The sequence below is a fragment of the Haliotis rubra genome, unplaced genomic scaffold, assembly GCF_003918875.1.
Source record: "Haliotis rubra isolate DU_JTF1 unplaced genomic scaffold, ASM391887v1 Scf67, whole genome shotgun sequence".
Classification (NCBI taxonomy): domain Eukaryota; kingdom Metazoa; phylum Mollusca; class Gastropoda; order Lepetellida; family Haliotidae; genus Haliotis; species Haliotis rubra.
In genome coordinates, this window is record NW_025767379.1 from 2,243,184 (window position 1) to 2,370,084 (window position 126,901).

The 126,901-nt window shown below is 41.5% G+C and overlaps 2 protein-coding genes and 1 long non-coding RNA gene across 4 annotated transcripts; 2 read left to right on the top strand and 1 right to left on the bottom strand.

Moving 5' to 3' along the window:
* The first annotated feature begins 9,444 nt into the window (after positions 1 to 9,444).
* Positions 9,445 to 86,418, top strand: LOC124257671 (protein mesh-like). 2 transcript variants are annotated; one of them, XM_046691794.1, is made up of 18 exons: positions 9,445 to 9,680; positions 56,381 to 56,674; positions 58,128 to 58,265; positions 63,235 to 63,394; positions 63,815 to 64,072; positions 64,457 to 64,602; positions 67,354 to 67,499; positions 71,316 to 71,588; positions 72,463 to 72,722; positions 73,371 to 73,514; positions 73,863 to 74,018; positions 74,937 to 75,080; positions 75,857 to 75,982; positions 76,713 to 76,958; positions 77,555 to 77,737; positions 78,135 to 78,279; positions 82,150 to 82,242; positions 82,689 to 86,418. In XM_046691794.1, the coding sequence occupies exons 1-18, from the start codon at positions 9,636 to 9,638 to the stop codon at positions 82,771 to 82,773; spliced, it is 3,042 nt and encodes a 1,013-aa protein (XP_046547750.1). In that variant the 5' UTR covers positions 9,445 to 9,635; the 3' UTR covers positions 82,774 to 86,418. The 2 variants fall into 2 exon arrangements, with proteins under 2 accessions (XP_046547750.1, XP_046547749.1); XM_046691793.1 differs by lacking the exon at positions 9,445 to 9,680 and adding an exon at positions 11,359 to 12,185.
* LOC124257672 lies at positions 30,563 to 32,436 on the bottom strand. Its single transcript, XR_006893324.1, has 2 exons — positions 32,306 to 32,436; positions 30,563 to 31,376 (listed from the first exon to the last, which is right to left on the bottom strand). It is a non-coding gene; the product is annotated as an uncharacterized LOC124257672 (long non-coding RNA).
* Positions 86,419 to 95,912: 9,494 nt separating the features above from the next.
* LOC124257727 (lactase-phlorizin hydrolase-like) lies at positions 95,913 to 102,505 on the top strand. Its single transcript, XM_046691861.1, has 8 exons — positions 95,913 to 96,127; positions 96,938 to 97,068; positions 98,364 to 98,621; positions 99,198 to 99,381; positions 99,803 to 100,045; positions 100,306 to 100,435; positions 101,207 to 101,391; positions 102,127 to 102,505. The coding sequence occupies exons 1-8, from the start codon at positions 95,962 to 95,964 to the stop codon at positions 102,345 to 102,347; spliced, it is 1,518 nt and encodes a 505-aa protein (XP_046547817.1). The 5' UTR covers positions 95,913 to 95,961; the 3' UTR covers positions 102,348 to 102,505.
* Positions 102,506 to 126,901: the final 24,396 nt, after the last annotated feature.

Consider the following 126,901-nt stretch of genomic DNA (forward strand, 5'->3'; position numbering starts at 1 on the left):
GCACGCTTGCACCACTCGTTTCGCCGCCGTCTATTAGCGATTGTTAGAGAGGACGCACGTCCAAGCGGTCAATCACGACGGTAAAGACCCGGATGAACATCTGATCAAGGTTCGGAAAACATTTCCCGTTCAGTTCCTGAACTTGAAGCGCACACACACTAATATCTGGCCCTCTTTAATCTGAGCACATGGATATGACATGTTGACGAGTTTAAAAAAACCAACACGGACGAAATGATCCACTTCGACAATGCTATCGGCGGCGTTATCAACGACCTTGATTTATGAACTAAGCCTAGAACACCAGCCCTGTGAAGTGAATGGATGATTGAAAACCAGCGAATATACATAGAATACACCTCGCGTGTATACATACACCCCGCGTGGACATGTACAGTAAGTGTATGATTTACCACTTATATATTCACACTGCATATATCTGTACCTACGTAAATTGCAGCAACTGTTTACTGATTAGGTGAATAAGAAGATAGATGTTCAGTATTTTAAGGCATGCTTTTGTAACCTGTGGTTAGTATCTAACGCGGTCAACAAACACCATTTTTGATAAATGAAATATTTTACTAAATATATATCTTATTTTCATACTAAACGTACTTTTAAAGGTATATTTGGCATTCAGAACACACATTGTTCGTGAAGTCATGCAAGTCTTAACTCTCAGCGAAGTGTTTAATCGAATTCAGTTAATATACTAACAGCGAAAAGTATGTGAACTACTGGTTTGAATTTAGCTATCGTTGAGGTGAACATTTATAATACCGTGTGGGATGTATGGTAGCCTAATGGTTCACAAGGGTTTGCTCGGGTTCGATTATGATGTATGAAGCCTCTTGGAATATTGTTAAAAGCGGCATGAAACCATACTCACTCACTCACTCACTACATGCCGTGGCGTTGCAACATTTAATCACAATTACATTTTACATCAGGCGTGATGCACGTGCACAAAGAAGTCAAGGTGTGAACTCACAATCATTAGTGATGCGGGTGTTGTTGTAGGCGTTGTTGTAGGTGTTGTTGTAGGCGTTGTTGTAGGCGTTGTTGTAGGTGTTGCTGTAGGTGTTGCTGTTGGTGTTGTTGTAGGTGTTGTTGCAGGTGTTGCTGTTGTTGTTGTAGGTGTTGTTGCAGGTGTTGCTGTTGTTGTTGTAGGTGTTGTTGTAGGTGTTGCTGTAGGTGTTGCTGTAGGTGCTGTTGTAGGTGTTGCTGTAGGTGTTGCTGTAGGTGTTGTTGCAGGTATTGCTGTTGGTGTTGTTGTAGGTGTTGAAGGTGTTGTTGTAGGTGTTGTTGCAGGTATTGCTGTTGGTGTTGTTGTAGGTGTTGTTGTAGGTGTTGTTGTAGGTGTTGCTGTTGGTGTTGCTGTAGGTGTTGTTGTAGGTGTTGTTGTAGGTGTTGCTGTAGGTGTTGTTGTAGGTGTTGTTGTAGCTGTTCCTGTAGGTGTTGCTGTAGGTGTTGCCGTTGCTGTTGTTGCAGGTGTTGCTGTAGGTGTTGTTGTAGGTGCTGTTGCAGGTGTTGTTGTAGGTGTTGTAGGTGCTGTTGCAGGTGTTGCTGTAGATGTTGTTGTAGGTGTTGTTGCAGGTATTGCCGTTGGTGTTGTTGTAGGTGTTGTAGGTGTTGCTGTAGGTGTTGTTGTAGGTGTTGCTGTAGGTGTTGTTGTAGGTGTTGTTGTAGGTGTTGTTGCAGGTGTTGTAGGTGTTGTAGGTGTTGTAGGTGTTGCTGTAGGTGTTGTTGTAGGTGTTGCTGTAGGTGTTGTTGTAGGTGTTGTTGTAGGTGCTGTTGCAGGTGTTGTTGTAGGTGTTGTAGGTGCTGTTGCAGGTGTTGCTGTAGGTGTTGTTGTAGGTGCTGTTGTAGGTGTTGTTGGTGATGTTGTTGTAGGTGTTGTTGTAGGTGTGGTTGTAGGTGGTGTTGTTGTAGGTGTTGCTGTAGGTGTTGTTGTAGGTGTTGTTGTAGGTGTTGCTGTAGGTGTTGTTGTAGGTGTTGTTGTAGGTGTTGTTGTAGGTGTTGTTGTAGGTGTTGTTGTAGGTGTTGTTGTAGGTGTTGCTGTTGGTGTTGCTGTAGGTGTTGCTGTAGGTGTTGTTGTAGGTGTTGTTGTAGGTGTTGTTGTAGGTGTTGTTGTAGATGTTGTTGTAGGTGTTGCTGTAGGTGTTGCTGTAGGTGTTGCTGTAGAGGTGTTGCCGTTGCTGTTGTTGTTGTTGTAGGTGTTGCTGTAGAGTGTAGGTGTTGTTGTAGATGTTGCTGTAGGTGTTGTAGGTGTTGCTGTAGGTGTTGTTGTAGCTGTTGCTGTAGGTGTTGCTGTAGGTGTTGCCGTTGCTGTTGTTGTAGGTGTTGCTGTAGGTGTTGTTGTAGATGTTGTTGTAGGTGTTGCTGTAGGTGTTGTTGTAGGTGTTGTTGTAGGTGTTGCTGTAGGTGTTGTTGTAGCTGTTGCTGTAGGTGTTGCTGTAGGTGTTGCCGTTGTTGTTGTTGTAGGTGTTGCTGTAGGTGTTGTTGTAGGTGTTGTAGGTGTTGTTGTAGGTGTTGCTGTAGGTGTTGTTGTAGGTGTTGTTGTAGATGTTGTTGTAGGTGTTGTTGTAGGTGTTGTTGTAGGTGTTGTTGTAGGTGTTGTTGTAGGTGTTGCTGTAGGTGTTGCTGTAGGTGTTGCCGTTGCTGTTGTTGTAGGTGTTGTTGTAGGTGTTGCTGTAGGTGTTGTTGTAGGTGTTGCTGTAGGTGTTGTTGTAGGTGTTGTTGTAGGTGTTGCTGTAGGTGTTGCTGTAGGTGTTGCTGTTGTTGTTGCTGTAGGTGTTGCTGTTGCTGCTTGTTGTTGTGGTGTTGTTGTAGGTGTTGTTGTAGGTGTTGTTGTTGTAGGTGTTGTTGTAGGTGTTGTTGTAGCTGTTGCTGTAGGTGTTGTTGTAGGTGTTGTTGTAGGTGTTGCTGTAGGTGTTGTAGGTGTTGCTGTAGGTGTTGTTGTAGATGTTGTTGTAGGTGTTGCTGTTGTTGCTGTAGGTGTTGCTGTAGGTGTTGTTGTAGGTGTTGTTGTAGATGTTGCTGTTGTTGCTGTAGGTGCTTAGGTGCAGGTGTTGTTGTAGGTGTTGTTGTAGGTGTTGTTGTAGGTGTTGTTGTAGCTGTTGCTGTAGGTGTTGTTGTAGGTGTTGTTGTAGATGTTGCTGTTGTTGCTGTAGCTGTTGCTGTAGGTGTTGCTGTAGGTGTTGTTGTAGGTGTTGCTGTAGCTGTTGCTGTAGGTGTTGTTGTAGGTGTTGTTGTAGGTGTTGCTGTAGGTGTTGTTGTAGGTGTTGCTGTAGGTGTTGTTGTAGGTGTTGTTGTAGGTGTTGCTGTAGGTGTTGTTGTAGGTGTTGTTGTAGATGTTGCTGTTGTTGTTGCTGTAGGTGTTGTTGTAGGTGTTGTTGTAGATGTTGTTGTAGGTGTTGTTGTAGGTGTTGCTGTAGGTGTTGTTGTAGGTGTTGTTGTAGGTGTTGCTGTAGGTGTTGTTGTAGGTGTTGTTGTAGGTGTTGTTGCAGGTGTTGTTGTAGGTGTTGTCGTAGGTGTTGTTGCAGGTAGGGTTGCAATATGTCTTGCTGCCCGTCTGAAAGGCGTCCGGTGACCCATGGACCACAGACAATAAAGATTGTCGATGGATTAGTGTACGCCATGTCTGCCTGTGAATGAACGGTTTCCCAATCCCCAGAAAATCGTTTTGAGACCTAGTGGCGAGCGATATGCATTATATTTATTACCATGACATATCCCCAACAGAACATATGTGGGATGTTCTGGTGCGGCGAACGCCAGAGCCCCAGCACCCGCCAACATGGCCACTTTGGGGTAGCTCTTCAAATGGATAGCCGGCTACCTCAAGGTCAACCACAAGTTCATTAACAGTTTACTATCAAGGTGTCACTCAACACAGTGGGCACACAAAAATACATTTTAAAGACATTTATCGTTATTAAACCTACGCAGTCATTTAATCAGTTTCCCTATGTTTGGTAGTATATATTTAACTGACGAGTATGAATCATCGACTTTTTTAACATATAACTGACGTTTTAAATGCAAATAAACAACCTTATTTACAAAGCTGAGGTACAGGCAAGATTCTTCTATGGGCGTTGCGTAAATTGGAACGTTAGATAAGAAGTAGCTAATTATTTTTCGTCAGAAAAGCTTGACAACATTTGCAAGGTATAGCGCACTCACGACAATCTTTCGAGTGAGCGAGCATGGAGACTTTATTGTGTCACTCGACCTGAATCTATCTTGGCTGTATTTGCGGCAACGCCCATCATGTGATCGATAACGAGCAAACGGATATCGATTTTTAGTCAGCGAAGTTAATGACACGATTGTGAAACATGATTGCGAGGAGATAACAGAATATGGTTTCCTGTTGAAATGAATGATTAGCAACAGAACAAACATAAATCTAGTTCTCAGATAGTTCTACCTCAAGTTAGATACCTTTTATAGACGGTTTTGTCATGTAAACAGTCAAGCTTCCGCATCATGTCGTAACTAATAGCAACCTGCACACGTCACATTTCTACATAAGCACTCTATGGCTCCACTGTGAACATCATCTTATGATGACTTTGGTTTTAAAATATACTCCAGTTATATCTTAAGTGTATGTTAGGGTACTGTAAATGTTTCAAAAGGAGGTCATTTTTGCAATGTTATTTTAAAACAACAACATCTGCAACAACACCTACAACAGCACCTACAACAACACCTGCATCAACACCTGCATTCAAAAGACGCCACGAAGGTAGGATGAAATCTTGTCTACATACATTTCTACAATCTATACAGGGAGTAACATGTTGTATTAACGGTATTTATGAAGGGCTGCTTATGTGTATTAATTAAGGATATAAATATTGCAAAACAAATTTGCAAAGATTAAGAGCCCCAATAGTTGATGTTAGTGGAGGAATTTGCTGAGGCGGTGGGGTAGGTGTTGAAAGATAGGTAGGGGTGTAGGTGTGGGGGGTGTGGGGAGGGGGCGGTAGTTTGTAGTTTGTTGGTATTTAAGTTGGATGTCTTAAGACAGTTTGTTAAAGGTAAATAGACAAACAAAATGTATTCTCCGTCTACCGAAACGCATGTCCCTCGAAGCATTAATGCCCCATGTGTCCTCATGTGTTGACAGTTTTGGTTTTATTGTCGAAAAGAAGTCGATACATGTATATCTGTATATGCATACACCCGCTGTTTCGTTAGTCCCTCCTGTGCTGAATGGCACCTATATCTGTATATGCATACACCCGCTGTGCCGTTAGTCCCTCCTGTGCTGAATGGCACCTATATCTGTATATGCATACACCCGCTGTTCCGTTAGTCCCTCCTGTGCTGAATGGCACCTATATCTGTATATGCATACACCCGCTGTTCCGTTAGTCCCTCCTGTGCTGAATGGCACCTATATCTGTATATGCATACACCCGCTGTTCCGTTAGTCCCTCCTGTGCTGAATGGCACCTATATCTGTATATGCATACACCCGCTGTTCCGTTAGTCCCTCCTGTGCTGAATGGCACCTATATCTGTATATGCATACACCCGCTGTTCCGTTAGTCCCTCCTGTGCTGAATGGCACCTATATCTGTATATGCATACACCCGCTGTGTCGTTAGTCCCTCCTATGATGAATGGCACCTATATCTGTATATGCATACACCCGCTGTTCCGTTAGTCCCTCCTGTGATGAATGGCACCTATATCTGTATATGCATACACCCGCTGTTTCGTTAGTCCCTCCTATGCTGAATGGCACCTATATCTGTATATGCATACACCCGCTGTTCCGTTAGTCCCTCCTGTGCTGAATGGCACCTATATCTGTATATGCATACACCCGCTGTTCCGTTAGTCCCTCCTATGATGAATGGCACCTATATCTGTATATGCATACACCCGCTGTTCCGTTAGTCCCTCCTGTGATGAATGGCACCTATATCTGTATATGCATACACCCGCTGTTTCGTTAGTCCCTCCTGTGATGAATGGCACCTATATCTGTATATGCATACACCCGCTGTTCCGTTAGTCCCTCCTATGCTGAATGGCACCTATATCTGTATATGCATACACCCGCTGTTTCGTTAGTCCCTCCTGTGCTGAATGGCACCTATATCTGTATATGCATACACCCGCTGTTTCGTTAGTCCCTCCTGTGCTGAATGGCACCTATATCTGTATATGCATACACCCGCTGTTTCGTTAGTCCCTCCTATGCTGAATGGCACCTATATCTGTATATGCATACACCCGCTGTGTCGTTAGTCCCTCCTATGCTGAATGGCACCGCCCTGTTTAACCGCGTTGCTGTTTATGTGGTTTCAAACATTGCGAAAATACTCACCACATGTATCCTTTGTTGGCAACATTTAACACTTAGTTTCTGAAGTCCAAAAATGTAAATTCTCTTATTGCATTAATGAATTTCCCAAAATCAGTTTTTTGTTAACCGACATCATAATCAGTCTATTTCTACGGTTTGGAAACCCATTGGTATACTCCTGGAGAACTAAAACGTTTATATGCTTGCGCATACGAAACACAAACACTGTTTACGGGGAATGTCAAAAACGCCATGCACAAGGTGCATTTCTGGCTGACGGAAGAGCAGGATCCATTGCTTCTTTCAATCAACTCTTCTACTTGATTCACGTGTTTCTGAGTGGGATGAGGCTACACCTCACTATTCAAGGTACTCTCGGACAGAACTTGGCCAGCTATGGGGACCACACCCATTCTAAATGATTACCAAAACGTCACAGTGCCATACCTTCCCGGTGATAAACGTAGATGGTATACTGTGGTATGTCAAGATTGTATTTCGCTGCTCCTGTTTCGTTTGTTTTTCCGCGAGCTCGCCCATCCGTGAAGGTTTTTGTATATACCACGCCCAGATTAAAGCGACAAGCTGGGCGATGGGAGCCTTTACTGAGTTCTGTTGCCACAACCGACGAAAAGCTCAAATAACTCCAGTTTACAGCAAGTGGCTTGGTAAATTGAGCCATTTAGCATGTCGAAGGGTTAAACGCTTTCTAACAGTGTTATTGTAGATGGCTGAGGTTGTTAAGAGGGAGCGTGGCTTTGCGGAGACTTAACGTTGTGGGGTTCTTCTTCTACTTAAGTATGGTTGGTGTTAGCTGTTCAGAAAAGAAAAAAGTACAAAGTACGTATGGTGTAGGGTTTGAGAAATACCGATAAGTATCTTCACAAGGAATGGTTATTACTGGGAAAATGCATTGGTTCTTACAAGTAGTTTGCAGGATAAGCATTTTCTGACAAGATTCAATTCAATTTACTTTCAGTAAAGTACAGTAAAGATTTACTCATGGGCTGCTAGTGATACAAAATGGAGGCGTGTTGGCGTGAAGACGAGGTCGTACATTCAATGAATGAGACTGGCATTTAGGTAGGTAGACATATAGGAGCTTTAGAGCGTGGACTTCAATAATTGGTGAATATCTAATAGGGATCATTAAATTATATGAGATCACCAATTATTCAGTGTCCCGTGTTGTATGTTAGTTTGCATTGACGTTGAAGTGAAACGAACCGACATAGTATATCATAACTTCTGAACGACCTGTTAACATCTGTATTTCTTTACCGTTCAGAACATCCATGTCTACCTTTACACAGCTATTGATAGTACACCTTCATCCATATCTACCTGTACACTTTCATCTACCTATATTCCATATATATTTACCTTTACTCCTTTATCTACCTGTATTCCATTTGTATTCACCTGTACACCATCCATATTTACCTGCACACCTTCATTTACCTGTATTCCATTATATTTACCTGTGCACCTTCATCCATGTCTACCTGCACACCTTCATTTACCTGTATTCCATTTATATTTACCTGTGCACCTTTATCCATATCTACCTGTGCGCATTTATTCATATTATCCTGTACACCTATACGCCTACATGTAAACCTCTATCTGTATCCATCTGTACACGTTCACCCAGATCTACGTGTACATCTGCATTCGTGTTTCCTTGTACACATTCATCCGTATCCAACGCTACCTGTACAACTACACCCATGTACATCTGTGCACCTTCATCCATATCGTTATGTACACCACCATCCCTATCTACCTGTGCACACCGCAATCTACCTATCCGCCTTCATCGATATTTACCTGCACATCGCCATCCAAATGTACACGTTTATTCATATACCTTTCCCAGATATAGATTGTTCGACGACAGATTATATAGCACAATCTCTTTAACATTCTAATGTTACGTGTTGATTACCAAGTTAAGTCAAGTTAACCTTTATGGATAACAACTTCTTTTATTTCGTGACTGCGACGGTCAGATACAGATTCCTGTACCATTTTCAAGGAGAGATTTAATGAAATGTGATATAATTAACAGCTGTATTCTACAAGTATGAGTTCACACATGAATACAAAACACTACAAAGGAATTGCAGGAGTGGTACAAAATGAAGCGGATTACAAATCCAGTGCCAATACAAATACAATGGCAATATAATATACAGTCAGTCATCGTAACAGGTAAAGCCAGTGATAATAGTATTCCCCTCCCTGCAGTAGTGGTCTACCTTCAAACACAGGCCGAGGCTGAGTACCCAGGGTGAAATTGATCTTCACGGAAGTGTAGGTCTAAGTTTAGTCTGTCTCACAGTCCCGGAACCATATTATTTTCCCTACAACCTGACCTTCCCTGCAATGCTAAAGCCCTAAATGAAGAAAGTCTAGAGTTCCCCAGGTTCTGAATCTCTGGTCTCCCGGTAGCTCCTTTTCAATTTAAATGGGTTTATTTGTTACAATCCAAATTATATATATTCAGAGACTAAGCGTTAGTTTAGTCTTACTTATACTTTGAGATACCTGATCTAAAACTGCGTCCCTTATATATGATGCTACTGTTCTGGACCTTTCCCTGATATTCTAGCTTAGACTATGTTGGATACTTCCATGGGGTTGTAGTATCTGGTAGCACCTTCCAGAACACAAAGTGTAAATGTAGGACGAGTCTACTGAATACAGTAGGCCATTGCCACTGCATGTCAACAGACAAAATGGTATACAATGTTCCCGATGGTAAACATACCACACAACACTAAATATCCTCAGTGTCTCCATACGCTATCTAACATTGGACTTCTAGTAGTCTATAGTACTGCAACATACAAAAGGAATTCAGTGGGCTATCATTTACCACATAGAGAAGTATGTCAGTCTCGCTTACAATTGTTCAAACAACTAATTGTTTTTTCCTCTTTTCCTGCGCACAGTGGATTTATTGTTATGTATACACAGCACTGTTTATTCTACTCGTACTATTTGAATAATTGTGCATCCTACTTCAGTGACAGAACCATCCCAAATATTTGTATTGTGCATGTACCCGACCAACCGGGACTTCACACTTTACCAACACAGAACCGTGACTTCACACTTTACGATCACAGGCCCAACCAGGAAGAGACGGTACACGTCTCTAACAGATGACGAGGGCCCTTGCACACTTCGTATCTCCACTCCAGTCTCAGCAGGATAATACTATGGTGTTCAATCAGGAACGACTAACGACGTTGGCAGCGACGATGACGACGATGACGACGAGCTATGTGCGACGATGATGTTCATATTGAGAATACACATGTGTACACTCTTACTGAAGGTATGTTTGTCTATATTTCACACAGCTCTTGCATGAATCGTTTATGTGTAAAGGAATAGCTGTCGTCTCATTGGGCAAGTTGAAGCCATCTGCATGTGTAGTGGTTAAAGCGTCTGAGGTCAGGCGAACATTCCGTTTCGAATTTAATATTATGTCAAGTATGTGAAGACATTCTTTGTAACCCCCCGCACACACATTAGTCAGCGTGTATGTGTGTATGTATGTGAGTGGTGAGTGAGTGAGTGTGTGTGAGTGAGTCAGTGTGAATGAGTGAGTGAGTGTGTGAGTGAATGAGTGAATGAGTGAGTGAGTGTGGCCAGGGCCTAGATTTTCGCTAAGAGTGAATGAATGAGTCTAGGCCCTGATGAGTGTGTTAGGCACATAGCAGAACAGCCACCTCTAGTGGCCAGGGCCTATTTCGATTTTCGCTAAGATAAATTATAAAATAAAACATCAGTCGTAAGTTTTGAATTACGGAAGCTCAAATGTCCTTGACAACGATAAGGTCAGTGTGCAAATAAGAGAAGTTCCCTTGGTATTAGAACATGTGAGTTTCCTCTGTGAGTGGCATTTAGAAGTTGGTGTCATCAACAAGGGAGATACAACATCTTTATTACGATATACGCGACGTTCCGGTAAAGATGCTAAGGGCAGCAGTTTTATGTTTGTGTTTCTCATCGCCCGACCGACCCTTCTAATTTTATTGCCAACCCAACCTAAAAACGTTTTTTTTTCATTCCACCACCGCCGACTCGAACCTAAACGGTACCGCCTCGTCATATAAAATGTTATAAAAAATAATATCTTTTAATCAGACGTAGCCACAAGTCAAGAGAACGCGAGAAATTGTAATTAGAATTACAATAAATGAGAATCAAGAACATTATGCAGATAATTTTGTCTTTATTGAATTGTTTTATTATTTTTTTCCCGACCGACCGACCCATGTTCAGAATTTGGTGGCTACGTGAAACACACACACACACGCACGCACACACACAATGATGCCCTAACACTGTTATCAAGGAAGTGGATTTGCCTATCAATATCGACATGCGGGAGTGCGCGCGCTGCTACTTTCTCGTCTTTGTGTTACTATACTTTCTACCCGTGAAGGTCCGGGTTAGAATGAACCTTCAGTAACCCATGCTTGTCGTAAGAGGCGACTAACGTGATCGGGTGGTCAGGCTTGCTTGCTTGGTTGACACGTGTCATCGTATCCCAATTGCGTAGATCGATGCTCATGCTGTCGCTCACTGGATTGTCTGGTCCAGACTCGGTTATTTACAGACCGCCGCCATATAGCTGGAATACTGCTGAGTTAGGCGTAAAACTAAACTCACTCACTACTATATTTTCTAATTTTTAAAACTGATTATAATGGTACAAAATAACTGAATAAATAAATAAATCCTTTATCGACAGAATTTTCATTGTCAAATAAGTCTGAACGCATTTAAAAATATGTACCTTTAACAAATATCCACGCTTTTCCTGAAAGTACTTTGTTTGGCGAGTAGCTATAACCAGACTTCGAGACGAGCTATCTTCAATCGCCCCAGTGTATTTGTTAGCCACATAAACCACACACACGCTGCCAAGCTGGGTGACAAGAGTTCTCGCCCTTGACACGTGCTACCCAAATAAGCTCTCACTGTGTAGATTTCACAAACACAATGACGTCACGGCAATGCGTGCACTCGCACAATTCAGATGGGGAACCCTTTTCGCTTGTGTGGTAAATAACAGTGAATATCTCGCGATCAGGGCCACGGATTTTCACGAAATTTTACAGTTAGCTCGGGAATAGTTGTCCAACCCCACCGAGTTACTTTCCTGATGATGCTGATGCCCTGGGGGGCCAGGCGAAGCGACCACACCCAGCAGAGCACGGAACTCTACATTTGCGCTGACCCATATTCAACCGGCTACGAATGTGGACTAGCAAAAGGCGCTTGAATAGGCCTTTTCACCAATGATCGCTTGTATTGGCACGGGAATAACGGATGTACAGCGAGGATAAGACAGGTTGCGGCACGAGAAGTGTGTATGAGACATCCAGTCATTTCTCCTTCTCTCTATCGGATAGACAGAGGACGGGAGCCTGATGTCTCGACTGTCCATCGTCTCTGACGAACAGCGACACCGGCCGAAAACGAAGGATATATTTTTTGAAACCAGTCGACATGAGAAAACATAGAACCAATTCAAGATGTAAATCCGTGTCGACTTTCTGTCTTTTCATGCCATCCTGTGAGTATAATGTGTTCAAATGTCTGGAGAACAGGCATCAGTCGTACTGGGATAGTGCTGTATGTGATTCTCATCGTCTCGTGGGTACTGGTGATCAGCGCAGGGGTGGGAGCCCTACCCCTCTCTGACTTTTACCCCTTCAATACCAGTGCCGGGGACAGACTGACAGATGACAGTGATGATGGGGGGTCAGGATCTATCAAAATCGGAGTCCCCTTCCCTTTCTTCAATCGTAGTCACGATAAGATTTTTGTAAGTATAAACTTATGTTTATAACTTTTTGCCATGTTTTGATTTTTCAGACCATGTTTGTATTCGACAAATGTATCTGTAAACACAAGTATGTGATCATGGCGTCTATTGTATTTTATGCCGCAACGTTTTCTTCCTGTAATCAATGTTTGTTTATTAAACCAAAGTGAAGAATTTCACCGTAAATCTTAATCTAATGTACCGTACATTTATTTGTTAAATAATCTTCACTGTGGACATTCGAATGGAGCATATACGTCAGGTATCAGGTACATATTTTTTATATTCATGTTGCTGATAATGGGTCTGACTAAAACGAAGAAACATTTCGTGCACGCCAAGTTCACTGTCAGACAAAATGCAGCATAAAGTGGACTATTCATTATATGTTGATTTTGTACAAAAAAAGTGAAAAACAATTCTGCATAACAATCTGATAAAATATGTTGCTGATACTTTAAATTTCCGATACGTCAGCATACTTATAATAAGCTTTATATTGTTATGAGTGATAGTTTATGAAAAACGTATTTGTTTGTATATCTTTTATAATGGGAATAGTTGTTACTACTGTTTCATTCATATATGACAATATACCGTTATATCGTCTCTCATATATCTCATAAAGGAGTATACTCCTGAGATGAAACATTGTCAGCCTTTTGAGAGTAATTCCGTAGAACTTGATACACTTGTATTACGTTTGTTAATTCATTTCAAATAACAACGACATTTTATCATAATAAACATAATATACAAGCAGATAAGCTAAAGTGATCAATAAAATATATAATCAAATTGTTCATATCTTTACAATGAACGTAAACAAACGTGACATCCAAACCTAATATTAAATAGCATGGGCTGATTTAACACTTGTATGATTACTCCCTTTGAGCTATAAGAGCAGATCGATAAGAGATCAATAGGTTTTAACTTTGACAGTCTCCACCCTTCATTCATAGCTATTCCGGTGTCCCAGTGATGCTCCGGGCGACGGACAGCTTCTACATGTGAATGATCAGTACACGCCCACTCAGCTTTAAATAGTTGGCTCCGCGATCTTAACATGATATTAACATGGGATTAACATGAGATTAACAGCGGCAATGGAAGCTTTAGAAGTGGACGTAGATCAATTGATATCGGTTACGGACTTCAGATTTGTATATTTTTCTCAGAGATATATGTTATACATGTAAAAAAAGTTCATGTTCCCCACAAAATATGAAACGTGTGAGTGAATACGTCCACGTACCAAATGTAATATGGTACATATGTGCAATTAAGTCCAAATACCAGGCAAAATAGGATACATATGATGTTATTAGTCCATATACAACCATATGTATCATACACATCGGTCAATAAACCCATATACCACACAAAACATTGTATTTATAATCTTATTGGTCCCTATACCACAAAAAATATTGTATGTCTGATCTAATACATCCATATACCACACAAGATATTGTATATATAATCTAATAGGTCCATATACCACACAAGATATTGTATATGTAATCTAGTAGGTCCATATACCACACAAGATATTGTATATATAATCTAGTAGGTCCATATATCACACAAGATATTGTATATATAATCTAGTAGGTCCCAATACCACATGAAATATTGTATATATAATCTAATACATCCATATACCACACAAGATATTGTATATATAATCTAATAGGTCCATATACCACACAAGATATTGTATATATAATCTAATAGGTCCCAATACCACATGAAATATTGTATATATAATCTAATACATCCATATACCACACAAGATATTGTATATATAATCTAATAGGTCCATATACCACACAAGATATTGTATATGTAATCTAGTAGGTCCATATACCACACAAGATATTGTATATATAATCTAGTAGGTCCATATACCACACAAGATATTGTATATATAATCTAGTAGGTCCATATACCACACAATATATTGTATATGTAATCTAAAAGGTCCATATACCACACAAATGTTGTGTTAAACTGTATATAATCTTATACGTCCATATACCACACAAATATTGTATATATAATCTAATAGGTCCATATACTACACAAGATATTGTATATATAATCTAATAGGTCCATATACCACACAAGATATTGTATATATATATATTCTAATAGGTCCCAATACCACATGAAATATTGTATATATAATCTAATACATCCATATACCACACAAGATATTGTATATATATATATATTCTAATAGGTCCACATACCACACGAAATATTGTATATATAATCTAATAGGTCCATATGCCACACAAAATAGTGTATATATAATCTAATAGGTCCACATGCCACACAAAATATTGTATATATAATCTAATAGGTCCATATGCCACACAAAATAGTGTATATATAATCTAATAGGTCCATATGCCACACAAAATATTGTATATATAATTTAATAGGTCCATATGCCACACAAAATAGTGTATATATAATCTAATAGGTCCATATGCCACACAAAATAGTGTATATATAATCTAATAGGTCCATATGCCACACAAAATATTGTATATATAATCTAATAGGTCCATATACCACACAAATATTGTATATATATATCTAATAGGTCCATATACCACACGAAATGATACACGTGGGTGATTAAATCCATATACCACACCAAATACGACACACATGATCAAACAAGTCCATACACCACTCAAAATATACGTATGAGCGAATACGAGCTAATATTGATTCAGCAACCAGCGTCAGAGGCGGTTCTTCGTGTTATGTTCATCTTCAGAGATGAAGATGCATTATACAATGGTAAATTGTTATCCAGACAAGCACAGTGCATACAACGTTTATCCGTAATAAAGTGAACCTGTGTCGAACCTTATTTTGCAATCTTTACACAGCTGAAAAAAAATGTTTTGAAAAACGAGGGTTATGGCAATATAGACTTTACAGTTCACATTTAATAAACACGTTGAGGCATATTTTGTTTGTGTTTCATAAAACATATTGATTGAATGATGAGTAGGTGGAACTGTTTAAATAGACATGGTTGGGGCAAAGAGTTACGTCAAAGATGAAACTGTATTTCGATACAATGGACTTGGAGACAAGAGGACCGAGCGTCTACCCTGCGTGGTTGCATGATTGAACATTGGGTATTATGTAGGTATTTTGAGAAATCAAAGACACATATGAGACTGTAGTGTAGTTTAAGTGTAACAGCGTCGCCTCTTCACAGCAAAAGTCCGGGTTCGATTCTCCCAATGCACCTCATGTATGAAGTACATTCTTGTACTCCGTTCGCTTTATTGCTTGAATATTTCCATTAGGACATAACAGTATTATCTCACCTTCTGAATGTCATGTTCGTATGGTGAGTGGCTTCTGGTTCATGGAGTGGCTAGGGGAGTGTAGAGGGTTGTGAAGTGGATGTGAACTAGTTGTTGGGCATCGTGGCGCCTGTAGAGTGATTCACTGCCAGGAACACTCCTCTAAGGTCACCTATTTTCGTGGTACATGTAATAGCTTTAAATGTTTTATTTTAACCTATTGTATTTGATGTGGCATATTTTGAAATTGCTTGTCAAAGATCATTTGAATATCGGCCAGCCGTGATCCAAACCATTCTGTAAAGGTGTCCGTCATCTGATGTGAATTGTAAACGGTCTTTGTGTAAGCCGGCAACCTTGTTGAACCCCTGTCGCAAAATATGGGGCCTACCACCCTAAGTACGTCAAAGACGGCGATATAGTTTGAAATATACCGAAAAATGTACTATGTCTCTGTGTAATGTTTAACTACTACTACTACTACTACTACTACTACTACTACTACTACTACTACTACTACCATCGCCATCTTTTCGTTTTCAATTGTTGGGTGAGGGAGGGGGCGTTCTAAAGTTATTCACTATTGTTTGTCCAAAATATGTAAGCGTTTAACTTTCTGTTAGATAGGATATATGACGACGACGACGATACGATGATGATGATGATGATGATGATGATGATGATGATGAATCTTCATGCGGTATTATACACTTAGACACGTGGTATCACTGACCATCCCGTATGACACATGGTGGTGTCACAATACCAGTGTTTCTTGTCACATGACTGTCCTGTTACGGTTAGTCCTGCCGGTGTATAACTGACTTTATTCTCCTGGTCATGTTTAATATTGGCAAGCACCATACACTAGATATTACCTTATCGTATCCCGCTACTCCACGGCAGCTCGTTTTACCGCTTGTCCATGTATACAGAGCATCTGTATTTACTCTCTGATATGAATATCCCTATACTTCAGATATGACTGCCGTATAACGAGGCGGGGAAATAGTTACACCAGAGTAACAGTCAAATATCTATGAGATTGTATGACAAGAGGGATGACAAGTCTTGTATGACAAGGGGCTGACAAGTCCTGCATGACCAGAGTTTTTTTTCCCTGTATGTCCGACAATATTCCAGCAGCTGGTGTATACACAACGTTTGAGGGACAGTCGAGCATACAGCTTCCATTAAGATTTCAAAGAGCGTCATGCGACTCGTGGTCAAACGTTGTTTGTTCAGGGTTGCACTATCCATGTAAGGCTTTCAAACGGTTGTCTGTAGACACGTGGAGTGTATTAACAAATCAGACGCATCAATGACCAAATTGATTCCTTATCTGACTGGACTCTATGCTCCCGTGTTTAATCAGGTGAACAGTTTACTTGGCTCTGCATGTGTGTGTGATGGGTGCCGTCATTTGGGCAGCATACGTTCACCTCTTAGCGAACACCTGGTATCATGACTAATTGATACTGATTCATAAATACATGGACAAACAATGTATATTTTTGCGAAAGTCTTCATACGACCCACCTCACTCCTTATCTTGTTTGACGGGCATGTTACAGGAAGATTAAGACTTTATAAAAAAATAAATCTTTAACCTCAAGGACACAACATATTCAAATCGGAGCCCTTACTTCAAACTGAATAATCGTTACCAAGGCAGTTTCAGCACAGTCGACCTCTCAGCTGGTCACTCCATGTTAAAGGCGCACTGTCACCACAATGGTGTGTTGATTCCGTTTGAATGTGCTATATGACGGCTGTATTTGTGGTACAGGGTTATGGCCGCCGGGCTACGACGGTATCAGCTATGTTGTTTGTTAGGTAAAGCTTACTTAATCATATGTTCTGCTCCAGGCGCATGTCTCTAGATATTAAAGATTGAAGAGAAATGTAAATCCTTTATGGATTTCTAGAAGTAAAAACATGTTCAATAAATCTTTATCTTTAATGACATTAGGTTTGTAAATACAACCGACAAAACCCTTTCAGTACTCATGGAAAATCAATACTAAAGGCAGTTGAGTCCAGAGTACTATTCATACCATATCACGAGTGAGTGAGTGAGTGAGTGAGTATGGTTTTACGCCGTATTCTACCATATCCTGAACATGTGTTTATGAATCACTGAATGATGATGACGTCACATGATCCTGAGACGCCGATCAACAACACACGCAAAATTAAGTCAAGTGTTCACCTGAACAAGACGAACGTTATGACAGAAGTTAAAATAAAGAATAGCGTCAGACACCAGGTTGGTCACTGATGTCTCAAACGTGGAAATATCCTTCACATGTTACCCATGAAACGTTCTGAAAGCCTCCCTAAAGTCGTGAATGTTGCAACCTTGAATAGATTCTATTGTTAATAGAATCGTCAGTAGAAAAGGGCCATATTCTGAAACTGATTTTTCGATAAAGGATAATTTTAAATATCCTATTCTCATAATTATCCGTCATTATAAAACAATCATTATCAAAAGTATCCTATTCACATTATTATCCTTGTTCATAAAACAGTCATCATAATCATAAATATCCTATTCATATAATTATCCGTGTTCATACAACAATAATTCAAATCAATAACAAATTGTATTTCAACAGAAACAGACTCTGGAACACCGACACATTGGCTATGACACTTCACACGTGGGCGTTGCACGAGATGTTCACGATAAAGTCGACTGTGCTTTATATTTCTTTGAAACGAAACTATGAAAACAGTATGCACAAACAGTATATATGTTCTACAGCAAATTTGACATGAAGAATGGACAGTGTACAATAGACATTCATTTAGGCGTATGTCACAATCTGTTTATGATGTGTCACATTAGGTACGGAATGCAAGTGTTTTTTCAGAAGCCCAGTGAAAGAGAACAGTGTTCTTGACACCTGACGGGGATGCTCCCAAGTCCTTCTTTAATGTCTCCACAAATCACCCCTCGGTGTGAAATATGAATATCGCATACTCAGCATATTCACAGTTGTCGGCTCGAGTGGCTTAAATTCCTCCACGATGTGTGTAACAGTTAACGGCTGTTATATCACCTTGAATTTCATGTGAGACTTAAGCTAATGCAGTTGGTGTGTAGTCATACAGGAACCTTCTAGCCTTGCTTATAGTCGCCTTTTAACAATTTAACCTTAAGTGGACAGGGGGACACAGATCAAGATTACATAATGCGCTAGGGTACTGTAGAAAACACATCAACACCGTGTAGATACATAGTGTACTGGGCATCACAATCTAACACCAGGTAGAGCAGGAAACAGGTGTACTGGAGCACACAGATCAACACTACATCGGGCACTGTACTGGGGTACTGTAGAAAAACACACCAACACCGTGTAGATACATAGTTTACTGGGCATCACAACACCAGGTAGAGCAGGACACAGGTGTACTGGAGCACACAGATCAACACTACATCGGGCAGTGTACTGGGGTACTGTAGAAAACACACCAACACCGTGTAGGGCAATATACAGCGAGTGAGTTTAGTTTTACGCCGCTTTTAGCAATATTCCAGCAATATCACGGCGGGGGACACCAGAAATGGGCTTCACACATTGTACCCATGTGGGGAATCGAACCCGGGTCTTCGGAGTGACGAGCCAACGCTTTAACCTCTAGACTACCCCAAGGCACCAGGGGCAATATATAGGTTTGCTGGACATGACAATTTAACACCAGCTTAAGCAGCATACGTGTACTGCTATATAGACGTGTATTATAGCACTCATTTGATCAGCGTGTACTGCAGCCCTATGGTACTGACATCAGCGTGCTATATATGCAGTCGGAATATTTACCAAAATTCCGCATATATCCCGTAGGTACCATCCTACAACGCGGAAACACAACCTGAAGTTGTCATTCATCTTCTGTTTAACCACCAGATGCACATTCTGATGTCTACCTTCAAACCAACAACTTGAAATATCAAGGAATTTCTTAACGGGTTATTTTTATCGATTGCGGTCAGATTCATATCTCAGTTTAACTGTTCCATTTTGTAACACTACACGCATCCTTCCGTTGACCTCTGAACGTTTTGGTTTCCTTTGCCGCAACTGTAGGTCCAGAGTAGGTCGTTACGACTTCATGCATAAACCTGAGCCCACGGGGCACATCCGCCGATCGAGGGAGGGCACTGTGGTGGAATGTGATACATTGTCCATCTTTCATGTCATGATGTGATTGTCCCGGCTTATTGAATCTGCATTCCGCACTCATTATCACAAGACAATGTCCGAGGTTGCGTGAAGCTCGTGATAATCATGTATAAATCTGTGACTGTCATGCCTTTTATCGTAACGAACACTCTCTTTAATTCACTAACATACGTTTACTGAACATTATCATTGTGTTTTTACACCTATTATTTACCATTATGAAACTTGTAGATAAACTGTATTTTAGAAAAAATACTATCACTCATGAGGTTCCAGACAGGTCCCCTCGTCCAACGTGGACCTTAAAACCCGTATTGTCATCGTTACCCCAAGGCCTGCACATGTCTTCAATCACTAGTGTGTTGGGATAAGATCCGTTATCAACAGTTAGGTGTAGCTTGCCTGTTGCCAACTATGGTGTTAAACAAAAATCACTTTACACAAGTGAGTTGTAGTGCAGGCTCCGGCAATCCAAAACCAGAAAGCCCCATCGAATATTATATTGATATTATATTGTGTCCCAAGATTTTGCTTTTTTAAAACAAATATTTGATTTTTGAAATCTGCATGATATACACGAATGATTTGACTTTACCCATCTCCGTATTATGTGCCAGTTCCTGGTCAATGCTTGCGGGAGGGCCCACGTGTTATGAATAGTAACTACCATTGTTATTCGGTTAAATTTTGATATATATTTTACTCTATTGTTGAATTTACAAATGTAAATATAATGTCTTCTGTAAAATGCTTAAAAAGAACCCCAAAAGCATAAATTCATTTTATAAAGACGTCAGACACAATCTCCAGTCTTAAACAATTCATTTGATGCCGGGTATATAGAATGTGAAGGTTGTATATCACAAATATCAAGTATATCATCTATCACCAATATCAAGTATATCATCTCTGTGATAATAGTGACAGATGAGCTGGGCGTAGCCATATCTTCTCCAATCAACTGTCGTCTCATATCACGTGTTCACCGTAACAATACCTTTATCAGTAAACGTAACGGTGAAACCTCCAATCACAGCATATTTTCCAAATGTTGTCCAATATTTCAGATACTCGCTGAAATGTCAAACAAAAATGTTTTTTCAGACATTTTAACTAGAGCGAGTTTGACAGACCAGTTAACCTTGACTGTTCGCACACACGTGTCATAACAAGGCTTTCCATAACGTAGAATCGGCTCAGAACGAGGCTCTGACCTCGCGATTACGTCAGTCTCGAGGTGGAAAAACAATGTTTAAATACCTCCAGGACTGTATGGAGTTTCCTTCTGTGAAACGCCCGGTTTCGTTGTCTGGGCAGGGAGCTGGCTGTACTAACGGATTAGGAAGTCAGATTTGCGGGTTTGGGGAAACTTTAAGCGTTGATTACTGATTTATAGCCCTATTGGTTATTTGTCATACGTTATAATGGTTGTTTGGTTGGTATGTTTGCGTAAACACTGCTTGGCTGTGAATTATATTATATTTTTGTGAATATTCGAAAGACATCTACAAGGTAGATCCTGTACTGATCTCACTGTTCGGTGTTTAGTTTGTTGTTTAACGCCGCACTCAGCAATATTCCAGCTATATGGCGGCAGTCTGTAATTAATCGAGTCTGGACCAGACAATCCAGTGATCAACAACATGAACGTCGATCTACGCAATTGGGATACGATGACATGTGTCAAGCTAGTCAGTGAGCCTGATCACTTGATCCCGTACGGCAAGCATGGGTTACTGAAGACCAGTTCTAACCCGTATCTTCACGGGTTCGGTGTTTGGTGAGAAACAAGGTTCGGTTCCTTGTTCCGTGTAGGAACCGAACGGTTGTTTCGTTATCAACCAACACATAATGCTTGTGCTTTAAAATCTATTTCCAGCGACGGAGGCCGGCAAAACGTGATCGCTAAAATATGACCACGTGGTTACGACCCAAAGTCTCTATGTGATGAACACGTAGCGTATATGACCTCGATGTATGTACTGATGCATGTACTAGTGTACGTGTGTGTGCGCGCGTACGCACGTGCGTGCGTGCGTGTGATCACGTCACTAAGTAGTTCACCTTCAAGTGTTGGCGTACTGACAATAAGCCAACTTTAGATTTAGTTCACGTCTTTTCCCTTTTCATTTTGCGGTATTTCTTTCTCCCTGGCTGAATTAATTTCAGAAAACTTTAACAACTTGTAATCAGTTAAGTTACTGACTGTAGTGTATAATATTCATGATGGCGATATGGATGACATTGCGTGAACAGATGACCTTCCGTATCTATCGAAAGACGTAATTGTAAGCAGTGTACTCACTGTATCGCATGACAAAAAAACCCAAATTCCTTTGTTTCCGATAAGCGAATCAGCTGTCACTCACAGCACACACACGTGTTCTTGACAAGGATTTATTTCACAGCAATTCCGTCTTCCTAAATGGTTCGCTTTTTGATAGGTATGTGGCCGTTCACGCCTATTTACGTAGAATCTGATTGGCTGGGGAGTGAATGGAGGCAAGCGGCTACAAATAGAATACTCATTTTCATAATGTCATTCCCCAGAATTCAGCCAGAAATTCGAGCTATGAATAATTGTACAGAATAATGTGTGACTTCTTGCATAACGCAATGAACGATATATGTTACGCAAAACATGTTTGTGAGATTTGGGGTTCTTTGTAAAGTGGCAGATAGAACCCGGATGTGTCCTTATACGCTCCTGTGAGTTTTTTTTGTTTTGGGTAGACACAATACTGTGTGTACCCCAGGTGGAGATCTCTATTGTCAGGGATCATCAAGTGCAGAAGTCAGCTGTGCAGTGTTCCTGGACGCTTTACTGTAAATACTCTCTGTTAGTTGTGATATGGTTCGGGGCGGTGGGGTAGCCTAGTCGGTATAGTGTTCGCTCGTCACGCCGAAGATCCGGGTTCGATTTCCCAACATGGGTACAATGTGTGAAGCCCATTTTTGGTGTCCCCCGCCGTGATATTGCTGGACTATTGCCAAAAGCAGCATAAACCCACCCACTCACTCACTGTGATATGGTCTATCTGCAAGTCACAACTGGATGAGTTAGCAGAAAGGTAGCCGGGTGGTTAAAGTGTTCGCTCGTCTCACCGAAAACATGAGTTCTATTCTGGTCAGTGAACAATGTGTGAAATTCATTTCCGTTTTATGCCACGGATAATTAAACTCAGTCACTATGTTAATGGATTTATAATTGAAAATATTTCCATTTTGATAGTTGTGTTAATTCACCAGTAGTCCCTTACGTTATCTATCATACGAAATATTACACGGTTTCGTCTTCAAATATAAGAGGTGTGTGTGTGTGTGTGTGTTTGTGAACTGCCCATTGTTTCATATTCCCAGACTATTTTCCTATTCCCTATTATCCCAGTTCTGATTTCTAACGGGGCATAAGTAGATACATAATCATAACACGCATTTTTTCACACAGAAACCTATACTTAACTTCCTGTGACAGAGAACATTTAATGCTCTAATTGACAGTGGACACTCCAGTGTTTGTAGAGCTCCCGGTCACACGGTAGTCCCATGCCCCTGTGAAGAGCCTTGATCTACCGATTATCCTTATTCTCCTGCTTGTATGTGTACGTATGTGCGCATTAAATCGACGGACAGCGTTGTTTATCAGGGCGTGGCGCTAGATATCCATACTGAGGTGTAGATAATTAACATGACTGGATATTTCATCGCGTTGGTAAAGCCCGTTAAAATCGACAAACTACTGATGAATATTCATTGAGGATTATATGTTATTAGATCGAGTGAGTTCCTCTATAATACCTCAATAAGGAGGTATTATGAAGTGCCAGCTGATTTGACCAAGCAGTAGTCTTGTAATGTCAACAAAACTTATTCACCGCCTTATTCTCCCTAAACTCGTCATGAATTTGTAATAAGACGTTTTTCGAATTTGAATAGAGGTTTATTTATTGACGAAATAATCACTTAATATATTCAGTTTGAAGCTTGCGCACTTCAAAATTGCATTCAAAGTATGTTTTCATTTTGCAGACGACGTTTAACGTGACTGATGGGAACAAAATTACAATTTCATAACAACATATTCGAATTCCTTTATTTGCTTCTTTTATTAACAATGGCCCCGTCTGTTGACCGTCCATGCAGGTGGGAAGTACATGTATACCTTCGCTTTAGAAGAGCAGCTTCGCGAACAGAACGCGTGTATCGTTGCTCATGCTTCCAGGTTCTGGGTTGCCATGTATTGACAGGCTGTGTTACCTGACGGCGTTAACGACATTCGCTCAACAATGACCTCGTGCTTTTCAAGTGAGTGTGAGTGAGTTTAGTTTTACGCCGCGATCAGCAAAGTTCCAGCTATATGGCGGCGGTCTGTAAATAATCGGTTAGCATGAACATCAATCTACCCAATTGGGATATATGACATGTGTCAACCACCCGATCCCGTTAGTCACCTATTACGACAAGCATGGATTACTGAAGATCAATTCTAACCCGGATTATCAGGGGTCTATTTTTCAAGAAACATGGGGTAGAGCAAACTGTGTACTCTTGAGCAGAGCATTTTTCATGTTATAATACAAGGAGCATCTTAGGATAGATAGGTGGCCCAAGAGCCCGCTAACTATAAAGATCCGGTTACAAGGAGCATCTAAGGATAGATAGGTGGCCCAAGAGCCCGCTAACTATAAAGATCCGGTTACAAGGAGCATCTAAGGATAGATAGGTGGCCCAAGAGCCCGCTAACTATAAAGATCCGGTTACAAGGAGCATCTAAGGATAGACAGGTGGCCCAAGAGCCCGCTAACTATAAAGATCCGATTACAAGGAGCATCTAAGGATAGACAGGTGGCCCAAGAGCCCGCTAACTATAAAGATCCGATTACAAGGAGCATCTAAGGATAGACAGGTGGCCCAAGAGCCCGCTAACTATAAAGATCCGATTACAAGGAGCATCTAAGGATAGACAGGTGGCCCAAGAGCCCCTAAGATAAAGATCCGATAACAAGGAGCATCTAAAGACAGGTCCCAAGAGCCCGCTAACTATACAAGTTACAAGGAGCATCTAAGGATAGACAGGTGGCCCAAGAGCCCGCTAACTATAAAGAGATCCGGTTACAAGGAGCATCTAAGGATAGATAGGTGGCCCAAGAGCCCGCTAACTATAAAGATCCGGTTACAAGGAGCATCTAAGGATAGATAGGTGGCCCAAGAGCCCGCTAACTATAAAGATCCGGTTACAAGGAGCATCTAAGGATAGATAGGTGGCCCAAGAGCCCGCTAACTATAAAGATCCGGTTACAAGGAGCATCTAAGGATAGATAGGTGGCCCAAGAGCCCGCTAACTATAAAGATCCGGTTACAAGGAGCATCTAAGGATAGAACAGGTGGCCCAAGAGCCCGCCCAACCATAAAGATCCGATTACAAGGAGCATCTAAGGATAGATAGGTGGCCAAAGAGCCCGCTAACTATAAAGATCCGATTACAAGGAGCATCTAAGGATAGATAGGTGGCCCAAGAGCCCGCTAACTATAAAGATCCGATTACAAGGAGCATCTAAGGATAGATAGGTGGCCCAAGAGCCCGCTAACTATAAAGATCCGATTACAAGGAGCATCTAAGGATAGATAGGTGGCCCAAGGCCCGCTGATCCGCAAGGAGCATCTAAGGATAGATAGGTGGCCCGAGCCCGCTAACTATAAAGATCCGATAACAAGGAGCATCTAAGGATAGATAGGTGGCCCAAGAGCCCGCTAACTATAAAGATCCGGTTACAAGGAGCATCTAAGGATAGATAGGTGGCCCAAGAGCCCGCTTACTATAAAGATCCGGTTACAAGGGAGCATCTAAGGATAGATAGGTGGGTGGCCCAAGAGCCCGCTAACCATAAAGATCCGGTTACAAGGAGCATCTAAGGATAGATAGGCGGCCCAGAGAGCCGCTAACCATAAAGATCTGGTTACAAGGAGCATCTAAGGATAGATAGGTGGCCCAAGAGCCCGCTAACTATAAAGATCTGGTTACAAGGAGCATCTAAGGATAGATAGGTGGCCCAAGAGCCCACTAACTGTAAAGATCCGGTTACAAGGAGCATCTAAGGATAGATAGGTGGCCCAAGAGCCCGCTAACTATAAAGATCCGATTACAAGGAGCATCTAAGGATAGACAGGTGGCCCAAGAGCCCGCTAACTATAAAGATCCGGTTACAAGGAGCATCTAAGGATAGATAGGTGGCCCAAGAGCCCGCTAACCATAAAGATCCGATTATGATGCTTGGATAATCAGTATCCATGAGGCTGATGTCCCATTGCAGGATTTCATTCCATTGAAATCTGACACTGAATCATGTTTAATGTTATTCTCACTCTCCCCAGTGTCATCCATACTACATCCGCAACCGACGACAAGACATGTTCTGTTGTGGTATTTATGGTCAAGCTATGACGCAGTGTCGCAGTGGCTGGATGCGCTGTTTCAGACAAACATGAAGCTATTTTTGTATATCCAAGGCATTCTGTCACATCATCTCTAAACAGGATGCCGGGATATGACACAACTATGCTATAAATCATCTCTGAAGCTTTATATAGCTCAATTTGTATCCACAATGCATCTTCGTGTGGGTTGTATTCACCCAGAGGGCGCCGGGGTTGCGTTATTTATTGGTATGAGTTCATATGAAACGCCTAAATTTTTTTTGATCTGCATTAACTAGACTTGTAATTTGCATGTGTTTTATGTCATACATTCATGCCATACCTGTATCATCTCTTACATCCATTAAGAATGCCATGTAGGACATAATATATTCTTATTCGTTTTGCACACGGGCGGCGCTCATTTATTAACCAGAGGGTCACTCGCTCTGACCAGCCGCGTGTGATTTAACACACCTACCCATGTGTCAGAAGTGTCACTCACTAACTCATGTATCAGAAGGGTCACTCACTAACTCATGTATCAGAAGGGTCACTCACTAACTCATGTAGCAGAAGGGTCACTAACTCATGTATCAGAAGGGTCACTCACTAACTCATGTATCAGAAGGGTCACTCACTAACTCATGTATCAGAAGGGTCACTCACTAACTCATGTATCAGAAGGGTCACTCACTAACTCATGTAGCAGAAGGGTCACTCACTAACTCATGTAGCAGAAGGATCACTCACTAACTCATGTATCAGAAGTGTCACTCACTAACTCATGTATCAGAAGGGTCACTCACTAACTCATGTATCAGAAGGATCACTCACTAACTCATGTATCAGAAGGGTCACTCACTAACTCATGTAGCAGAAGGATCACTCACTAACTCATGTATCAGAAGGATCACTCACTAACTCATGTATCAGAAGGGTCACTCACTAACTCATGTATCAGAAGTGTCACTCACTAACTCATGTATCAGAAGGGTCACTCACTAACTCATGTATCAGAAGTGTCACTCACTAACTCATGTATCAGAAGTGTCACTAACTAACTCATGTATCAGAAGTGTCACTCACTAACTCATGTATCAGAAGTGTCACTAACTAACTCATGTATCAGAAGTGTCACTCACTAACTCATGTAGCAGAAGGGTCACTCACTAACTCATGTATCAGAAGGGTCACTCACTAACTCATGTATCAGAAGGGTCACTCACTAACTCATGTATCAGAAGGGTCACTCACTAACTCATGTATCAGAAGTGTCACTCACTAACTCATGTATCAGAAGGGTCACTCACTAACTCATGTATCAGAAGGGTCACTCACTAACTCATGTATCAGAAGGGTCACTCACTAACTCAGGTATCAGAAGGGTCACTCACTAACTCATGTAGCAGAAGGATCACTCACTAACTCATGTAGCAGAAGGATCACTCACTAACTTTATAGGTTCCATGCACACATCCAGCTTTCCTTCATGATAAGTCCATCATATCCATCTGCCTTAAACAACCCTTCCATCTACCCCCAGAACCGCGTACAATAGTATCCATTCCTCCACCAGGAATCTAGGGGTTCCATCTGTCGACTCCAACATCAGATTCAGCCTGGAGGATCCGAAACCCTGGCACGTCAATACGAATAAATCCTCACTATTCCCAAATCATATGCTCCGTGTTTACTTACTCCATGACCGTGGTATACGCAAAAAGTACGTCTTGTGTCTATGGCAACGTCACACGTGCAAAATAATATAAACATGATAATGTACGTCATATCTGGGAAAAACGTAGCCGGACTTTAATCGGAATCATCTGGAATACATGTAAACCTTAATTTAGCTCTGAGCTAAGTTTGAAGAAGAATCTTGAAACTAAGCTCCCGAGTGCAGCATCTCGGCTATATTTATCTGACGAAATACTCCTACTGCTTGAAATTCCCCCGCTATCCTGACTTCTTGCAGCGGCACTTGTAACAGAACGGTTGAAGCTGGATTCCCCGCTTCCTCCTCCCTCACCTTCATGCACTCAGGGTGATGACGTCAGCGAAACGTGTGAATATTGTTTCAAAAAAACAATGTTTTAATTTCTTTTCAGAACGACACTTATAGTCGGTACCGCATGAAGGCACTACTAGCGTTTTACACCAATTCTAATCGATTATTGAAGATGGACCGTGTTTCACATATTATTATGTAAAGCATTGTTTAGACAAATATTGAAATAGTACTTTTTCATGATGTTTACACTTAAATTGTATCCCAGCCCTTTGGTGGGTTCAGTATGTTGAACTCGTTGTATGAGTTACGCCCCTTATATTAGCAATACAGAATCCGCACGTCGTGGACTAGTCTCTATTAACCCCCAGCTTCACATTCAGCCCTCGTCCTCGTCTCACCTGTAGAATCCTTTACACATTCCCTTTTCGACAGGGTGGGGTGGGGTTGGGGGAGTGAGTTTAACCTAGTGGTTAAAGCGGGCCCTCGTCACGCCGAAGATCCGAGTTCGATTCCCCACATGGGTACAATGTGTGAAGCCCATTTCCGGTGTTCCCCGCCGTGATATTGCTGGAATATTGCTAAAAGCGGCGTAAAAACCAACACACTCACTCACCCCTTTTCGGCAGGGAAACTAGAATTATTGATGGAACCCTAGACATACCTGTACTTGGGGGACTATATGTTGGGGTAGTCGTTGATGCATCCTAACTGAAATACTGGTCTGCCATCACGCAACCCGCGACAGCAAGTTACAGTAACACACAGCCTCAACCTGCTTTGCGTTGGTTACACAAAGCTAACAGGCTGAACATCAGAAAAACGTCGTTAAACAATACTCACTGGCTCTTATAGGGCGGCAGTGTTTGTCTAATCCGGTTTTAAAACCATCGAGGAAGTTGATTAACGATTACTCCTGGTTAGTTTTATTTACGTGGAGAACCCCAGTGATTTCGAACGAGGTTTTGTCCTACATCCGAGATACGATCAGATATCCAGCGGTGTGAAGTGCTGACACGATGTCCTCTTTGGTCCGTCACGGCAATATTCTCCCCATTTTCCAATTACGTCTGTCACCACAACACTGTGCCCTGTGTTTATCTGATATACATCACAGCTCTCGTTTGTAACATACACTGGTTGAGGGACACGGAGAAGTCAATTGTCCCGGTGCTGTGGTCGGATCTGATATCGGAGATATAAACCTGATTATACAGTAGTCATTATGGAGAATATATGTCATATTTTTATTCCACTAGTTCTCTGACACACAGGTCCTCATGAAGATCAGCGACTTCAGCAACCCATGCTTGTCTTGTGACGTAATCAGGTGCGCTCACAAGAGCGTCATCGTATTCCTACTGCGTAGATCGATGCTCATAATGTCAGACACTGGATTGTCTGGTCCAGGTTGTTATTAGATAGTCTACATGTACCAGGAGAATGCCAAATGTGAAGTAAACAAACAGACAAACAAACAAACAATACCCCCACCTCCACCTACCACCACCAAAAGCAACACAATACGAAATGACCCCAGCCAAACAAACGAACGAACAAAAAAACAAACCCCACACACCAACAAAACGCTATGAACTGAGAAACTGAAACGTATCAGAGTAACAGTTCAGAATACAAGAGAGAGAGGGTTAGATTGCAGTGCTTCAGACAGTATAATATTTTAGAAATAGCCAGTCAGGATTAAAGGAAGCCAACACAGGCTCAGATTATCATGGTGTTTCAAGTGTCACAAGTTATCTAGTAATAAATTCTTTTTGCGAAATGCGCTTAATCAATCTGATGTTGTTTATGCTATAATCAGGTGTGCCTTTTGATTGTGTCGTTTCGAGGTGATGTGCTACTTTAAGTCTTTAAGCCGTTGGGTATAGTTCGATGGCTTTAATGTAGGAGAGCTCAGAACTTTATAAACCCCGTCTTTGTTCAATATTAAGATTTGTAACTCGATATTAGTGGTGACTCAGTTCAGCGTTTGCACTTCATCCATAATTATGAGAGTAAAATAGAAGTGTCAAATCGTTTGAAATGCTACAATTTTCCTGTCTGCATAATTGTACCAAACTTGGCTCAGTTGTGTACCTGTTTGTTAAGATATTTAAATCCCAGTGTTGACGCAGTCTTAAATACAATAGGTAAACCCTACTTGAGATTCTGGCCATGTACACACCTTTGAGATGTCAGTGTATATTTATACAGGTAACATAAATTACTAGAGCAATGGTTACGCCCATCTACCATGTCTAACTGACTTCTTACCTAGGTTTTTATGTCAGTGTGACCTTGTTTCTTCCTGGTTACAAATTACATGGAGTACGACAATGTGCCGTATTAACTCCCGCGGTCTTTATCAAGACGTTTGGAGGACACGATAAATGCGAGAGATAAGATAAGACGAGATTAATGTTGAATGTACGTCCTACAAGTGTTTTATTACTCCTTATGTTCTGCACGATTCATGTAAAGGAAATTCTATCAAGAGGTTCCTTATATAGTTAATTATTTTGAAGCTGGATTTAAAGGAGAATTGGGCAGGGTAATGGTATAGTCTTGTGGTTAAAGCAGTCTCTCGTCACGTGGAAGACCCGTGCTCGATTCAACACAAGGGTAAACTCACGTTCTTGTGTGGATCGCCGTGATATTGCTAGAATATTGCGGCATAAAATCATAACTCATCTGACATCTAGCCATTCCATCACACCAATGTCATTATTACCATTCTGGAGAGGAAAGAGTTGACGTTACGCCGTCTTGAATTCGTAAACTCAAGGGAGATAAGTCATCTTAAAGGGAGATAACCGTTTTCCATGACGTATATTTTAGTAGCGCTACTATATTTTAGTAGCGTGTAAGCAACCATACCAGGTATATATGGCCTTTTCAAGTTACGAGTTTGGGTCCAACAATGATTCAACACATCAATCGTGTATTTGTTCCTATCGTTGGTAAACATTTATCGCAGAACTTTCATCTTCCTCGCTGGCTTCTAGTCCTGTGTATTCCTACGGTCTTAAGTGGGGCCGTGGGCGTCACCGGTAACGTCCTCAGGAAGTGCTATTGGTCTCAAGCCGCAGTCGATGATGTAGCGGATGGGTGGGATGAGACCGCTGTAGCCTCTGATGTGTCGGTCGCCGTGCGAGGTGACACTTAGCCTCACTTGAGGGGCCATCTCAAAACGAATATGTCAAAGAAATACCATTTCGTGCTGTGATTTCTGAAAAGGAAGGGTCTTATTCAAAGGATAGCCACTATGGACACAGTGTTTGCAGTCAAAGCACGAGGACTACATTTGATATCACCCCTCTTAATCGAACATCACATCGTGAGATTCCAGCCAAGTGGCCACCACAGTACCATTTCCGTATTCTCTCTGGATAAACAGATAATGTGTTTTCTCGAGACTCAAACATCGTGGATAAAGATCGTGAATTTTGTAACCATGGTCATAGAGCGTTTGAACACTTGAACTCTTTATCAAATATAAACAGTCGTTATTTCAAGCTTCAGACCTCAAGTTCACAAGGTTCCTCTCGTGAAGATCCGGGTTAGAATTGATCTTCAGTAACCCATGCTTGTCGTAAGAGGCGACTAACGGGATCGGGTGATCAGGCTCGCTGACTTGGTTAACACATGCCATCGTATCCCGGTTGCGTAGATCGATGCTCATGCTGTTGATCACTGGATTGTCTGGTCCAGGCTCGATTATTTACAGACCGCCGCCATATAGCTGGAATATTTCTGAGTGCGGCGTAAAACCTAACTCACTCACTCAGTCAAAAGGTTCCACTGAAATTATGGAGACTCAGACTGAAACCTCCCTATTCCGACAACTGTTTGGAATGCTTTTATACGATTGATGAATGCATTTGTATCTATTGACCCGTGAAAACATGGGTTGGAAGTTGTCTTCAGGAACCCATACGTATCGTACGAGGCGACAGGTCAGGATCGCAGTTGTGGTTGACACATGTCATCGACCAGAACAATGTAGCCCGATGCTCATGCTGTTGATCACTGGATTGTCTGGTCCAGACACAATTATTTACAGACCTACGTCATATAGTTGATCAAATGCCGACTACGGCGTTAAACAAAAATAAACCGACAAAAAAAACCCAACAAAAGAACATACTACTAGCTTACGATTTCGGGGTACCGAGATTTGGAAGGTGGGTTTCGTGTAGATCATCTGATGCTAATCGTGCATTCCATTCACGTCAGGACGTACTTGGCCCGCTGTCTGTTTGCACGTCAGGGCTTCTTATGAAATATCTCAACAGACAACAGTATCTGTGTAGAAGCTAATAAAAAGGTCTCCGTTCATAAGTAGAGCTCTAACGTCCAAGGCCATAACGAGGGCGGTTATATAAGAGATAATATAGTGGTTGGTTTATACATCGTGATGCTTACGACAGCTTCTTGCACTTATCGATCGGGTTCTTTCAAAATGGAGTGGGCAGTTCGTAGTGGGGTGATTCTTTTTTGTTGCGATACCTCATATTTTGACCTTGCTTTGACCTCTGAAGCTGAATCTTGTTATGGCCATTATTCAGCTATTCTCGGTTAAAATGTAATGACAGTCGGAATATTTGTAGTTAGTATTTGAGCTTAACACATACGTTTACGATTTCATATAATTTCCCCTTTAGTTGACCTTTGACACAGTGACCCTGTTCCTACATTCAAATGCATTCCTTGTACTATAAACATCACCGCTGCAGACATCTTAGTCTCTCGTACAGACCCTGAAGCAAATATATCCAAGAAAGCCCACACAAGTCTAGAAAATGTGGCAAGTCTAGATTTCCTCAGCTTCAGGAATGAAGAAAGTCTCAGGACTCCTTTTCATTATATATATTTTTTTTTACTATGAACTTTTTTCAGTAAAATATGTTCATTTCAGAGACTAGTTGTTAGTCTACAGACATCTCTGTACCAAACTAAAACTGCTTATGGTTGTTTCCATCAATGATGCTATCAAACGTTGGTCGAATCCAATTCTGAACATGGCTACCAAGAAGTGTTCGAACTATATGGTCAGTTTTGCGACAGTATAAACTTTCACCTTGTATTGTCCATGCTCTGTCAAATGACGTCAAAGTTCCTATGACCTCTCCCAGGCATCAGGGATTTGGGGGCATACACTGCTCCTATTGACCATATCGTATATTGTTGAAAGCTTTAGAACACAGTGGTCCTCGGTATTTACACACAAAATATTTAAATACAAACGCTTAACTTGTTAAGTGTTTGTCTTTTCACAAATCTTGACAACTTACACCCGTTACTGTACCCGTGGCAGAGATCTATCTAGTTTGCGTGGTTTTCATTTCGGTATGAAACAAATTTATTTGAGTCACCTGTTCAGGCTTGAAATGTCATATTCAATAACTTGCCACAAGATTAATCCCAGTTCGTTGAAAGTAATAAAAAATTATGAAAGCAACATTTCATATTGTTAACAAGTATACGTTCAAGCCCCCCGTGTGTTATAGCGTTTTATACCCGGCGAAGGTTGTATCAACATACAGAGTTAGCTTCCCAGCCATGTGAATAGCTAATGGTTTTATGAGAGACAACGCCCTTCATTGTGTGTGCAGTCCCGCCATGGGTTCCAACCAACTAAGTACGTGTGTATCAAAACTGACGTATCCAGTGAGTGTACGGCACATGTTATCTCGACCCAGGGGAACCAATAATATCATATTTATATCATACGGATACGATACGTGATGTTTGCATGCTGTATGTTCATACTCCATTGCAGCTTACACAATGTGTACCTTCAAGCCATTTTTATACTATATCCCTAACAACGGCATACGTAAGACAGCATATACTCCAGACGTTAGGTGAACCTAAGTCAATATACATCCTCGGAATAATCAATCATATTTTTCATACGTGTCTTCAATGGCGTGGGCTTCCCTGGCAACGTGTTGTCGATATTGATTTAAGTATGTACGCAAGAGGAAACGAAAGGGTTTTGTTTTGAATCTGGCTAATTAGCGGAATTAATCTGTAAGGAGGAGATTGTGTTATTGTGGAATTTCGTGTAGGAGTATGGCTTGTCATGCAATCATTTAATGAAGTAATCGGTATTTTTGTCAGGGCGTGGACCGGTTTTGCACCATGAATGCCAAATATCCACGTATAATTAAATTATAACCGTTTCAGATGATAAAAAGAGGTAAGCCCAGTCTGCTTTACGGATTCCGCTTTATATAGAACATGAAAGAGAGAGGTTTGTTGTGGGATAACATATTTATTAGGTAAAGACGTAATAAACGTATCATAGCCTTGACGGAAACACGTCTCCTGACAAAATTCATTCTGTTTTGAAAGTTTTTTTTCAAATGCAATGATTGGAGTTGTATCTACGTTTTCTTACGACACAAAATGTACTTTCATATTGTTCGTCCTCGTGTTAAAATTCCAGTGTTTTGGGATATTATAGTGGATTTTTGAACTCAGACTAGAGTCATGGGAGGGCCTTGTGGTTAAAACGTGCGTTCCTCATCGTGAAGCGGAGTTCGAATTCATTTGTTATTCTCATCCAGTCTTCAGCCCGTGAAACAGCTTCACTGTGCCACAAAGCGGCGTAAAATAACGCCCTCTCACTTGAATGTAATACCGCTCTATGCTCGGTTTGCCTTTTAACTCAAGCGAAACTGGGTTCCGACGTAAACACAACCATCTGTTTTGATGCACATCATTGACGGATCCTGTCTTTTGGGCGGAGTTAACGTACCACATGGTGGATTCTCGACTTCCCTTCTTACGAGTCATTATACGTGAAGTCTATAGAACATTGACGATATTCAGGGCAGTCTCGCGTAAATGTAGTGCAGGCATAATGTCGCCATTTCCCTGCAACAGTTTACCTAAGGTGGGACTCGCGGCCAAGAACACGTCGCCATGCTCTCGCTAACTCTGCCGTGATTAGCACGAGATTACAACAGTCTCTAGCGACACCTCCCGGCGATCTCTAGTCACGTGTGTAGCCAGGTCCATTTTTGCAGGTACATGACAGAATTTGGTGAAAAGTTGTCAAGTTGGCAACTATTATTTTATGAATGGCCAAAACCGGGATATCTATATGTGTGTATAGCAGTACAGTATGTAGAGTCGCTCCCCTTGGGCGTGTCAGGATGTTCTAATAGTGGACTCAACTCTCTTCAGGACACTGATGCAGATAGGGATCGGTTGTAATAACTTATTTTATATATGTACTTTTAACACATTAAAATAACATAACCATGGACGATGATATCATTACATATGTACTTTTAACACATTTAAATAACATAAACATGGCCGATGATATCATTTTGAAAATAAGTCTCAAAACTTATAATTTATATTCGTGTATTCTTCATTTTTTTTAAACATAAAAACACTTTCATTCATTTGAACTATATCTATGTTTGGACTTATTTGCAAGCGTATGCGTAAAACAAGTACATCATTTTGGCAGGCCTTAGTATTATTTTGCTACATTGTCAGACCCCCTTCGTCATGATTTTTTTGTAAGCTAGGTCAGTGAACCGTCTCGAAGGGAGTATTTTGCTTAAATTTCTTTTTATTTGACGGCCTCGACCAAATGCGCATTAGGAATGACAATACCTGCCAGACTCGAGACGCTGATATTCTAGGGCTACCAGGGCGTATCGTCTAATAACAACCATTTGCTCATTCATAGACCGTTGCAATCTAGGGTATAAACTCCGCATGATTCAACCCCATTGTGCGGACGTTGCCTACTGAATCTAAGACCCAATTCTTCTTGTGTCAAAGACAAAAACGTTGATTTGTTACCGGAAACGTACGAGTTGATAAAGGGTTTAAAAAAAAAAATTTTTAGCATTTCCTGCCATAAAATAGGGAGCAATATTGTCTCAATAATAATATATTGAACCCACAATAATTATTGCCATCCATGCCATATGCTTTTATCAGGTTACGTGGTGATGTTTAAGAATGTTATAAATATCCACCAATATTCCATCTTCCGTTTTGTACTGGACAATTCACGGATCAAGGGGCCGGGCTTCGCTCATCTGTTGTACTAAGTTTGTCAGGACACCTTCGACTAACCTTCCAGAGAAAGCTGACAGCGTGGAATTACTCGTACTCTGCCCGAAAGCATTACTTGACCTATGTCGCTCATCAATACAATCATCAAATTCTAAATTGATAGGAATTTGCTCTGTGCTAGTTTACAGGTGTCCTAATTGTACGGATGCTGTTCCACTGTCGGGGCTGAATACTATACCCAAAACATTAACCTAAGTCTCAAGGTGGAGTTAGAGTGGTAATGCCCTATTAAGCTGGCATGCCCTCCACTGCAACTGTGCGGGTACGCCCTTTTAATGATTATTGACGCCAGGGGGCGCCCCGTTGGTCTCCCGTCCGGGAATGTGTCTAACGGCGCCCTCTGTCGGTCAGTTCATAAACACCGATAGCAGCCACTTGCTATTCCGGATTTCTGGGAATTATGAATACTTCTTGAATATAAAGTACCCCAGTCATTTTTTTCTTATGTGAAACTTCTGATTGTATGGTCCAGATGTGTTCATTTCGATACCAGTACGATAACAAGATGTGTGTGTATTTATTGTACACATGATGTGTTACTAACATGAGACGTCGTCATATGAGCGAAATATTCTCAAGCACGACGTTAAACCCAATTTCACCTCACCTCACTAACATGAGAATGGTTCAATGAATACGTGTATGTTAATTGAGTATTCTGGAAGTACTCTTCACAATTTTGATTATATATTTCTCCTCTGGTGTTTAAGAGCCTAAACTTACAAGTCATGTCGTACACACCCCGGCATGATTGTTAACTATGCTAAACTGAGACCACATTTATTCACTAAACATGTTAAGCGCATGATTTCATTAGACACAAATGCTGACGGAATGGGTTTCGTTTTCTGTCGTCTATATCCGATACTGCTGCGGATGGTGATTATGAACATGTCTATTACCTTTCATATTTATCATTTGTTTCTAGCTGAATATCTGTTGGCTACGTGGATATCTGTGCCGTCTGTGGTAGTCATTTAGATTTATGTAAGATTTGAATTACAGAATATACATAAATATTTATGTATTCAGTCAGTGGACGAGGTCGCCATGTCCTGACAAGGAAGTGCATGTGTTGGTACAATATGTGTCTTCTCGCATGCTGGTTCCGACTCTGGCGCCATCTGGGGCCAAGACAAGGCAAGACAAGGCCTTCAGTCATCTGAGAACAGGGCGCTGATAGCTGCAACCATTTTGCCTGTTGCCCCCTGGGTAAAACCTAAGCGCCATCTGTGTTTCTACAGCTGTTTTCCTCGCCATAGTTTCTAACCACACCTAGCTCTTATTTCGCATACATGAACATCATTGATGCTCAGCAGTATTCTCCCTTAGATAAGACAACAGTGTCATCCGTACATTAGCCAGGTTCTCACGATGATTGGCTCTACAAGTTACACTCCCGTATTAACAAGACGGCGAGCTGGACAAATTTAGGGCGAGTCTAGAATCCCTCCATTTCAAGTTCAGCAACCTTCCGCACTTATCATTGAAAACGCCAAGAAATATCTGGAATTCTTTCTCCAACTTCACAAAGAGCGCAATGTTCTTGTACCAATGAATTGAATAAATACGGTCATTAATTTCGCTGACGCCGCAGTAATTGTTCACGGAAATGAAAAGGTAACATACTGATGGGCGAAATGAAGGGACATCGACGAATTACAACAGAGCTGCTTTCGTCAAAGAATTCTTCCTTTTGATATAATCTTAAAGAATAAACTATTTGTTTCTTGTGAGCCATTGTATGATAAAATGTCGGTAATAGGTGGTATTTTCATGGGATGTAACAAAGTCTACCTCCTTCCCTTCCTATCCTACCCAATACCTTCTATATTTCAATCCCTACGTTTATTTGCGAACATCGACAGCGTCAGATTCAGAGAAACTAGTTTGTTCGTTGTCATTACCAGTCAGAGCAGTGAATTAAACACTGGCTTCCCTGGTTCAGTGTTCACCTTTGTTATCTTATCACCTTTGTTGTTTTCACTTGTACATATATAGCTCCCTGCTTCCTTGCTTTTATTTACCGTCGTGCGAACGTCGTGTTCCTCGGGTTTCAAAAGTTCATGAATTTAGCCTGTTAATATTTCATATCCTACGGGTATGTACTATGTATGAGCGACACTGAGATGTGACGTCAATGTGCTGATGACGTCGGTGATGATTTCAAGAATGGATACATTCGCGGTACATCCTATCTCTTCTGTCAATGTATGGAAGACAAGCATACACACATCCTTATTGGACACATAAATATGCTTGATGGGAAGATAATACTGCTTGATTGGAAGAGAGTACTGCGCCATGAGGACACTATATTGAGTACTGAATGGGCTGTTAATGCAACCTGAATACTGTCAGTTATATGGAGGGCGCTATCGAAGTCTAAGACTGGAAGAACAAACGAGTCGTATGACAACACCCTTGTTACCTCCCAAAAAGGACTGGGAGGAGCAACAAATTAGCACGGTGCTCTAGGCCTTCTTGCTGGATAAACAGCGTTTGTGAGAAGCCGCTCCATGACAACCTCTAGCGTTTTTAACGTCATGCAACACTCTGCTAACAAAGCCAGCATCAGCTGAGCTAATAGGCGACTTGCGTCAAGATCATAAAACAATTATTGAGTGACATTGTGGGTTATAGACTATTTTATGTCAACACTCGAGTGCTGTGTAGTAGGTATTTAAGAGCTGTTCCACGACGTACGACCCCTTTGCATAATACCGTCGTTGTATGGTATATCTATGTTTGCAAAAAGACAACCTGAAATATCACGTCTCCCCGACGTCCAATGCTCAGCGCATAAGAATATCTATAAAGGGAGATAACTCTTCATATGTCTTGCTGTGCACGTAATGAATCATATCAAGGTTGACATGCGCAGTAGCACCTTCCTGGGGGGTTTGTGACACTACGCTGGCTCCAGCGGTTAAGGTGATTAGTCTTTAATCCCGGAGACTAAAAAAAGTGTTTTTATTTGTCTCATTAAAGATCGTGTTATTGTTACCGTTGGCTTTGAAAAGGAGATCTTCTGGCATTCATTGGCAAATATTTATGTTTATGATAAACATATAATTAATGACGATCATTGGCAAAATATTTAGATTTCTCATAAGATCTCATGTCTTATAACGGATTGCTTGTTTTTAAATTTTCTGCTATGCCATTTTCTGTTTGTAAATAATAATGTAATGAATAAATATGTTTTTAAAATACCCAACTAATTTAAGTTTTGTACTTAAAATGTCAATATACGCAGACTTGGTCTCGTCGCTATATGACTGAAAGAATGCCGATGCGACGTAAAACTCAACTCAACGCCATCATTGACCGAGTCACTGACATCAGCATCCCCAGCTCCCCCGAGGTATACATGTAAAGTGGTAATATATACCAATTAGATGCACAGGGAATTAAAAACAAAGCAATATTCACTCACTTGAGCAAGTATGACATATACATTTGTATCGGGATATCCTTTAATCAGATTTAAAACAATGCTATGTCCAATATAGGTCCACTAGTTTCAATAATCCCTTATCAAGAGCGAACACGAACTACAGAGTTGTCTCCCTTAGTTGCCAGGATCTGATCGTCCCGTTCTGTCCCTGGTTTGTGAGCGCAATATGTTGGTAGGTTTCACATTAGTAGTGAATGTCCACCTTTTGATCTTCTCTAGACACCTAGCGTCCGGACCTCTGAGCGGCGTTAAGCACCACCCTTCCTTAGTTGTACTATCTCGCTGTATCAGATATCTCCCATAATTGTGTGATAACGGGTTCTCCTGAGATAGACATGGAGGAAATAACGTTAGTATCACCTAAACTGTCGATTTATCTCTATCTGTATAGGGGTATTAGCACATAATGCTATGTTGATGACGGTTTGCCTACTGCAAGGTGATGACTCACTTCGGGCCTCTTCTATCTCAACATTTTAAAATAGTTCTTCTTTGTAAATGAGAGGTAAAGGAACAGACCACTGTACCCGAAATAGACAATGCAGGAAAAAGAAGACAAATAAATTCTGCAACAAATGCTGAAGGAGATAACTTTTCACAATAAATACACGTTATTTTCTAACCAGAATGCACTGCAGGCGAAGATAGACGCCTTCAGGGAGATAACGTCATGTCGACTCGACGGGGGCCCCATACAGCCACTGATTGTCCCGTTCTCTGGTGTGTGCCTGATAACCGGTGTTTGGGAAGATTAAAGGCGGAACATAAGTAATGGGAAAATCACGTGTTTAATTCGAGAGAATAACATGCATGAAAATGCATATTTCAGACACTGGTAGCTGTGTACCTCTACCATGGTAAAGTATTGTAAAACGTAAAATAAAACAAACTAAAGCATGACTTGTAAAGCAAGGTAATGTAAAAATGTAATTAGGTAAAATAATAAATTTGATAATGACTCTGAAATAATTAATGTGTAATATGTTATATTTCATTACGTTTATCCCATTAAACTATATATTTAAAATATTTATGCAGTGCCGAAGATTCTAGATATCTGCAACCAGGTTCAACTGATTTAGGGTGAAATAATGATGAACTGATTCCAGTGTTCAACCCAACTCACTCGGTGAATCATTTTACACTAAACGAGAGTTTTGGAACTAGTTCCAGAACTAGCCTGCATTAATGTGAGTTTGCAAGAATCAGTCAACAGTACGCGGGTTCGCGAAAACTAACCTACACTAACGGAGTTCGCAAGAGATAGCCTACACTAACGGAGTTCGCAAGAGACAGCCTACACTAACGGAGTTCGCAAGAGACAGCCTACACTAACGGAGTTCGCAAGAGACAGCCTACACTAACGGAGTTCGCAAGAGACAGCCTACACTAACTTGAGTTCGCAAGAGATAGCCTACACTAACGTGAGTTCGCGAAAATAAACCTATACTAACGTGAGTTCGCGAGAATCAGCCTACACTAACGTGAGTTCGCGAGAATCAGCCTATGCTGACGTGAGTTCGCACGAGATAGTCTACACTAACGTGAGTTCGCGAGAATCAGCCTACACTAACGTGAGTTCGCGGGAATCAGCCTACACTAACGTGAGTTCGCGACATCCAGCTTATGCTGACGTGAGTTCGCGACAACCAGCCTATGCTGACGTGAGTTCGCGACAACCAGCCTATGCTGACGTGAGTTCGCGAGAATCAGCCTGCACTGACGTGAAACATTATCTGCATAAAGAATTTTTTTCGAAAAATGCAATTATGTACTGCAATTCATTATTGAAACACATTCACTGCATCAAACCATTCAGATTCATTAATAATGCCTCTGTTGTTATGCAACACACCTGATATAACGTTTCCCTACCGCTACTTATATACACTCTAGTATGCAAGCAGTACTTCCTCTACCGTCATTACAAATCCACCAGTACCTAAATTTGAATGTTGATTGAGGTTAGCTGAAAAAGGTATCCTTCACAGAACGTGCGAGACAACATGTTGTTAACTTTCAAAATAATTATATTTTTATGGACTTGCATTGCCCAAGGGAGACGACTGCTGTGACGAAAACCAGTTTCTCATTTGCGGTCCGCCCAATCAAGTAAAATGAATAGTGGAGAAATCTCTGACCTAATGTGCGGCAGTGGGCCCCACCCATGTTTACACCGATATCTCTGTATGATAAGGCGACATGTATGGTGCACTGTGCGGGATATAAATCGATATTTGCTAACGGGCGGGTAATAGTGTATAGATGCTACAAGAGTCTAAAAATGCCGGGACTGTTTTATTGCATTAATTCTCAAATTATTAGAACTCGATTTTTATTTCATAAATATTTACACCTTATGCATGTGAAATTTTCATCACAATACTCCATATAAGCATTCATTATCCCGCCACGTAGACATTATAGCAGATACACTTACACCAAGAACGGACATTTGTTATACAACCGAAACGTCATATCATTCCAGACGTAACGCATTCTTCTTTTAAAAGGTTGCCCTCGGGCGTTTTGTTTAAGCTCTGCTTTTCTCAAAGGAAGCTTACGTTATTGCGTTAATTTTGGTAGCATTAACTCGGGTGTGTTATGCTGCGTTGAAATTATGTTGTGAAGCATTTATGACACGTGTTTCTTTAGGTGTTCCAGTCTTTTGGTATGGTTCGACGACTACCTTTAAGCAGTGGCAATTACGATTATGTTTACTCGAAAGTAAATTTCGTTCTCCATACCCGATTACCCTTTGCTGCTTCTAACATTTATGACCATTGCATACAGTCCGGATAAACGAGGTTTCGCTCTGTTCAGTATTAACGTCAACAAGCATGTGTCCTTTTTGGTCGACGATTTTTATAATTTATGAAATGGGCAAACCACTTAGGAATCATTATGGGAGATACCGCGTGTTTTAATGCATATGAGCATTCCACTTGTTGGCCCCACCAATGGCTTGTTCTGATTTGTAACGACATACGCTGTTTTGGTAATGCTAAAATGTGTCAAAAATATATATTTGGGTAAACATTTTCCTGAATTTGAAACAAGTAAAGCAAGTCTTTGATCCAGGCTGCTCTTTATACATGAAGATAAAGACGATAAAATATACGGTGAACTACACTTCTTGGGCTACGGACCTGCTCTTTGATATATATTGTCTTAGTTTCAACCTTACCAATGTAATTATTGGTCGAGTCAGAAAGAACTGTAAACCTATGACAGCTTGTTGTCAGACATGACAAAATGTCTGATTATATATTTTCAATATTTCTTCACATTATAAATTCAAATTTAACATGAAAGGTTCAGTATAAATGGCCCTTATCTCTACTTGTCCTTTGTGTCAATTCAAGGACATTTGTACACATCAAGATTTCGTCATTCTCGACTATGTATAATAACTGTGTTCGATATGAAGGTGTTACATAGTCCTTCATTTCTTTGTTGGTTGGCACCACGCTCGTCAGTACAACATATAACCAGAATATCAAGTAACTAGTCCCACAAACTTAGCGGTGAACAGTCCCGTATTCCTACTCCGGTTTCAACCACCTTGAATCTGGACCCTGTTTACATTATGACGAATGTTCTCCTTCTACAATCTCAGTGCCCTTGTCAAATATTGGGACACAGGAGAGAGGCTTAATACTTGGGTCATAATTCCACACGCGTGAATATGAGGGTATATGTACCCCTAAAGCATTGACTATTTACAGTCTGTCAGAGGTGACATCAAAACGTAGATGTCTCTGTGGTTAGCGTGGTTATCGTAACCACGCCTATTGATGTTATTATGAGAGCTAATATTGACTACTTCTCAGCGGTACGATATTACATTTAACATCACAGTGCCTGAACCTTACTCCAAAGAGCTACGTCGGGGTTGACCTTCTGAAGGTCAGTTGGAAAGGTCAAGGTTGGAAATTGAATGCGTCTTTTGACAACGTCATTGCGAGTCATTTCCTGGCGAAATAGTTCTCGCCAGCTTATTTCTTCCACACTTCTAAAGAGTAATGGACTTCATGAACCTTAATGGCTAAAAGTGCAATGGTGTTGGGTGCAGCTTTAAGTGTTATGCCTATGTGTTTATTGTGGAGAACAGCCAGGCTGCATGTTTGTAACCTGTTGGAGGCAAGGCGTGGTTGAACATGAAACATGATGCCCTGGCGGTAATAAGCTTAATTGCAGTCATTTACAAATGGAAAGGGTGGAAGAATAGCTCATTCTGACTGTCACCAACATTTCATCTCACGAAACTGTACAAACATTATTAGTAGCTAAATGTAAAGTTTATCAAAAACAACTACCTTTTTCTCTGAAAGGTGGCATTATGATTTAAAAATAACGCTTGTTATTCTTTCAGGTGTTTAAAACGAACCAGACCTGCTGATAACGTATTCTGGTCCAGCAACCAGTTATTCAGCCCCTAATCGAAGCTATTTATGCTTTGTAAGCCTCACAGACCCTTCAACTGTAGCAGCAGTGATGCTGGTTTATATTCACCGACGTAAGAGAACAAACCTGATCCGTTTTCGCATCTCTCCAGTTGTGGTTTTTGTAGCAGCCGTGCTGTGTTGATGCGGGGCTAGCTTTGATGGCAGCTCTACGCCTGTATTTAAGCCGTGTTATTTACGATAGCCAGCGCGTGCGTGCGTCAATGCCATTTTTTCTCTTCTTCCCAAGCATGTTTATCATTTTTCCCTGCTCAAAACTAGGAAAACCGTTTCCCTTTGTTATCAATGCCTTTAGAGTATGCGACTATGATACCCACAATTCTTACTCCTTCCGGTTCAAGCGATAGTCTTTCCGTTTCTCTCTTCCTCATTTCGAGTGGTGTCCTTGAATTGAGACCATCGTTTCCAATTACCGTTTGTGAGATTTCTTAGGTTTCCTACCCAGTCTCGATATCATTATGAACGTACAGTGGCATTGCCATTGCTTGTCACATCGACTCGGGTTTGACCACATCTGTGGGTTTGTCTTGGAATAGAGTATCGCTTAATAAGGAAAATAACAAGTCTCAACCACCGTGAGCTTCTCCAGTTTAGTCGATACCGAACCTCATACCAAGATCCTCGGCCACAAGCTCATACCAAGATAAGTGTTAAAATAATTGGGGCAGTTTATTAATAAATAGCTACTTTAAAATATTACACTAAAATAACACTCGTTCATCCGGACGATACCCGTTCATACCAAACTGTCCGGACTGACAAATTTCCATGTAAACGAAATAATATGTACACATGGATTTGTCTTTGAATATATATATACTAAGATGTTTACACTAGAGTCGGATTAAATACTAGTATAGTATTTCCCAAAGTTGTGAGTGTAGTCATTAGTGAGTATAGTCATTCTGTCAACCATTTCCTGATTTGCCTCCTCGCATTAATAAATGCACGCATTTTCGTTTTGAGGTTTGCACTCGCATTATTTAATACACGCATTAGTTTGTTGATTTACAGTATATATCCGCCGAACATGGGTTCAAATCCCAGATTTGTCCTGAATACAATCCCTGGCCTGTACACGTTGCCACAGCTTCCACGTGAAGACGATCCTCGACCTAGTTACCTCAGAGGGAAATGGTTACAATAGCGTTAATCTGTCAATAACTTCAAGTAACTATTCTACTTTAGCACATTGATTTCTGATAAAAGTATATTTTGTCTAAAAGCAAATAGTTTAGTACTAACAGATTTGGCTTTGACCTACTTTCAAGTTTTAATGGAGATGGATCACCTGCTGTTGCTTATGTTGAGGTGTCTGTATTGTGAGCTCGCCACCCTCTGTCATCTGTCAGAGGGACGTTTATAGCTGCCGCTGCTGCAGTCGGTTCAGATCGACTTGACTGTCACGTGCGTGTCGAAATCCGCCATTTTGTCACGTGATTGAAATCTTGTGATATTACGAATATTAACCATATAATTATGACTTTGAGACACAGTTAAAATGAAACACATTTGATACATATATCTTTTATGTATCAATAGTTATTGGTATTTTATACGGTGGTGTGTAACATGAACATAACCCGCGAATGCGCACTTGAGAAAAAAGTACGCAAACTGTATTTGAAAGTGTTGAAAGGCAACCGTTCTATATGCCAAAATTAAAATAATGTTTTCAGTCTCATTACTTCAACGCCAGCAGGATTTGGAGACGATAGAATATATTTCAATCTCGGTGTTATACAATAACGGCTTATGAAGGGCCCTGTTGTTTATATCCCAAGACGTCGTACAGCTATGATCCATATCATGTTCAGCTATAGTGTCAGATATTACCAACACATTCTGAGAGACATATTTTTCGGAACATATGTAAGTCTATGGGTAAAATAAGATGATATATTTCTACGTTTACTAAATAATAATAGTTAAAAGTTAAGTAAATTAAATCTATCAGTATTTCTTTATCGCACATATTAAAGCTGACTAGGAACTAATCTTGTGTGAAGAAATCCTTTACTTGGATACATCAAGCATCATGAATACAACACGCCTACAAAGATACCAAATATATGATGTTAGTTATAACGTTCATGAATACAACACGCCTACAAAGGTACCAAATATATGATGTTAGTTATAACGTTCATGGCTGCCGCTGTTTATGATGCCAACTCAGGGAGAATGTATTTCTGTCCTTCATGACGTCCTTGCTAACATGGTCGTTCCAGTAACCCAAACGATTTGTGTTTATAACGCCCTCTATTGAAACACAACGAATTTAGCTATGATTTTCCAGGCTCGCCCGGTCCCAGAGGCTGAAAGCTGATGTATGATAGCACCTATATAAATAAACGTTTATTCGCTATGTAGATGACTGATACTGAAATACCTGCTATTGAAACCCGATACTCCAGGTGGGGTCTCATCTCAACACTGCACCTTATGCCACTCATTACAGCGATGTTTCTGCAAAAATTGAAAATATTTTCTTAAATGCTATGCGTTACAGCTTATCTATTGATGTCTTTGGCACGATGAAAAATTGGAAATATTTCATGTTTTTTGTTTATGAATTAACACCAGTTAAGGTATGTTGTACATTTTCCACCACCGAGTCTTAGTTAATCAATGCTGTATTGGTGTAGAGCAAGGAGTGCTTCTACTTCCTTTGTTTTCTATATTGATGTAGTTTCGGGGTCCTTGACAAAGGCTAGCTGTAAGGTGTTATACATGTGTGTAGATACACATCTTTCAGAATTCAGCGTTAAACGTCAGTCTAATTAAGCCCCCACCCCCCACCCCTCCCTCCCCTCAATATTATGAATAACAAGACTGTTGTGGTGATGTTTCGATGTTGTAATGAATATGTACGAACACAAAAACTAGTACAAAATCCCTTACTCACTCTAAACAAAATTCACACTTGAAAGTCCCTTTTATCATTGAAAATAAATCACGAACGGGCTATTTTTAGGCCAGAGATGATGCACTCGGTGACTATTTCCGTGAAAAGAGGAGGATTTCTCAACACCGCTTGCACGCCCATGACATAGGGTTAATGCTAAAAGATAATCAGATATTGACGCCATTGAATTTAGGATCGTGTGTTCAGAAAATACTTAGTTCATATCTCGTATTTTTATTAGGTTTTGTTACAAGCACAACGGTTTAGTGGCTGTACTACACACGGGGTTCACACCAGCAACTCGCTCACGATCATCAGTCAAGAGTCAAACGTGTAAAATGTGTAACATAATATTTGTTTTGGTGTTATGTGTATTTTTTGTGTGAGCAGGGTATGGTCTAGGGTAGGGTATGGTCTAGGGTAGGGTATGGTCTAGGGTAGGGTATGGTCTAGGGTGGGGTATGGTCTAGGGTAGGGTATGGTCTAGGGTAGGGTAGGGTCTAGGGTAGGGTATGGTCTAGGGTAGGGGTCTAGGGTAGGGTATGGTCTAGGTCTAGGGTGGGGTATGGTCTAGGTAGGGTATGGTCTAGGGTAGGGTATGGTCTAGGGTGGGGTATGGTCTCGGGTGGGGTATGGTCTAGGGTGGGGTATGGTCTAGGGTGGGGTATGGTCTAGGGTGGGGTATGGTCTAGGGTAGGGTATGGTCTAGGGTAGGGTATGGTCTAGGGTGGGGTATGGTCTAGGGTAGGGTATGGTCTAGGGTGGGATGGAAATGTCATCAACCTGCGAGACTTACAATCACATTAAATTAACACGGAAGTAAATATTGACGAAATTTGTGTAAAACCTTTTCAGTTCAATACACGCTGTGTTTATGTATATATCAAATGCGTCTACATATCAACAATGATATATCTCTGGTCTACGTAAAGGATACTGAACAAAACAATGGAGATGATGAATGGTGTTGGGGATGTACACTTACAGTGGAGACTCAGCACACAATGTCATAAATAAATATCCCCTAAAGTAGCATCGATACCGAATCCTTTATATTGCATTGTTGTATACACAACACAGTATCAATTGAAGTGAGTTTGGTTTTACACCGCTGTGGGCAATATTCCAGCAATGTCACGGCGAGGGACAACGGAAATGAGCTTCACACATTGTACCCATGTTGGAATCGAACCCGGGTCTTCAGCGTGACGAGTGGAGACTTTAACCATTAGGCCACCCCACCGCCCGTCAATTGAAAGCAGTACACTGAATGTGCCTGAATACATGGAGATTCACTCAGTATTTCTATTGTCGTTTAGCCAGGTAACGACGTGCATGCGTGTGTATGTGTATGTGCGGCTGCTTGTACTAGCTCAGACTTATGCTGGTTTTATAGTGCTAGCCCACTGAGATACTATGCCGCAGTGAAGCATGAATACCCCACTCAGACACATTATACTGACTCCGAGCCGACCAGTCCTTGTTGTACCCATTAATGCCGAGCGCCAGGCAGGGACCAACAAGTACCATATTTTAACGTCTTTTGGTATGACGCGGTCGGGGATCGAACCCGCGACCTTCCGCTCTCCGGGCGGACGCTCTAACCACTGCACCAAGGAGGCGGTCACGTTTAGCCAGAGACATCCAGAAGGGTAAAAGCTTTGCACGGAGAATAACACCAAATATGTATCCCCCCTATATATTCATGATCCATAACCTATTTACCGCAATCTTATAAATATTAATATATAGTAAGAGTTTATAAACATGAATCGACAATGTTGGACAGTTTCTGAATATAATGCTGTATTGTTCTCTTGACACCGAGAGATCAATTTTACTAACTACTTTAGTTCTATTATGAACAGAACAATGTCTCTCCGTACCTAACTAATACAATTATTATTTTAAACTTATCTACTTTTACATGGAATGATAGCCTATCCTGAACTGTTGTATAATTTGATTATATCTATTTTACCTTCACCCATTCCTACATCAGTGTGCAAATAGTAATCTATTGCTGGTCAGGTTGGTGAAAAATTAAATTATTTAAATCAAGGCTGGGGTAAAAACTTGAAACCACATGAGCCCTACCATGTTTGAATTTTGTAAACTGAAAAAAAAGCAAAAATACTCATTTTCAAAGATAAGTTGTCTTAGATTCAAATCAGCAGTTGTGTATTATGAAATTTAATTTTAGAAAATTAAAATTAAATTTTAAATCAAATGTCTTGACAAATCAAACCATGTAGACGTAATTTGAGTGCTGACCAAGTGCAAGTGCAGTTCATTCTTATAGATTATATCGCTAACATAAAATATTTTCAATTGAAAATCAAACATGATAAAATCAAAGGCGAGATATATTTTTGTCCCCTTCAGTTGTTTACCTTTAGTAATTTGTTTCCTTCAGTTACTCACCTTTAGTAATTTGTGTCCTTCAGTTTCTCACCTTTAGAAATTTGTGTCTTTCAGTTTCTCACCTTTAGAAATTTGTGTCCTTCAGTTTCTCACCTTTAGTAATTTGTGTCCTTCAGTTTCTCACCTTTAGTAATTTGTGTCCTTCAGTTTCTCACCTTTAGAAATTTGTGTCCTTCAGTTACTCACCTTTAGTAATTTGTGTCCTTCAGTTTCTCACCTTTAGTAATTTGTGTCCTTCAGTTTCTCACCTTTAGAAATTTGTGTCCTTCAGTTTCTCACCTTTAGTAATTTGTGTCCTTCAGTTTCTCACCTTTAGACATTTGTGTCCTTCAGTTTCTCACCTTTAGTAATTTGTGTCCTTCAGTTTCTCACCTTTAGTAATTTGTGTCCTTCAGTTTCTCACCTTTAGAAATTTGTGTCCTTCAGTTTCTCACCTTTAGAAATTTGTGTCCTTCAGTTTCTCACCTTTAGTAATTTGTGTCCTTCAGTTTCTCACCTTTTAGTAATTTGTGTCCTTCAGTTTCCTTCAGTTACTCACCTTTAGTAATTTGTGTCCTCAGTTTCTCACCTTTAGAAATTTGTGTCCTTCAGTTACTCACCTTTAGTAATTTGTGTCCTTCAGTTTCTCACCTTTAGACATTTGTGTCCTTCAGTTTCTCACCTTTAGTAATTTGTGTCCTTCAGTTTCTTACCTGTAGAAATTTGTGTCCTTCAGTTTCTCACCTTTAGTAATTTGTGTCCTTCAGTTTCTCACCTTTAGTAATTTGTGTCCTTCAGTTTCTCACCTTTAGTAATTTGTGTCCTCCAGTTTCTCACCTTTAGAAATTTGTGTCCTTCAGTTACTCACCTTTAGTAATTTGTGTCCTTCAGTTACTCACCTTTAGTAATTTGTGTCCTTCAGTTTCTCACCTTTAGAAATTTGTGTCCTTCAACTACTCACCTTTAGTAATTTGTGTCCTTCAGTTTCTCACCTTTAGAAATTTGTGTCTTTCAGTTTCTCACCTTTAGAAATTTGTGTCCTTCAGTTTCTCACCTTTAGTAATTTGTGTCCTTCAGTTTCTCACCTTTAGTAATTTGTGTCCTCCAGTTTCTCACCTTTAGAAATTTGTGTCCTTCAGTTTCTCACCTTTAGTAATTTGTGTCCTTCAGTTACTCACCTTTAGTAATTTGTGTCCTTCAGTTTCTCACCTTTAGAAATTTGTGTCCTTCAGTTACTCACCTTTAGTAATTTGTGTCCTTCAGTTTCTCACCTTTAGAAATTTGTGTCTTTCAGTTTCTCACCTTTAGAAATTTGTGTCCTTCAGTTTCTCACCTTTAGTAATTTGTCCTTCAGTTTCTCACCTTTAGAAATTTGTTTCCTTCAGTTTCTCACCTTTAGTAATTTGTGTCCTTCAGTTTCTCACCTTTAGTAATTTGTGTCCTTCAGTTTCTCACCTTTAGAAATTTGTGTCCTTCAGTTTCTCACCTTTAGAAATTTGTGTCCTTCAGTTTCTCACCTTTAGAAATTTGTGTCCTTCAGTTTCTCACCTTTAGAAATTTGTGTCCTTCAGTTTCTCACCTTTAGAAATTTGTGTCCTTCAGTTTCTCACCTTTAGAAATTTGTGTCCTTCAGTTTCTCACCTTTAGTAATTTGTGTCCTTCAGTTTCTCACCTTTAGAAATTTGTGTCCTGTAAATTGCGTGTGTCACACAAACAATGTAACGTGTCTGATGTTCTGCAAAGTCCGTTTATAGCCTCACATAATGTGAAATTCTAATTCATTTGAAATTTTTCGGTTACGACCACACGTCAACCCACCAAATACGGACGTAATCGTCACTATTACTATGTCATCGATACGTAATAAAGTTTCACATAAAGACCTACTTAAATAATGCCTTTGGTGTTTTCACCCACAGTCCGCTGTAGCTTGGTTTCGGACACGCACAGTACGCTTTAAATAGGTTTTACTTTCGATACATACAACGTCCCATGTTAGTTTCCCCAGCTTCTAAGCTTAAGAAAATACATTCAGAAAACCAGGTAAAATTCAATTAACGCGGGTCCGCAGCAGGTGCGCGCATCAAAGGAGTAGGGTTTTGTTAATATTACAGGGGAAGGGCTTATGTTCCTAAATGTCAATACCTATTGTATAAACAGGAAACTGGCTGACCCGGTGTCTCAATATACATGTATGAATAAAAGTTGTATTTGTAGGCCGCATCATTCTGGTTGGAGCTATTCATTTACATTCAGACATGTTGTATGATGGTAAACTCTGCATTAGGGAAAAGGGAGGGCCTTGTTTACATAACAAGTTGTATTACAAAAGTCATGTCAACTGTTACAGTATTACATGCTGGTGTTTGATAATAGCTGTTTTATGCAACTCGGTTGCATATTTGTCGAAATGGGCGAAACGTCGATACGACTGACAGAATTATCTCCCTTCGTAGAAGACACTGTTTTACCTTTTTGAATGAAGGCGTCATCTTTCTCAATGTAATTTTTCATGCTGCAGTTTTCTGTGATATTTATTTCAACTATTTTATAAGTCCGAGTACAGTCATGATAATCTGTACGTGTTTATCGATGTTACCGGCTTGTTAAAAGTATATTCACTAAACCTGTGGATTATATTGACGATTTTATTCCCTTCGTCGCGGATTGTGGAAATCTTTCATATTTTCAATTAGGGAAATGATAGAACAATTTTGAACGAATATCTAAGAGTTTACAAGTATATATTCAGTTACTGTTTTCGTATATGACTTTAAGTGCATTTACACCTTGCACGTCAGTCCAGTGCTCATCTGGCTTTGCCGGGACAGTTCCTGTTCAGGACGTTTCCGGTTTCAAACATTTACTTCTTACTACGTGTTTCGTTTATGCAGACACAGTTATCCGGATAAACGAGGTTTTCACACAACGGAAAATCGTTCTTTGTTCCTGTCTCAGCAATATCACGATTTCTGGTTGTCGTGACACGGTGTGAATGATTTAATGAAATGTTGGTTGAGCGAACCCGCTTGTCATTCATGACAGACGAGACAAGGGAGTTGATATAGTGACTCAATATTATATTATCACAGTAAACGGTACCGGCTGTAAAGTTAAATTTTATCTCTTATTCCTATTGATTTAACAATCTGAACATTTTAGCAACAATCCCGTCCAACTGTTTGAAGAGCGTTCAGAAGTGGTTCACAGTTCTCCTTTCAGTCAGGTACCTGCAACGCTCATTCATCTGATGCAGGAGTAAGAACATCCTCCGTAACGTCTTGTCCTCATATGAGTTAACGTCCATTAATGTCCCCTTTAATCCCATCTGACCCCGGATCATAGGCCTGTTAGACACAACCCGAGTCGGATCCAAGATACTCCAAAAGGATGCACACTAATGTCTATAGCAAAGTCAGCCAAAGGACATGGCGGGTGGAGGGTGGAAGGATGTACGCCCCTAACCCTCCACCCTCCTGGATCGGCCATTGCTATGTCAACCCGCGTCACAATCACCTGTACCTCTACTGATATTGTTCCTTCTTCTTCCCACTTGTACTTGGTACTTGTGCCAGAATAAACTAAACCTACACGGGACGGAATTACTCGTATGCATAACGGGATAAACACAAAAACCTAAAAATACATCACAGATCTTTTCGTTCCGTGGCATGTGTGAAGAACTGTCTACGATGATAAATACTGATTGCATAGGACATCCCCGCCCAAGCCGCCATCTTGGTTCTTCGCTTGTTAGCAGTTACCTCCCTTCGAACGTAGATCTGTACGCATTTGGAATCGCTTACATGGCGGGAACAGTGTAACACAGGTCATGGTTATGTTGGAATGTACGTCCAAAATGTCGACCCTTACGTTGTGAGCGGTGTCAGATCTGTTGCGCACGTGCAGACCACGTGCGATGAACGTGCAACAATGCGTTGCGAGTGTGCGGTAGCTGACATTAGGCAACCATACGTGTGGCTGTGATTAAATGTGTTTTCATCTCGGCGTATTATACAGCTAGTATAAATAACACTCGGGGCCTGGTAGCAGGGCCCCAACTCTCAAACAATCAGTACTTTATTTACCAAAGTTTGAAATCTTAATACGATTTTTTCCTGAAATCTTGAAACCGTAATTGAGGGATGCCGAATTTCCCGTTCGTCATGCGAACTAAGGGATAAAGTTTAGATTGAGGAATTAAGTTTGAAAAGGCATATTTTTTATTCAACGCGGAACCGATGATATTTTTCTCGAAGAGAAGTGTGTTAACGTCTGCCAGCTACCATGGAAACGACGTGATGTTCATCATGTGGTTTGACCTCGAATGCCACGCCCTCATTTTGCAAGACTACCGGGTGACTGGATGTTGTGTAACGCCGCAGGCATCCACATTGCAGCTGTGTAAGGAGTACCAATAAGTAATCAGGTCGTGGTTAAAACATTCGCTCGTCACGCTCAAGGATCGGGTTCGATTCTCTACATGGGTACAATGTGTGAAGCCAATTTCTGGTGCACACCACCGTGATATTGCTGGAATATTGCTGGAATGTTGCTAAAAACGGCGTAAGAGCATGCTCACTCATTCCTGGGTTCGAATCTAAATCTCATCCCAAGTGGAACGAACATTTTCGGACACATTACTGTTATAACTAAAAGAGGGTCCCAGAGATTCAAGCCAGCTTAGCCCGTTGCCAGAGAGCACCTTGGTGAACACAGTAACAGATAAGATAACCGATTTGTGTGTGATCCTGCATATTTAATGGCTAAAACAAATGCTTATCGGAAACCGGAGAACTGAAAAAAAAAACACCACAATAAAAACCAAGCAACTCGATGTATGACAAAAAATGAATCCATTTGCTGTGAGAAAACAACGAAGTAAATGTAAAGAGTATAGCTGGCAATAACGGATGTGAACTTGATATTCTTGAACTATATCCTCTACGTCAGCATGCCTTACATTTGTCTTGAGTGCATGTGCACCAAGTTTTGACGCTGAGCATGCGCCGTTAACACATCGATGTGACATTGCCCCATCAGCCGCAGTCGTAAATAGGAATAATGATGCATGAAATATGGAGCTTTTGTCCCATGGTATAAACTTTGATATAACCTATTCTGAGAGGGTTTGTACATACGATATTGTACATTCAGATATGTACGTATTTAATGGAGCTTTTGTCCCATGATATAAACTTTGATATAACCTATTCTGAGAGGGTTTGTACATACGATATTGTACATTCAGATATGTACGTATTTATCAGCGTGTCTGTGAAGATGGTAAATGGAATACCACGGATGTGCAGCATGTGAATCATTTAATTGTTTTTCCTACCGTTAATTGATAATGGGTCGACATTTATCTTGTCAGCAGCACAGGCCACATCATCATATCGGCTGCGTGAACAGCACTATCACTACCATCACCAACATCATCGACATATCCAAAACACCAAAAGTACCATCCAGAACACCCAAAGCACCACCGACAACGCCCCGACCACTGTCCACAGCATCAAAACATAATGTCCACTGGCATACCGAGTGTGGCTTTGTTGATTCTAATCACTTCTTGTGCAAACTTCGAAAAAATGAAATGAAAATGGCGTCATTAAAGGACAAGTCATTCAAACAACGATGTTAACTTTCAACAAATACTCACGAACTGTAAATGTCCCAAACTTGTAACAACATTCATACTTTAATACATCATGAGGCCAGTGTCAGGGAGGTTCTGCTTCCTGGCTTAACCAACGAACACTGGCGTTGTTTGTACGGTGTGTACCCACAATAGTTCAACACACTGGAACCATGGACGTGGCTGGATAGACACCCAGTATCTCAGTAAACCAAAACACTGTTCCCCCTGTACAATGAGCTATGGGCGCAGCATCCCAATACTCCACCACAGGTGTGTAGCGTCATTCATCTACAGTGTTTTTTACCTGTGTGTTTTGTAATGCTACACTCCTCTTGGCTAGCAAGGCTCTGTAGATAAAGTGTTGAAGAAATATTTGTCTTAACTGAAACCTACCTCTTAACAGCGATATGTACCATATGGCGAGAGAACTTCTCACATACAGGGCTGGTGGTTTCAAACATAGCATGCTACAATATCATTCCTGCCTGTTCTACATTCCTGGTATCTTTCACTGAAATGGGAACCTTCAAAGCAGACGGTGTTACACTAAAGAACCAACGCAAAACTTTGTGTAAATCACATTTAAACGGAAAGGATTGATATAGTCATTCTTGAAGGTGTTAATGCTCAGTTAGATTGATCGACATATTTCAAATGATACCTCAGTGTCACATCATTCGCCGAAGGTGCTTTAAAACTCACAAAAAGAACCGGTTATCTGACGTTGTGGTTACGTTGAAGCACCTATCTGTTGAAGCACCTATCTGTTGAAGCACCTATCTGTTCCACAGGAACAAGTCTCGAAGACTCCACAGATGTTCATTTACATTCAACTAAACCACGTATAACACACGTTCTGTATGCTTGTAACTGAGTTGAACAAGAAGGTCAGATTTCTTCAGATGCAGGGTGAGTGAGTTTAGTTTTACGCCGCACTCAGCAATATTCCAGCTATATGACAGCGGTGTGTAAATAATCGAGCCTGGACAATCCAGTGATCAACAGCATGAGCATCAATCTACACAACTGGGACCCAGATGCAGCAGATGCCTTAACCCTTACTAAACCTGTATCACAAAGGTTCTGGTGATATTGACTAATGCATTTGAAGGATGGCCTGAAGGCCATAGAACGTTAGTTACAGAAGTTGCATCAGTAGAGTTACAATCGTATATGCAACATTGATCTGATCTGAAGTCTTCAAGCCAGTTCAATGTGGGATTGTTTGTATTTTCAGGTAAATAACAATGGAATAATATCATTTCTGGACCAGCTTAAAACGTATAGACCTGAAGATTTCCCCTTGGATTCCGAGACGCCAATTATTGCTCCCTTCTGGGCTGACGTGGATGTGCAAGTTGGTGGTAAAGTGTGGTATCGTGAGTCTACTGATTTCCGACTTCTTCATAAAGCTACGACTGAAATAAAGACATACTTCCCTGGTCTGAGAAGGTTCCGTGCTCATTGGATGTTTATCGCAACCTGGGACAATGTTGGCTTTTACGGTGCTTCTCAAGAAGGCAGGCAAAAAGTAAGTGTCTTCAACGAATATTGCATTTCAGATAGTTACCGGTATTGGTTGCAGATTATCGTCAAACATGTTTGTACGAGGCAGTATATTTTTGGTCACTGATGTTAAACGTATGTATTTGGTCCCACGCTGTTACGTGTATAAACCAAGTGGGGGTTGGTCCGACGCTGTAATTGGTCCCACGCTGTTACGTGTATAAACCAAGTGGGGTTGGTCCCACGCTGTTACGTGTATAAACCAAGTGGGGGTTGGTCCCACGCTGTTACGTGTATAAACCAAGTGGGGGTTGGTCCCACGCTGTTACGTGTATAAACCAAGTGGGGGTTGGTCCCACGCTGTTACGTGGTTGGTCCCACGCTGTTATAAACGTTCCCACGCTGTTACCAAGTGGGGGTATAAACGTGTATAAACCAAGTGGGGTTGGTCCCCACGCTGTTACGTGTATAAACCAAGGTCCCACGCTGTTACGTGTATAAACCAAGTGGGGTTGGTCCCACGCTGTTACGTGCTGCTACGTGTATAAACCAAGTTGGGGTTGGTCCCCACGCTGTTGCGTAAACCAAGTATAAAAAAGTGGGGTTGGTCAAGTGGGGTTGGTCCCACGCTGTTACGTGTATAAACCAAGTGGGGGTTGGTCCCACGCTGTTACGTGTATAAAACCAAGTGGGGGTTGGTCCCACGGTCCCATAAACGCTGGGGTTACGCTGTTACGTGTATAAACCAAGTTAAACCAAAGTGGGGGGTTGGTCCCACGCTGTTACGCTGTCCCACGCTGTTACGTATAAAAAACCAAGTGGGGGTTGGTCCCACGCTGTTACGTGTATAAACCAAGTGGGGTTGGTCCCACGCTGTTACGTGTATAAACCAAGTGGGGGTTGGTCCCACGCTGTTACGTGTATAAACCAAGTGGGGTTGGTCCCACGCTGTTACGTGTATAAACCAAGTGGGGGTTGGTCCCACGCTGTTACGTGTATAAACCAAGTGGGGGTTGGTCCCACGCTGTTACGTGTATATAAACCAAGTGTATAAACCAAGTCGGGGGTTGGTCCCACGCTGTTGCGTGTATAAACCAAGTCTGATCCAGTCAGTCACTTCTTACAACAATCATGCCCACGCTGTTACGCTAAAGACGCAATTCTAACCCGGGTTCTTCCCATGCTGTTACGTGTATTCCCAAAACATTACAGTTGTTATTCTATAAAGCAAGTGGGGGTTTGTTCCACGCTGTTACGAAAAACATAATTTGTTAAAAACAATACATTCAGAGAAAAACATCTCAAATATATTAATAACCCGGGTTCTTCATGAGTTGTTTCAAAACATTACAGTGGCCATTCATTTATTATTCATTCGCCTCTATTTTGACTTACACCCAAAGAATATGTTTCTGCGCATGATTAACCCACGTTGTTCTCTCGGACTGAACTTTCATGTTCAATGGTGGCTGTTCCAGAGAAACACATTCCAAGCAGTGCTGATCACTGACGTCCTGCAATCTTTCGTCATCTTCAACTACAATAAGATCGAGTGGACGACCGGCTCCAACAGCGGCGGGGTGACCACGACGGGTCTCGGAGGGAGTCCTGCCCAGGTATGGAAGGTAGAAGACATACGGTGGTAAATTACGCTTCTGCATCTAATAGATGTCATAGTAGTGGCTGTGCATCACAGTGACGTCATTATTACGTCATCATAACGTCATCAGCTCCAGCAGACGTGCAAAGTGACATTGTTTGAGCGGTGAAGTTATGATGAGGTAGTTGTTTGAAATTTGGTTTTGAAGTTTAGATGGTTCATTTGCATAATGACGTCATCTGTGACGTCATACACGCTGTCACTGCTTTGACTACACAACTCCTCCTCCATCCATTTGTACTCAAGATTAGCATGCGTGCTGCACTAGTTCTCTCTCTGTACATCTGCTCTGTCCGTCACGTGATGTAGGTCACGGACAGCTAGCAAGGTCAAGGTTATGATGAGATACTTTTTTCTCTAAGTGAATAAGTAAATAAGTATAATTCGGGAACTTGATGCCTTTGTTTAATACAATACACCATCACTTCACTTACCCAGTTTGTCGTGACTAAGTAATTGAACCGATGTTGGCAGTCTTGTAATCAGTATTTCCGCCATATAGCGACGAAATGAGGAAAATTAATGTTTTAAGTACTTGAAAATAACACAATCGACACATAAGTCACCATTTGAAAGTAGTAGGAGAATGAAGACGATACGCCAACAGAATCCATGTTACAGGTTGGGCAACTTTGAGTTGAGTAACTCAACTTAATCGACATTATCACAGCCATATCTGTCACTCTAACATTTAGCAGAAAGTAACCTTGTTCCTTTAAAATTTGAATTTATCAACGCCTAAAATAATCTTAATTTTATATCAATACCTTAAAAGATAATATTCCTTTTTTTCACTCGTTGTACCAATCACCCCGAACCTTTAGCAGATTAAGCTCTTAATTCCCATGTATACCGGTCGATGAATTATATTGCTGAAAAGTTTGCTAAAAGTGGGCGGGGTAAGTCAACTACATTAACTTCAAATGTTGCCTAAATATCGGGTATAATCCACGACATCGTATGGTAGCTGTACAGATACAACATGCTTTCTTATCAGTCACACTTAGCACAGTTCTTCCATTCACATGAGCAATGTGCGACATGGCACAGTAGGTTAGGTTTGTCATGAAAGTAGATAAAATGTAATGAAAGTCTCAACCGTACGTTATAGATATCAGTAATTACCTTTAGGCCTACTGATATATATTACGCAATTGTGTCAAATCTGTAAACATGCCAAATAATCTTTCTTATAACACTAGCATACTAGACAAGCATTTCCTAGATACTTTCACATCAAGGCGAACTAAATTAGGTAGTGAATGTAGGATATAACCTTGAACTTTGTAAAGAACCTTGACCTTGTTTTGATTTGACCTTCCATGACCTTACCCGTTCTTTCATCCCTGCATGGACAGCATGCTCTGTCCTTGCCTGATGTAGGTCAGAGGTCAGATGGGATATAGATGAACGCCTTCCTAATGTTAGTGTACCAGTATCAGACCTACGTAATCTGGAAAATCTTGACAATACGTAGCATGGAGTTTACTAGTATATTTTAGCATTGACAAAGTTTTGAATTTAGCAGCTTCTGAAAAATACACCTGTCTGTTTTGGAGAAGTGTCGTATGAGGCCACTTATGGGATCTGAGGGTCAGGTTCGTTGACGTGAGTGAAGCATGTCATCGGTTCCCGACTGATTGACGCTCAGAATGTCAATCACTGGGTTGTCTGGTTCAGACTAGGCTATATGCAGATCGCCATCAGTTAGCTGCATTATTGCTTACTGTGGCGTTTAATACCAACAAACAAACATAAAGCGATTTGGGGGGCAATAATGAATTATAAGATCACAGTGAAAAATGATGTAAGGCAACAAATGTATCAGACATATAACAAGAGTCAACCATTATGTGTCAAAGGTGAAAGGTCATGTTTCCACGGGGTCGGTCTGGACAGAGCAGAATGTGTTAGATACTAGTTCCCGTCATGCGCAGACGAATGCGTGCAGGAGGTGTCATGTCATTACGGTCATATTCTAGTAGTTGCTTCCTGTAGTCGAGCGCGCCACTCCCGGAAACGTTCTGACCGGAAGTGGAACATATTACCCAGCATGCTCCGATTTCAGTCGATTTTGAAATTTCTGTTGCATTGTGGTTGATTTTCTATTCTTCATGTCAAAATGGCATGAAAAATGTTAAATTTTAATTTATACAAAGTACGTTCTTTCTACGATATATACCGTTAAATATGTAAACAGATCGTGTAAGATCTTTAACGGAAGTGTTTCGATCACATGGAGTGTGTGTATGATTCAAGAAGCCTACAAGAATTGCCAGTTAAATCAGAAGCATTATTTTCCATATGTCTTCTTATTTATTTTCTTACTAATTATATTAATTATTGTCGTGTAACCTATTCTAGTTTTGAACTGTCACTGTTACCTTAATCGTTTTATTTGATTAACGGTACTAACATCAAATTATGGATTACGTCTTATGTTTATGAAATGTTTCAACCAAAGACAGAGCCGCTTATCAATCAGTTTACTTTTTGCAAAACATTTTCCAAAAACAGCTACAAGAGTCCGCTCACTATGCCTAAATCCGGGTTCGATTCTCAACATTTGTATGACAAACTTCCGGGCAAATGCAAGTATACTCCTTGAAAGTCGGATTTGGTAAAGAATAATGCAAAGACAACTACAAACCTTACTAGGCTGAAGGGGCGGTGGGGTAGAGCGGTCGCCCGTCACGCCAAAGACCCCGGTTCGATTCCCCACATGGGTACGAAGCCCATTTCGGGTGACCCCCGTCGTAATGTTGCTGGAATATTACTGAGAGCGGTCTACAACAATACTCAGAGAGCGGTCTACAACCATACTCGCTTACTAGGCTGAAAAACTCGAAATGCTGCAAACCTCACGACCTAAACAGAACCATGTTAACCTTATGAAATACATCGCCATCCACTGGCCATTTCTTGTTTGTTTGTTGTGTTGTCATGGTGAAACATGAGTATATGCATATATGTTGCCCAGAAGTTAGCCCATACCATGTCTTGGAATAGTGCTTGAAGTATACATGTAGCTATTGTTCCAACCGGACTAATATGATGTGAATGTTTTGGCTGAAGGCTTCCCAGTAATGGCTACAAGAAAGGAGACATGAAAATAGTTCCATTTTCAGAAGAATTTGTAATTCTATAATTAAGAATTTGCTTAAGTATAGTAGGCCTGTAGTTTTCGTATAATTGTATCAGGGTCTGTTAGAAAGACTTTTGCTAAAAAGGTGGTTGATCGTGTTTGTGTCTTTGGTTCAATCTGCTGCGTCGGGTTGAAGTAGATAGTATAGTGCTGTGATGTAGTACTTCATGTACTAGTATATACGACCTACCCATGTACGACTCCCCACTATTCACCTGTACATGCTTCAGCTACCTGTGTACACGCCCAATCTCACAGCCCTGTTCTCTACAGTGATGGTTTGTTTGCTGAATATGCTCCCGAAGTTTCACAGTGAAATTCGTTGACGTATGACGAAAGCGTTTCCCACCACACCCTCTCATCCTCCGCCCTGACACATCCAGGAAGGAAATAAACCGAAAACGAAAATGTCAAACAAACCATGATACATAAACAACAATAACAAAACAAAACATTTTTCTGAACTACCTAGTTTGTAAAACTGAGGGCAAAAAAGGCACATTCAACATGAAAACATTCCTCTTTTATGTACATACACACGGAGTAAGACGATATTTCATAATTGTCTGAAATTATAGACATAAGATTTCGTCGATCTATGGCATCGTTGCGTCATATGTTATCGGTTTTATCTATGACGCCAGCATTAAATGTGAATTCTACAGATGTAGCTATTGCGCAGATTGAAGGGCAATGTTTGGAACATATGATCTGGACTAGAACAAACACGAGACACTGGTCAGGGGTGTAGGCGCAAACACTAGATGCCTTTCATTATGTTGACTTCCGCCTCCGGGAGGTTCTTCTTGGTGGAACTTGTGGTAGAGAGTATATTTGGGAGCAAATCACATTGGCACAGAACAAGGTTGATTGTTGACACCTTATTCATCGTCACGCGTTCGACGTACTGCTGACGTCATGGATTAAGTGCCAATATCTTGAGATACCTGTTAGCTGTGCAAGATATGTCTGATACGTAGCATATTTACGGACACGCTTGTAGGTTGTCGTAATACATCAGACGTAAGGGGAACGGTTGTCGGTTGTCGTAAACATCAAACGTAAGGCACGGTTGTCGGTTGTCGTAAACATCAAACGTGGGCAGGGCTGTCGGTTGCTATAAAGGACGTAATAGGGAACACCTGTCGGTTGCCGTAAACAGCAGATATACTTACGGGTTGTCGTAAGATTCAGCCACAGAACTCACTTATTAGTAGTCGAAAAAGCAGACGTAGGACACGGTTGTCAGCTGTCGTAAACATGAAACGTAGCTTATCGGTTGGTATAAAGCTTGGCGGTTGCCGTGGACTGAAAGACAGAGGGTACACTTGTCGGTTGTCGTAGACAGCAGAAGCTAAATCGATCAACTAACCGAACTACCAATTTTCGTACCACTGACGGAGCAACCGAGTTCGATATTGAATTTGATTTAGCAAGGAATGAACTGTGATTTTAATAGCTTAACAAATATGAATTCAATAAACTCACCCGTTCCAGTGTTGTCGAACGCTTGTGCTTGGGTCGATTTAGAAAAAAAATATTCTTGACAAATTTTACCGTCTTCATTGATGTAAGTCGAAAAAACAGTTTACAAACAACAGTTTCTCTTTTGTAATTATGCGGAATTTGATGGTTCCTATTGAGGAAGCCTTCAAATTTATGCTGATATTTTAGAAGGATATGCATTCCGGACATACATTGCTCAGTGTACCCCCGTAGAAATGATAGATCTCGTCAGGACGGGATTTTGCGATATGCTGACCCCATTTTCCCCTAACAGGCTGGATTTAACGCCGGTGACCGGAAGACATATATGGAAATTCCGGGGGCGCGGAAACATGCCGTCCTAAACCTCACTCTGACAAGCAACGTCGACATCCCGGGTAAATGGGTATTCCGGGTCGACTCTGCTACTATACAAGGAAGCTGTTCAGATAAAGGTAAGATTCCTTCCAGCATTTGGTACCTGCTGACGCATGTGATTGGTTTCAGAGTTCAATCAGTTTAAAATATGGATATATTCCAGTGTCTACAATCAGTAAATTTCTCCTTGAAGTAGCGCAGTAACAAGGGGTAATGTGGTTAACTGATAATCCCCAAGCAACGAATATCAGACACAGGTTTGTCTGGCCCAAACACGATTGCTTCCAGATCACCATAACATACTGTGGAAATAAACTGACGTAGAAAAGGAAGAACACACTTGGTTCTCTGGAATTTCTTCCCCCAAAACAACGTAAATATTTTAAGAAGTATTTTGAAATCCAGGCGTGTAGTTTATTGTGTACGTCAGTTTATGTTATATTTTAAAACAAAATCGATAAATTTTTTCACCTTCAACATGCGTTTGTTTTTAGTAGGTAGCGGAAAAGTGCTTGTTTGGCCCAATTCAGGTCATGTCCTTGGAGGTCAGAGGATCTTCCTGTCTGGTCCGTGTTTTCATGAAGGTGACGATCTATTGGCTCGTTTTGATGACGTCAACATCACATTCCCATGCAGTTACTATTCATCAGCTCGCGCGCGGTGCATCACACCAACCGTCTTTCGGACAGGCCCTCTTTCCCTGTCACTGAATATAGATGATGGTGGTTGGAACTACACAGGCACATATACTACAAGTAAGTAGTTGAAGGGAGAGTAGTATCTCCTTAAGAGAATAGTGTCTATTCCACGGTTTATTTGATATAAAGTTATATCTGTGTTGGAGGTGGTTATAAAGAAAATGGTACATGTGATTGAGGTTGTGGAAACGGAAGTAGTATCTGTGTACCGGAAGTGAGAAATCAAACACTACTTGAAATAACACTGAAAATAACAGAAATGAAACAAAGCCAAACATGGCAACGAAAAAACGCTTCCGTTTTGCGGAGCAACATAAACTGTTGAAGACTAAATGCACTCTCCATGCATCTGTGTGTTGATGTTTATGAAGAAGACCAATTAATGATTCACATCAGTCATGTAGTTGTATTTACTTATAACTTTGCTTTCTCTTCCCACAGTGAACATAGCTCAGGTTCAACCCAAAGTTAAACGCTTGGACCCCATGAAGTGGTTCGTGAATCGTTCCGTGAATATATCCTGGGATGCTTTCAGTTTTCCGTCCGGTAACATTACCAACATCACTGTGGAGGTTCTAGAATATAAGGTAATACTGTCTACTGCTAGGTTCTAGAATATAAGGTAATACCGTCTACTGCTAGGTTCTAGAATATAAGGTAATACCGTCTACTGCTAGGTTCTAGAATATAAGGTAATACCGTCTACTGCTAGGTTCTAGAATATAAGGTAATACCGTCTACTGCTAGGTTCTAGAATATAAGGTAATACCGTCTACTGCTAGGTTCTAGAATATAAGGTAATACCGTCTACTGCTAGGTTCTAGAATATAAGGTAATACCGTCTACTGCTAGGTTCTAGAATATAAGGTAATACCGTCTACTGCTAGGTTCTAGAATATAAGGTAATACCGTCTACTGCTAGGTTCTAGAATATAAGGTAATACCGTCTACTGCTAGGTTCTAGAATATAAGGTAATACCGTCTACTGCTAGGTTCTAGAATATAAGGTAATACCGTCTACTGCTAGGTTCTAGAATATAAGGTAATACCGTCTACTGCTAGGTTCTAGAATATAAGGTAATACCGTCTACTGCTAGGTTCTAGAATATAAGGTAAAACCGTCTACTGCTAGGTTCTAGAATATAAGGTAATACCGTCTACTGCTAGGTTCTAGAATATAAGGTAATACCGTCTACTGCTAGGTTCTAGAATATAAGGTAATACCGTCTACTGCTAGGTTCTAGAGAATATAAGGTAATACCGTCTACTGCTAGGTTCTAGAATATAAGGTAATACCGTCTACTGCTAGGTTCTAGAATATAAGGTAATACCGTCTACTGCTAGGTTCTAGAATATAAGGTAATACCGTCTACTGCTAGGTTCTAGAATATAAGGTAATACCGTCTACTGCTAGGTTCTAGAATATAAGGTAATACCGTCTACTGCTAGGTTCTAGAATATAAGGTAATACCGTCTACTGCTAGGTTCTAGAATATAAGGTAATACCGTCTACTGCTAGGTTCTAGAATATAAGGTAATACCGTCTACTGCTAGGTTCTAGAATATAAGGTAATACCGTCTACTGCTAGGTTCTAGAATATAAGGTAATACCGTCTACTGCTAGGTTCTAGAATATAAGGTAAAACTGCTAGGTCTACTAAAACCGTCTACTGCTAGGTTCTAGAATATAAGGTAATACCGTCTACTGCTAGGTTCTAGAATATAAGGTAATACCGTCTACTGCTAGGTTCTAGAATATAAGGTAAAACCGTCTACTGCTAGGTTCTAGAATATAAGGTAATACCGTCTACTGCTAGGTTCTAGAATATAAGGTAATACCGTCTACTGCTAGGTTCTAGAATATAAGGTAATACCGTCTACTGCTAGGTTCTAGAATATAAGGTAAAACCGTCTACTGCTAGGTTCTAGAATAAAAGGTAAAACCGTCTACTGCTAGGTTCTAGAATAAAAGGGAATACCGTCTACTGCTAGGTTCTAGAATATAAGGTAATACCGTCTACTGCTAGGTTCTAGAATATAAGGTAAAACCGTCTACTGCTAGGTTCTAGAATATAAGGTAATACCGTCTACTGCTAGGTTCTAGAATATAAGGTAATACCGTCTACTGCTAGGTTCTAGAATAAAAGGTAAAACCGTCTACTGCTAGGTTCTAGAATAGAATAAACTGCTAGGAATACCGTCCGTCTACTGCTAGGTTCTAGAATATAAGGTAATACCGTCTACTATAAGCTAGGTTCTAGAATATAAGGTAATACCGTCTACTGCTAGGTTCTAGAATATAAGGTAATACCGTCTACTGCTAGGTTCTAGAATATAAGGTAATACCGTCTACTGCTAGGTTCTAGAATATAAGGTAATACCGTCTACTGCTAGGTTCTAGAATATAAGGTAATGCCGTCTACTGCTACCCTCTAACGAATCTATGACTATTGATTTACACCACATTTAGCAATATTCGGGAAATATCACAGCAGGGGGAAGGGTGGGGGATGGCCACCAGATATGAACTTCAGACTCTGTACCTGTGTAAGGCTACGAACCAGGGTGCCGTAACTCCCATACCTTAACATAGACTTAAGGTAGTCTTAGCGCTAAGGTTGTTTTGTACAACCGCAGCCAGACAATCGGCATAACAAGTTAACATCATAACTAGGTGAAACAAATGAACAAACATAAGTGCAACAGAGAAGTTGCTGGTAAGGTTCGTGGACGATTCTGTGATCTCATAATAGAAGGGAGATATACTTCCCTGGAGTGCCGAGGATGGAAAGTTAAAGGTAGCGCTATGTGCTGAAGACTATGGGCTATGCGTCTCTTTCAATAGTGAGTGAGTGAGTGACTGAGTTCTGCTCAATTGGGATACGATGACATGTTGACAGCGAGCCTGACCACTCGATCCCGTTAGTCGCCTCGTAAAACAAGCATGAGTTACTCGAGATCAATTCTAACCCGGATCTTCACGGGTCTTCTTTCAATAGTATTGTGCTTTTATTATTATCGATGGCCAATTAAACATTGTTGTATTTGCTCTGCAGTTCGGTTTTTCATGACAGGGTCACAATGTTGGTAGCACCGGCTATGGAAGCACATCTCAAACATAGACTGAATGGAATACAAATATGAAACACTGGCAAGTTTTGTTTTGTTGAGAAGTGTGAGATAAAGAGAAAGTCGCACGTAACGAACTCACTTCTAATCCTCCGAAATTATTCTCAAAAAACTTCGGAAGTGTCGAACTGTTTGCAGGTCTCCCCTGGTGTTCGGTATATCTGAAAGTCGTGTTGTTCGATGTATGCACGTGTGTCTGTATGTTGCAGAAAGTCAACGGGACGCCCTCCCTGAGAAGGGTAGTGAATTATATCGACGTCAACCAGTCATCGAGGTCCTTGTTTCACTTCAAGCTTCAAAATATCTCAACGGCAGCCATATTGAAAGTTAGCGGCCAAGATAACGAGAATAACGGGTAAGTGACTCATTTTCTGGTTAGAGATTATTAGGGGTAGACTGTGGTGTGTGGCTCATGGGTGGGTTAGAGAGTATGACGGGTAGACGGTGGTGTGTGACTCATGGGCGGGTTAAAGAGTATGACGGGTAGACGGTGGTGTGTGACTCATGTGCGGGTTAGAGAGTATTAGGGGTAGACAGTGATGTGTGGCTCATTGGCGGGTTAGAGAGTATTAGGGGTAGACAGTGGTGTGTGACTCATGGGCAAGTTTGAGAGTATTAGGGGTAGACTATGGTGTGTGACTCATTTTCTGGTTAGAGATTATTAGGGTTAGACTGTGGTGTGTGACTCATGGGTGGGTTGGAGATTATTAGGGGTAGACGGTGGTGTGTGACTCATGGGCAGGTTAGAGAGTATTAGGGGTAGATGGTGGTGTGTGACTCATGTGCGGGTTAGAGAGTATAAGGGGTAGACAGTGATGTGTGGCTCATTGGCGGGTTAGAGAGTTAGGGGTAGACAGTGGTGTGTGACTCATGGGCGCGTTAGTGAGTATTAGTGGTAGACGGTGGTGTGTGACTCATGGGCAAATTTGAGAGTTAGGGGTAGACAGTGATGTGTGACTCATGGGCGGGTTAGCGCGTATTAGGGGTAGACAGTGGTGTGTGACTCATGGGCAAGTTAGAGAGTTAGGGGTAGACAGTGGTGTGTGACTCATGGGCAGGTTAGAGAGTATTAGGGGTAGACAGTGATGTGTGGCTCATGGGCGGGTTAGAGAGTATTAAGGGTAGAGAGTGGTGTGTGACTCATGGGCAAGTTAGAGAGTTATGGGAGGTTAGTAGACAGTGGTGTGTGACTCATGGGCAGTTGGGTTAGAGAGTTATTAGGGGGGTAGACAGTGGTGTGTGACTCATGGGCAAGTTAGAGAGTATTAGGGTAGACGGTGGTGTGTGACTCATGGGCAGGTTAGAGAGTTAGAGAGTAGTGAGGGGTAGACTGTGGTGTGTGACTCATGGGCTCATGGTTAGAGAGTATTAGGGTAGAGAGTGGTGTGTGGCAAATTTGATGGGCAGTGGTGAGAGAGTTGAGGGGTAGACAGTGGTGTGTGACTCATGGGCAAGTTAGAGAGTTAGGGGTAGACAGTGGTGTGTGACTCATGGGCGGGTTAGAGAGTATTAGGGGTAGACAGTGATGTGTGGCTCATGGGCGGGTTAGAGAGTATTAAGGGTAGAGAGTGGTGTGTGGCTCATTGGCGGGTTAGAGAGTATTAGGGGTAGACAGTGGTGTGTGGCTCATGGGTGGGATAGAGAGTATTAAGGGTAGAGAGTGGTGTGTGGCTCATGGGCGGGTTAGAGAGTTGGGGGTAGACAGTGATGTGTGACTCATGGGCAAGTTAGAGAGTATGAGGGGTAGACAGTGGTGGTGTGTGACTCATGGGCAAGTTAGAGAGTATTAGGGGTAGACTGTGGTGTGTGGCTCATGGGCGGGTTAGAGAGTTGGGGGTAGACAGTGATGTGTGACTCATGGGCAAGTTAGAGAGTATTAGGGGTAGACAGTGATGTGTGACTCATGGGCAAGTTAGAGAGTATGAGGGGTAGACAGTGATGTGTGACTCATGGGCAAGTTAGAGAGTATTAGGGGTAGACAGTGATGTGTGACTCATGGGCAGGTTAGAGAGTATTAGGGGTAGACAGTGGTGGTGGGTGACTCATTGGCAAGTTAGAGAGTATTAGGGGTTAGACGGTGGTGTGTGACTCATGGGCGGGTTAGAGAGTATGAGAGGTAGACAGTGATGTGTGACTCATGGGCAGGTTAGAGAGTTTTGCTTAGTGGTAGACAGTGATGTGTGACTCATGGGCAAGTTAGAGAGTATGAGGGGTAGACAGTGATGTGTGACTCATGGGCAGGTTAGAGAGTTTTAGTGGTAGACAGTGATGTGTGATCCATGGGCAAGTTAGAGAGTAGTAGGGGTAGACAGTGGTGTGTGGCTCATGGGCAAGTTAGAGAGTATGAGGGGTAGACAGTGATGTGTGACTCATGGGCAAGTTAGAGAGTATGAGGGGTAGAGAGTGGTGGTGTGTCACTCATGGGCAAGTTAGAGAGTATTAGGGGTAGACTGTGGTGTGTGGCTCATGGGCGGGTTAGAGAGTTGGGGGTAGACAGTAATGTGTGACTCATGGGCGGGTTAGAGAGTATTAGGGGTAGACAGTGGTGTGTGGCTCATGGGCAAGTTAGAGAGTTGGGGGTAGACGGCGGTGGGTGTCACCCAAAGGGTTACCGCGGAAGACCTGCATTGCTTCTGGCTTTCCTCCAACTGTCCTGGGTGCCGTTCTACAAAGCAACCTTAGCCCCACGCCAGCCGTAAGTCTATGTTAAGGTGTGACAGTTAAAATCTCCTTAGCCCCACGCAAGCCGTAAGTCTATGTTAAGGTATGAGAGTTAAGATCTCCTTAGCCCCACGCCACCCGTAAGTCTATGTTAAGGTGTGAGAGTTAAGATCTCCTTAGCCCCACGGCAGCCGTAAGTCTATGTTAAGGTATGAGAGTTAAGATCTCCTTAGCGCTAAATACTAATCAGTGATTAGAGACTTTATGACTGGTTACATATGCAATGAAGCGGTGTGATTGCTCATTTAGGGTAGTGTCCCATTTTTGACAGCGTCTTGTTCACCGATTCGTTAAGATGTGAAATTTCGCTGTCAAGACTAGGACTAACAGAATAACCACTGTCAAAACTGGGATAACTAGCAATTAAGTGTAATTATGTGAATGCAATCGTCTGAGAGAGGTCCAGAACAAGTACTTTGTTGTGAACAGGTGGAAGCTCATGAACCCGCAGTCTCCCGGTAGTCGGAGGGTTGGTGTATCTTAAGATGCATATTCAGGGGAGATGTAAAGGTCTGATAATTCTTCAGCCTACAATATACCGATACATCCTTACTAAACCCAATACACGACGAAGCAGGAACGCGATGATTGAGTGAGTCTAGTTTTACGCCGCTTTAAGCAATCTTCCAGCAATATCACGGCGCTGACACCAGAAATGGGCTTCCCAGATTATACCCATATGAGGAATCGGACCCGGGTCTTCGGCGTGACGAGCGAACGCTTTAACCACTAGGTTGCCCATCGCCAGGAACGCGATACATCGAATATACAGTTCCGGTCAAAAGGAAGTGTACACCCATGGTAGATAGTGGCTGCAACTGGAACGTGTCATGGTTGTACGAAACTGACATGTTCATTTTGTGTTTTGGACGATATAATTGCAGTGTTTCCAGCCGAATTACGTTTTGATAACGTTTGTAGTTTTTATCATCAAAAACGTTTTTCCAGTGAATGCATTCTTTTGCTCAGCATTTGAAAACCCATTTAGCAGCAGGTGTCAGTCGGATAAAGTCACTCTTCACTCACTGAGCAGGGATGTATCGATGTGTACAGGTTACAGGGATATATAGCTCAGTTACTTGTTTATTGAGCAGTTGATACAGATCAAGAAACCACTATGTACACTGAATATCGTGCAAGAAATAATTTTGTTATGGGTCAAATATACTTTACCCTCCTATTCCGGAAATTCCTTCCTACCGGAAGTCCTCCGGGCAAAACGGTTTATTGAATTTTTCATTGATGTTTCAGCTCGTGCCAATCTTATTATTGTAAACAAACAGGTACATGTAACAATGACGTCATTCAGACAATTGAACACGTGATGTTATTTTGTCAAGGATACGTGATATTTCTTGTATTTGCTGTCGTCAAGGTATGATGCAAGTAAGGCTTAATGTCCCTACGTCTATGTGGAACTTGTGTATGTTAACCAAACGTTTTTTCCCAGGTCTGCAATGGCGATATGGTCAGACGTGTTCCCGGCAAGATGGCCAAGCCCTTCAGTGTCTGCCGGATGGTGCCGGGCTTGGATGGACAAGGAGGGGCGGGGTCTGAACCTGACACAGAGGGAGCCCTGTCCGTGCACGAGGAACCAGGCTGATGGGGACACAGGGAGGTACCAGCCTGACCCCTTCTGCAACCAGAACTCGAAGGACCCAATAGAACGTAGTTGTTTGTACAGAGGAGGGGCGACGGATTGTATCATGTCAAATTATCAGGGGTACGTAATAATAATGATAATCATGATGATGATGGTGATGATTGTGTAGTTCGAACTGATGCTTCCCATTCCCTCTATAGTGCGTTTTGGAAACATCTCATGTGTCTCGTCAAGTCATTGGCTGAGTCGGTTACGATACCTTCAATTTATACAACTGTGGTGATATTTTTGAATATTTTCAAAGCAGTCTAAGTAAACTTAGGCTCAGTATTATTCGTTACACTGCTATACTGAGTCTAACAAAACCTTGTGGAAGGTCGCGTCAGCTAACCTTTCCAATTGACCAATCAGAACACAGCTTACTAAATCGCTAAAGTGGACATTCGCACATACCTTTTGAACTTTTACCTCGAAAAAAGTTTGTACCCGTACGATTCCGAATGCTATTTTCCGTACGATCGGTGCCTAGTGATGCAGGCCACAGCAGTGAGTAAACATTCGCTAAAAATAACGTTTTGTCAGTATTAAAGCATGTCAACTTGCGGAAATATTAGCTAATTATAACCATGTCAACGGGAACCCCAAAGCGTATATACTGCAGGTCAAATATCAGTGTTTTATGCGGATTTTCATTTGTTGGGAGATCAGTGTTGGCGACCGGGGACGAGAAAATCCATTTTGTAAGTCCCGCCGAACCCTAAATAGTAAGCAGTTGTCTGATTGGTTAAATCCGTTCGGCCGTCTCGCCTTTGATTGGACGGTCATAGGTCGCTCAAAGGGTTACCTGACGCGACCTTCCACAAGGTTTTGTTAGACTCAGTATAGCACTGTAACGAATGATACTGAGTCTATGTTTACTTAGACTGTTTTCAAAGTGGCGTTAAACCCAACTCCCTCACTCACTGAACCTAATTTACATGTTTCACTTCCACAGGTCTTCAGAAGGCAGCCAAGTTTGTTGTTACGATGCAGATGGCGAGTTGTTGAATGCTCAGGGGCTGAACGGCGGCGGCACTGTAGGGCGATATCATTACAGATCTCAGAGCGACGACGTCGTTGCTTTTTTCTCGTATTTTGACCAAGATGTGCTTCCATACACCCACTGTTGCCAATATTCACAGACGCACTGTCGGGAGTTTCTAGCTTACCATCGACCACCGGTTAACTGTGCCGGGTATTCACCACCGTCAGCAGGTAAGAATTTCCGAGTTTTTGTTGTTGATTTTTTATATTAGAATTGACTCTGTGATAAACACATAGACACTGATACTAAGAAGTTGTGTAATATTATGTTTCCATTATCCGAGAGAAAGTAAGCCCCTGCGCCCTGCTTTATGTTATCCGGGAGAAAATACGCCCTAGCGCCCTGTTTTTCGTTATCCGAGAGAAAATAATCCTTAGCGCCCAGCTTTTCGTTTACCGGGAGAAAATACACCCAAGCGCCCTGCTTTTCGTTATCCGAGAGAAAATTATGCTTAGGGCCCTGCTTTTCGATATCCCAGAGATAATAAGCCCGTAGCGCCCTGCTTTTCGTCATCCGAGAGAAAATAAGCTGTAGCTCCCTGCTTTTCGTTAACCAAGAGAAAATACACACTAGCATCTTGCTTTTCGTTATCAGAGAGAATATAAACCCTGGCGCCCGCTTTGCGTTACCAAGAGAAAATAAGCCGTAGCGCCCTGGCTATGTCAGCAACCATGGCGCACGTGTAACGGACCTGTTAGTGAGGGCATACTTCAGACTTATAAGAACGGCTGCTATTATTATCATTATTATTTCAGGGACACAGACTAATGCTATTACAAACTAGACCTTTTCAAATATAATATATCTTCTCATTTCAGCCCAGGCAGCTGGGGACCCCCATTTAGTAACGCTGGACGGGAAGGGGTATACATTCAACGGGGAGGGGGAGTTTGTGTTGTTAGAGGATGACAACAGCAGCGTTGTGGTTCAAGTCAGGACAGCTCGAGCCAGGGACACTAATGGTGAGCCACTTGTCTGTATGAATCTGAAAAACGTGAAGACGAAACCTGTGGGTCTGATCATTTGAAATGTCATCCAGAAAGTATGTAAAAATATTTCCTTCGGGTTGAAAAAACCCTGTTGCTTAAATGCCCCAAAATGCGTTGTTAAAAATAATTGTTTCAAATGAAAGGTCAGAATATTATATGCTCGGTCCCAAATGGCAAAACTCCCAAATCATGCTGAATATTTAGACTGCTGAGGTTGTTTTCAACATGAAGTCTCTAAGGCCTATTTTGTAAGGAAACATTTTCATTTATGTACCAATTTACTGGAACCTTTTCGATGCCAACTTGCGTTCCGATTTCTAGACGAGCTGCAGAACGCGACGATGTTCACGACAGCGGCAGTGACGATACGTAACGTCACTGACATATTGGAGGTTCGTCTCGACGAAGAAGACATTGTCCAATTCCTGGTCAATGGAATAGAACGTGACCTCACTTCATCTACCTCAGAATTTAACGGTCAGTTTACGAGTGCCATAGAATAATCATCATACTGCATGGCAGTTGTCTATGTGTTAACAGCATCCTGGGTTCGAATCATGTTCCTTTTCATGTTGTTTCAGAGTTACCAAACCACAAACAATCATTTTCACTCATGTCATGGTAAATTATGCCCACAACCCGCTCCGTGCACAAACTCACTACTCCAAACCCGACCAGTAACAGATACTGATGTAGAGTTCAAGGGGTGTTTTACTGTATCACGTATGGATACATACGGGCCTTTGCAGACTAACTATTTTTAAACAACGAATCAAGCGACGGATTAGCTCCATCTGAAGGGAAAACATACTATAATAGACTGTTTTGACCAATGCGCACTCAGATTACATCACACACAAGGCAGTGCAGTGTTTCTTTTGCGACATACACCACCGACCTGGTTTTGCCTGACTTATACCCAGACTTATTTCACTCCTTGACTCAAGAAACACTCGCCTTACTACCAGTCCGCTTGTCATCTGTATGTTGTGTAAGAAACCCGTGAAGATCCGGTTTAGCATTGGTCTTCAGTAACCCATGCTTGTCGTAAAAGGCAACTAACGGGATCGGGTGGTCAGGCTCGCTGACTTGGTTCACACATGTCATCGTATCCCAATTGCGTAGATTGCTGTTGGTCACTGTATTGTCTGGTCCAGACTCGATTATTTACAAACCGCCGCCATACAGCTGGAATATTGCTGAGTGCAGCGTTAAACAATAAACCAACCAACCAACCTGCCAAACAATGATTGTTTAACCGGTTTGTCAAATTCCAAATGTACGAAACAGTGGCGATTCTATTGAACTTAAAGTCTTGAATTGCACTATAACTTCACTTTTCTCTTTGCTCATTACGTAAGAAGAGACTTTCATTTGTGTACATACGTTTTCCAGGACTTACAGTGTATCGCAACAACACGAGCAACATCACGGCAGAGGTGACGGTGGTCGTCAACCCAGCCGGGGTATCGGTACTGATGCAGGCGACAGACAAACTCTTAAACATCATGGTGATGGTTGGATCACAGCAACTCAAAGGTAGACAACCGTCATAATTCAATCACTGGTTATTTACGCCTTGAATTATTTTGTTTTCAGATTTTTTTAGATTACTCTTTGTACCCCCATGTTAAGCTCTGTGGACAACACTCAGTTCAAACAGCTTGTAATCGTAAGGATTCGTGTCATTCCGGTTTGTAATCGTAAGGATTCGTGTCATTCCGGGACAAACCGAATGGCTTACAGGTCACAAAAAGGGACAATGGTGATGAAAACACGCCGACAAGGGAAATATGATACATGAACTGTTAAAATCCGGTCAATTTGGACATGAAAGATGATGTCAAAAACGGATTTTCTACTACCGGACGAAACCAACATGCTGCTCACCTTGTTTTAAGTTATATATGTAGTACTTGGCCAAAGTTTACCTGACACAGAGAACCTGGGTCCTTGTCTATGAATAACTCTTGTCCGCTTTTCACGCCAAAGACCCGGGTTCGATTCCCGACATGGGTACACTGTGTGAAGCCCATTTCTGGTGTCTTCCGACGTGATATTGCTGGAATATTGCTAAAAGCGGTGTAAAACCACAGCTGGAAAATCGGTGAGCGGGGCAAAACAAATAAAGCATTTTGAACCAAAAGCCGGTTTTCTAAATATCTAGATTTAAGTATTTACTTAAAAAAATCAACAATTCTAACCCTATGATACAATTGAATACCAGGAAATACAGTACGAGTTATGCGTTTCCATGACATGAATATTCATTAATGTGTTTGCTATAATCAATATAATCACATTTGTCTTAACAGGAAGATTACGAGGGTTGCTAGGCAACTTCAACGGTAACGCGAATGATGATTTTGTGTGCCGCAACGGAACAGTACTGCCACCTAATGCCACAATGGGGCAGATCCACTACGACTTCGGGATAACGTGTAAGTAGATGCCATGTTTGTGTTGTAAGATTGTGTGGTGCGTGAGTGAGTTTAGTTTTGCGCCGCTTTTAGCAATATTCCACGAATATCACGGCGGGGGGACACCAGAAATAGCTCCACACATTATACCCATGTGGGGAATCGAACATGGGTCTTCGGCGTGACGAGCGAACGCTTTAACGACTACCCGCCGTCCCTTGTGTGGTGTGTTTCATTGTAATGTGGCATGTCTGGCAGAGATCCAACCATGTAGCTCTCCTCGGCCAAGAGAAGACTAAGGTTCTATTCCCAACGCCAGCGGCCGTGTCAGGTGAAATAGAAGCCGTAATGTTGCTGAAATATTGCTGAAAGCGGCGTAAAACAATATCCACTGACTGAATTACTCGATGTATTCTGAAACCTTCTCAGAATTCTTAAAATATGAGTGACTTTGCCATTTGTGGGGAATTCAGTACATTTACGAATTCCTTTTTGTGTGATTTAGATGATTAGGTTAATGACGAGCCACGGCACAATCACAGTCTTGAAAAACAGCCTTGGAAGAAATTCTTGAAATGAATACGAAATTGTGGAATCGTAACGAAATTGCACAATGATATTTTATTTAATGATTATTAAGAAAATGGTTGTTAAGACTATTTAGTTCCAATATAGTTGTAACCATACAGCGAGCTCATCAGTGTTTTGGATTCATCACATTCATGTGTTGTGTACGTTTTTTTCTTCACAGGGTCTGTTCTGGATGATGAAAATATTTTATCACCGTTACTACGTCCAGAGGACACGGGCGAGACGCTGAAGCCAGTGTTTATAGATAGTATAGACAAGGAGAACTTGCGTAACGGAACGGAGGAAGTGTGTGGTGGCAATGAACAATGTAGATTTGACTATCAGGTGACTGGAGACGCCGAGATTGCCATGAGTACGAAAGCGTTTAGTCAAAGATTCGAGGAGAGAAGGAATAGCATCAAACCAGGTACAGAGTCCTGTTTGCCGTGACGTCGCGCTGACGTCATCCAAACCTTTGTAAATTGACATTGAATTTCCTTTTTTCCCAATTATTCTATCTGTCATTGCTTTCTGGCTTGTCATTTGATATTATTTTAGTTGGTGTTTGACGCCGCATTCAGCAATATTCCAGCTATATGACGGCTGCTAGTAAATAATCTTGTCTAGACCAGACTATCCTGTGATCGATATTGTAAACAACGGTCAACGCCGTCAGGATATGAGGCCACGATATCAACGATGTCAACGATATCATGGGGCCTGGCAGCCTGATCCTATTAGTCTCATTGTACGATTAGCATACAGTATTGGGAACCAGCATCCCCGAATTCTACCCCAGAATCCTTGAAGCGACAAATATAACATCGTTCGTTGACATCACGCATGGCCATAAACCATGATCTCTTGGCCATTCAATAGGGGGTTGAAGGACAATTATCAAGCCGCCGCTTCTTTGATATTCAGTTCCATATTGTCAACAATCTCAGAATTAATTGTCCACATGCTCAAGATCCGTCATGGTCGTGTTTCCAGGTCTGTCATTGACCATGTCCTTTGTTCCAGTGGTGAGGTGCAGTTACCTGGATACCATCGCCAACGGCAACCGGACCGTGTCTGGCTACACGGAAGGGGCAACGGCGGAATTTGTGTGTGATGCAGGGTACGAACTCAAGTTCGGGGACGCACAACTGGTATGCCAGACTAACAGCAAGTGGAGCGGGACAGCGCCGGCCTGTGTCGAGGAAGGTCAGTGTAATCCAAATATGTATAAACTTGCACCATACTCTGAAACTTATGGGTAACGCAAGAGGTCAAGACTATTTCATTTAATTCTTAAGCAAACAAAAACATTTTTCCCGAACCTTGTATTTCGATTTCCATCCTCGATATACATCGTTCAAGGCAATGTAACATGGGGCAAGTCGTCCCATACCATATCATCCCATTGTTTTGATATAGACGATCCGCTTGTCTCGAAGTTCGGATTGATCGATCTTAACAAGGTACTACTGCATGGGGTAGTTGATCATAGAAGTCAAATCGGGAGAATAGGAAATTGAAACGCGACTTCTTAGGGACAGGTTAGCATGCTTCCATAGCGTTATTTGGGGGCTGTTTGGTAAACAATGTCTCTTTGTTACAGTGAAGGTCCCGAACACGGTGTCGCCAACCACGCTGATTTTCATTGGTGCAGGGACCGCTGGCGGTGTCGTCGTCATTATCCTAGTTGTAGTTGTGTGTGTGTGTACTTGTCGGTCTTCAAGGAAGAAGAGGTCCTCGGAGGAGGGGTAAGAAGCCCTGTCCTATACTGTGTATTGACCGTCACCCATAGTCGTTTACAGATCTGATTGGCCAGTCGCTGTCTTGACAAAACCAATCGGTCTGTGCAAATATTATGAAGTCATAGTGTTCAGTATGACGTCACTTTGTGGGAACGTCATAACAGGCCAGTTTCCCACCCAGAGCTATCTATCATACAGTCACTCAATAGATTGTCAGACAAATATTTAACCGAAAAGGCTTTGGAACTTGCGAACTAATGATATTCGTGTCACTTCTGAGAATACAGGAATTTATGATCGGGACGTTCTGGTACACCGTGATCCGGTAACATGCCATCGACCCACTACCGGAACTTGTAACTCAATGAATAAACTGTACTTATACTGAACATGCGCTACGCCAGGCAAGGCTTGTGTGACTTGTCCGGTCAGATGACTTTAAAAACCTGGAATTTGAAAAAATAGGATAAATGGATGGATAGACCGATGAATGGATTAATGGATGATTGTACGGATTTATCAATTCTTGGATTCCCCGGTTGCCGAGTATACGGACTGATGAGTTGTTGAGTGGATGCTTTAACTGGGGCAGTTAGAAGTGGAGAGATGGATGGGTGGGTGTATGGATGGGTGTGAGTTGGTGAGTGGATGCTTAAACTGGGGCATTTAGAAGTGGAGAGATGGATGGATGGATGGGTATTGGGTGGATGGATGGGTGGATGGGTATTGGATGGATGGATGGATGGATGGGTGAGTGGATGTTTAACTGGGGCATTTAGAAGTGGAGAGATGGATGGGTATTGGGTGGATGGATGGATACGTGGATGGTGAATATAAGCATTTGTTGATTTGTAAATTAAATCTGTTCAGTTATGAAACTATTATCTGCCGAAACAGAGAAACGATGTAACTAAACTTGAATGTTTGAATCGTGCACAAAACTTATTACATTATTACACCATCACCCATCCATCATAGCTATGTGAATGCTTCACAGTTATTCCTAAGATTTTTTCTATAAAAAGATAATGACCAGTATGTTTTTCTCTCAACTATTTTATAAACAGATTCCTTAGCATAAGCACTGTCGTCTCTGGTTCACTGTGTAAATGTTAAACAAATTAGTAGGGTAAATATCACTGGATCGTACACAGCTGATTCCGGCCACACCTAGTAAGGCGTTTGACCTTATTGTAAGCCTTCATTCATTATGATGTCGACCTTCTATCTTTCCCACGATCGACTGACTCGACCTTTCAGTGCGCGTACTACTGTTTTGTATTATTTACCATCGTGCTGTGCTGTAACACTCGTTATAGTACTATATTCTCGGTGCTTGAATGGCAACATTGTTGTAGATTCTTCCTGATAGTGTTTTGTGTTGTAGTAATTATTGCAGTTTGTTGTGGTACAGATCTGAATGTCAATTTTGTATGTTGGTGCTGTGTATGATGTGAATGGTGGATGAAGGAGTGGATGTGGATGTGGATGTGGATGTTGGTGTTTGGGATACGGGTGTGGATGTGGATGTTGGTGTTTGGGATACGGGTGTGGATGTGGATGTTGGTGCTTGGGATATGGGTGTGGATGTGGATGTTGGTGTTTGGGATATGGATGTAGATATTGGTGTTTGGGATATGGATGTGGATGTTGGAGTTTGGGATATGGATGCGGATGTTGGTGTTTGGAATATGGGTGTGGATGTGGATGTTGGAGTTTGGGATGTGGATGTTGGTGTTTGGGATATGGGTGTGGATGTGGATGTTGGTGTTTGGGATATGGATGTGAATGTTGGTGTTTGGAATATGGGTGTGGATGTTGGTGTTTGGGATGTGGATGTTGGTGTTTGGGATATGGATGTGGATGTTGGTGTTTGGGATGTGGATGTGGATGTTGGTGTTTGGGATGTGGATGTGGATGTTGGGATATGGATGTGGATGTTGGTGTTTGGGTTGTGGGTGTGGATGTAGATGTTGGTGTTTGGGATGTGGGTGTGGATGTCGATGTTGGTGTTTGGGATATGAGTGTAGATGTTGGTGTTTGGGATGTGGGTGTGGATGTGGATGTTGGTGTTTGGGATATGGATGTAGATGTTGGTGTTTGGGATATGGATGTAGATTTTGGGATATGGGTGTGGATGTTGGTGTTTGGGATATGGATGTGGATGTTGGTGTTTGGATATGGGTGTGGATGTGGATGTTTGTGTTTGGGATATGGGTGTGGATGTGGACGTTGGAGTTTGGGATATGGGTGTGGATGTGGATGTTTGAGTTTGGGATATGGGTGTGGATGTGGATGTTTGGGATATGGGTGCTGATGTTGGAGTTTGGGATATGGGTGTGGATGTGGATGTTGGAGTTTGGGATATGGGTGTGGATGTGGATGTTTGGGATATGGGTGTGGATGTTGGAGTTTGGGATATGGGTGTGGATGTTGGTGTTTGGGATATGGGTGTGGATGTTGGAGTTTGGGATATGGGTGTGGATGTGGATGTGGGATATGGATGTGTTTGGGATTTGGGATATGGGTGTGGATGTGGACGTTGGAGTTTGGGATATGGGTGCTGATGTTGGAGTTTGGGATATGGGTGTGGATGTGGATGTTGGAGTTTGGGATATGGGTGTGGATGTGGATGTTTGGGATATGGGTGTGGATGTGGATGTTGGAGTTTGGGATATGGGTGTGGATGTTGGTGTTTGGGATATGGGTGTGGATGTTGGAGTTTGGGATATGGGTGTGGATGTTGGTGTTTGGGATATGGGTGTGGATGTGGATGTTGGGATATGTGGATGTTGGCGTGGGATATGAGTGGCGGGGGAGCAGCTTTGAATGTGGATGTGTGTGACGGCGTGTGTGTCGATATGGATGTGTGTACAGTTTTGGATGTGCATGTTGACACTGAAATTGTTATGCATGTTGATGAAATAATTGTTGCTATTCAACTCAGTATGGCAGTTTCGAAACTATCCAGCGGAACAAGATGTGCGTCCCAATCAGCTATGTTAAACCCCGGCCTTAGGTCTTCTGAATGTCCCATGACCCTTAAACTACAAGAAACTACTAATTGTTCTAAGGGTAGCAGTAGGTCAACTTCAGGAAAACAATCTGTAACTCTTGCATTATGCTCACCGCGGTTTGTATCGACCCTGCAATTACTGCATAAGTCAGCGGTAAACGTTTGTCCACTGTGGAACTGCCATCAGCAACCGCAACCATGATGATGTTGATAAACCCGTTCACGTGGTGTGATGTACGTTTCCAATATAGTGATTATTACCATATCTAACGTCAGCCGTTAATAATCCTTATTATGTACTGAAAGGAGACTAATGGGATCGGGTGGTCAGGCTCGCTGACTTGGTTGGCACATGTCATCGTATCCCAATTGCGTAGATCGATGTTCATGGTGTTGATCACTGGATTGTCAGGTCCAGGCTCGATTGTTTACAGACCGCCGCCATATTGCTTGCATACTGCTGAGTGTGGCTTTAAACAATAAACAAAACCTTATTGATTAGAGGTCATGTAGAAGAGTGGTCAAAGCCTCTACCCGTCAGACAGGGTTCGGCTTCGGGGATCATAACAATGTTTCTAGTCCACTCCTGGTGTGCCTCGCTGTGATATCACTGAATGTTGGTACAAGCGGCTTAAGACAATACTCACATACTTAATGCTCAAGACCTCGGGGTAACTCAGTGGTAACTGTGTTTGCTTGTCCCACCTATTTGCCTCGTTCAGTTCCTGATATGGTCACAATGTGTTAAGATGTTTGTTAGTTTGTACAAGTTCGGTTTAGTTGCCAGTCTGGTTCCAGTTCGTGAAGTGTTTCTTTCCTCTATTCCTCCTGAAAATTAATGTCGTTTTCATTTTTTTCAGATCGACAAGAGAAGATGTAGAACTTCCCCATATTTTCCCTCCCTCACCTCACATTCCAACAACAGTTTTTGCAAATGAATACTTTTTGCAAAGGTTTGTATTTTTTGGTTTAGTTATGTGAATTTACATGATTGTACAGTTCTCACGGTGTTTGCCTGGGTGCGCACCCCCACACACACACACACACACACGTCTTGAAAGTTTATTAAATGACCATTGAAACTCTCGTGAAAATGGAGTGTACAACCCCACTTTCTCAAGAGTGTGCAACCTCCCTTTCTCAAAAGGTTGTAACTGCCCCTGCAGGTACCTCCCCCTGCCATTGGTAACTTGTCTATGTAAGCTTTATTCTCTTCTTTCTCGTTGGGCTTGTAATTGTTTCTGAATTCAGCAACGTTTTCCACATACGATGGGTGCATTTAATATATGATATTTTAAATTAATGCAGATAATGTGCGAACCATTTAGCTGCCCCATTCTTTACTCTTATTTCGTGTTTTCTTTTACGTGTGACCAAGTTTCCTGCTACTTCTTTTCAGTTTGCACAAGTTAGCCGACAGCGGGGCCTTCAGGATACCCCGACCCACGTATGTTGATCCCACTATATATGAAGAATATTTCTAGTCGGACAGTAGACGTTCCCGTCACCCACGTGCACGTAGTGACCCGAGCGTGACCTTGGCAACATGTGTGTGGACACTGAACACGTGCTGAACACGTTGCAAACAGACACTGATAGTGCATCTGATGAAAGGGCGTTCTACAATGAATGAGTGTATCATAAACAATGAACTGAAAACAAAGGCTGTATATATGTGAATTTCTCAACTTTCCTGTATATAAGAGTACGATTTTCTAGTCATAATGCAACCAGTGCTTTCCTAGATATTGCAGTGTGATTGGATCAAACTCATGTGAAGGCTGCACGTGACAACGTGCGTCACGTGACCGGTGCTGACTGTGGTCAAGGCTGTGCCCTGACCTTGGTCACCGTATGCTCTCATTCGTCTTTCCCGTTTTAATATTCACACGCTGACCTTGACCTGAAGGAAACTACTTTGTGAATGGAGAACTGATGTAAAATAATTGTGTAATTGTTTGTGTAGAATGAATATGTGGTGTGCATTGTCGGCATATTATGGAGACTCCGTGGTGCGAGTATGCTTTGTAAGGTCGAAGGCATACAGAATGTTGCAATGTTTCTGTCAGCCGTGTGACAGGGGTGTAAGGACCTGCAAGAAACAGAGAGACCTCTTTCTGCGCAGATTACGCAGAGCGCGTAACTATTCAACGCAACCTCAGAAAATAACCAGCCTGAATTAATCCACCGGAGCAGATTTCATTGGGCATAAACCAGAGGCTACAATATGAATGGATGATTGAAAATCGGTGCAGACACCAGGTGTTCGGTCAACGTAACCGCAATTTCAACACTATGTTGTATACGTATTTATTAGTCATACGGGCATCAATAATATCACTGGCTACCTGAATGTTTCTTCTAAGTCTTTGATAATATTTGCACATTGGTCTATTATTCAGTTATGGTTAGATACTCATGGTTAGATAATCATGGAGTATAGATTTGACTCGTTAAGCAGTTGGCACAATGAATTCCCACGAAAATACTTGTAGGAAAGTACTCAACTGGACCTATATGAGTTCTGTGTGTTATGATTCAATGTTTGTGGATAACACCTGTGTTTGTGTTCATTAGATAATGATATATAGTTTATTACATCATAGATTATCAAATGAGACTAGATTGCCCTCGAAATATAACCAACTAAATATGTGTATACGTCACACGTCAACGCTAGAGAATCCCCCCGAAACAGATTCCGAACTCATGAAAGGCAAAGTAAAAATTATATGAATTGAAAATCAGTGAAGACACCGGGTGTTCACAAAAGTGCTGGAAACGTTTCGTTTGGCTTTTATTTTGCCAGTGGAACAAATTCCACCCCCCGGAAGTTGCGGTTACCGTGGTTACAGGCTATGGTCCGTGGTTACAGTCTGTAACAAGACTTTGTTGCTGGTATGTTGTTATGTACCTCATTGTATTCCCGAAGATAACAACTGAAGATAGATGGATTCCTCACGGCTGTACTCGTCCATGTATTACAACACTGTCACAACAGATCTAGAGTTACGTCAGGCACTTTCAGATTCCAACGTTACGAATTGTGTTACAGATCTTTCACAGAATTTCCATGAATTGTAGAGCAACATTATGATGTTTCTGTTGTTTATATTGTTACTGCTATTCCAGAAAACATCAAATTCAGAATATTTAGTAATTGTATGTCGCAGGTTTTTATCATCTTAGGTGAGTGAATGAGTGAGTATAGTTTTACGCCGCTTTTAGCAATATTCCAGCAATATCACGGCCGGGACACAACAATGGGTTTCACACATTGTACCCTTGTGGGGAATCGAACCCGTTCATTCGGCGTGATGAGCGAACGCTTTCACCACTAGACTACCCCACCGCCCCTCTCATCTAAAGATCCCATCGGTCTCATGTTTCGTACCTCGTCATCTTCGTATCCATTGCAGCATTTATTTCTTTCACAGTTTCATCTCAACATCATAATCGTGCATCGTTGTATACCTCCGTACTAGCCTTTGTTCGCGCAATAATATTATGGTGACGCTACTGTCAGGATAATGACCACTTATTGGAATGTATCTCGTCAACTGGAAATCAATTTGACATAATTCTTCTTTTGGAATCGCAAACATGACACCTCTAAGATAGGAAGAGGTGATCGATGTGACGTAATGTCTTCAGGGAGAGTTCAATAACTATAATATTAAGACTTATTTACATAATTGGTATCATGTGCAATATTTAAGACCAAAGACGGGAAAGATAACCTTTTTTGCTCATGGAGTGATAAGTCGTACATGTAGGAGAAAGACTTCATATTTATCAATCTGACGTCAGGCCATGAAAACATTGTTCCTCGCCCGAATGCATTTTCAACTGATACTTGCTTTCCCTCTTTTTTAATCAGTTGAGCCGCCATATCGCTGGAATATTGCTGAGTGCGGCGTAAAACTAAACTCACTCACTCACTTAATCAGTTGAGAGGAATTACGCTAGTCACCATGGCGGAGTCTTCATGTGGCGGCAAGGAACGATAACTCTTACTTAAAACTCCGGACAACCTTCACGTTGATTGAATCGATGTTTTACTGGTCAAGATCAATTGTCTTTTTATTAATTTCAGAAGAAGCGTTTCTTGTGAGAAACATATTTCATACTTATTTAGAATTATTTTACCATTTTGCTCATTGTATAATAAATGTCACAACAAGCCATTCTGCTGCTCTCACACTGATAAACATTGTACAATAGGTTTTAGAGATAATTGCACACATCTGCCTTATAGACGAGAGACTTATGGTTATACTTCAATTTCACATTATGCTTTGCAGGAGCCATTTGTCTTTTGACAGTGTGGTTGAAAACTTTGTCATTCTGTGTAGCTTTTGCCATGAAAATCTATGTATGTCAGTTTCTTAACCGCATCTTGCTTTTTGCTCGTCATAATAGACATGAAACCAGGACTCGATGATGTAAATCTCAGTGGGGGCTCTTAACCATTTATCAGTTGGGCCCCAAACGAGAATATGTAAAGCAAATTTTTATTTTACTTTGTTGTACGAATCGTCTGTGATTTTTATGGCCTGAAAGTCACAGTGAATGGAAGATGTATGCTGACAGGAGTTTTGTCCCTTTGCACATGAACGATCCGTTTCCATAGATACAAGTCACGTGCTCTAGGCACAACGTGAGTGCTGGCGTCATTTCTATTTATAGAACACTTCACGTGTTCACTGTTGAATTCAGAACCTCTGTCTGAATGGGACCCTGTTGAATCTTGAATGTGGGGAGTAACACCAGATTATATACTAGTCTAGAATGGTTAAGGATCACCCGGTTTCTCCTATTACTATGTTTTATCTCATGCCATAAAAGGTGAATTATAGTAATCTGAAAGATTAAAAATGTTCTTACGTTTTCTTGAGTAGTATATGTTTAGGTGATCAGGAAGCACTTCCCACATTCAATATCTTACACCATTTGACAGAAACGTTCCTATGAAAAAAAACGTGCCTCCATTTTACCTTGTTGTCTTAGAATGCGAGGAGCCGTCATTGTGTGCCTTATCGTCATCAGAGGTGACTGGCAAACTGGCTTATTTATTGATTGTGTACATAGTATGCTCGACTGAATTTGAAATAAAATATGAAACATTAGTATTTAGTTTGTTGTTTTCTTACATCTGCATGTTAACCGCCTCCGTGGTGTAGTGGTTAGAGCGTCAGCCCGGAGAGCGGAAGGTCGTGGGTTCGATCCCCGACCGCGTCATACCAAAAGACGTTAAAATATGGTACTTGTTGGTCCCTGCCTGGCGCTCGGCACTAATGGGTACAACAAGGACTGGTCGGCTCGGAGTCAGTATAATGTGTCTGAGTGGGGTATTCATGCTTCACTGCTGCATGGTATCTCAGTGAGCTAGCACTATAAACCAGCTTCAGTCTGGGCTAGTACAAGCAGCCGCACATACACATACACACGCATGCACGTCGTCATATGAGCGAAATATTCTCAAGCACGACGTAAAACCCAATCTCACCTCATCTCACCTCACCTCACCTCACCTCACCTCACATCTGCACGTTATGTGTGTCGCGATAGTGGCTCGAGTCACATGATGTCAGGTAGTTACTCAGCGCGGTAAATCTTCCTTAGGTTCACTTCGGGACTTCCTCCCACTTTAAACAGACACACCGTTAGATTACCGTAATGCAGATGAAAAGGACGTTACATCAACCTCCCTCATTTTACCTCAACTTACTGGTTACAACGTCAAACGTTCAACTGTAGGCAGCCCTCACATTCAGGAAACTGGGGGCCTGGCGGGTACATCGTTCACTTGTCATGTTTCGTTCGTCACGCCGAAGACCCGGGTTCGATTCCCCACATGGGTACAATGTGTGAAGCCCATTTCTGGTGTCCCCTGCCGTGATATAGCTGGAATATTGTTAAAAGCGGCGTAAAACTGAACTCACTCACTCACTCACTTGTCACGTCCAAGACTCAGTTTGGTCCACTGTGCTCAGCACGGTGTTCGGCATCACAATGTGACCTTGCTGGACTATTGTCAAATACAGAACCATACTCACTCACTCACCAATGGTCATCGAGGACGATTGTAGATAAAGAGGTCGATCCTACATAGAACATGGAACCCCGTTACACAGAGCGATCACAGTGCTGCTACCCTACATAGAACATGGAACCCCGCTACACAGAGCGATCACAGTGCTGCTACCCTACATAGAACATGGAACACAGCTACACAGAGCGATCACAGTGCTGCTACCCTACATAGAACATGGAACTCAGCTACACAGAGCGATCACAGTGCTGCTACCCTATATAGAACATGGAACGACACAGAGCGATCACAGTGCTGCTACCCTATATAGAACATGGAACTGACGACACAGACCGATCACAGTGCTGCTACCCTATATAGAACATGGAACTGACGACACAGACCGATCACAGTGCTGCTACCCATATAGAACATGGAACTGACGACACAGACCGATCACAGTGCTGCTACCCTATATAGAACACGGAACCCACACTGACACAGAGCGATCACAGTGCTGCTACCCTATATAGAACATGGACTGACGACACAGACCGATCACAGTGCTGCTACCCTATATAGAACACGGGACTGACGACACAGAGCGATCACAGTGCTGCTACCCTATATAGAACACGGACTGACGACACAGAGCGATCACAGTGCTGCTACCCTATATAGAACACGGGACTGACGACACAGACCGATCACAGTGCTGCTACCCTATATAGAACACGGAACTGACGACACAGACCGATCACAGTGCTGCTACCCTATATATAGAACACGGAACTGACTACACAGACCGATCACAGTGCTGCTACCCTATATAGAACACGGAACTGACGACACAGAGCGATCACAGTGCTGCTACCCTATATAGAACACGGAACTGACGACACAGACCGATCACAGTGCTGCTACCCTATAGAGAACACGGAACTGACTACACAGACCGATCACAGTGCTGCTACCCTATATAGAACACGGAACTGACTACACAGACCGATCACAGTGCTGCTACCCTATATAGAACACGGGACTGACGACACAGACCGATCACAGTGCTGCTACCCTATATAGAACACGGAACTGACTACACAGACCGATCACAGTGCTGCTACCCTATATAGAACACGGAACTGACGACACAGACCGATCACAGTGCTGCTACCCCGATATAGAACATGGAACTGACGACACAGACCGATCACAGTGCTGCTACAGAACATATAAACACGGGACTGACGACACAGACCGATCACAGTGCTGCTACGCTATATAGAACACGGACTGACGACACAGACCGATCACAGTGCTGCTACCCTATATAGAACACGGGACTGACGACTACACAGACCGATCACAGTGCTGCTACCACATATAGAACACGGACTGACGACACAGACCGATCACAGTGCTGCTACCCTATATAGAACACGGAACTGACTACACAGACCGATCACAGTGCTGCTACCCTATATAGAACACGGAACTGACGACACAGACCGATCACAGTGCTGCTACCCTATATAGAAGAACACGGAACTGACGACACAGACCGATCACAGTGCTGCTACCCTATATAGAACACAGGACTGACGACACAGACCGATCACAGTGCTGCTACCCTATATAGAACATGGAACTGACTACACAGAGCGATCACAGTGCTGCTACCCTATATAGAACACAGGACTGACGACACAGACCGATCACAGTGCTGCTACGCTATATAGAACACGGACTGACGACACAGACCGATCACAGTGCTGCTACGCTATATAGAACACGGAACACCGCTACACAGAGCGATCACAGTGCTGCTACCCTATATAGAACACGGGACCGACGACACAGACCGATCACAGTGCTGCTACCCTATATAGAACACGGACTGACGACACAGAGCGATCACAGTGCTGCTACCATGGACTATATAGAACACGGACCCTACACATGACGACACAGAGCGATCACAGTGCTGCTACCCTATATAGAACACATGGAACTGACGACACAGACCGATCACAGTGCTGCTACCCAATATAGAACACGGAACTGACGACACAGACCGATCACAGTGCTGCTACCCTATATAGAACACGGAACCCCGCTGACGACACAGACCGATCACAGTGCTGCTACCCTATATAGAACACGGAACTGACGACACAGACCGATCACAGTGCTGCTACCCTATATAGAACACGGAACACCGCTACACAGAGCGATCACAGTGCTGCTACCCTATATAGAACATGGAACTGACTACACAGAGCCGATCACAGTGCTGCTACCCTATATAGAACATGGAACACCGCTACACAGACCGATCACAGTGCTGCTACCCTACATAGAACATGGAACACGCTACACAGAGCGATCACAGTGCTGCTACCCTATATAGAACATGGAACCCCGCTACACAGAGCGATCACAGTGCTGCTACCCTACATAGAACATGGACCCTGCTACACAGACCGATCACAGTGCTGCTACCCTATATAGAACATGGAACCCCGCTACACAGAGCGATCACAGTGCTGCTACCCTATATAGAACACGGAACTGACGACACAGAGCGATCACAGTGCTGCTACCCTATATAGAACATGGAACCCCGCTACACAGACCGATCACAGTGCTGCTACCCTATATATAGAACATGGAACTGACGACACAGACCGATCACAGTGCTGCTACCCTATATAGAACATGGAACCTGCGACACAGACCGATCACAGTGCTGCTACCCTACATAGAACATGGAACACCGCTACACAGACGACACAGACCGATCACAGTGCTGCTACCCTACATAGAACATGGAACCCCGCTACACAGACCGATCACAGTGCTGCTACCCTACATAGAACATGGAACCCCGCTACACAGACCGATCACAGTGCTGCTACCCTATATAGAACATGGAACCCCTCTACACAGAGCGATCACAGTGCTGCTACCCTACATAGAACATGGAACTGACGCTACACAGACCGATCACAGTGCTGCTACCCTATATAGAACATGGAACCCGCTAACAGACGATCACAGAGCGATCACAGTGCTGCTACCTACATATAGAACATGGAACTGACGCTACACACAGACCGATCACAGTGCTGCTACCCTATATAGAACATGGAACTGACTACACAGACCGATCACAGTGCTGCTACCCTATATAGAACATGGAACTGACGACACAGACCGATCACAGTGCTGCTACCCTACATAGAACATGGAACTGACTACACAGACCGATCACAGTGCTGCTACCCTACATAGAACATGGAACCCCGCTACACAGACCGATCACAGTGCTGCTACCCTACATAGAACATGGAACACCGCTACACAGACCGATCACAGTGCTGCTACCCTACATAGAACACATGGAACTGACTACACAGAGCGATCACAGTGCTGCTACCCTATATAGAACATGGAACACACGCTACACAGAGCGATCACAGTGCTGCTACCCTACATAGAACATGGAACACCGCTACACAGAGCGATCACAGTGCTGCTACCCTACATAGAACATGGAACCCGCTACACAGACCGATCACAGTGCTGCTACCCTACATAGAACATGGAACCCCGCTACACAGACCGATCACAGTGCTGCTACCCTACATAGAACATGGAACCCCGCTACACAGACCGATCACAGTGCTGCTACCCTACATAGAACATGGAACACCGCTACACAGAGCGATCACAGTGCTGCTACCCTACATAGAACATGGAACCCCGCTACACAGACCGATCACAGTGCTGCTACCCTATATAGAACATGGAACCCCGCTACACAGAGCGATCACAGTGCTGCTACCCTATATAGAACATGGAACCCTGCTACACAGACCGATCACGGTGCTGCTACCCTACATAGAACATGGAACACCGCTACACAGAGCGATCACAGTGCTGCTACCCTACTACATAGAACATGGAACCCCTGCGACACAGACCGATCACAGTGCTGCTACCCTACATAGAACATGGAACCCGCTACACAGACCGATCACAGTGCTGCTACCCTACATAGAACATGGAACCCCGCTACACAGACCGATCACAGTGCTGCTACCCTACATAGAACATGGAACACCGCTACACAGAGCGATCACAGTGCTGCTACCCTACATAGAACATGGAACAACGCTACACAGACCGATCACAGTGCTGCTACCCTACATAGAACATGGAACCCCGCTACACAGAGCGATCACAGTGCTGCTACCCTACATAGAACATGGAACACGGACACAGAGCGATCCAGGTGCTGCTGACACAGACCGATCACAGTGCTGCTACCCTATATAGAACATGGAACCCCGCTACACAGAGCGATCACAGTGCTGCTACCCTACATAGAACATGGAACCCCGCTACACAGAGCGATCACAGTGCTGCTACCTACATAGAACATGGAACAACGCTACACAGACCGATCACAGTGCTGCTACCCTACATAGAACATGGAACCCCGCTACACAGAGCGATCACAGTGCTGCTACCCTACATAGAACATGGAACCCCGCTACACAGACCGATCACAGTGCTGCTACCCTACATAGAACATGGAACCCCGCTACACAGAGCGATCACAGTGCTGCTACCCTACATAGAACATGGAACCCCGCTACACAGACCGATCACAGTGCTGCTACCCTACATAGAACATGGAACCTACATAGAACATGGAACCCGCTACACAGACCGATCACAGTGCTGCTACACAGGAACCGATCTACACAGACCGATCACAGTGCTGCTACCCTACATAGAACATGGAACCACCTGCTACACAGACCGATCACAGTGCTGCTGCTACCCTACATAGAACATGGAACAACGCTACACAGACCGATCACACAGACCGATCACAGTCCTGCTACCCTACATAGAACATGGAACCCCGCTACACAGACCGATCACAGTGCTGCTACCCTACATAGAACATGGAACAACGCTACACAGAGCGATCACAGTGCTGGTACCCTACATAGAACATGGAACCCCGCTACACGAAGGATAACACAGAGCGGTTATCCTTCGTCCTCATGCCCCATGGTATGACGAGGCTGTACGTCACTCGAAGTGTCTACGGCGCAGAGCAGAGAGAAAATGGCGCAGTACTCGGCTAGAAATACATCGGGAAATATATCGGCAGTGTTGCAATGATACCAGACGACTGATTATTTCGGCTAAAAGGAACTATTGTCTCAAGAGCATAACCGACAGCATGGGTAAGCCAGCATCCCTTTATCGGCTCATGGGCAAACTGCTTGGAAAGGGACGAGAACAAGATACTCAGTCTCCAGCAGAGGAACAGAAGGAACTGGCAAACTCGTTCAATTCCTTCTTTATCGCAAAAATTGAGAAAATTCGTCATGGTCTTGCCTGTGATGGCGATTACAGTGAACCAATGTTTGCAGGTGACCCCTGTCACATTTCAGAACATTTAGTCCCAGAAATAGAACAACTCATTCGTTCATCAAAACCCACTTCTTGTGACTCTGACCCCATTCCAACCAAACTTCTAATAAAGCATCTGGACCTACTGATTTCACCCATCACTAAGATTGTCAATATAAGTCTTCAGAACGGTCTGTTCCCAAACAGTTTCAAGGGGCGGTGGTCAGACCACTATTGAAAAAAGTCTGGCTTGGATCCTCAAGATCTGAGAAACTTTCGGCCTGTCTCAAACTTGTCTTTCATATCCAAAATCATTGAGAAAGCAGTTCACTCCTGTCTCAAAGAACATCTGTTAAGTCATGATCTCCTTGATTCATTCCAGTCTGCCTACCGGCAGTACTACAGTACAGAGACTGCACTGCTTCATGTAACTGACAAACTTCAACGTGCCACTGACGAGGGTAAGATTTCAGCTCTGGTCATGTTGGACTTATCCGCGGCTTTCGACACCGTTGACCACCCTAAACTCCTGACTAGATTGCAGCATCATTATGGACTGAGTGACCTTGTCCTTCAGTGGGTTTCCTCTTACCTGACAGGTCGGCATCAATCGGTCCTTGTGGGCAGAGAGCGCTCTCCAACTGCGGCTGTCTCCTGTGGAGTGCCCCAAGGATCGGTTCTTGGCCCGGTTCTGTTTGTGTTGTACACAGGGCATGTTGGATACATTGTCAGTGATCATGATATGTCTCACCATGTTTATGCTGATGACACCCAGCTTCTGGAATCGTTTCACCCATCAGAGTTGAATGAGTCTCTTCAACGAATTGCTGACTGTACACTAGACATAAAGTCATGGATGACTACAAACAAGCTCAAGCTGAATGACACGAAAACCGAAGCACTCCTTGTGGGCACAAGACAACAACTAAGCAAGGTGGATGCTGTCACCCTCAAAGTTGCAGATGCGGATATCCGTCCATCAGATGTTGTGAGGAATCTTGGCGTTCACATTGATTCTTCTTTGACGTTCAATGCCCATGTTAACCAAGTGAGCAAAACATGCTTCTTCCATCTCAGGTCGATCAGCAACATTCGCCAGTACTTGACTTCTGCACCAACTCAAGCCCTTGTTCGAGCTCTAGTAACATCCAGGCTCGACTATTGTAACAGTGTTCTTTCTGGCATCAACTCCAATCTGATTGATAAACTGCAGAGGATTCAAAACACCTCTGCCCGCATTATCAGTAGAACTTCTAAACGTGTCCACATCACTCCTGTCCTTAAAGAACTCCACTGGCTTCCAGTCAAGGCAAGAATCGATTTCAAAATTCTCTCCCTGACGTACAAATGTCTCCATGGCTTGGCCCCTTCCTACCTCTCTGACCTGCTTCACCCATATGTACCTGCCCGCAGTCTCCGTTCCAACTCTCAGAATCTTCTTGTGATACCCTCCTACAAACTGAAATCTTTCGGACACCGCAGCTTCTCCTACACAGCACCGGCCCTCTGGAATGTTCTTCCATATGACATCAAAGACTCTGACAGTTTTGATAGTTTTAAAGCAAAACTGAAAACCCACCTTTTCTCAGTATACTTCTCATAACTTCACCCATCTTCATCTTTGTAGCGCTTTGAGCATACCCAAGGGTGTGGAAAAGGCGCATTATAAATGTGCATTATTATTATTATTATTATTATCACAGTGCTGCTACCCTACATAGAACATGGAACACCGCTACACAGACTGATCACAGTGCTGCTACCCTATATAAAACATGGAACCCCGCTACACAGACCGATCACAGTGCTGCTACCCTACATAGAACATGGAACCCCGCTACACAGACCGATCACAGTGCTGCTACCCTACATAGAACATGGAACCCCGCTACACAGAGGGATCACAGTGCTGCTACCCTATATAAAACATGGAACCCGCTACACAGAGCTACCTATGGGAACATATCCCATCACAGAACAGAGCGGTCACAGTCACAGAACATGCTGCTACCCTATATAGAACACGGCTGCTACGAACACGACTGACGACACAGAGCGATCACAGTGCTGCTACCCCCTATATAGAATCACGGGCTACCCTTATATAGAACATGGACGACACAGACCGATCACAGTGCTGCTACCCTATAGAGAACACGGGATTGACGACACAGACCGATCACAGTGCTGCTACCCTATATAGAACACGGGACTGACGACACAGAGCGATCACAGTGCTGCTACCCTGTATAGAACACAGGACTGACGACACAGACCGATCACAGTGCTGCTACCCTTTATAGCTAAAGTACATGGAATTATCATGAAACGGCCCTCACATTATCAGAAATTTGCGGGCCGCTGCAAATGATATTGGACCGCTCAACCTTAACGACGGGCCACTATCAGTTATGTTGTCAAGTGACGTCATAGTGGGTGCGTGGGCTTACGGTTCATTCGACATTAATTGGCTTTCGACTGGCAGATATTCTGGGTCAAACAAGTCCAAGCAACCCGAATTCCCGCTTTAAATAGCGGTAATATTGGCTTTCTTGTTGGTGCTAACCTTAACAATTGCACTATTAAGGCTGTTGATGGACCAAAACCGAACACTGACATAGTTTGACATGTTGCAGGCTATGGTCTAGTCAAATGCCAAGGTCGAATATCGTCACTTTCTGTTGTGGTGACGTCACTTGAATTGGTCGATGACGTAATTCCATTCGGGCAGTCAACCCGGTCAGAAGTTGATTTGGGTAAACTTACAGTCAAATTCCTTCATTGTTTCCTTTTTATTTTCAACACAAATTCCATGTATTTTAGCAATTATAAGGGGAATGCTATTTTTGAGGGCATTATCATTCTGCAAATGATAATGCCCTCAAAAATTGCATTACCCTTATAACATACAACACGGGACTGACGACACAGACCGATCACAGTGCTGCTACCCTATATAGAACACTGAACTGACGACACAGACCGATCACAGTGCTGCTACCCCACATTGGCCATGGGACTGTCGAGCATCGAAATGACTTTCTTATTCCTGTTATTGTACGTTCAACTGTCTATTTACATAGAGCATAAGTATTCCGGATGTAACCTTTGACCCAAATGTAAAAACGAGGCTGTTCATGGGAGACATGCAGATGTCGACTCAGCGCCAGCATTAGATTAGAGTGTCAGTGATGTATTAACGATGTCGACGTGTGTGTGCTTAGTGTCGTTACTGCTGCTGCTGCTATCAGGATACGAAGCTTCCAGGAAGTACGTGGATGACTTCTATTACGGCACCTTTCCTGACGGGTTCCTGTGGAGCACTGCGACAGCGGCCTACCAAATAGAAGGGGCCTGGAACGAAGACGGTACGCTAGTTTGTGCGACTGAGTGTATGAGTGTTTGAGGGAGTGAGTGACAATTTAGTTTTTTCCCAGGCCAATTATTGCAGAGTCAATGGGACAGGGAGCTTGAATGTGTAGCTGGATATTCATCAATACAAGAAAACTTCTTCCGTAAAATACTGATCAAAATACATATAAACCCTGATAATACCATACTGACAAATATGACTCGGCTATGAACTAGATAACACCATGCATTCAAAAGTATCAGGCAGTATGCTGGATCATGCCCTGCATACAAATCACAGTCGGACATGAGCCACATAATAACCTACATACGACACTCGTCGGGGATCCAATCGCAGCTCAAATCGTACGGCCCGACTGACCATTGACCACAAAGACTGTAGCTTGAATGACAGTGTTTCTCCGTCCTACTGTCTATTACAAATAAGGCTTGTAACTGAAACTTAAAGGAAAAGGTGTCCAAAGAATCCATTTGTAAACATTCAATATTAAAAGAAGTTAAGGACCATCCATTCTTTAACATACTGTAGTTATTCTGTCCTGACAGAATTATTATAGTAATGTGAAATGAAGTGATCCTTTTCTTGTTTTGAGTTATTATTTATTTTTTTAAACAAGAGAGTTACCAACGGATATCTGACAGAATCTGTTAAATAGAGAATCTCACCCGAGTGTCTTTTGATATCAAATATATCACCACGAGTTGATAAACTTACAAATACCAGAGATATCGTTTGATCTCACACAAGCAATATCTCCTGTGGAACACAGTTTTGGATGATATAGTGTATTATATCCCCTGATTAGGGAAAGGTCCCAGCATTTGGGATGTGTACGTGAGGGAACCTGGGAAGATTGTGGGCGGCGCCACGGGCGACATCTCCTGCGACAGCTACCATAAGTACCAGGAGGATGTACAGCTACTCAAATCACTGGGGGTACGTTCACACTCTCCTTAGGTTTGAGTGAGTGAGTGTGCGGTTGAGTTCAAGTCTTTCATGTCAGCAAGAAAGACTTCACACGTTGTAACCATGTTGAAGAATCGAACCCGGTCCTATGGCGTGACGAGCGAACGCCTTAACCACTAGGCTACCCCACCGCCCCCCTATGGCGTAACGAGCGAACGCTTCAACTACCAGGCTACCAACACCACTATTTGCACCAACTAGAGTTCAATGACTGAGAGAGTGGGTGCGTGATTAGGTTGCTATTTTAAGGAAAACTCTCAGCATTGTTTGTTTGTTTGTTTGTTGTTTATCGCTGCAATGTTACATCTATATGGCGTAAACATATTCCTCTGTAAATAATCTAGCCTGGATCAACAATTCAGGGATCAACATCATGAGCATCGATATATGCAGTTGGGATACGATGACATGTGTCAACCAAGTCAGCGAGCCTGACCACCCGATCAAACCGAAACATGAATCTCATTAACCCATTCAGACAATGACCTACTTTTCAGCCGATCTGAATTTTCTCGTGTGAAGGTGAAAATAGACATCACAAACAACTATGGTTACACTGAATTCCAATTCCTTGTTTCATAAGAAAATGGTATTTACAACTGAATTTTAATTATAAAGTTTAACAACATCGTATTTCTATATTTTATGGCGAGGTGTAGGCAGCATGACCTTAACTATGACGTCACAGACTGCCCCTGTTTGTTTGGGTCGTAAAATGATTCACAATTCATCTGGGTCACTGGTTACACCTGTTATGTGTTTTTTTTTGCGCTTATTCAGTCTAGTTCTGTAACAATGTGATTGATATGATATCAAGTCCGTACCAGATCGCCAAACTGTTCTAGCGTTTTGAGATTTTCCAGGTTTCTGTTTGTCAGTGCTCGCTGTACGACAGAGCTCGCTGCACGACATGTTTGCAAGGATTACAAGGTGCATAGTGTTGCAATATACGAGTGCCTAAAGGTATCAAATAATACTGATTAATATTTATGTATCCAGTTAAATGGATTGGTCTCAAAATTCTGGACTGGTTATTGTACTAAGTTGCGCAACAGGACGGAACCCAGTCAACAGGAAACGAGACTAATTTTTTAACCAATGTTTTGACTTAGATGCCTCTTACGACAATCCTTGGTTGCTGAAGACCAATGCTAACCCGGATATTCGTGGCTGCATGATTAAATAGAGAAGACGAGTTAATGCGTGGCGTATCTCGCCGATACTAAAGTTTCAGTCACAAATGGCAACCATTTATGTCATAATAGGTGTCCCACTACCGGTTCTCAATATCATGGCCACGGGTGATGCCTTATGGGAGTGGTACTGTCATCAACCAATCAGGACTGGACTACTATAACAGACTAATTAACGAGCTCCTTGCAAATGGAATCCAACCAATGGTAACGATGTACCACTGGGACCTTCCTCAAGCCGTTGAGGATATCGGGGGCTGGTTGAACGGAGACATCGTCGATCTCTTCACCGGCTACGCCAAGCTGTGCTTCAAAACCTTTGGTGATCGAGTAAGATATAATTCTAACAAAACCAAAATAATATATGTGAATTAAGGGAATGTGAGTGAGTGAGTGAGTTTGAGTGAGTGAGTGAGTGACTGAGTTACCTCACACCGAAATACCTGTTAGAGGTATCTGGCAAATGAGTGTGTTCGAAATATGTCTCTGTTTTCAATCTGGGTACCCAGTAGGATGACATGGTAAAGTGAGTGTTAACCTTCTGGAGCCTAAATAGATATCGGGTTGTATGCTCCCCAGGAAGATAATATAGCACTTTGAGTGTGCACAGATCCATTGGTCCAATTATGCATTGATCGGGTTGATAATGTGGACTTGGTGCATCATATGTGTGCTCGATCTTATGTTGATTATTCCTGGAGGAGCAGTCCCAGAAAGTACCCGGAAGGTTTAATCACCATTCTGTTTTTCTGGCAACTGTGTCAAATTGTAATCTGTCTAATCAGTCGACCAGAATATTCAACTCAACAAGTTCGACAAGTTCAACTCCTATCAGTAATGACGACGTATAGACCTATACTGACATACATGCCAGATAAGAGGAGCTCTTCGGTGTTTATTGAACAGGTTAAGTTCTGGATTACATTCAATGAACCCGTGGTTGTGGCTGTCGGTGGCTACGGTGACGGAACAAAAGCCCCGGGACTCAACAAACCCGGCACCTACCCCTACGTCGTGGCCCACAACATCATCAAGAGCCACGCCAGCGTCTACAGGCTGTACGACCAGGAGTTCAGGGCATTTCAGAAAGGTCAGGTAACCATGATTACTATTCTATAAAGCAGAAGAAATATATAAAAAAAAAAATATATTAAAAAAATAAAAAATATATCATATATCATATAGCTGGAATATTGCTGAATACGTCGTAAAACAAACAAAACCAACCATATAAAGCAAAACTGAACGTCATCACCTATCGTCTGTCATAACTGAAAGTTCTTAGACAATTGTCTGTTGTTTAACGTTAGGAATACTGAAGGTCTTTGACGGTAGACAATCCAGTGATCGATATCATGAAACATGAACTGTGCCATTGGGGTACGATAGTATGCCATCAACCAACAATAATTGAAATAATGATGATGGTGATGATGTGATGATGATGATGATGATGATGATGATGATGATGATGATGATGGTTCATGATTATTATCATTACTTGTATGCAGGTCAGGTAGGTATAACTCTGAGTATGGTGTTCAACCAGCCCAAAGACCCCAGCAGTGCAGCTGATCGGGAAGCAGCGGAACGGGCCAATCAGTTTGAACATGGCTGGTTTGCTCATCCAATCACTGTGAACGGCGAGTACCCGGATGTGATGAGATCCCAGGTGGACATGAAGAGTAGACAGGAAGGCCTCACCACGTCCAGACTCCCGCACTTCACAGATGACGAGAAGAGGTGGATCAACGGTGAGGGATATCATCGTTTTAGATACACCCAGCAACGTTCTGAGTCTACAATAGCGTAATGTTAATACTCGTGTTTTGACCAGTGAGCCGAGTAACGACCAACTCGCACTCAATAAGGTCACCGAGTCTGACTACATAATTCATTCAGCAGCCTCTTGACGGGACAGTCTAATGATAATGATAATGATGACTCACCAAAGTCGTATATACGTTTTTGGAAACACTGACTAATCACTCACAGCCGTTCTTCACCGTCCTAGGCACCGCCGACTTCTTGGGACTGAACTACTACACGTCGAGCCTGACGTCCCCCAAGGTCATGCCATACAACCCCCCGAGCTACCACGCAGACCAGGATGTGTTCTCCGAAAAGGACCCTAAATGGCCCAAGTACTACCATTACCCCAAAATACATGTACCTACACAAAATCGTAGACACCGGAATATCATTCGTCACCGTTCGTCATCATTGGTCACCAACTCGTGTCATTTCGAGATAAGCCGATAGATGATCTGTGTGTATGTCACGGAAACGGGCGAGCCATTACTTCCGATCAGTCGTACGTTTCCGTAAACTCTTAACTCGCCACCGATCAATGACATATGCGACTCAGTCAGAGTTCCCATACATTCTGTAACGCGCTCGGCTCAGTGATCATTACACTTTGTAAGTCATGACGTCTAAAATGCTATGACAGCAATCTGTACAGTTTTCCAGGTCGTGTTTATCACGTGAATCTCGCTGTTTTTGTATGGCGTCCCTTCCATCCTGTATCCAACCAGGACAATTAGGCGTATGTGTGTTACAGGGTCCAGTCAGGGAATATATGTAATATCTGATTATGTGGAATATACACAATCCATAAAGTGTTCAGGTATTATACATACTGGTATCTCCTGAGTTAACAACACGTTTTTAGACATCTTCCTAATCATTCACATTCATGATTTATTTGGATTCACACTGTACAAAATACATTATTATATGTACCTCATAATCTATAACCTGAAATATCAATAGGCCTCATGTAGCAAGGTCTAGGTTTTACTATTTACGACAAAATATACTTGCACCTATCACACACATTCAATGATTTTTCGAAAAGGCGAGACTCTGATTTTCGTTCGGTTCTGGTGGTGACGTCAGTTCCTGTTTCCTAGATCCGGGTCCTCGTGGTTGCGGTACACACCAAAAGGAGCACGTGCCGTGTTGAATTGGCTTAAGGTGACGTACGACAACATGCCCATCTATGTTACCGAGAACGGCGTGTCCGACAACAACGGCAGCTTGCACGACTTCTACAGAGTCAACTACTACAGAGACTATCTGGATGAGATGTTGAAGGGTGATTACATCAACAAAGCTTATTCATGTTAATGCAGTGAAGTCCAGTTTATCCGGAACCTTCAACTCCCTTAAACCGGATAGGGTTTAAGTGTTTGAAACGTCTGTGAAATATACGGGCCTGATAAACAAATATCCATACACGACTCCATGATCTAGTGAATGGACCATATTCCCAGAGCGCGAAACGTTTGTTTGCTGTTTAACGCCGCATTCAGTAATATTCCAGCTATATGGCGGCGGCCTGTATTTAATCAAGTGTGGATCAGGCACTCCATTGATCAATAGTATGAGCATCGATCTACACAATTTTCATGACATGTGTCAACCAAGTCATCGAGTCTGACCACCCGACCACCCGAGAGAGAGAGAGAGAGAGAGAGAGAGAGAGAGAGAGAGAGAGAGAGAGAGAGAGAGAGAGAGAGAGAGAGAGAGAGAGAGAGAGAGAGAGAGAGAGAGAGAGAGAGAGAGAGAGAGAGAGAGAGAGAGAGAGAGAGACGCACCTCATCTATTCCAGTAACCCTGTATTACGTACAAATGCTGTTTAACGTTTAACGTGGAATCCCAAACCAGCCAGTGTGTCCCCATGGTTTGACGTGGCCGGAGATCCAATCAACAACCTCCCGCTCTGAAAATCATTCTGGAGTCCCCCGCTGTGATATTGCTTGAATGTTGCTAAAAGCTCTCTCACTCTGAAACCGACCCTACTGAAGTTGTCTATTGCCTCTGTTTCCAGCTGTCCGTCTCGATGAGTGTAATCTGAAGGGCTACACGTCATGGTCTTTGATGGACAACTTCGAGTGGACTCGGGGATACTCGGAGAAGTTCGGCCTTCATTACGTCAACTTCTCGGACCCTGCGAGACCACGCATACCAAAAGATTCGGCTAAATTCATCACTCAAGTGATTGCAGATAATGGCTTTAAACCACCGATATCTGAGAAACAATCTTTATGATTCATTTAACAATAAAAGCTCTCAGATCCTGTTAACACAATAAGTTGGTAGTCTTCTGCTGTTGCTGCTACCATTGCTGTTACCGTTGCTGTTGCTACTACCTGTTTTGTCACATCTCCCACAACTGTTGCTGACTCAATAAACAATGACCAAATGAACCTGAAGTTAACTCCAAAATGTTTTAGCTGTATCGAAATGGGTCTTTGGTGCATATTTTTATTGTTATTTCAGGAGGTGTCGCCATAAATTTGGATTACTATGATGAGGATTAAATGGTACAACCTAACAAATCGATGCCTTTAGACTTAACCTATTCACCCAGGGTTCATGAGTTGGTCCAGTTCCATTTTCACCATTTGCATGCTGCTACTAACAGTAGTAGTAACATAGCATCGTATACGTGTGTACTCCCTCTCGATAACATTGCTGGCTACACAGTAACACTGATACAACGTCAGCATCACTGAAGCCCACTCACTCACTCAGCGAATGAAATCTTAGCATTCAACAAATAATTGAAAAACGTTGAAATAAATATACCCAAAATCTCCGAAGAAAAAAATATTTGTCTCAGTCTAGGGTCGCCTGCCACTACCGAACCCCCTCCTTATGTTGCATGTTACTTGTTTGACACTTCGAGAACACGATTCCCCACAGGTGGAGTGAAGGTCTGCTATATGTACGGAAACAGATACGGTGTTCTTGTGTACAACCGTGATACTGGGGAAAAGAATCAAAAGAAACTTCACCAACTTAGCAAGTTTGAAAAAAAGTCGCCGAAAAAATGCAAAGGTCCAAATCCATACTATTTGATACCATAGCAAGCACATCACCACTGAATGACCGTTTCTTGCTTGTTTCATGTGTAGCCGTATAGGTGTATATGACTGATTAGGTAGGGGACGACGTATAGATTTAGCAAAAAAAGTCTTTCGATATAGACTTGACTGATTTTACGATTTTACGTCGTGTGAACAATGATACCATGTGACGTCATTATCTGTTCTACCATGACATTTAAGTATGATCGTTTTTGATTGGCTGTTACTAAAAAATTAGAAGTGAAAAATTTTCAATAACCACTTCTGAGAGCCGGTTCACTGCGCGTAGTGTCAAAACACTACGCAAGGATAATGAGTGCATATTTCAAACGCCTTTTATTCATGGTGCATATGTCATGGTAGAACGCGTTCGGTTTTAAATGACATTTAGCAGCGTTCAACCAATTATAATCACTTCCAAAATGTAAACACAATAGGATTATCTCCTAATTAAAAACTTCTTCAATAATGGTTTTGTTTTTGCTCGGAATAATGACAATACGTATGTGAAAAATTCTACCATGACTTCAGTAAATACTGGATTCTGATTGGTCAATTTAAGTCATTCAGAGGTAAATAATCACGTTATATACATCTAATTTTCAAACACAGTATGTATTATTTAAAAATCGCACGTACGCGGTTATGGTAGAATGGAGATAAACATACTGTGTTGGAAAATCAGAGGTATATAACGAAATTATAACAGCTCTAAATCTGATTTAAAACCGAACGCGAAAGCGCCCTATCCGAACAGACACTCTCTACGAGTGAGTGAGTGAGTTTAGTTTTACAAAGCTTTTAGCAATATTCCAGCAATGTCACGGCGGGGGACACCAGAAATGGGCTTCACATATATATTGTACCCATGTGGGGAATCGAACCAGGATCCTCTGCGTGACGAGCGGACGCTTTAACCACCAGACTACCCCACCGCCCCTCTGTCTACGAGACCACGTAGACTTATATACACGAGTCATTGGATATGTGACTCATATCTTTGACAAAAAAGAGATGCAAGAACATGAAAACCCCTGTTGTCGATGATTTGACATCTCGCGGGAAAATACCGACAATTAACCTTATATTTAGCTGCGGCGTTACCAATTGGGCCCGACACATGAGAACAGGTAACATCCCCTCAACACCATCTCCAAAATGATTAATAAAGCACCTAGTGTTATGAAAAGAGACAACACGTGTAGATTTCTCATCTCGAGTCAGTTACGGATCAAGTTGAGAAAATTCCTCCTGATTTCCAATCTCTAACACCGCCCTCCTTAGACCAACCCCCTGGCTGCCACCTCGAAGTGAATACACTACAACCAGCATGATAGGGAAACTGCTCGGGGTGAGACATACAGCATCTTGGGTTGATGCAACTGTATGTGCGGCACAGGAAGAAAATAGTCTCAGAAGCTGAGAACATTAGGAAATAACATGGGTTAATTTGGCATCTCCGACGGTCTAGAAAACAGCGCTGTTGGTTCCCGCCCTGCCCAAATATTCATCGACTTGACTTTATTCCCGGGATGACATTTGTTTTCGGCTACCCTCCATAGACAGAGCCATGTCCTAGCCGGCTTCCAAGGCTGTAACCGTGGAACGACCACGCCCATATGTTTTAACAAGCATCGCCGGGGTAAAGACATGAATAGTACGAGCACAAGGGTATATCTAGATACTGATGTCGCATTCTCTCGCCGCTCTGCAAATTTAACAAAAACCGTAAGTGGCATCATACGCATTTAGACACGTTCTATCTAGCAGGCACATTAATGAATTGTTAAATGGGCGGGACAGTGATGCAATGGTACACTGACATTTAGTCCCAGAAATATAATTGTCTTATTTACAAAAATCTATACATTTATCTTTAATACAAATCCAAATGGAGCCGAGAGCAAGCCTAGAACCGAGGTAACCAAGATTCGCCAAATTATTCTAGACTCGAGTAGGTCTTCTTTTTGATTTATTCTCTAGGATCACATGACACAACCACACTGATGGTATGGTCCATAACAAGGCAGTTATAGGCCTGTTAATGTCCTGCCACTTATAGTTGAGTTGGTTGTTTTACTGTTAAATATAAGGACACCTTCAGAATAAAGTCGGATAATACGAATAGTCAGCTACACACCCAAACATGTATAAACCATAACACTGAAAGAAGTCATAACAGCTGCCCTATATACTATTGTTTAAGATCAAGGTGCTACAGGCGCCGTAGTTTTATGTGCGAGTTGCCTCCCTTAGTCGTGTCAGAACCATAATCGTAGGCTCCAGCACCGATTCAGCCTGTTCATATTATGTTTCTGCTTGAAGTATACTGATAGCTATCATATAATATCATATCATATAGCGCTATAGTACATCTCATCTACATGCATGCTCAAAGCACTTTGTTTTCCCTCGATCATTGGATGGCATCGTATTTTCAATCTCAGCTGGCTGAAACGTCTCCACAGAATCATAATGTAATTGATCAAAGGGTAATTGATATAACTGGATATAAAGAACTGAAGCCTGGAAATTGATAAATCAGGTATCATCCTCCTTTATCCAGGATTGTTTTCTCTTCATTCCATCGAGAGTTTGAACGTTGGATAATCGGACGTAGATGAATAGGAGTAAAATGTTATTGGTTTAAATGACATCTTCGGATGAAGAGTGTTTTTTGGTTTCACGAACACCCGACTTCGTTACAGACTTTCAGAGATGCATTCGTGTAATTTTCAATGGTATTTTTCCCTTTACGCTCAATGGAATATTTCGGATAATCGAGACGGGTTTCTTTCTTGCGTTGACGTTCTGTAGTATTCAAATACCTCGGGATATCGAACGTTTGGATATATTGAATACGGAGACGACAGCGCCCCTATCTCCAGGGGAAGTAACTGTAAATGACCACTTCAAACATGAAGCTAAAATACAATCTGAAGTTAATACCTTATAAGGGTTGACTGCAATCTGAAGTTAATACCTTATAAGGGTTGACTACAATCTGAAGTTAATACCTTATAAGGGTTGACTACAATCTGAAGTTAATACCTTATAAGGGTTGACTACAATCTGAAGTTAATACCTTATAAGGGTTGACTACAATCTGAAGTTAATACCTTATTATAAGGGTTGACTGCAATCTGAAGTTAATACCTTATTATAAGGGTTGACTGCAATCTGAAGTTAATACCTTATTATAAGGGTTGACTGCAATCTGAAGTTAATACCGTATTATAAGGGTTGACTGCAATCTGAAGTTAATACCGTATTATAAGGGTTGACTGCAATCTGAAGTTAATACCTTATTATAAGGGTTGACTGCAATCTGAAGTTAATACCTTATTATAAGGGTTGACTGCAATCTGAAGTTAATACCTTATTATAAGGGTTGACTGCAATCTGAAGTTAATACCTTATTATAAGGGTTGACTGCAATCTGAAGTTAATACCTTATTATAAGGGTTGACTGCAATCTGAAGTTAATACCTTATTATAAGGGTTGACTGCAATCTGAAGTTAATACCTTATTATAAGGGTTGACTGCAATCTGAAGTTAATACCGTATTATAAGGGTTGACTGCAATCTGAAGTTAATACCTTATTATAAGGGTTGACTGCAATCTGAAGTTAATACCTTATTATAAGGGTTGACTGCAATCTGAAGTTAATACCTTATTATAAGGGTTGACTGCAATCTGAAGTTAATACCTTATTATAAGGGTTGACTGCAATCTGGGTTGAAGTTAATACCTTATTATAAGGGTTGACTGCAATCTGAAGTTAATACCTTATTATAAGGGTTGAAAGCAATCTAAAGTTAATACCTTATTATAAGGGTTGACTGCAATCTGAAGTTAATACCTTATTATAAGGGTTGACTGCAATCTAAAGTTAATACCTTATTATAAGGGTTGACTGCAATCTGAAGTTAATACCTTATTATAAGGGTTGACTGCAATCTGAAGTTAATACCTTATTATAAGGGTTGACTGCAATCTGAAGTTAATACCTTATTATAAGGGTTGACAGCAATCTGAAGTTAATACCTTATTATAAGGGTTGACTGCAATCTGAAGTTAATACCTTATTATACGGGTTGACTGCAATCTGAAGTTAATACCTTATTATAAGGGTTGACTGCAATCTGAAGTTAATACCTTATTATAAGGGTTGACTGCAATCTGAAGTTAATACCGTATTATAAGGGTTGACTGCAATCTGAAGTTAATACCTTATTATAAGGGTTGACTGCAATCTGAAGTTAATACCGTATTATAAGGGTTGACTGCAATCTGAAGTTAATACCTTATTATAAGGGTTGACTGCAATCTGAAGTTAATACCTTATTATAAGGGTTGACAGCAATCTGAAGTTAATACCTTATTATAAGGGTTGACAGCAATCTGAAGTTAATACCTTATTATAAGGGTTGACTGCAATCTGAAGTTAATACCTTATTATAAGGGTTGACTGCAATCTGAAGTTAATACCTATTATAAGGGTTGACTACAATCTGTTTCCAGCACCCTTGAAGATCCGCGTTAACAAACAGTGACTCGTGCTTGTTGTAAGAGGCGACTAACGGGATTGACACATGTCATCGTATCCCAATTGCGTAGATCGATGCTCATGATGTTGATCACTGGATTGTCCTGCCCAGACTCGACTATTCACAGATTGTCGCCATATAGCTGGAATGTTGCTTTGAGCAGCGTTAAAGAACAAACCAACAAATGTTTTGGAGCACATATTTGGCCGAAGAAAAAATATATTTGATGAGAGATAACATGGAGATGAGATAGCGGATTCAGATTGTAATCCAGTTTGTTTTCGACTTCATGACACTAACTGTGTTCTGAAAATACTTGGTTGATAAGAGACGCTTGTGCAAATATTGGAACAAGATAAAACGTGGTAAAATATCTTGGCTTGTAGATGTAATTTGACTGGAATATGATATAACGTAAACACTGCATGATGTATATGATTTCTACTGTGATGATGGCGTGGCGGGCTGACATCAACAACGTACATCATGTTGTGGGGTCTAGGGTTCCATTGGATTCCTAGGAACCAGACAGCAGTGGCCGGTTTGTTTCAGGGAGACTCTCAATTACATTTGACATCCATCCACACAAACTCAAAATACTCCTCGCCGCTGTAGCTCACCTTATTATGGAGAAAAATGTAAAAATGTCAACAGAGGTGATACAAATGTTTATCACTGCAATTCTAATATTTTCTGCCTACGTATTCGAAGTGAGTGAGTGAGTATGGCTTTACGCCGCTTTTAGCAATATTCCAGCAATATCACAGCGGGGGACACACGAAATGGGCTTCTCACATTGTACCCATGTGGGAATCGAACCCGGGTGTTCAGCTTGACGAGCGGACGCTTAAACCACTAGGCCACCCCAACGCCCCTGAAGAACAGGTTTTCATTCGTAAATACGCGTCGGCGTCGACGTCGATGTCGGTGTCAGTGTCGGTGTCGGCGTCTCTCAACACCTTTGGACCTCAGGACCTGTATTGTTACGTGCTGTGTCTTTCTTTCCATGCCTCACTGTCTCAATTGCCCGGATGTATCGAAGTTACAACTAGGATCCTGCTAGGTTGGAGATAACTGTATCCAACTGTTGTGAAAACATGTCAACAATGCTAATCTGCAAGAATGAACCGAGTATATCTTATTGCATTAAGATGTTGCAATAGAACTAGATTTGCTGCAATTTATCTCACAAAAGAAGGATTGAAATTTTGAAGACTTAATAACATTTCGACTTGATTATAACGACAGGCCTTAAGTGCCCTTAGTGTCATGGTCTATCGAACCAATATGTCGTTTTGTTTTGAGTTTACACCCCCGAACCCCAACAAAAACACCCCCAAAAACCCCAAAGAAACAAAAAAAAAACAAAAACAAAAACAACAACCCAAAACACAAATAACACTTATTTCGGCAACATGCTGCACGGCATCAAAGTTGAATGCCAATCATCGAGAATATCGGCGATTTTCAAGTGGGATCCGACCCCTTTGATTAATTCAGCTTCAGAATCGGATTCATTGTCAAAGGAGGAGGAAAACCGAGTTCCCCAAATCTTCATGCCAAAGACCGGGTTCAAATCCCAACTATAATTACGAGTGAGTTAGTTAACGCCGCTTTTAGCAATATTTCAGCAATATCGCGGTCGGGTCACCAGAAACGGGCTCCACACACTGTACAAATATGGAGAACCGAACCTGGGTCTTCGGCGTGACGAGCGAACACTTTAACCAGTAGGCCACGTCTCCGCTCAAACAATGTGTGAATCCTATATCAGTCGTTTCCTGTCTTGGTATTCTAAAACACCACGTGTAATGGTATGACTCACTCACTCACTCATTTGTCTAGTCGTGCGGGGTGATCACATTACAGACGTAAAACGCGTGGCAAGCGGGCTTTCACATTGTGTCAGGTGAGCTTAAAACTGTTGATTTGCTCCAAATTTGATAAATGATGTTAACTAATGGGCGTACACTAAAGTAGAATTTAATCTCCGGAGACAAATTGGATCAAGTTAAGGTTTGTGCGCCTATCGCGCATGTAAGTGAAAAAAAAGATACATCATGATATGTGAAAAAAGACCCTGAGTATATTTTGAGTCTGACATATCTTCAAAATATACTATACAACGGAGACTGGAGGAGGAAATCTATGTCTGATTTCAGAAGGACGCCCGCATCGAACCAATATGTACGTATTAAAGAGTGAGTGAGTGACAACTTAACGTCATATCGCACTATTTTCAGCCATCTCGTGATGCACTTGTTTAAAAATATATTGAAACAAAGAAGATAAGGATCATGAATAATTTGGGGGATATTTTTCTGCAGTGAACACTGAGCACACAGTTTCATGAAATGCAATACACTCTTCAAAAAAAAGAAACGCATATGTGATTTAGAGAATAATGGACCAATGTAGCTGCGGCAAAAACAAAGCAAATATACTATTTCTTTCCAAAACGTCATCTTTGTGTGATTGTATACAGCTTCAGCGCCAAAACGCGGATATTTTAACCTTTTCCCTTGTTTTAGAAGTAGTGCCGAACAGTAATTGCTACCAATGGTAGCTATACAAAGTACTGACTTCGACGCCATCTTGTGGATTCAACAGAAACACAATAAAGACTACTGTTGTGTTGACGTACGCTTTGTCTATAGACGTGAGAACTTCCACATTTTTACCTTTGAAATTGCATGAAATAATTACTCTTAAACTAACGCAAAAAATTCTTCTAATAATGGCTCATGTGTTTCTTTTTTGAAGAATGTATTCAACCGTGTTAGTGACATTACTATGTGTATTATACATATCAGTCTTTGAGTGACATTACTATGTGTATTATATATATCAGTCTTTGAGTGACATTACTATGTGTATTATACATATCAGTTTTTTGAGTGACATTACTATGTGTATTATATATATCAGTCTTTGAGTGGCATTACCATGTGTATTATATATATCAGTCTTTGAGTGACATTACTATGTGTATTATACATATCAGTCTTTGAGTGGCATTACTATGTGTATTATATATATCAGTCTTTGAGTGGCATTACTATGTGTATTATATATATATATATATATCAGTCCTTGAGTGGCATTACTATGTGTATTATATATATATATATATATATCAGTCTTTGAGTGGCATTTTTTGAAGTTGGGAAGTACGATATATCCATACGTGATGGTTATTAACTTCTGTATGTTGTGAGTGCGACGTTTCGATACAAATTCTGGTACTCTTCCTGCCTGACAACAGGACAAGATTCTGTAAGCAAACGTCGCACTCACGAAATAAAGAAGTTTGTCCATAAAGTTTGTGTATATTATAATACATTATACCTAGAGCCAGCGCATCTCAGACACAGACATAAGCTGACGTAAAAAAGAAAGTACACACTTGGTGTTGGGGGAAAATGTTCCAAAACACAACGTATTTATTTTGAAAAGTGTGTTGATTGTGACGTACAGGCCACAAGTCTAGTGTACTTGTTGTCAGAAACACCACAGATTTCCTTTACAGAGTTTAGAGTGGGATAGAATAAATCATGATTTAGCTGAATCGCACGTTTCAAAAGTATACAACATAGTCGCTTGAGATTGTTAGTGGTATATCTGTTACAGGCTCTCATCAAAGTACCTATAATATCCAGAACGTGCCATTTTTGCAATCCATTGTATAAACAGAATAATAAATATCGATGTACAAAGGCAACGTTTCCAAACAGTTCTACATTTTATAAGACACGGTTCCATGGGAAAGACCAGTTTCATAACTTATGCATTAAATATGGACAGTTGTGAATATCTAGAAAAATACTGATTACTTGTGGCAGTCCCTTATCCCTTATCATATTTAATAATTTTACAACATTTTCTTGGGATTTCCTAAAAAAGCTTTAAGTAATCCACAAGTAAACAAATATATTTGACATAGTCCATCGACTTACAAAGTCAACATTGTTTATCGACTTACAAAGTCAACATTATTCAACACTATATGTCATCGTCCAGGATATCTGTTTGACATAGTCAATCCTTGTTTATCGACTTACAAAGTCAACATTATTCAACACTATATGTCATCGTCCAGGATATCTGTTTGACATAGTCCATCCTTGTTTATCGACTTACAAAGTCAACATTATTCAACACTCGTCTTGTTTATCGACTTACAAAGTCAACATTATTCAACACTATATGTCATCGTCCAGGATATCTGTTTGACATAGTCCATCCTTGTTTATCGACTTACAAAGTCAACATTATTCAACACTATATGTCATCGTCCAGGATATCTGTTTGACATAGTCCATCCTTGTTTATCGACTTACAAAGTCAACAACATTATTCAACACTATATGTCATCGTCCAGGATATCTGTTTGACATAGTCCATCCTTGTTTATCGACTTACAAAGTCAACATTATTCAACACTATATGTCATCGTTCAGGATATCTGTTTGACATAGTCCATCCTTGTTTATCGACTTACAAAGTCAACATTATTCAACACTATATGTCATCGTCCAGGATATCTGTTTGACATAGTCCATCCTTGTTTATCGACTTACAAAGTCAACATTATTCAACACTATATGTCATCGTCCAGGATATCTGTTTGACATAGTCCATCCTTGTTTATCGACTTACAAAGTCAACATTATTCAACACTATATGTCATCGTCCAGGATATCTGTTTGACATAGTCCATCCTTGTTTATCGACTTACAAAGTCAACATTATTCAACACTATATGTCATCGTCAGGATATCAGGATATCTGTTTATCGACTTATCAGTCATCGTCCATATCTGTTTGACATAGTCAATCCTTGTTTATCGACTTACAAAGTCAACATTAACACTATCAACACTGTTTGACATATGTTTATCATTACAAAGTCGTTATTCAACACTAGGATATCTGTTTGACATAGTCCATACTTGTTTATCGACTTACAAAGTCAACATTATTCAACACTATATGTCATCGTTCAGGATATCTGTTTGACATAGTCCATCCTTGTTTATCGACTTACAAAGTCAACATTATTCAACACTATATGTCATCGTCCAGGATATCTGTTTGACATAGTCCATCCTTGTTTATCGACTTACAAAGTCAACATTATTCAACACTATATGTCATCGTCCAGGATATCTGTTTGACATAGTCCATCCTTGTGTATCGACTTACAAAGTCAACATTATTCAGCACTATATGTCATCGTCCAGGATATGTGTTTGACATAGTCCATCCTTGTTTATCGACTTAGAAAGTCAACATTATTCAACAATATGTCATCGTTCAGGATATCTGTTTTTTGGCATATCCAGAAGTTTAAACCACTATCTGCAGACACCATATTCTCAAGTTGCTTTTTGTGTACTATATATTCATTTGTAAATAGAAAAAAGTTATTGTTAAAAAGTGCATCTCACAATTAAAGCCGTTCTACAATACTGTATCCCTTGCTGTATGCTGTGCTGGTCAGTAGTGGACACAATACCCACTGAAGGGCTGCTACAAGGTTTAACATAAAACAGACAGATTGTGAGGTCATTGCTAAATATTGCTCGACAGAATATAAAACTGGCATCAGGTAGGAGAAAGTTTTAGTAAACCCCAAAATGGCTGCAAGTTATATAATTTCTTTTTCCTGAAATTTCAATATACTATCTTGACCAATCATATTATCATCTCCACCAGTGTTGAGGAGAAGCAGGAAGTAAAGCCTTCAGTATGTTCATTCATTGGGGAAGTCAGTTTATCTTGGATTCCGTATCTTAAATTTTCAACGTTTTGTTACTAATTTTCAAGAGAATATCTATAATTTCACAATTTTGAACAACTGACTGACTGACGCCGCTTTTAGCAATATTCCAGCAACATCACGGCGGGGGACACCAGAAATGGGCTTCACACATTGTACCCATGTGGGGATTCGAACCCGGGTCTTCAGCGTGACGAGCCAACGCTTTAACCACTAGACTACCCCACCGCCCCAATTTTGAACGAAGTGTCTTGATTTTTTTCAAAGTTTTAATAAAGATGAAAATGAACCATTACTTAATTCGAAGAATATTCTCAAACTATTGAGGAATTAGTTACAATCTGTATTGCTGACACTTATACTCAAGTCGAGCATAACTTGTGAAGAGAACAGAGACCGACAAGATAATCGTACTGAGATGAAACTACGTGTTTATTAATATGAATTTATAAACAAACTTCCAAGATGTGTGACTGCAATAAACAATAACAGTAAAGGCTCCCCAGCCGCCCAGCCATCCGATACCTGCGCCCAACCATACGTCCCTGGTGGCAAAACTTGGCACACCTTGTCGATAACTGTACAGAAACAGACAATACTACGGAATACTGCCGGGACAATTTGGTTTCTCGAGTTTTCGCTATCTCTGGCACTGAAAGCACGTTGAAAATGCGAAAGAGTGAGAATGGGTTTTGGCTACAATAATAATCTCGCATTATCGTGTTTTTTTGGCAAATGTTCCCTAGGTGTTCCATACAAAACACTCGCACATCGAGTAAGTAAATAGTATTGCCGTAACTCACACGGACATAAGTTACGAACGTCGGTCTATATGGAGTCGCAGCTTGACACCCGAACACAACCTGGCCGACGCCCCCTGGCTGTTCTGACATTTGATCTGCCCCCTACAAGAACTATTCCGATACGTCAACCCGCTCCTTGTGGGGGCGAGATGTTTATTGTGGAAAGTTCATCTGTTTATTTCGTGCCTCATGCTGGAAAAGTATCTTTTCTGTTGAAGCTGTGTTTACTTATTCTCATAAGATGCAAACTGAGTGCACGCGAATTGTGATCTGTTTCTGCAAGTCTTTCTTAACGAAAGGAAACAGAACGTGTAAACATATTTTATTTCTCGAAAAAAAGTTAATGGTTGATCTGGTTTATATTGTAAAATGATGTCAAAATTAAATAAAACTATAGTTATTCGATTTTCCTACCCTCTCACAAATGCAGATGAATGCAGTGGAGAGACAGATAATAATGCAGTGGAGAGTCAGATAATAATGCAACGGAGAGTCATATAATAATGCAGCGGAGAGTCAGATAATAATGCAGTTGAGAGTCAGATAATAATACAGTGGAGAGTCAGATAATAATGCAGCAGAGAGTCAGATAATAATGCAGTGGAGAGTCATATAATAATGCAGCGGAGAGTCAGATAATAATGCAGAGAGTCAGATAATAATGCAGTGGAGAGTCAGATAATAATGCAGTGGAGAGTCAGATAATAATGCAGTGGAGAGTCAGATAATAATACAGTGGAGAGTCATATAATAATGCAGCGGAGATTCAGATAATAATGCAGTGGAGAGTCATATAATAATGCAGTGGAGAGTCAGATAATAATGCAGTGGAGAGTCAGATAATAATGCAGTGGAGAGTCAGCAGTAATAATAATGCAGTGGAGAGTCAGATAATAATGCAGATAATAATGCAGAGAGTCAGATAATAATGCAGTGGAGAGTCAGATAATAATGCAGTGGAAGTCAGATAATAATGCATAAGTCAATTGCAGTGGAGAGTCATATAATAATGCAGTGGAGAGTCAGATGGAGAGTCATAATAATGCAGTGGAGAGTCAGATAATAATGCAGTGGAGAGTCAGTGGAGAGTCAGATAATAATGCAGTGGAGAGTCAGATAATAATGGAGAGTCAGTGGAGAGTCATATAATAATGCAGCGGAGAGTCAGATAATAATGCAGTGGAGAGTCAGATAATAATGCAGTGGAGAGTCAGATAATAATGCAGTGGAGAGTCAGATAATAATGCAGTGGAGAGTCATATAATAATGCAGTGGAGAGTCAGATAATAATAGGGATGTCAGTGGAGAGTCATATAATAATGGAGAGTCAGATAATAATACAGAGAGTCATATAATAATGCATCTGAGAGTCAGATAATAATGCAGTGGAGAGTCAGATAATAATGCAGTGGAGAGTCAGATAATGCAGTGGAGAGTCAGATAATAATGCAGTGGAGAGTCAGATAATACTGTAGTGGAGAGTCAGATAATAATACAGTGGAGAGTCATATAATAATGCAGCAGAGAGTCATATAATAATGCAGTGGAGAGTCAGATAATGCTGCAGTGGAGAGTCATAAACTATTGCAGTGGAGAGTCGGATAATACTGTAGTGGAGAGTCAGATGATATTGCAGTGGAGAGTCAGATAATAATGCAGTGGAGAGTCATATAATAATGCAGTGGAGAGTCATATAATAATGCAGTGGAGAGTCAGATAATATTTAGAGGAGAGTCAGATAATACTACAGATGCGAGTCAGATAATACTGCAGATGAAAGTCAGATAATATTACAGTGGAGAGTCAGATAATAATAAAATAGAGTCAGATAATGATGCAGTGGAGAGTCAGATAATATGGGAGTGGAGAGTCAGATAATACTGCAGAGGAGAGTGAGATTATACTGCAGAGGAGAGTCAGATAACATTGCAGTCGAAAGTCAGATAACATTGCAATGGAGAGTCAGATAATACTGGAGTGGAGAGTCAGATAATACTGCAGTGGAGAGTCAGATAACATTGCAATGGAGAGTCAGATAATATTGCATTGGAGAGTCAGATAATACTGCAGATGAGAGTCAGATAATATTGTAGTGGAGAGTCAGATAATATTTCACTGTTTAAAGACAATACGAACGTCAAACGCTAATATTTAACACGCAATTAACAAGTCATAAAATTACCACGACATCAAGATACTAACGTGTTTTGTGTTCTTGTCTTGTGCTCACAGTTTCAATCTGAAGGTCATTCATAAAAATTCATTCATCAGCGACCCATAAGCGATTCATAGCTGCCATGTTGCTGAAAGTGGTCTCACCACCTCAATTCCTAACTTAACACGCAGTATTTCCCTCGATAATGACAGCGATTGATTGAGAAGTTTTCTGACAAACCCGTTTCCAATCGGGCTTGTAAGCTAATGATCAAAATAGAATTATCACCACGTCACTCATATCTATGGCCAATGCGGAAGATTATCAAATGTCACGGGTCTCATAAAGAGAAGAGTTCAATGTATGCCCAATTGTGTTTAGTGGTTTCCTCGTGGGGAAAAAGTGTCCTTACCTCATCATAAAGAAGAAGAAGCAGAAGAAGAAGAAGAAGAAGAAGAAGAAATACCGACAAATATTTAATATTGCTTGATGAACAGCCGAGGATGGTCTAACGAATGAATATAAACACTGGTGACGTCACCTGATATTTGACTGTCCAATGATCCAAATCATGACCAAATACACTGGATGTAATCAGTGAGATTTTCAGAGTAGCATCGAAAACAGGCAGTATCGGACACTTTGTTTAAATGAGCCAATCATCATTAAGAAACATATATGCCTCATAGACTGACACAAATGTCCACCAATAACGTCTCCGAGTCTAATGTATTCATCAGGTTTGTTATAACTGTGTTCAGGGGTACTGTTCATACACTTGAACCCGTTGTTTGAAGGTCAATCGTGTTCCAAGGGAGACAACTGCAACAAACGTTTAGGCAGCACTTCATTCAGTCGTGTTGAATGTTCCTAACACATACATTCTGGTTTTCATATAACAAATGACTGACAGAGTGAATATTAAGCTGGAAGAATGTGTTATTTGATTGTTTCCTTGATTCACACAAGAAGGTTGGTTGGTTGGCAATATTCCAGCTACATGGTCTGTAAATAATAGAGTCTGGACCAGGCAATCTAGTGATCAGCAGCACGGGCATCGATCTACGCAATTGGGATACGATGACATGTGTTAACCCAGTCAGCGAACCTGACCGTCCGATCCCGTTAGTCGTCTCTTACGACGAGCATGGGTTGCTGAAGACAAATTCTAACCCGGATCTTCACGGGTCAACACAAGTGAGTGAGTGAGTGAGTTTAGTTTTACGCCGCACTCAGCAATATTCCAGCTATATGGCGGCGGTCTGTAAATAATCGAATCCAATGATCAACAGTTTGAGCATCGATCTGCGCAATCCACACAAGTGAGACAATTGTAGCATTGTTAAATACAACAAAGCATATTTACTTTCAGCATTCTCAACACGTTTTCCGCACATGAAGAAACACGGGTTTTAACTTCACAGCTACCATTATACTGAACGAAAGTTTAAATAAAAAGGGAAATTTGATTTTACTGTAAAATATACAGATTTATCAGGGCCCTTATTTTCGAAACGTTCGTAGCCCTAAGAATTCTTAACTTTGATCGTAGCCAATGTGTTAAGAATGGGCTTAAGAAGTTCGTAGGGCTACGAATGTTTCGAGAATAGCTAGCCTCTTGATTCCCTGTGGACTATATTAGTAAATACATAATTTAAAACATATATACATGACAATGCAATATTCCTTTATGATTTCAGTCCACAATACCTGCATGCGCCATATACTTTCAACGAGAATGTGATCATTTCCACCCATCTGACCACCATTCTGGTTGTTAGTGCCTGAAGTGCACGTAAAATATAACGGCATATGGCACGTGGTAAGAGTAAGCCTCCTTTCAGGGCATTATCACTTTGTCGTCAAGCACAGGCGTAATTCTATCCATTTTAGCTATACATTAGCAGTAAATGCTTCAAAACCGATACCGTTGTTAGTTTTTATTTTATTAAAAATTCTATCCGGTTTAGCTATAATACCGGTAACGCTATTTTTCAGGGCATTATCATTTGCAGAATCCGGGGTCTTTCATTCTTTCATTTCATAGGCCATTTGCCTATTTAAAAAATAGCGTTATCGTTATTATAGCTAAAACGGATAGAATTTTTAATAGAATAAAAACAAACAATGGTATCGGTTTTGAAGCATTTACTGCCAACAACAAACGACGGAGGTCAGCGACACACTTTTTACAAATTTAGAAACAAAACAGATGACGTCACTATTGAGAGTGACGACATTCGACCTTGACCTTTGCCCATACTAGAGCGTCCGCCCGGAGAGCGGAAGGTCGCGGGTTCGATCCCCGACCGGGTCATACCAAGAGACGTTAAAATATGGTACTTGTTGGTTCCTGCTTGGCGCTCGGGTACAACAAAGACTGGTCGGCTCGGAGTCAGTATAATGTGTCTGAGCGGGGTATTCATGCTTCACTGCGGCATGGTATCTCAGTGGGCTAGCACTATAAAACCAGCTTCAGTCTGGGCTAGTACAAGCAGCCGCACATACACACGCATGCACGTCGTCATATGAGCGAAATATTCTCAAGCACGACGTTAAACCCAATTTCACCTCACCTCACCTCACCTTGCCCATACTACCAGCTGCCATTTTATTTAATGCTCAACAACGTTAGAGATCCTGTCGATGCTTTCATTGCTGCATGTTGTAATTTATGGTACAATTGTTACGGTTGGCACCGACAAGAAAGTGCATAATGGCACAGGTACATGTGACGAGCCGTAGGTGATTGAGCATCACGAGCTTAAGCTGGTTCCCGGCTCCCTTTGCGCGCGTAACCTTGCGATATGCGAGACGGGGCCCAGCTTAATCAAGAGCAATGGTTTGATTGTAACATATATTGCGAAGAAACAAATGGATTAAGCACAATTATTTATGAGGCCCACTCCAATAATTAATTGCGACAAATGCCCGTGCAGTCAACGCATATACTACATACATGTGTATACACAAGGGGAGGTATACATGTAGGGGAGACCGGGGTCAATTGTAACACGGAGTAATTGTAACAAGGGCGATTACTCTAAACATGTTCGCTCAAGCATAGTTGGTTGGTTGGTTTTATAGTTGTAGGGTGACGTGGGCCAATAAGAGGCCTGTTTGCGCCCAACACATTGACTTGATTTAATAAACAATCATAGGTTATTTCATCGCTAAAAGGAATCGTTTAGTTAAGATAAAAGAAACGACAACACTATTAATATTAATTTGGATAGATGTATACGTATGTCGAATAACCTCTGCTTTGTGTTACGGATTAAAAACCTTAAGTAATCACTTCCATTTCTGAAACATGAACTACTCATTCATTAAAAAAGCAGTAGGTTCAGATGACAGAGTGTTAAAATGATTTAAAACTACAGAACTAAATCTGTCAAAGCCATTCGAGAGCCTGTCTAGATTACATCATATTTTCCAGATGACGAGACAAAATCTAAAACTGCCCGTTGCACAGACCCATACATGATATTGGGGCCCAAAACTGTTTCTAATGAAAATACATCATCAACCTCAAGTACAGCACTTCTGAGATTATGTCTTATGTTGTAATTAGGGCATTTAATTAGATAATGTTCGATGTTTTCAGGCGTCTCCAAATTGCAATGGCCACATTTAGAAGAGACCGTCTTATCTATAATACTCCTGTAAGCATTTAGTCCACAGTGTCCAAGTCTGAGACGTGAAAGAATAACCTCATCACGCCTTTTACGACGACGAATTTTATGACCAGATTTTAGTGATGGTCTAAGTTTGTACATATGTCGGGCCACAACTGTTGCCAACTCCTTGTAACAGATTTCGATAAAACATCTCAAAATCTTTAGGGATTGGTTGAAATTTAAATAAATCAACTTCAGGAAACTGTAACCCAAATTTGGCCAAATTATCTGCAATCTCACTCCCATATATTCCAACATGTGCTGGGACCCACACAATGTCGCATGCAATGTACTTCATGTTTAAAGATGTATCCAGCTTTAATATCTCATGAACGTTAACAATGTCATCTCTAGATTTGCACCAGCTTCTATAGCATTGATTGCTGCCATGGAATATGTAAAGATAATTGCTTCATGGTCATGTTCATCTACCAATCTCTCAGCTGCAAAAACAGAAAGATAATCTGGGAATCGGAACACCTTAGCGATCGATGAATTGGGTATCCAAAAAGCCCCAGCAGTACGATCATTGGATGGTTCTTTCGATGCATCAGTGTATATATGTGTGAAATTAGAATAATTTTCAGACAGAAAGTCTTGAATTATCATTTTTATTATGTTTTGGTCCATTCTCTTATTCACGATTAAATTGAGTTCAGAATTCAATCCAGGCTTCATGAGAAGCCACGGAGGTGTGACAGGCGGAGCAGAAGGATCAACTGGGTTACAGTTGTAAATACCATGTTGATCAGCTAATCTCTGTATATTCAAGCCAAAGGGTAATTTGCCATGAGTCCAGTCACACATGACATATTCCACACAATCATTAACAATCTCAGTGACTGCATGGTGTTTGTTCTTGGTTTTCATTTCTAAGAAATATTTCAAAGATACCTGTTGTCTTCGAAGGTGAAGGGGCAATTCTGAACACTCAACTTGAAGCGCTGAGGTTGGAGTTGTACAATAGGCCCCAGTGCATATTCTCAAAGCTTTAGACAGAATTCTATCAAGCTTATTAAGATGACATTTAGCCGCCAACAAATACACCTGACAACCATAGTCAAGTCTGGACAAGATAAGGGCCTTGTACAGCAATAACATAGTTGACTTATCAGCGCCCCACTTTGTTTTGAAATACACTTTAATAGATTGATGATCTTGTTACATGTGTTATACAAATGTGTGATGTGATGAGACCATGTTAATCTTTGATCAACATACACACCAAGAAATTTGAACACTGACACCATTTCCAGTTTATGGTGTCCAAGAGTTAGATTGATATCATGAGGGATCTTACGTCTTGTGATCATTATTGCCACTGATTTTGATTTTGAAATCTTAAACCCCCATTTTGAACACCATGTACTGACTTTACTTAAGCAGTTTTGTATAGATTCTACGACAAACTGAAAATTACCAAAGCGTCTCCAAAACGATCCGTCATCAGCAAACTGTGCTGCATTTATGTTTAGAGGCAGGTCTTCAAAAATATCATTGATCATAATATTAAATAAAACTGGACTTATTTCACTTCCTTGTGGGGTACCATTTTCAATCATATGCACGCCTGACAGTTCTTGACATATGCAAACTTGAATGGTTCTTTCGGAAAAAAGACCATATCCACTTGAACATGTTGCATCTAATTCCAAGTTTCCACAATTTAAAAAGCAAACCATTTCTCCAAATCATGTCATGAGCCTTTTCGATATCAAGGAATACACACAACATGTATTCCTGGTTGCATAAAGCCTTCTGTGCTTCAGTTTCCAGACGAACATGCTGATCTATACATGAACGCCCCTTTCTGAATCCTGACTGGATGTGGGTAAGAAGCTCGTTTCGTTCAAGATAATAATTCAGGCGATTAGTAACTATTCTCTCCATGATTTTTACATAAATTAGAAGTGAGAGCAATCGGTCTATGTGATGCAGGAAGCTATAGATCTTTTCCTGGTTTGGGCACTGGAACTATTATTGCATGTCTCCATGTCCTAGGCAAGGATCCAGAACACCAACTTAAGTTCAACAATTCCCGAATAACAGCTAGAGTAGAATCTGGCATATGCTTAAATATTTCATAGCACAACTCATCCGCGCCTGGTGCCGAATTAGGTGTTCTTGATATGGCTGCCTTAAGTTCATCATGAGTGATAGCTGTATTGATTTCCAAGCTACTTTCCAACATGGCAGAAGACATTTCAGGCATAAAGTTTGTTTCAAAGACATGTATTCTCTGAATTCATGACAATAATTTTCAGAACTGCTAACAGATTTAAATTGTTTAACAAGAGCATTTACTTTCTGACTTTTTGATATGAGTTCTCCAGCTTCTCCCATTACCGGTATAGGTGAACGAATATTATTTCCACCGATCGTTTTCACCTTGGACCAGATACTAGTTAATGATGTAAATCTATTAATATTAGAAATACATTCTCTCCAGCTCAATCGTTTTGTACTCCGTACAATACGTTGGAACGTAGCTCGTTTTTTACGAAAATCAGCCAAATCACATGGCAATGACGAGTGGAGAACCTTATTATATGCCTTTTTCCTTGCGATATTGGCTTTTTCACAGCTGTCATTCCACCAGCACTTTGGCGGGAATTCCGCTTTCTTAACAGACGATTTTACAATGGACTCTCCTGCAATTCTTATTAATTGTGTTGTGATATTTTCATTAGACATATTAACATCATCATTTATAAGATCAGATGTGATATGTTCATTACACAGACCAGAAAAAAGTGCTAATTAGCCTTCTTGAATTTCCACCGAGGGACATTATCACAAGAATCACGATATGGTCGAACCTGAATTTCAGTAAAAACAGGAAAATGGTCACCACCTAACGATCTTCCTGAAATACATCCCAGTTACACTTACTGGCTATGTGTGATGATATCATTGATAGATCTAAAGGAGAAAAGTCCATTTGCCAAGATCCATGCGGGTCATTTTACCATCGTTTAAAAGGACAAGATCTGCTTCATCTAAAAATTGTTCAACAATCTGACCATTATAATCCGTCTTGTTGCTTCCCCAAAACATATTATGGCTGTTAAAGTCCCCACATATAAAATATGGGCCTCCATTGGGATCAATTAATTTCAGATATTCATCTACGTTTGGCTTACCTGTATTATAAATATTAACAATAGTAATGGCTTTATCTTCCTCATAATGAATTTTTACTGCGTTAGCCTCATACACTGTATTTGGTAATTCTTGAACCTGATACGACAAATCAGTCTTAAGCTCAAGCATAGTGTAGGTGAGTAGAGTTATTTCCCTTTGCTTTCCTGCAGTACATATCCAGGCGTTTTTCAGCTGCTCGCTCATGGCGAGATACAGTTGAAGAAAAATCGTTTTTCACATAGGTACGTAAATTTTTCACAAAACGTAATAAAACGTTCTTAATGCAGTAAATGTTGCTTGGCATGAAATTAACCGTTCAAGTGTAAAATTGAGGTATAACGACATATTTTGAAGTAGAAATATATGAGAAGCCCAAAGTTGAAACATGGTTACTACCATCGGGGGCAATTGTAACACTGTGTTACAATTGCCCCCATGTAATTTCCTCATGTGTAATGATAATGAAACAAATTATGATGAAGGTTTTATGTTAGTTCTTTACTAGTTTTATCATAGTAGAACATTTTCAGTGTTATTTGATAGTTTTAGCCTTCGGGTGAATGTTTTGGTTTTAGTCTTTGCATTATAATTTTGGCAGCGAAACTAAGAATTTTAAACCAAAAACATTTTAAATGCCGATGGTGACAAAGGTGTAATGTTAATCTTCCAACTCAGTTGATCAAGATAACATCTTTCCACATTTTATTTTGAGTTTATTTGGAAAATAAACAGATTGTTACATTTGAACCTTCTTTGTTACAATTGCCCCGTGCTCGGGGTCAGTTGTAACGCTTGCAGTCATTGCATTTGACACGTAATAACTTTGTAAAGACATGATAGTGAACTTTAAATGATACTGAGGTTTATAACCAAGATGCCAATGTACTAGTTAATACCGATTAATTGTGTGAGCGGTCGACTGGTATCGAATTACAACAAGTTAAGTAAAAAGTGTTACAACTGACCTCGGTCTCCCTGCAGTTAAACATACATAATTATATAAATATATTAAAACGCGAGTTTTGGGGAATCAGCTCGCTTGGCAAGAGGTCTGCCCATACCAACCCCCACACAACACAACACCGGAGTAAAATAAACAAGGAGTTTATTACACAGCAGTCACTGAACGATTTTACATAATCAATCAATAATGGTATGGTTTATAATAATTATTAGAACATGTTAACAAAGCAATCAGCTATCAAAGTAATTAAACATTACATGTAGATTCGTTACACACGACACATACTACATTAATCGCGACACATATTCCAATGTACACAACAATAGTTCAGTACACTACACATCACTAGATTGTTCATACAGTCTGCATTCTGTAACGGTCCCAAACAGCATAGTGTTCACAACGTAATACAATAGTTAAAATATCCGACTCACTCTATACATTCTATAGGTTAGGTCTACTAATGCCTACAGTGAATAATGCCTACAGGGAATAATAGCTACAACGTTTGCAGTGACAGCGATACGCTTACCTGCACACAAGTAGATTGTTCCACTTAGTGTGCACTATTGCCTACAAAGGGATTAGGGGAGGCCAGCAAGGAGAGTAAAGAGTAAGATCAAGAGTATTAAATCGTTAGCTAGCTTATGTTTTGATAATTCCATACGCATTTAGTTCTCACACACACGAGAAGGAAATTGAAGAGTAAAGTAATTAATAGAGAGATTATTAAAGGGAGAAGGAAATGTATTGCTTTAAAATTGAAGAATAGAGTAATTAATTGAGAGATTATTAAAGGGAGAAGGAAATGTATTGCTTTAAAATGCTTGTGATACAAATCTTCATTGCAAATCATGGCAAATCCCAAGAAAGTCGAATACTTCACATCACAGAAAGGAGGACAGCAGGTACTCTTGGAGGGATACCGCTACAGACTCAACAACAGGCGACAGACGTGTGTACACTGGAAGTGTGTTCAAGGTGGCTGCTTTGGCAAGTGTACGACAGTCGGACAGTTTGTTCGGAATCAGACCCCACACAACCACCCACAAGAAGACCAGGTAGCCCTGAAGATTGCCAGTTCCCTGAGGCAGCGGGTACAGACTGAGACGACGCCAGTTCAGGTGATCTACGATGAGGAGATTTCCCGACTTGACCGAGGTGAAGCAGCAACAGTCAAGTCGTTCCATTCTATGAAGAGTGGACTCTACAAGCAGAGACGGAAGATGATGCCGCCACTTCCCCAGACGCTCAGCGAGGTGAATCTACCCGACTTCTTCAAGGGAGACTACAGATGGACTGCCCTTCCTCTGCATTGATGACGGTGATGATGACAAGATTCTCTGCTTCGCCACAAGTGACCGCCTGACCCTCCTGCAAGAAGTGGACACCCTCTACATGGACGGCACCTTCTACTCCTGTCCTCCTCTCTGGGATCAGCTGTACGTCATCCATGGCCTAGTCGGAGGGAAGATGACCCAGTTGGTCTTCTGTCTACTGCCGAATCGTCAACGCCGCACCTATGAACGCCTGCTACGTCTCCTGAACGACAAGATCCAGCAGACAACGGGATCGCCCCTTCAGCCTGATGTCATCCAGACGGATTTCGAAATCGCTGCCATCAACGCTGTTGAGACCGTCTTCCCCAACTGCGACGTCCGTGGATGCTATTTCCACTACAGCCAGGCTCTCTGGAGGAAAGTACAGAACCTCGGCTTCAGCGAAGCCTACCAGCAGGATCCTGAGGTCCACAGATGGGTCCGACGAGCAGCAGCACTCCCCCTCCTCCCAGTGGCCATGGTACAAAATGCCTGGATAGAGGTCATGGACGACGCCCCTGCCATTGGACAGAAGGATGAGTTCCAGGACTACATCACCAGCACCTGGGTAGACGACCATGCACGGTTCCGAGCCGGACTATGGAATCACCACGACACCAGCGGCCCAAGGACGAACAATCATCTCGAGGGTTGGCATTCGCATCTCAACAAGACCGTCCAGAGAGCCCACCCGAACATTTTCGCTCTTGTGAAGGTTCTGCAGAAGCTGGAGAAAGCGGAGAGAAATAAGCTGGTGCAGATGGCTCATGGCGCCCGTCCCCCACCCCGCAAGAGGACGTACACAGAAATTGACCAGAGACTCACTCGTCTGAAGGCCCAGCTGACATCTGGTATCAAGACACCCCTGGAATTCCTGACTGCTGCAGGATATTTGATCAAGCTAGCTTGAAAACCAAATGACTATGTTGATGAATGTGTGAAACTGTGTGTATACATGTAAATTACTTTTGGTTACCACAATGACTTTATTAATGAATGTGGTAGTTGACTGTGTGAAAGATGTATATATGTATATATAATCATGAATCAAATTAAGTTTTAATTACATTTTAATCCAAATAAATGATTATGTTTATTTATGTAAATTTATTTATCTCAAAACAAACTACTATGTGAAAGATATGAATAAAGTTTAAGAAAATTAAGAAAAATATGACAACAATGTGAAAGATATGTATATGAATGTACATATGTATATGAATGACCAAATAAAATGTCTCTCAACATAGAAAGTTACTGTTTTCTATATACTGTAGGCATTAGTGCACTTTGAAATAGGACCATGCCACTTTATTGAAAGGTTGAAGGCAGGT

Coding starts and splice junctions, on each gene's coding strand:
- LOC124257671 (XM_046691793.1), top strand. CDS start 11,943: ATGTGTTCAAATGTCTGGAGAACAGGCATCAGTCGTACTGGGATAGTG. Junction 64,073..64,456: donor CACAGGCACATATACTACAA/GTAAGTAGTTGA, acceptor CTCTTCCCACAG/TGAACATAGCTCAGGTTCAA. Junction 74,019..74,936: donor ATCTACCTCAGAATTTAACG/GTCAGTTTACGA, acceptor TACGTTTTCCAG/GACTTACAGTGTATCGCAAC.
- LOC124257727 (XM_046691861.1), top strand. CDS start 95,962: ATGTCGACGTGTGTGTGCTTAGTGTCGTTACTGCTGCTGCTGCTATCA. Junction 96,128..96,937: donor AGGGGCCTGGAACGAAGACG/GTACGCTAGTTT, acceptor TCCCCTGATTAG/GGAAAGGTCCCAGCATTTGG. Junction 97,069..98,363: donor AGCTACTCAAATCACTGGGG/GTACGTTCACAC, acceptor ATGTCATAATAG/GTGTCCCACTACCGGTTCTC.